Raw genomic sequence first — 144,179 nt, forward strand, 5'->3', positions numbered from 1 at the left:
ATGATATGGAACCACTCACCATCATACATATTTTATTTGGGAGCAGCTAGTGTATTTCTCTCTTCAAGATATGCTCTTTTTCACCAACTACGAAACTTAGAGTGCCAAAGCTTGAAATCGTCATTTTGGGGATTTCACAAGCTCTGAATGCGGTTTCTGGCAAATGGGCATACACCTGATAGATTTTCGCCCCACCATCAAACCTTTTGGTTTTGGATGAAATGTGAGTTTTGACTTTCAAGAAATGCGCACTCTGAAAAACTTTGTTTCTGAATGCGGGAAAAGTTAAAGTTTTTATAAGGCCTATATCTAAAGCTCCTAAAGGAGCACATGGCTACCTTTGGGATATATGATATGGAACCACTCACCATCATACATATTTCATTTGAGAGCAGCTAGTGTATTCTCTCTTCAAGATATGCTCTTTTTCACCAACTATGAAACTTAGAGTGCCAAAGCTTGAAATCGTCATTTTGGGGAGTTCACAAGCTCTGAATGCGGTTTCTGGCAAATGGGCATACACCTGATAGATTTTCGCCCCACCATCAAACCTTTTGGTTTTGGATGAAATGTGAGTTTTTACTTTCAAGAAATGCGCACTCTGAAAAACTTTGTTTCTGAATGCGGGAAAAGTTAAAGTTTTTATAAGGCCTATATCTAAAGCTCCTGAAGGAGCACATGGCTACCTTTGGGATATATGATATGTAACCACTCACCATCATACATATTTCATTTGGGAGCAGCTAGTGTATTCTCTCTTCAAGATATGCTCTTTTTCACCAACTATGAAACTTAGAGTGCCAAAGCTTGAAATCGTCATTTTGGGGATTTCACAAGCTCTGAATGCGGTTTCTGGCAAATGGGCATACACCTGATAGATTTTCGCCCCACCATCAAACCTTTTGGTTTTGGATGAAATGTGAGTTTTGACTTTCAAGAAATGCGCACTCTGAAAAACTTTGTTTCTGAATGCGGGAAAAGTTAACGTTTTTATAAGGCCTATATCTAAAGCTCCTAAAGGAGCACATGGCTACCTTTGGGATATATGATATGGAACCACTCACCATCATACATATTTCATTTGGGAGCAGCTAGTGTATTCTCTCTTCAAGATATGCTCTTTTTCACCAACTATGAAACTTAGAGTGCCAAAGCTTGAAATCGTCATTTTGGGGATTTCACAAGCTCTGAATGCGGTTTCTGGCAAATGGGCATACACCTGATAGATTTTCGCCCCACCATCAAACCTTTTGGTTTTGGATGAAATGTGAGTTTTGACTTTCAAGAAATGCGCACTCTGAAAAACTTTGTTTCTGAATGCGGGAAAAGTTAAAGTTTTTATAAGGCCTATATCTAAAGCTCCTAAAGGAGCACATGGCTACCTTTGGGATATATGATATGGAACCACTCACCATCATACATATTTAATTTGGGAGCAGCTAGTGTATTCTCTCTTCAAGATATGCTCTTTTTCACCAACTATGAAACTTAGAGTGCCAAAGCTTGAAATCGTCATTTTGGGGATTTCACAAGCTCTGAATGCGGTTTCTGGCAAATGGGCATACACCTGATAGATTTTCGTCCCACCATCAAACCTTTTGGTTTTGGATGAAATGTGAGTTTTGACTTTCAAGAAATGCGCACTCTGAAAAACTTTGTTTCTGAATGCGGGAAAAGTTAAAGTTTTTATAAGGCCTATATCTAAAGCTCCTAAAGGAGCACATGGCTACCTTTGGGATATATGATATGGAACCACTCACCATCATACATATTTCATTTGGGAGCAGCTAGTGTATTCTCTCTTCAAGATATGCTCTTTTTCACCAACTATGAAACTTAGAGTGCCAAAGCTTGAAATCGTCATTTTGGGGATTTCACAAGCTCAGAATGCGGTTTCTGGCAAATGGGCATACACCTGATAGATTTTCGCCCCACCATCAAACCTTTTGGTTTTGGATGAAATGTAACTTATGACTTTCAAGAAATGCGCACTCTGAAAAACTTTGTTTCTGAATGCGGGAAAAGTTAACGTTTTTATAAGGCCTATATCTAAAGCTCCTAAAGGAGCACATGGCTACCTTTGGGATATATGATATGGAACCACTCACCATCATACATATTTCATTTGGGAGCAGCTAGTGTATTTCTCTCTTCAAGATATGCTCTTTTTCACCAACTACGAAACTTAGAGTGCCAAAGCTTGAAATCGTCATTTTGGGGATTTCACAAGCTCTGAATGCGGTTTCTGGCAAATGGGCATACACCTGATAGATTTTCGCCCCACCATCAAACCTTTTGGTTTTGGATGAAATGTGAGTTTTGACTTTCAAGAAATGCGCACTCTGAAAAACTTTGTTTCTGAATGCGGGAAAAGTTAAAGTTTTTATAAGGCCTATATCTAAAGCTCCTAAAGGAGCACATGGCTACCTTTGGGATATATGATATGGAACCACTCACCATCATACATATTTCATTTGGGAGCAGCTAGTGTATTCTCTCTTCAAGATATGCTCTTTTTCACCAACTATGAAACTTAGAGTGCCAAAGCTTGAAATCGTCATTTTGGGGATTTCACAAGCTCAGAATGCGGTTTCTGGCAAATGGGCATACACCTGATAGATTTTCGCCCCACCATCAAACCTTTTGGTTTTGGATGAAATGTGACTTATGACTTTCAAGAAATGCGCACTCTGAAAAACTTTGTTTCTGAATGCGGGAAAAGTTAACGTTTTTATAAGGCCTATATCTAAAGCTCCTAAAGGAGCACATGGCTACCTTTGGGATATATGATATGGAACCACTCACCATCATACATATTTCATTTGGGAGCAGCTAGTGTATTTCTCTCTTCAAGATATGCTCTTTTTCACCAACTACGAAACTTAGAGTGCCAAAGCTTGAAATCGTCATTTTGGGGATTTCACAAGCTCTGAATGCGGTTTCTGGCAAATGGGCATACACCTGATAGATTTTCGCCCCACCATCAAACCTTTTGGTTTTGGATGAAATGTGAGTTTTGACTTTCAAGAAATGCGCACTCTGAAAAACTTTGTTTCTGAATGCGGGAAAAGTTAAAGTTTTTATAAGGCCTATATCTAAAGCTCCTAAAGGAGCACATGGCTACCTTTGGGATATATGATATGGAACCACTCACCATCATACATATTTCATTTGGGAGCAGCTAGTGTATTCTCTCTTCAAGATATGCTCTTTTTCACCAACTATGAAACTTAGAGTGCCAAAGCTTGAAATCGTCATTTTGGGGATTTCACAAGCTCTGAATGCGGTTTCTGGCAAATGGGCATACACCTGATAGATTTTCGCCCCACCATCAAACCTTTTGGTTTTGGATGAAATGTGAGTTTTTACTTTCAAGAAATGCGCACTCTGAAAAACTTTGTTTCTGAATGCGGGAAAAGTTAACGTTTTTATAAGGCCTATATCTAAAGCTCCTAAAGGAGCACATGGCTACCTTTGGGATATATGATATGGAACCACTCACCATCATACATATTTCATTTGGGAGCAGCTAGTGTATTCTCTCTTCAAGATATGCTCTTTTTCACCAACTATGAAACTTAGAGTGCCAAAGCTTGAAATCATCATTTTGGGGATTTCACAAGCTCTGAATGCGGTTTCTGGCAAATGGGCATACACCTGATAGATTTTCGCCCCACCATCAAACCTTTTGGTTTTGGATGAAATGTGAGTTTTGACTTTCAAGAAATGCGCACTCTGAAAAACTTTGTTTCTGAATGCGGGAAAAGTTAACGTTTTTATAAGGCCTATATCTAAAGCTCCTAAAGGAGCACATGGCTACCTTTGGGATATATGATATGGAACCACTCACCATCATACATATTTCATTTGGGAGCAGCTAGTGTATTCTCTCTTCAAGATATGCTCTTTTTCACCAACTATGAAACTTAGAGTGCCAAAGCTTGAAATCGTCATTTTGGGGATTTCACAAGCTCTGAATGCGGTTTCTGGCAAATGGGCATACACCTGATAGATTTTCGCCCCACCATCAAACCTTTTGGTTTTGGATGAAATGTGAGTTTTGACTTTCAAGAAATGCGCACTCTGAAAAACTTTGTTTCTGAATGCGGGAAAAGTTAAAGTTTTTATAAGGCCTATATCTAAAGCTCCTAAAGGAGCACATGACTACCTTTGGGATATAATATATGGAACCACTCACCATCATACATATTTCATTTGGGAGCAGCTAGTGTATTCTCTCTTCAAGATATGCTCTTTTTCACCAACTATGAAACTTAGAGTGCCAAAGCTTGTAATCGTCATTTTGGGGATTTCACAAGCTCTGAATGCGGTTTCTGGCAAATGGGCATACACCTGATACATTTTCGCCCCACCATCAAACCTCTTGGTTTTGGATGAACTGTGAGTTTTGACTTTCAAGAAATGTGCACTCTGAAAAACTTTGTTTCTGAATGCGGGAAAAGTTAAAGTTTTCATAAGACCTATATCTAAAGCTCCTAAAGGAGCACATGGCTACCTTTGGGATATATGATATGGAACCACTCACCATCATACATATTTCATTTGGGAGCAGCTAGTGTATTCGCTCTTCAAGATATGCTCTTTTTCACCAACGATGAAACTTAGAGTGCCAAAGCTTGAAATCGTCATTTTGGGGATTTCACAAGCTCTGAATGCGGTTTCTGGCAAATGGGCATACACCTGATAGATTTTCGCCCCACCATCAAACCTTTTGGTTTTGGATGAAATGTGAGTTTTGACTTTCAAGAAATGCGCACTCTAAAAAACTTTGTTTCTGAATGCGGGAAAAGTTAAAGTTTTTATAAGGCCTATATCTAAAGCTCCTAAAGGAGCACATGGCTACCTTTGGGATATATGATATGGAACCACTCACCATCATACATATTTCATTTGGGAGCAGCTAGTGTATTCTCTCTTCAAGATATGCTCTTTTTCACCAACTATGAAACTTAGAGTGCCAAAGCTTGAAATCGTCATTTTGGGGATTTCACAAGCTCTGAATGCGGTTTCTGGCAAATGGGCATACACCTGATAGATTTTCGCCCCACCATCAAACCTTTTGGTTTTGGATGAAATGTGAGTTTTGACTTTCAAGAAATGCGCACTCTGAAAAACTTTGTTTCTGAATGCGGGAAAAGTTAAAGTTTTTATAAGGCCTATATCTAAAGCTCCTAAAGGAGCACATGACTACCTTTGGGATATAATATATGGAACCACTCACCATCATACATATTTCATTTGGGAGCAGCTAGTGTATTCTCTCTTCAAGATATGCTCTTTTTCACCAACTATGAAACTTAGAGTGCCAAAGCTTGTAATCGTCATTTTGGGGATTTCACAAGCTCTGAATGCGGTTTCTGGCAAATGGGCATACACCTGATACATTTTCGCCCCACCATCAAACCTCTTGGTTTTGGATGAACTGTGAGTTTTGACTTTCAAGAAATGTGCACTCTGAAAAACTTTGTTTCTGAATGCGGGAAAAGTTAAAGTTTTCATAAAACCTATATCTAAAGCTCCTAAAGGAGCACATGGCTACCTTTGGGATATATGATATGGAACCACTCACCATCATACATATTTCATTTGGGAGCAGCTAGTGTATTCGCTCTTCAAGATATGCTCTTTTTCACCAACGATGAAACTTAGAGTGCCAAAGCTTGAAATCGTCATTTTGGGGATTTCACAAGCTCTGAATGCGGTTTCTGGCAAATGGGCATACACCTGATAGATTTTCGCCCCACCATCAAACCTTTTGGTTTTGGATGAAATGTGAGTTTTGACTTTCAAGAAATGCGCACTCTAAAAAACTTTGTTTCTGAATGCGGGAAAAGTTAAAGTTTTTATAAGGCCTATATCTAAAGCTCCTAAAGGAGCACATGGCTACCTTTGGGATATATGATATGGAACCACTCACCATCATACATATTTCATTTGGGAGCAGCTAGTGTATTCTCTCTTCAAGATATGCTCTTTTTCACCAACTATGAAACTTAGAGTGCCAAAGCTTGAAATCGTCATTTTGGGGATTTCACAAGCTCTGAATGCGGTTTCTGGCAAATGGGCATACACCTGATAGATTTTCGCCCCACCATCAAACCTTTTGGTTTTGGATGAAATGTGAGTTTTGACTTTCAAGAAATGCGCACTCTAAAAAACTTTGTTTCTGAATGCGGGAAAAGTTAAAGTTTTTATAAGGCCTATATCTATAGCTCCTAAAGGAGCACATGGCTACCTTTGGGATATATGATATGGAACCACTCACCATCATACATATTTCATTTGGGAGCAGCTAGTGTATTCTCTCTTCAAGATATGCTCTTTTTCACCAACTATGAAACTTAGAGTGCCAAAGCTTGAAATCGTCATTTTGGGGATTTCACAAGCTCTGAATGCGGTTTCTGGCAAATGGGCATACACCTGATAGATTTTCGCCCCACCATCAAACCTTTTGGTTTTGGATGAAATGTGAGTTTTGACTTTCAAGAAATGCGCACTCTGAAAAACTTTGTTTCTGAATGCGGGAAAAGTTAAAGTTTTTATAAGGCCTATATCTAAAGCTCCTAAAGGAGCACATGACTACCTTTGGGATATAATATATGGAACCACTCACCATCATACATATTTCCTTTGGGAGCAGCTAGTGTATTCTCTCTTCAAGATATGCTCTTTTTCACCAACTATGAAACTTAGAGTGCCAAAGCTTGAAATCGTCATTTTGGGGATTTCACAAGCTCTGAATGCGCTTTCTGGCAAATGGGCATACACCTGATAGATTTTCGCCCCACCATCAAACCTTTTGGTTTTGGATGAAATGTGAGTTTTGACTTTCAAGAAATGCGCACTCTAAAAAACTTTGTTTCTGAATGCGGGAAAAGTTAAAGTTTTTATAAGGCCTACATCTAAAGCTCCTAAAGGAGCACATGGCTACCTTTGGGATATATGATATGGAACCACTCACCATCATACATATTTCATTTGGGAGCAGCTAGTGTATTCTCTCTTCAAGATATGCTCTTTTTCACCAACTATGAAACTTAGAGTGCCAAAGCTTGAAATCGTCATTTTGGGGATTTCACAAGCTCTGAATGCGGTTTCTGGCAAATGGGCATACACCTGATAGATTTTCGCCCCACCATCAAACCTTTTGGTTTTGGATGAAATGTGAGTTTTGACTTTCAAGAAATGCGCACTCTGAAAAACTTTGTTTCTGAATGCGGGAAAAGTTAAAGTTTTTATAAGGCCTATATCTAAAGCTCCTAAAGGAGCACATGACTACCTTTGGGATATAATATATGGAACCACTCACCATCATACATATTTCATTTGGGAGCAGCTAGTGTATTCTCTCTTCAAGATATGCTCTTTTTCACCAACTATGAAACTTAGAGTGCCAAAGCTTGTAATCGTCATTTTGGGGATTTCACAAGCTCTGAATGCGGTTTCTGGCAAATGGGCATACACCTGATACATTTTCGCCCCACCATCAAACCTCTTGGTTTTGGATGAACTGTGAGTTTTGACTTTCAAGAAATGCGCACTCTGAAAAACTTTGTTTCTGAATGCGGGAAAAGTTAAAGTTTTCATAAGACCTATATCTAAAGCTCCTAAAGGAGCACATGGCTACCTTTGGGATATATGATATGGAACCACTCACCATCATACATATTTCATTTGGGAGCAGCTACTGTATTCGCTCTTCAAGATATGCTCTTTTTCACCAACTATGAAACTTAGAGTGCCAAAGCTTGAAATCGTCATTTTGGGGATTTCACAAGCTCTGAATGCGGTTTCTGGCAAATGGGCATACACCTGATAGATTTTCGCCCCACCATCAAACCATTTGGTTTTGGATGAAATGTGAGTTTTGACTTTCAAGAAATGCGCACTCTGAAAAACTTTGTTTCTGAATGCGGGAAAAGTTAACGTTTTTATAAGGCCTATATCTAAAGCTCCTAAAGGAGCACATGGCTACCTTTGGGATATATGATATGGAACCACTCACCATCATACATATTTCATTTGGGAGCAGCTAGTGTATTCTCTCTTCAAGATATGCTCTTTTTCACCAACTATGAAACTTAGAGCGCCAAAGCTTGAAATCGTCATTTTGGGGATTTCACAAGCTCTGAATGCGGTTTCTGGCAAATGGGCATACACCTGATAGATTTTCGCCCCACCATCAAACCTTTTGGTTTTGGATGAAATGTGAGTTTTGACTTTCAAGAAATGCGCACTCTGAAAAACTTTGTTTCTGAATGCGGGAAAAGTTAACGTTTTTATAAGGCCTATATCTAAAGCTCCTAAAGGAGCACATGGCTACCTTTGGGATATATGATATGGAACCACTCACCATCATACATATTTCATTTGGGAGCAGCTAGTGTATTCTCTCTTCAAGATATGCTCTTTTTCACCAACTATGAAACTTAGAGTGCCAAAGCTTGAAATCGTCATTTTGGGGATTTCACAAGCTCTGAATGCGGTTTCTGGCAAATGGGCATACACCTGATAGATTTTCGCCCCACCATCAAACCTTTTGGTTTTGGATGAAATGTGAGTTTTGACTTTCAAGAAATGCGCACTCTGAAAAACTTTGTTTCTGAATGCGGGAAAAGTTAAAGTTTTTATAAGGCCTATATCTAAAGCTCCTAAAGGAGCACATGGCTACCTTTGGGATATATGATATGGAACCACTCACCATCATACATATTTCATTTGGGAGCAGCTAGTGTATTCTCTCTTCAAGATATGCTCTTTTTCACCAACTATGAAACTTAGAGTGCCAAAGCTTGAAATCGTCATTTTGGGGATTTCACAAGCTCTGAATGCGGTTTCTGGCAAATGGGCATACACCTGATAGATTTTCGTCCCACCATCAAACCTTTTGGTTTTGGATGAAATGTGAGTTTTGACTTTCAAGAAATGCGCACTCTGAAAAACTTTGTTTCTGAATGCGGGAAAAGTTAAAGTTTTTATAAGGCCTATATCTAAAGCTCCTAAAGGAGCACATGGCTACCTTTGGGATATATGATATGGAACCACTCACCATCATACATATTTCATTTGGGAGCAGCTAGTGTATTCTCTCTTCAAGATATGCTCTTTTTCACCAACAATGAAACTTAGAGTGCCAAAGCTTGAAATCGTCATTTTGGGGATTTCACAAGCTCAGAATGCGGTTTCTGGCAAATGGGCATACACCTGATAGATTTTCGCCCCACCATCAAACCTTTTGGTTTTGGATGAAATGTGACTTATGACTTTCAAGAAATGCGCACTCTGAAAAACTTTGTTTCTGAATGCGGGAAAAGTTAACGTTTTTATAAGGCCTATATCTAAAGCTCCTAAAGGAGCACATGGCTACCTTTGGGATATATGATATGGAACCACTCACCATCATACATATTTCATTTGGGAGCAGCTAGTGTATTTCTCTCTTCAAGATATGCTCTTTTTCACCAACTACGAAACTTAGAGTGCCAAAGCTTGAAATCGTCATTTTGGGGATTTCACAAGCTCTGAATGCGGTTTCTGGCAAATGGGCATACACCTGATAGATTTTCGCCCCACCATCAAACCTTTTGGTTTTGGATGAAATGTGAGTTTTGACTTTCAAGAAATGCGCACTCTGAAAAACTTTGTTTCTGAATGCGGGAAAAGTTAAAGTTTTTATAAGGCCTATATCTAAAGCTCCTAAAGGAGCACATGGCTACCTTTGGGATATATGATATGGAACCACTCACCATCATACATATTTCATTTGGGAGCAGCTAGTGTATTCTCTCTTCAAGATATGCTCTTTTTCACCAACTATGAAACTTAGAGTGCCAAAGCTTGAAATCGTCATTTTGGGGATTTCACAAGCTCTGAATGCGGTTTCTGGCAAATGGGCATACACCTGATAGATTTTCGCCCCACCATCAAACCTTTTGGTTTTGGATGAAATGTGAGTTTTTACTTTCAAGAAATGCGCACTCTGAAAAACTTTGTTTCTGAATGCGGGAAAAGTTAAAGTTTTTATAAGGCCTATATCTAAAGCTCCTGAAGGAGCACATGGCTACCTTTGGGATATATGATATGTAACCACTCACCATCATACATATTTCATTTGGGAGCAGCTAGTGTATTCTCTCTTCAAGATATGCTCTTTTTCACCAACTATGAAACTTAGAGTGCCAAAGCTTGAAATCGTCATTTTGGGGATTTCACAAGCTCTGAATGCGGTTTCTGGCAAATGGGCATACACCTGATAGATTTTCGCCCCACCATCAAACCTTTTGGTTTTGGATGAAATGTGAGTTTTGACTTTCAAGAAATGCGCACTCTGAAAAACTTTGTTTCTGAATGCGGGAAAAGTTAACGTTTTTATAAGGCCTATATCTAAAGCTCCTAAAGGAGCACATGGCTACCTTTGGGATATATGATATGGAACCACTCACCATCATACATATTTCATTTGGGAGCAGCTAGTGTATTCTCTCTTCAAGATATGCTCTTTTTCACCAACTATGAAACTTAGAGTGCCAAAGCTTGAAATCGTCATTTTGGGGATTTCACAAGCTCTGAATGCGGTTTCTGGCAAATGGGCATACACCTGATAGATTTTCGCCCCACCATCAAACCTTTTGGTTTTGGATGAAATGTGAGTTTTGACTTTCAAGAAATGCGCACTCTGAAAAACTTTGTTTCTGAATGCGGGAAAAGTTAAAGTTTTTATAAGGCCTATATCTAAAGCTCCTAAAGGAGCACATGGCTACCTTTGGGATATATGATATGGAACCACTCACCATCATACATATTTCATTTGGGAGCAGCTAGTGTATTCTCTCTTCAAGATATGCTCTTTTTCACCAACTATGAAACTTAGAGTGCCAAAGCTTGAAATCGTCATTTTGGGGATTTCACAAGCTCTGAATGCGGTTTCTGGCAAATGGGCATACACCTGATAGATTTTCGTCCCACCATCAAACCTTTTGGTTTTGGATGAAATGTGAGTTTTGACTTTCAAGAAATGCGCACTCTGAAAAACTTTGTTTCTGAATGCGGGAAAAGTTAAAGTTTTTATAAGGCCTATATCTAAAGCTCCTAAAGGAGCACATGGCTACCTTTGGGATATATGATATGGAACCACTCACCATCATACATATTTCATTTGGGAGCAGCTAGTGTATTCTCTCTTCAAGATATGCTCTTTTTCACCAACTATGAAACTTAGAGTGCCAAAGCTTGAAATCGTCATTTTGGGGATTTCACAAGCTCAGAATGCGGTTTCTGGCAAATGGGCATACACCTGATAGATTTTCGCCCCACCATCAAACCTTTTGGTTTTGGATGAAATGTGACTTATGACTTTCAAGAAATGCGCACTCTGAAAAACTTTGTTTCTGAATGCGGGAAAAGTTAACGTTTTTATAAGGCCTATATCTAAAGCTCCTAAAGGAGCACATGGCTACCTTTGGGATATATGATATGGAACCACTCACCATCATACATATTTCATTTGGGAGCAGCTAGTGTATTTCTCTCTTCAAGATATGCTCTTTTTCACCAACTACGAAACTTAGAGTGCCAAAGCTTGAAATCGTCATTTTGGGGATTTCACAAGCTCTGAATGCGGTTTCTGGCAAATGGGCATACACCTGATAGATTTTCGCCCCACCATCAAACCTTTTGGTTTTGGATGAAATGTGAGTTTTGACTTTCAAGAAATGCGCACTCTGAAAAACTTTGTTTCTGAATGCGGGAAAAGTTAAAGTTTTTATAAGGCCTATATCTAAAGCTCCTAAAGGAGCACATGGCTACCTTTGGGATATATGATATGGAACCACTCACCATCATACATATTTCATTTGGGAGCAGCTAGTGTATTCTCTCTTCAAGATATGCTCTTTTTCACCAACTATGAAACTTAGAGTGCCAAAGCTTGAAATCGTCATTTTGGGGATTTCACAAGCTCTGAATGCGGTTTCTGGCAAATGGGCATACACCTGATAGATTTTCGTCCCACCATCAAACCTTTTGGTTTTGGATGAAATGTGAGTTTTGACTTTCAAGAAATGCGCACTCTGAAAAACTTTGTTTCTGAATGCGGGAAAAGTTAAAGTTTTTATAAGGCCTATATCTAAAGCTCCTAAAGGAGCACATGGCTACCTTTGGGATATATGATATGGAACCACTCACCATCATACATATTTAATTTGGGAGCAGCTAGTGTATTCTCTCTTCAAGATATGCTCTTTTTCACCAACTATGAAACTTAGAGTGCCAAAGCTTGAAATCGTCATTTTGGGGATTTCACAAGCTCAGAATGCGGTTTCTGGCAAATGGGCATACACCTGATAGATTTTCGCCCCACCATCAAACCTTTTGGTTTTGGATGAAATGTGACTTATGACTTTCAAGAAATGCGCACTCTGAAAAACTTTGTTTCTGAATGCGGGAAAAGTTAACGTTTTTATAAGGCCTATATCTAAAGCTCCTAAAGGAGCACATGGCTACCTTTGGGATATATGATATGGAACCACTCACCATCATACATATTTCATTTGGGAGCAGCTAGTGTATTTCTCTCTTCAAGATATGCTCTTTTTCACCAACTACGAAACTTAGAGTGCCAAAGCTTGAAATCGTCATTTTGGGGATTTCACAAGCTCTGAATGCGGTTTCTGGCAAATGGGCATACACCTGATAGATTTTCGCCCCACCATCAAACCTTTTGGTTTTGGATGAAATGTGAGTTTTGACTTTCAAGAAATGCGCACTCTGAAAAACTTTGTTTCTGAATGCGGGAAAAGTTAAAGTTTTTATAAGGCCTATATCTAAAGCTCCTAAAGGAGCACATGGCTACCTTTGGGATATATGATATGGAACCACTCACCATCATACATATTTCATTTGGGAGCAGCTAGTGTATTCTCTCTTCAAGATATGCTCTTTTTCACCAACTATGAAACTTAGAGTGCCAAAGCTTGAAATCGTCATTTTGGGGATTTCACAAGCTCAGAATGCGGTTTCTGGCAAATGGGCATACACCTGATAGATTTTCGCCCCACCATCAAACCTTTTGGTTTTGGATGAAATGTGACTTATGACATTCAAGAAATGCGCACTCTGAAAAACTTTGTTTCTGAATGCGGGAAAAGTTAACGTTTTTATAAGGCCTATATCTAAAGCTCCTAAAGGAGCACATGGCTACCTTTGGGATATATGATATGGAACCACTCACCATCATACATATTTCATTTGGGAGCAGCTAGTGTATTTCTCTCTTCAAGATATGCTCTTTTTCACCAACTACGAAACTTAGAGTGCCAAAGCTTGAAATCGTCATTTTGGGGATTTCACAAGCTCTGAATGCGGTTTCTGGCAAATGGGCATACACCTGATAGATTTTCGCCCCACCATCAAACCTTTTGGTTTTGGATGAAATGTGAGTTTTGACTTTCAAGAAATGCGCACTCTGAAAAACTTTGTTTCTGAATGCGGGAAAAGTTAACGTTTTTATAAGGCCTATATCTAAAGCTCCTAAAGGAGCACATGGCTACCTTTGGGATATATGATATGGAACCACTCACCATCATACATATTTCATTTGGGAGCAGCTAGTGTATTCTCTCTTCAAGATATGCTCTTTTTCACCAACTATGAAACTTAGAGTGCCAAAGCTTGAAATCATCATTTTGGGGATTTCACAAGCTCTGAATGCGGTTTCTGGCAAATGGGCATACACCTGATAGATTTTCGCCCCACCATCAAACCTTTTGGTTTTGGATGAAATGTGAGTTTTGACTTTCAAGAAATGCGCACTCTGAAAAACTTTGTTTCTGAATGCGGGAAAAGTTAACGTTATTATAAGGCCTATATCTAAAGCTCCTAAAGGAGCACATGGCTACCTTTGGGATATATGATATGGAACCACTCACCATCATACATATTTCATTTGGGAGCAGCTAGTGTATTCTCTCTTCAAGATATGCTCTTTTTCACCAACTATGAAACTTAGAGTGCCAAAGCTTGAAATCGTCATTTTGGGGATTTCACAAGCTCTGAATGCGGTTTCTGGCAAATGGGCATACACCTGATAGATTTTCGCCCCACCATCAAACCTTTTGGTTTTGGATGAAATGTGAGTTTTGACTTTCAAGAAATGCGCACTCTGAAAAACTTTGTTTCTGAATGCGGGAAAAGTTAAAGTTTTTATAAGGCCTATATCTAAAGCTCCTAAAGGAGCACATGACTACCTTTGGGATATAATATATGGAACCACTCACCATCATACATATTTCATTTGGGAGCAGCTAGTGTATTCTCTCTTCAAGATATGCTCTTTTTCACCAACTATGAAACTTAGAGTGCCAAAGCTTGAAATCGTCATTTTGGGGATTTCACAAGCTCTGAATGCGGTTTCTGGCAAATGGGCATACACCTGATACATTTTCGCCCCACCATCAAACCTCTTGGTTTTGGATGAACTGTGAGTTTTGACTTTCAAGAAATGCGCACTCTGAAAAACTTTGTTTCTGAATGCGGGAAAAGTTAAAGTTTTCATAAGACCTATATCTAAAGCTCCTAAAGGAGCACATGGCTACCTTTGGGATATATGATATGGAACCACTCACCATCATACATATTTCATTTGGGAGCAGCTAGTGTATTCGCTCTTCAAGATATGCTCTTTTTCACCAACGATGAAACTTAGAGTGCCAAAGCTTGAAATCGTCATTTTGGGGATTTCACAAGCTCTGAATGCGGTTTCTGGCAAATGGGCATACACCTGATAGATTTTCGCCCCACCATCAAACCTTTTGGTTTTGGATGAAATGTGAGTTTTGACTTTCAAGAAATGCGCACTCTAAAAAACTTTGTTTCTGAATGCGGGAAAAGTTAAAGTTTTTATAAGGCCTATATCTAAAGCTCCTAAAGGAGCACATGGCTACCTTTGGGATATATGATATGGAACCACTCACCATCATACATATTTCATTTGGGAGCAGCTAGTGTATTCTCTCTTCAAGATATGCTCTTTTTCACCAACTATGAAACTTAGAGTGCCAAAGCTTGAAATCGTCATTTTGGGGATTTCACAAGCTCAGAATGCGGTTTCTGGCAAATGGGCATACACCTGATAGATTTTCGCCCCACCATCAAACCTTTTGGTTTTGGATGAAATGTGACTTATGACATTCAAGAAATGCGCACTCTGAAAAACTTTGTTTCTGAATGCGGGAAAAGTTAACGTTTTTATAAGGCCTATATCTAAAGCTCCTAAAGGAGCACATGGCTACCTTTGGGATATATGATATGGAACCACTCACCATCATACATATTTCATTTGGGAGCAGCTAGTGTATTTCTCTCTTCAAGATATGCTCTTTTTCACCAACTACGAAACTTAGAGTGCCAAAGCTTGAAATCGTCATTTTGGGGATTTCACAAGCTCTGAATGCGGTTTCTGGCAAATGGGCATACACCTGATAGATTTTCGCCCCACCATCAAACCTTTTGGTTTTGGATGAAATGTGAGTTTTGACTTTCAAGAAATGCGCACTCTGAAAAACTTTGTTTCTGAATGCGGGAAAAGTTAACGTTTTTATAAGGCCTATATCTAAAGCTCCTAAAGGAGCACATGGCTACCTTTGGGATATATGATATGGAACCACTCACCATCATACATATTTCATTTGGGAGCAGCTAGTGTATTCTCTCTTCAAGATATGCTCTTTTTCACCAACTATGAAACTTAGAGTGCCAAAGCTTGAAATCATCATTTTGGGGATTTCACAAGCTCTGAATGCGGTTTCTGGCAAATGGGCATACACCTGATAGATTTTCGCCCCACCATCAAACCTTTTGGTTTTGGATGAAATGTGAGTTTTGACTTTCAAGAAATGCGCACTCTGAAAAACTTTGTTTCTGAATGCGGGAAAAGTTAACGTTTTTATAAGGCCTATATCTAAAGCTCCTAAAGGAGCACATGGCTACCTTTGGGATATATGATATGGAACCACTCACCATCATACATATTTCATTTGGGAGCAGCTAGTGTATTCTCTCTTCAAGATATGCTCTTTTTCACCAACTATGAAACTTAGAGTGCCAAAGCTTGAAATCGTCATTTTGGGGATTTCACAAGCTCTGAATGCGGTTTCTGGCAAATGGGCATACACCTGATAGATTTTCGCCCCACCATCAAACCTTTTGGTTTTGGATGAAATGTGAGTTTTGACTTTCAAGAAATGCGCACTCTGAAAAACTTTGTTTCTGAATGCGGGAAAAGTTAAAGTTTTTATAAGGCCTATATCTAAAGCTCCTAAAGGAGCACATGACTACCTTTGGGATATAATATATGGAACCACTCACCATCATACATATTTCATTTGGGAGCAGCTAGTGTATTCTCTCTTCAAGATATGCTCTTTTTCACCAACTATGAAACTTAGAGTGCCAAAGCTTGTAATCGTCATTTTGGGGATTTCACAAGCTCTGAATGCGGTTTCTGGCAAATGGGCATACACCTGATACATTTTCGCCCCACCATCAAACCTCTTGGTTTTGGATGAACTGTGAGTTTTGACTTTCAAGAAATGCGCACTCTGAAAAACTTTGTTTCTGAATGCGGGAAAAGTTAAAGTTTTCATAAGACCTATATCTAAAGCTCCTAAAGGAGCACATGGCTACCTTTGGGATATATGATATGGAACCACTCACCATCATACATATTTCATTTGGGAGCAGCTAGTGTATTCGCTCTTCAAGATATGCTCTTTTTCACCAACGATGAAACTTAGAGTGCCAAAGCTTGAAATCGTCATTTTGGGGATTTCACAAGCTCTGAATGCGGTTTCTGGCAAATGGGCATACACCTGATAGATTTTCGCCCCACCATCAAACCTTTTGGTTTTGGATGAAATGTGAGTTTTGACTTTCAAGAAATGCGCACTCTAAAAAACTTTGTTTCTGAATGCGGGAAAAGTTAAAGTTTTTATAAGGCCTATATCTAAAGCTCCTAAAGGAGCACATGGCTACCTTTGGGATATATGATATGGAACCACTCACCATCATACATATTTCATTTGGGAGCAGCTAGTGTATTCTCTCTTCAAGATATGCTCTTTTTCACCAACTATGAAACTTAGAGTGCCAAAGCTTGAAATCGTCATTTTGGGGATTTCACAAGCTCTGAATGCGGTTTCTGGCAAATGGGCATACACCTGATAGATTTTCGCCCCACCATCAAACCTTTTGGTTTTGGATGAAATGTGAGTTTTGACTTTCAAGAAATGCGCACTCTAAAAAACTTTGTTTCTGAATGCGGGAAAAGTTAAAGTTTTTATAAGGCCTATATCTATAGCTCCTAAAGGAGCACATGGCTACCTTTGGGATATATGATATGGAACCACTCACCATCATACATATTTCATTTGGGAGCAGCTAGTGTATTCTCTCTTCAAGATATGCTCTTTTTCACCAACTATGAAACTTAGAGTGCCAAAGCTTGAAATCGTCATTTTGGGGATTTCACAAGCTCTGAATGCGGTTTCTGGCAAATGGGCATACACCTGATAGATTTTCGCCCCACCATCAAACCTTTTGGTTTTGGATGAAATGTGAGTTTTGACTTTCAAGAAATGCGCACTCTGAAAAACTTTGTTTCTGAATGCGGGAAAAGTTAAAGTTTTTATAAGGCCTATATCTAAAGCTCCTGAAGGAGCACATGGCTACCTTTGGGATATATGATATGTAACCACTCACCATCATACATATTTCATTTGGGAGCAGCTAGTGTATTCTCTCTTCAAGATATGCTCTTTTTCACCAACTATGAAACTTAGAGTGCCAAAGCTTGAAATCGTCATTTTGGGGATTTCACAAGCTCTGAATGCGGTTTCTGGCAAATGGGCATACACCTGATAGATTTTCGCCCCACCATCAAACCTTTTGGTTTTGGATGAAATGTGAGTTTTGACTTTCAAGAAATGCGCACTCTGAAAAACTTTGTTTCTGAATGCGGGAAAAGTTAACGTTTTTATAAGGCCTATATCTAAAGCTCCTAAAGGAGCACATGGCTACCTTTGGGATATATGATATGGAACCACTCACCATCATACATATTTCATTTGGGAGCAGCTAGTGTATTCTCTCTTCAAGATATGCTCTTTTTCACCAACTATGAAACTTAGAGTGCCAAAGCTTGAAATCGTCATTTTGGGGATTTCACAAGCTCTGAATGCGGTTTCTGGCAAATGGGCATACACCTGATAGATTTTCGTCCCACCATCAAACCTTTTGGTTTTGGATGAAATGTGAGTTTTGACTTTCAAGAAATGCGCACTCTGAAAAACTTTGTTTCTGAATGCGGGAAAAGTTAAAGTTTTTATAAGGCCTATATCTAAAGCTCCTAAAGGAGCACATGGCTACCTTTGGGATATATGATATGGAACCACTCACCATCATACATATTTCATTTGGGAGCAGCTAGTGTATTCTCTCTTCAAGATATGCTCTTTTTCACCAACTATGAAACTTAGAGTGCCAAAGCTTGAAATCGTCATTTTGGGGATTTCACAAGCTCAGAATGCGGTTTCTGGCAAATGGGCATACACCTGATAGATTTTCGCCCCACCATCAAACCTTTTGGTTTTGGATGAAATGTGACTTATGACTTTCAAGAAATGCGCACTCTGAAAAACTTTGTTTCTGAATGCGGGAAAAGTTAACGTTTTTATAAGGCCTATATCTAAAGCTCCTAAAGGAGCACATGGCTACCTTTGGGATATATGATATGGAACCACTCACCATCATACATATTTCATTTGGGAGCAGCTAGTGTATTTCTCTCTTCAAGATATGCTCTTTTTCACCAACTACGAAACTTAGAGTGCCAAAGCTTGAAATCGTCATTTTGGGGATTTCACAAGCTCTGAATGCGGTTTCTGGCAAATGGGCATACACCTGATAGATTTTCGCCCCACCATCAAACCTTTTGGTTTTGGATGAAATGTGAGTTTTGACTTTCAAGAAATGCGCACTCTGAAAAACTTTGTTTCTGAATGCGGGAAAAGTTAAAGTTTTTATAAGGCCTATATCTAAAGCTCCTAAAGGAGCACATGGCTACCTTTGGGATATATGATATGGAACCACTCACCATCATACATATTTCATTTGGGAGCAGCTAGTGTATTCTCTCTTCAAGATATGCTCTTTTTCACCAACTATGAAACTTAGAGTGCCAAAGCTTGAAATCGTCATTTTGGGGATTTCACAAGCTCAGAATGCGGTTTCTGGCAAATGGGCATACACCTGATAGATTTTCGCCCCACCATCAAACCTTTTGGTTTTGGATGAAATGTGACTTATGACTTTCAAGAAATGCGCACTCTGAAAAACTTTGTTTCTGAATGCGGGAAAAGTTAACGTTTTTATAAGGCCTATATCTAAAGCTCCTAAAGGAGCACATGGCTACCTTTGGGATATATGATATGGAACCACTCACCATCATACATATTTCATTTGGGAGCAGCTAGTGTATTTCTCTCTTCAAGATATGCTCTTTTTCACCAACTACGAAACTTAGAGTGCCAAAGCTTGAAATCGTCATTTTGGGGATTTCACAAGCTCTGAATGCGGTTTCTGGCAAATGGGCATACACCTGATAGATTTTCGCCCCACCATCAAACCTTTTGGTTTTGGATGAAATGTGAGTTTTGACTTTCAAGAAATGCGCACTCTGAAAAACTTTGTTTCTGAATGCGGGAAAAGTTAAAGTTTTTATAAGGCCTATATCTAAAGCTCCTAAAGGAGCACATGGCTACCTTTGGGATATATGATATGGAACCACTCACCATCATACATATTTCATTTGGGAGCAGCTAGTGTATTCTCTCTTCAAGATATGCTCTTTTTCACCAACTATGAAACTTAGAGTGCCAAAGCTTGAAATCGTCATTTTGGGGATTTCACAAGCTCTGAATGCGGTTTCTGGCAAATGGGCATACACCTGATAGATTTTCGCCCCACCATCAAACCTTTTGGTTTTGGATGAAATGTGAGTTTTTACTTTCAAGAAATGCGCACTCTGAAAAACTTTGTTTCTGAATGCGGGAAAAGTTAACGTTTTTATAAGGCCTATATCTAAAGCTCCTAAAGGAGCACATGGCTACCTTTGGGATATATGATATGGAACCACTCACCATCATACATATTTCATTTGGGAGCAGCTAGTGTATTCTCTCTTCAAGATATGCTCTTTTTCACCAACTATGAAACTTAGAGTGCCAAAGCTTGAAATCATCATTTTGGGGATTTCACAAGCTCTGAATGCGGTTTCTGGCAAATGGGCATACACCTGATAGATTTTCGCCCCACCATCAAACCTTTTGGTTTTGGATGAAATGTGAGTTTTGACTTTCAAGAAATGCGCACTCTGAAAAACTTTGTTTCTGAATGCGGGAAAAGTTAACGTTTTTATAAGGCCTATATCTAAAGCTCCTAAAGGAGCACATGGCTACCTTTGGGATATATGATATGGAACCACTCACCATCATACATATTTCATTTGGGAGCAGCTAGTGTATTCTCTCTTCAAGATATGCTCTTTTTCACCAACTATGAAACTTAGAGTGCCAAAGCTTGAAATCGTCATTTTGGGGATTTCACAAGCTCTGAATGCGGTTTCTGGCAAATGGGCATACACCTGATAGATTTTCGCCCCACCATCAAACCTTTTGGTTTTGGATGAAATGTGAGTTTTGACTTTCAAGAAATGCGCACTCTGAAAAACTTTGTTTCTGAATGCGGGAAAAGTTAAAGTTTTTATAAGGCCTATATCTAAAGCTCCTAAAGGAGCACATGACTACCTTTGGGATATAATATATGGAACCACTCACCATCATACATATTTCATTTGGGAGCAGCTAGTGTATTCTCTCTTCAAGATATGCTCTTTTTCACCAACTATGAAACTTAGAGTGCCAAAGCTTGTAATCGTCATTTTGGGGATTTCACAAGCTCTGAATGCGGTTTCTGGCAAATGGGCATACACCTGATACATTTTCGCCCCACCATCAAACCTCTTGGTTTTGGATGAACTGTGAGTTTTGACTTTCAAGAAATGCGCACTCTGAAAAACTTTGTTTCTGAATGCGGGAAAAGTTAAAGTTTTCATAAGACCTATATCTAAAGCTCCTAAAGGAGCACATGGCTACCTTTGGGATATATGATATGGAACCACTCACCATCATACATATTTCATTTGGGAGCAGCTAGTGTATTCGCTCTTCAAGATATGCTCTTTTTCACCAACGATGAAACTTAGAGTGCCAAAGCTAGAAATCGTCATTTTGGGGATTTCACAAGCTCTGAATGCGGTTTCTGGCAAATGGGCATACACCTGATAGATTTTCGCCCCACCATCAAACCTTTTGTTTTTGGATGAAATGTGAGTTTTGACTTTCAAGAAATGCGCACTCTAAAAAACTTTGTTTCTGAATGCGGGAAAAGTTAAAGTTTTTATAAGGCCTATATCTAAAGCTCCTAAAGGAGCACATGGCTACCTTTGGGATATATGATATGGAACCACTCACCATCATACATATTTCATTTGGGAGCAGCTAGTGTATTCTCTCTTCAAGATATGCTCTTTTTCACCAACTATGAAACTTAGAGTGCCAAAGCTTGAAATCGTCATTTTGGGGATTTCACAAGCTCTGAATGCGGTTTCTGGCAAATGGGCATACACCTGATAGATTTTCGCCCCACCATCAAACCTTTTGGTTTTGGATGAAATGTGAGTTTTGACTTTCAAGAAATGCGCACTCTAAAAAACTTTGTTTCTGAATGCGGGAAAAGTTAAAGTTTTTATAAGGCCTATATCTATAGCTCCTAAAGGAGCACATGGCTACCTTTGGGATAGATGATATGGAACCACTCACCATCATACATATTTCATTTGGGAGCAGCTAGTGTATTCTCTCTTCAAGATATGCTCTTTTTCACCAACTATGAAACTTAGAGTGCCAAAGCTTGAAATCGTCATTTTGGGGATTTCACAAGCTCTGAATGCGGTTTCTGGCAAATGGGCATACACCTGATAGATTTTCGCCCCACCATCAAACCTTTTGGTTTTGGATGAAATGTGAGTTTTGACTTTCAAGAAATGCGCACTCTGAAAAACTTTGTTTCTGAATGCGGGAAAAGTTAAAGTTTTTATAAGGCCTATATCTAAAGCTCCTAAAGGAGCACATGACTACCTTTGGGATATAATATATGGAACCACTCACCATCATACATATTTCCTTTGGGAGCAGCTAGTGTATTCTCTCTTCAAGATATGCTCTTTTTCACCAACTATGAAACTTAGAGTGCCAAAGCTTGAAATCGTCATTTTGGGGATTTCACAAGCTCTGAATGCGCTTTCTGGCAAATGGGCATACACCTGATAGATTTTCGCCCCACCATCAAACCTTTTGGTTTTGGATGAAATGTGAGTTTTGACTTTCAAGAAATGCGCACTCTAAAAAACTTTGTTTCTGAATGCGGGAAAAGTTAAAGTTTTTATAAGGCCTATATCTAAAGCTCCTAAAGGAGCACATGGCTACCTTTGGGATATATGATATGGAACCACTCACCATCATACATATTTCATTTGGGAGCAGCTAGTGTATTCTCTCTTCAAGATATGCTCTTTTTCACCAACTATGAAACTTAGAGTGCCAAAGCTTGAAATCGTCATTTTGGGGATTTCACAAGCTCTGAACGCGCTTTCTGGCAAATGGGCATACACCTGATAGATTTTCGCCCCACCATCAAACCTTTTGGTTTTGGATGAAATGTGAGTTTTGACTTTCAAGAAATGCGCACTCTAAAAAACTTTGTTTCTGAATGCGGGAAAAGTTAAAGTTTTTATAAGGCCTATATCTAAAGCTCCTAAAGGAGCACATGGCTACCTTTGGGATATATGATATGGAACCACTCACCATCATACATATTTCATTTGGGAGCAGCTAGTGTATTCTCTCTTCAAGATATGCTCTTTTTCACCAACTATGAAACTTAGAGTGCCAAAGCTTGAAATCGTCATTTTGGGGATTTCACAAGCTCTGAATGCGGTTTCTGGCAAATGGGCATACACCTGATAGATTTTCGCCCCACCATCAAACCTTTTGGTTTTGGATGAAATGTGAGTTTTGACTTTCAAGAAATGCGCACTCTGAAAAACTTTGTTTCTGAATGCGGGAAAAGTTAAAGTTTTTATAAGGCCTATATCTAAAGCTCCTAAAGGAGCACATGACTACCTTTGGGATATAATATATGGAACCACTCACCATCATACATATTTCATTTGGGAGCAGCTAGTGTATTCTCTCTTCAAGATATGCTCTTTTTCACCAAATATGAAACTTAGAGTGCCAAAGCTTGTAATCGTCATTTTGGGGATTTCACAAGCTCTGAATGCGGTTTCTGGCAAATGGGCATACACCTGATACATTTTCGCCCCACCATAAAACCTCTTGGTTTTGGATGAACTGTGAGTTTTGACTTTCAAGAAATGCGCACTCTGAAAAACTTTGTTTCTGAATGCGGGAAAAGTTAAAGTTTTCATAAGACCTATATCTAAAGCTCCTAAAGGAGCACATGGCTACCTTTGGGATATATGATATGGAACCACTCACCATCATACATATTTCATTTGGGAGCAGCTACTGTATTCGCTCTTCAAGATATGCTCTTTTTCACCAACGATGAAACTTAGAGTGCCAAAGCTTGAAATCATCATTTTGGGGATTTCACAAGCTCTGAATGCGGTTTCTGGCAAATGGGCATACACCTGATAGATTTTCGCCCCACCATCAAACCTTTTGGTTTTGGATGAAATGTGAGTTTTGACTTTCAAGAAATGCGCACTCTAAAAAACTTTGTTTCTGAATGCGGGAAAAGTTAAAGTTTTTATAAGGCCTATATCTAAAGCTTTTGAAGGAGCACATGGCTACCTTTGGGATATATGATATGGAACCACTCACCATCATACATATTTCATTTGGGAGCAGCTAGTGTATTCTCTCTTCAAGATATGCTCTTTTTCACCAACTATGAAACTTAGAGTGCCAAAGCTTGAAATCGTCATTTTGGGGATTTCACAAGCTCTGAATGCGGTTTCTGGCAAATGGGCATACACCTGATAGATTTTCGCCCCACCATCAAACCTTTTGGTTTTGGATGAAATGTGAGTTTTGACTTTCAAGAAATGCGCACTCTAAAAAACTTTGTTTCTGAATGCGGGAAAAGTTAAAGTTTTTATAAGGCCTATATCTATAGCTCCTAAAGGAGCACATGGCTACCTTTGGGATATATGATATGGAACCACTCACCATCATACATATTTCATTTGGGAGCAGCTAGTGTATTCTCTCTTCAAGATATGCTCTTTTTCACCAACTATGAAACTTAGAGTGCCAAAGCTTGAAATCGTCATTTTCGGGATTTCACAAGCTCTGAATGCGGTTTCTGGCAAATGGGCATACACCTGATAGATTTTCGCCCCACCATCAAACCTTTTGGTTTTGGATGAAATGTGAGTTTTGACTTTCAAGAAATGCGCACTCTGAAAAACTTTGTTTCTGAATGCGGGAAAAGTTAAAGGTTTTATAAGGCCTATATCTAAAGCTCCTAAAGGAGCACATGGCTACCTTTGGGATATATGATATGGAACCACTCACCATCATACATATTTCATTTGGGAGCAGCTAGTGTATTCTCTCTTCAAGATATGCTCTTTTTCACCAACTATGAAACTTAGAGTGCCAAAGCTTGAAATCGTCATTTTGGGGATTTCACAAGCTCTGAATGCGGTTTCTGGCAAATGGGCATACACCTGATAGATTTTCGCCCCACCATCAAACCTTTTGGTTTTGGATGAAATGTGAGTTTTGACTTTCAAGAAATGCGCACTCTGAAAAACTTTGTTTCTGAATGCGGGAAAAGTTAAAGTTTTTATAAGGCCTATATCTAAAGCTCCTAAAGGAGCACATGGCTACCTTTGGGATATAATATATGGAACCACTCACCATCATACATATTTCATTTGGGAGCAGCTAGTGTATTCTCTCTTCAAGATATGCTCTTTTTCACCAACTATGAAACTTAGAGTGCCAAAGCTTGAAATCGTCATTTTGGGGATTTCACAAGCTCTGAATGCGGTTTCTGGCAAATGGGCCTACACCTGATAGATTTTCACCCCACCATCAAACCTTTTGGTTTTGGATGAAATGTGAGTTTTGACTTTCGAGAAATGCGCACTCTGAAAAACTTTGTTTCTGAATGCGGGAAAAGTTAAAGTTTTTATAAGGCCTATATCTAAAGCTCCTAAAGGAGCACATGGCTACCTTTGGGATATATGATATGGAACCACTCACCATCATACATATTTCATTTGGGAGCAGCTAGTGTATTCTCTCTTCAAGATATGCTCTTTTTCACCAACTATGAAACTTAGAGTGCCAAAGCTTGAAATCGTCATTTTGGGGATTTCACAAGCTCTGAATGCGGTTTCTGGCAAATGGGCATACACGTGATAGATTTTCGCCCCACCATCAAACCTTTTGGTTTTGGATGAAATGTGAGTTTTGACTTTCAAGAAATGCGCACTCTGAAAAACTTTGTTTCTGAATGCGGGAAAAGTTAAAGTTTTTATAAGGCCTATATCTAAAGCTCCTAAAGGAGCACATGGCTACCTTTGGGATATATGATATGGAACCACTCACCATCATACATATTTCATTTGGGAGCAGCTACTGTATTCGCTCTTCAAGATATGCTCTTTTTCACCAACGATGAAACTTAGAGTGCCAAAGCTTGAAATCATCATTTTGGGGATTTCACAAGCTCTGAATGCGGTTTCTGGCAAATGGGCATACACCTGATAGATTTTCGCCCCACCATCAAACCTTTTGGTTTTGGATGAAATGTGAGTTTTGACTTTCAAGAAATGCGCACTCTAAAAAACTTTGTTTCTGAATGCGGGAAAAGTTAAAGTTTTTATAAGGCCTATATCTAAAGCTTTTGAAGGAGCACATGGCTACCTTTGGGATATATGATATGGAACCACTCACCATCATACATATTTCATTTGGGAGCAGCTAGTGTATTCTCTCTTCAAGATATGCTCTTTTTCACCAACTATGAAACTTAGAGTGCCAAAGCTTGAAATCGTCATTTTGGGGATTTCACAAGCTCTGAATGCGGTTTCTGGCAAATGGGCATACACCTGATAGATTTTCGCCCCACCATCAAACCTTTTGGTTTTGGATGAAATGTGAGTTTTGACTTTCAAGAAATGCGCACTCTAAAAAACTTTGTTTCTGAATGCGGGAAAAGTTAAAGTTTTTATAAGGCCTATATCTATAGCTCCTAAAGGAGCACATGGCTACCTTTGGGATATATGATATGGAACCACTCACCATCATACATATTTCATTTGGGAGCAGCTAGTGTATTCTCTCTTCAAGATATGCTCTTTTTCACCAACTATGAAACTTAGAGTGCCAAAGCTTGAAATCGTCATTTTCGGGATTTCACAAGCTCTGAATGCGGTTTCTGGCAAATGGGCATACACCTGATAGATTTTCGCCCCACCATCAAACCTTTTGGTTTTGGATGAAATGTGAGTTTTGACTTTCAAGAAATGCGCACTCTGAAAAACTTTGTTTCTGAATGCGGGAAAAGTTAAAGTTTTTATAAGGCCTATATCTAAAGCTCCTAAAGGAGCACATGGCTACCTTTGGGATATATGATATGGAACCACTCACCATCATACATATTTCATTTGGGAGCAGCTAGTGTATTCTCTCTTCAAGATATGCTCTTTTTCACCAACTATGAAACTTAGAGTGCCAAAGCTTGAAATCGTCATTTTGGGGATTTCACAAGCTCTGAATGCGGTTTCTGGCAAATGGGCATACACCTGATAGATTTTCGCCCCACCATCAAACCTTTTGGTTTTGGATGAAATGTGAGTTTTGACTTTCAAGAAATGCGCACTCTGAAAAACTTTGTTTCTGAATGCGGGAAAAGTTAAAGTTTTTATAAGGCCTATATCTAAAGCTCCTAAAGGAGCACATGGCTACCTTTGGGATATAATATATGGAACCACTCACCATCATACATATTTCATTTGGGAGCAGCTAGTGTATTCTCTCTTCAAGATATGCTCTTTTTCACCAACTATGAAACTTAGAGTGCCAAAGCTTGAAATCGTCATTTTGGGGATTTCACAAGCTCTGAATGCGGTTTCTGGCAAATGGGCCTACACCTGATAGATTTTCACCCCACCATCAAACCTTTTGGTTTTGGATGAAATGTGAGTTTTGACTTTCGAGAAATGCGCACTCTGAAAAACTTTGTTTCTGAATGCGGGAAAAGTTAAAGTTTTTATAAGGCCTATATCTAAAGCTCCTAAAGGAGCACATGGCTACCTTTGGGATATATGATATGGAACCACTCACCATCATACATATTTCATTTGGGAGCAGCTAGTGTATTCTCTCTTCAAGATATGCTCTTTTTCACCAACTATGAAACTTAGAGTGCCAAAGCTTGAAATCGTCATTTTGGGGATTTCACAAGCTCTGAATGCGGTTTCTGGCAAATGGGCATACACGTGATAGATTTTCGCCCCACCATCAAACCTTTTGGTTTTGGATGAAATGTGAGTTTTGACTTTCAAGAAATGCGCACTCTGAAAAACTTTGTTTCTGAATGCGGGAAAAGTTAAAGTTTTTATAAGGCCTATATCTAAAGCTCCTAAAGGAGCACATGGCTACCTTTGGGATGTAATATATGGAACCACTCACCATCATACATATTTCATTTGGGAGCAGCTAGTGTATTCTCTCTTCAAGATATGCTCTTTTTCACCAACTATGAAACTTAGAGTGCCAAAGCTTGAAATCGTCATTTTGGGGATTTCACAAGCTCTGAATGCGGTTTCTGGCAAATGGGCATACACCTGATAGATTTTCGCCCCACCATCAAACCTTTTGGTTTTGGATGAAATGTGAGTTTTGACTTTCAAGAAATGCGCACTCTGAAAAACTTTGTTTCTGAATGCGGGAAAAGTTAAAGTTGTTATAAGGCCTATATCTAAAGCTCCTAAAGGAGAACATGGCTACCTTTGGGATATATGATATGGAACCACTCACCATCATACATATTTCATTTGGGAGCAGCTAGTGTATTCTCTCTTCAAGATATGCTCTTTTTCACCAACTATGAAACTTAGAGTGCCAAAGCTTGAAATCGTCATTTTGGGGATTTCACAAGCTCTGAATGCGGTTTCTGGCAAATGGGCCTACACCTGATAGATTTTCACCCCACCATCAAACCTTTTGGTTTTGGATGAAATGTGAGTTTTGACTTTCGAGAAATGCGCACTCTGAAAAACTTTGTTTCTGAATGCGGGAAAAGTTAAAGTTTTTATAAGGCCTATATCTAAAGCTCCTAAAGGAGCACATGGCTACCTTTGGGATATATGATATGGAACCACTCACCATCATACATATTTCATTTGGGAGCAGCTAGTGTATTCTCTCTTCAAGATATGCTCTTTTTCACCAACTATGAAACTTAGAGTGCCAAAGCTTGAAATCGTCATTTTGGGGATTTCACAAGCTCTGAATGCGGTTTCTGGCAAATGGGCATACACGTGATAGATTTTCGCCCCACCATCAAACCTTTTGGTTTTGGATGAAATGTGAGTTTTGACTTTCAAGAAATGCGCACTCTGAAAAACTTTGTTTCTGAATGCGGGAAAAGTTAAAGTTTTTATAAGGCCTATATCTAAAGCTCCTAAAGGAGCACATGGCTACCTTTGGGATGTAATATATGGAACCACTCACCATCATACATATTTCATTTGGGAGCAGCTAGTGTATTCTCTCTTCAAGATATGCTCTTTTTCACCAACTATGAAACTTAGAGTGCCAAAGCTTGAAATCGTCATTTTGGGGATTTCACAAGCTCTGAATGCGGTTTCTGGCAAATGGGCATACACCTGATAGATTTTCGCCCCACCATCAAACCTTTTGGTTTTGGATGAAATGTGAGTTTTGACTTTCAAGAAATGCGCACTCTGAAAAACTTTGTTTCTGAATGCGGGAAAAGTTAAAGTTGTTATAAGGCCTATATCTAAAGCTCCTAAAGGAGAACATGGCTACCTTTGGGATATATGATATGGAACCACTCACCATCATACATATTTCATTTGGGAGCAGCTAGTGTATTCTCTCTTCAAGATATGCTCTTTTTCACCAACTATGAAACTTAGAGTGCCAAAGCTTGAAATCGTCATTTTGGGGATTTCACAAGCTCTGAATGCGGTTTCTGGCAAATGGGCATACACCTGATAGATTTTCGCCCCACCATCAAACCTTTTGGTTTTGGATGAAATGTGAGTTTTGACTTTCAAGAAATGCGCACTCTGAAAAACTTTGTTTCTGAATGCGGGAAAAGTTAAAGTTTTTATAAGGCCTATATCTAAAGCTCCTAAAGGAGCACATGGCTACCTTTGGGATATATGATATGGAACCACTCACCATCATACATATTTCATTTGGGAGCAGCTAGTGTATTCTCTCTTCAAGATATGCTCTTTTTCACCAACTATGAAACTTAGAGTGCCAAAGCTTGAAATCGTCATTTTGGGGATTTCACAAGCTCTGAATGCGGTTTCTGGCAAATGGGCATACACCTGATAGATTTTCGCCCCACCATCAAACCTTTTGGTTTTGGATGAAATCTCAGTTTTGACTTTCAAGAAATGCGCACTCTGAAAAACTTTGTTTCTGAATGGGGGAAAAGTTAAAGTTGTTATAAGGCCTATATCTAAAGCTCCTAAAGGAGCACATGGCTACCTTTGGGATATATGATATGTAACCACTCACCATCATACATATTTCATTTGGGAGCAGCTAGTGTATTCTCTCTTCAAGATATGTTCTTTTTCACCAACTATGAAACTTAGAGTGCCAAAGCTTGAAATCGTCATTTTGGGCATTTCACAAGCTCTGAATGCGGTTTCTGGCAAATGGGCATACACCTGATAGATTTTCGCCCCACCATCAAACCTTTTGGTTTTGGATGAAATGTGAGTTTTGACTTTCAAGAAATGCGCACTCTGAAAAACTTTTTTTCTGAATGCGGGAAAAGTTAAAGTTGTTATAAGGCCTATATCTAAAGCTCCTAAAGGAGCACATGGCTACCTTTGGGATATATGATATGTAACCACTCACCATCATACATATTTCATTTGGGAGCAGCTAGTGTATTCTCTCTTCAAGATATGCTCTTTTTCACCAACTATGAAACTTAGAGTGCCAAAGCTTGAAATCGTCATTTTGGGGATTTCACAAGCTCTGAATGCGGTTTCTGGCAAATGGGCATACACCTGAAAGATTTTCGCCCCACCATCAAACTTTTGGTTTTGGATGAAATGTGAGTTTTGACTTTCAAGAAATGCGCACTCTGAAAAACTTTGTTTCTGAATGCGGGAAAAGTTAAAGTTTTTATAAGGCCTATATCTAAAGCTCCTGAAGGAGCACATGGCTACCTTTGGGATATATGATATGGAACCACTCACCATCATACATATTTCATTTGGGAGCAGCTAGTGTATTCTCTCTTCAAGATATGCTCTTTTTCACCAACTATGAAACTTAGAGTGCCAAAGCTTGAAATCGTCATTTTGGGGATTTCACAAGCTCTGAATGCGGTTTCTGGCAAATGGGCATACACCTGATAGATTTTCGCGCCACCATCAAACCTTTTGGTTTTGGATGAAATGTGAGTTTTGACTTTCAAGAAATGCGCACTCTGAAAAACTTTGTTTCTGAATGCGGGAAAAGTTAAAGTTGTTTTAAGGCCGATATCTAATGCTCCTAAAGGAGCACATGGCTACCTTTGGGATATATGATATGTAACCACTCACCATCATATATATTTCATTTGGGAGCAGCTAGTGTATTCTCTCTTCAAGATATGCTCTTTTTCACCAACTATGAAACTTAGAGTGCCAAAGCTTGAAATCGTCATTTTGGGGATTTCACAAGCTCTGAATGCGGTTTCTGGCAAATGGGCATACACCTGATAGATTTTCGCCCCACCATCAAACCTTTTGGTTTTGGATGAAATGTGAGTTTTGACTTTCAAGAAATGCGCACTCTGAAAAACTTTGTTTCTGAATGCGGGAAAAGTTAAAGTTTTTATAAGGCCTATATCTAATGCTCCTAAAGGAGCACATGGCTACCTTTGGGATATATGATATGGAACCACTCACCATCATACATATTTCATTTGGGAGCAGCTAGTGTATTCTCTCTTCAAGATACGCTCATTTTCACCAACTATGAAACTTAGAGTGCCAAAGCTTGAAATCGTCATTTTGGGGATTTCACAAGCTCTGAATGCTGTTTCTGGCAAATGGGCATACACCTGATAGATTTTCGCCCCACCATCAAACCTTTTGGTTTTGGATGAAATGTGAGTTTTGACTTTCAAGAAATGCGCACTCTGAAAAACTTTGTTTCTGAATGCGGGAAAAGTTAAAGTTTTTATAAGGCCTATATCTAAAGCTCCTAAAGGAGCACATGGCTACCTTTGGGATATATGATAGGGAACCACTCACCATCATACATATTTCATTTGGGAGCAGCTAGTGTATTCTCTCTTCAAGATATGCTCTTTTTCACCAACTATGAAACTTAGAGTGCCAAAGCTTGAAATCGTCATTTTGGGGATTTCACAAGCTCTGAATGCGGTTTCTGGCAAATGGGCATACACCTGAAAGATTTTCGCCCCACCATCAAACTTTTGGTTTTGGATGAAATGTGAGTTTTGACTTTCAAGAAATGCGCAAATGTGTTTCTGAATGCGGTAAAAGTTAAAGTTGTTATAAGGCCTATATCTAAAGCTCCTAAAGGAGCACATGGCTACCTTTTGGATATATGATATGTAACCACTCACCATCATACATATTTCATTTGGGAGCAGCTAGTGTATTCTCTCTTCAAGATATGCTCTTTTTCACCAACTATGAAACTTAGAGTGCCAAAGCTTGAAATCGTCATTTTGGGGATTTCACAAGCTCTGAATGCGGTTTCTGGCAAATGGGCATACACCTGATAGATTTTCGCCCCACCATCAAACCTTTTGGTTTTGGATGAAATGTGAGTTTTGACTTTCAAGAAATGCGCACTCTGAAAAACTTTGTTTCTGAATGCGGGAAAAGTTAAAGTTGTTATAAGGCCTATATCGAAAGCTCCTGAAAGAGCACATGGCTACCTTTGGGATATATGATATGGAACCACTCACCATCATACATATTTTATTTGGGAGCAGCTAGTGTATTCTCTCTTCAAGATATGCTCTTTTTCACCAACTATGAAACTTAGAGTGCCAAAGCTTGAAATCGTCATTTTGGGGATTTCACAAGCTCTGAATGCGGTTTCTGGCAAATGGGCATACACCTGATAGATTTTCGCCCCACCATCAAACCTTTTGGTTTTGGATGAAATGTGAGTTTTGACTTTCAAGAAATGCGCACTCTGAAAAACTTTGTTTCTGAATGCGGGAAAAGTTAAAGTTGTTATAAGGCCTATATCTAAAGCTCCTGAAGGAGCACATGGCTACCTTTGGGATATATGATAGGGAACCACTCACCATCATACATATTTCATTTGGGAGCAGCTAGTGTATTCTCTCTTCAAGATATGCTCTTTTTCACCAACTATGAAACTTAGAGTGCCAAAGCTTGAAATCGTCATTTTGGGGATTTCACAAGCTCTGAATGCGGTTTCTGGCAAATGGGCATACACCTGATAGATTTTCACCCCACCATCAAACCTTTTGGTTTTGGATGAAATGTGAGTTTTGACTTTCAAGAAATGCGCACTCTGAAAAACTTTGTTTCTGAATGCGGGAAAAGTTAAAGTTTTTATAAGGCCTATATCTAAAGCTCCTAAAGGAGCACATGGCTACCTTTGGGATATATGATATGGAACCACTCACCATCATACATATTTCATTTGGGAGCGGCTAGTGTATTCTCTCTTCAAGATATGCTCTTTTTCACCAACTATGAAACTTAGAGTGCCAAAGCTTGAAATCGTCATTTTGGGGATTTCACAAGCTCTGAATGCGGTTTCTGGCAAATGGGCATACACCTGATAGATTTTCGCCCCACCATCAAACCTTTTGGTTTTGGATGAAATGTGAGTTTTGACTTTCAAGAAATGCGCACTCTGAAAAACTTTGTTTCTGAATGCGGGAAAAGTTAAAGTTTTTATAAGGCCTATATCTAAAGCTCCTAAAGGAGCACATGGCTACCTTTGGGATAGATGATATGGAACCACTCACCATCATACATATTTCATTTGGGAGCAGCTAGTGTATTCTCTCTTCAAGATATGCTCTTTTTCACCAACTATGAAACTTAGAGTGCCAAAGCTTGAAATCGTCATTTTGGGGATTTCACAAGCTCTGAATGCGGTTTCTGGCAAATGGGCATACACCTGATAGATTTTCGCCCCACCATCAAACCTTTTGGTTTTGGATGAAATGTGAGTTTTGACTTTCAAGAAATGCGCACTCTGAAAAACTTTGTTTCTGAATGCGGGAAAAGTTAAAGTTGTTATAAGGCCTATATCGAAAGCTCCTGAAGGAGCACATGGCTACCTTTGGGATATATGATATGGAACCACTCACCATCATACATATTTCATTTGGGAGCAGCTAGTGTATTCTCTCTTCAAGATATGCTCTTTTTCACCAACTATGAAACTTAGAGTGCCAAAGCTTGAAATCGTCATTTTGGGGATTTCACAAGCTCTGAATGCGGTTTCTAGCAAATGGGCATACACCTGATAGATTTTCGCCCCACCATCAAACCTTTTGGTTTTGGATGAAATGTGAGTTTTGACTTTCAAGAAATGCGCACTCTGAAAAACTTTGTTTCTGAATGCGGGAAAAGTTAAAGTTGTTATAAGGCCTATATCTAAAGCTCCTGAAGGAGCACATGGCTACCTTTGGGATATATGATAGGGAACCACTCACCATCATACATATTTCATTTGGGAGCAGCTAGTGTATTCTCTCTTCAAGATATGCTCTTTTTCACCAACTATGAAACTTAGAGTGCCAAAGCTTGAAATCGTCATTTTGGGGATTTCACAAGCTCTGAATGCGGTTTCTGGCAAATGGGCATACACCTGATAGATTTTCACCCCACCATCAAACCTTTTGGTTTTGGATGAAATGTGAGTTTTGACTTTCAAGAAATGCGCACTCTGAAAAACTTTGTTTCTGAATGCGGGAAAAGTTAAAGTTTTTATAAGGCCTATATCTAAAGCTCCTAAAGGAGCACATGGCTACCTTTGGGATATATGATATGGAACCACTCACCATCATACATATTTCATTTGGGAGCGGCTAGTGTATTCTCTCTTCAAGATATGCTCTTTTTCACCAACTATGAAACTTAGAGTGCCAAAGCTTGAAATCGTCATTTTGGGGATTTCACAAGCTCTGAATGCGGTTTCTGGCAAATGGGCATACACCTGATAGATTTTCGCCCCACCATCAAACCTTTTGGTTTTGGATGAAATGTGAGTTTTGACTTTCAAGAAATGCGCACTCTGAAAAACTTTGTTTCTGAATGCGGGAAAAGTTAAAGTTTTTATAAGGCCTATATCTAAAGCTCCTAAAGGAGCACATGGCTACCTTTGGGATAGATGATATGGAACCACTCACCATCATACATATTTCATTTGGGAGCAGCTAGTGTATTCTCTCTTCAAGATATGCTCTTTTTCACCAACTATGAAACTTAGAGTGCCAAAGCTTGAAATCGTCATTTTGGGGATTTCACAAGCTCTGAATGCGGTTTCTGGCAAATGGGCATACACCTGATAGATTTTCGCCCCACCATCAAACCTTTTGGTTTTGGATGAAATGTGAGTTTTGACTTTCAAGAAATGCGCACTCTGAAAAACTTTGTTTCTGAATGCGGGAAAAGTTAAAGTTGTTATAAGGCCTATATCGAAAGCTCCTGAAGGAGCACATGGCTACCTTTGGGATATATGATATGGAACCACTCACCATCATACATATTTCATTTGGGAGCAGCTAGTGTATTCTCTCTTCAAGATATGCTCTTTTTCACCAACTATGAAACTTAGAGTGCCAAAGCTTGAAATCGTCATTTTGGGGATTTCACAAGCTCTGAATGCGGTTTCTAGCAAATGGGCATACACCTGATAGATTTTCGCCCCACCATCAAACCTTTTGGTTTTGGATGAAATGTGAGTTTTGACTTTCAAGAAATGCGCACTCTGAAAAACTTTGTTTCTGAATGCGGGAAAAGTTAAAGTTGTTATAAGGCCTATATCTAAAGCTCCTGAAGGAGCACATGGCTACCTTTGGGATATATGATAGGGAACCACTCACCATCATACATATTTCATTTGGGAGCAGCTAGTGTATTCTCTCTTCAAGATATGCTCTTTTTCACCAACTATGAAACTTAGAGTGCCAAAGCTTGAAATCGTCATTTTGGGGATTTCACAAGCTCTGAATGCGGTTTCTGGCAAATGGGCATACACCTGATAGATTTTCGCCGCACCATCAAACCTTTTGGTTTTGGATGAAATGTGAGTTTTGACTTTCAAGAAATGCGCACTCTGAAAAACTTTGTTTCTGAATGCGGGAAAAGTTAAAGTTTTTATAAGGCCTATATCTAAAGCCCCTAAAGGAGCACATGGCTACCTTTGGGATATATGATATGGAACCACTCACCATCATACATATTTCATTTGGGAGCGGCTAGTGTATTCTCTCTTCAAGATATGCTCTTTTTCACCAACTATGAAACTTAGAGTGCCAAAGCTTGAAATCGTCATTTTGGGGATTTCACAAGCTCTGAATGCGGTTTCTGGCAAATGGGCATACACCTGATAGATTTTCGCCCCACCATCAAACCTTTTGGTTTTGGATGAAATGTGAGTTTTGACTTTCAAGAAATGCGCACTCTGAAAAACTTTGTTTCTGAATGCGGGAAAAGTTAAAGTTTTTATAAGGCCTATATCTAAAGCTCCTAAAGGAGCACATGGCTACCTTTGGGATAGATGATATGGAACCACTCACCATCATACATATTTCATTTGGGAGCAGCTAGTGTATTCTCTCTTCAAGATATGCTCTTTTTCACCAACTATGAAACTTAGAGTGCCAAAGCTTGAAATCGTCATTTTGGGGATTTCACAAGCTCTGAATGCGGTTTCTGGCAAATGGGCATACACCTGATAGATTTTCGCCCCACCATCAAACCTTTTGGTTTTGGATGAAATGTGAGTTTTGACTTTCAAGAAATGCGCACTCTGAAAAACTTTGTTTCTGAATGCGGGAAAAGTTAAAGTTGTTATAAGGCCTATATCGAAAGCTCCTGAAGGAGCACATGGCTACCTTTGGGATATATGATATGGAACCACTCACCATCATACATATTTCATTTGGGAGCAGCTAGTGTATTCTCTCTTCAAGATATGCTCTTTTTCACCAACTATGAAACTTAGAGTGCCAAAGCTTGAAATCGTCATTTTGGGGATTTCACAAGCTCTGAATGCGGTTTCTAGCAAATGGGCATACACCTGATAGATTTTCGCCCCACCATCAAACCTTTTGGTTTTGGATGAAATGTGAGTTTTGACTTTCAAGAAATGCGCACTCTGAAAAACTTTGTTTCTGAATGCGGGAAAAGTTAAAGTTGTTATAAGGCCTATATCTAAAGCTCCTGAAGGAGCACATGGCTACCTTTGGGATATATGATAGGGAACCACTCACCATCATACATATTTCATTTGGGAGCAGCTAGTGTATTCTCTCTTCAAGATATGCTCTTTTTCACCAACTATGAAACTTAGAGTGCCAAAGCTTGAAATCGTCATTTTGGGGATTTCACAAGCTCTGAATGCGGTTTCTGGCAAATGGGCATACACCTGATAGATTTTCGCCGCACCATCAAACCTTTTGGTTTTGGATGAAATGTGAGTTTTGACTTTCAAGAAATGCGCACTCTGAAAAACTTTGTTTCTGAATGCGGGAAAAGTTAAAGTTTTTATAAGGCCTATATCTAAAGCCCCTAAAGGAGCACATGGCTACCTTTGGGATATATGATATGGAACCACTCACCATCATACATATTTCATTTGGGAGCAGCTAGTGTATTCTCTCTTCAAGATATGCTCTTTTTCACCAACTATGAAACTTAGAGTGCCAAAGCTTGAAATCGTCATTTTGGGGATTTCACAAGCTCTGAATGCGGTTTCTGGCAAATGGGCATACACCTGATAGATTTTCGCCCCACCATCAAACCTTTTGGTTTTGGATGAAATGTGAGTTTTGACTTTCAAGAAATGCGCACTCTGAAAAACTTTGTTTCTGAATGCGGGAAAAGTTAAAGTTGTTATAAGGCCTATATCGAAAGCTCCTGAAGGAGCACATGGCTACCTTTGGGATATATGATATGGAACCACTCACCATCATACATATTTCATTTGGGAGCAGCTAGTGTATTCTCTCTTCAAGATATGCTCTTTTTCACCAACTATGAAACTTAGAGTGCCAAAGCTTGAAATCGTCATTTTGGGGATTTCACAAGCTCTGAATGCGGTTTCTGGCAAATGGGCATACACCTGATAGATTTTCGCCCCACCATCAAACCTTTTGGTTTTGGATGAAATGTGAGTTTTGACTTTCAAGAAATGCGCACTCTGAAAAACTTTGTTTCTGAATGCGGGAAAAGTTAAAGTTGTTATAAGGCCTATATCTAAAGCTCCTGAAGGAGCACATGGCTACCTTTGGGATATATGATAGGGAACCACTCACCATCATACATATTTCATTTGGGAGCAGCTAGTGTATTCTCTCTTCAAGATATGCTCTTTTTCACCAACGATGAAACTTAGAGTGCCAAAGCTTGAAATCGTCATTTTGGGGATTTCACAAGCTCTGAATGCGGTTTCTGGCAAATGGGCATACACCTGATAGATTTTCGCCCCACCATCAAACCTTTTGGTTTTGGATGAAATGTGAGTTTTGACTTTCAAGAAATGCGCACTCTGAAAAACTTTGTTTCTGAATGCGGGAAAAGTTAAAGTTGTTATAAGGCCTATATCGAAAGGTCCTGAAGGAGAACATGGCTACCTTTGGGATATATGATATGGAACCACTCACCATCATACATATTTCATTTGGGAGCAGCTAGTGTATTCTCTCTTCAAGATATGCTCTTTTTCACCAACTATGAAACTTAGAGTGCCAAAGCTTGAAATCGTCATTTTGGGGATTTCACAAGCTCTGAATGCGGTTTCTGGCAAATGGGCATACACCTGATAGATTTTCGCCCCACCATCAAACCTTTTGGTTTTGGATGAAATGTGAGTTTTGACTTTCAAGAAATGCGCACTCTGAAAAACTTTGTTTCTGAATGCGGGAAAAGTTAAAGTTGTTATAAGGCCTATATCGAAAGGTCCTGAAGGAGAACATGGCTACCTTTGGGATATATGATATGGAACCACTCACCATCATACATATTTCATTTGGGAGCAGCTAGTGTATTCTCTCTTCAAGATATGCTCTTTTTCACCAACTATGAAACTTAGAGTGCCAAAGCTTGAAATCGTCATTTTGGGGATTTCACAAGCTCTGAATGCGGTTTCTGGCAAATGGGCATACACCTGATAGATTTTCGCCCCACCATCAAACCTTTTGGTTTTGGATGAAATGTGAGTTTTGACTTTCAAGAAATGCGCACTCTGAAAAACTTTGTTTCTGAATGCGGGAAAAGTTAAAGTTGTTATAAGGCCTATATCGAAAGCTCCTGAAGGAGCACATGGCTACCTTTGGGATATATGATATGGAACCACTCACCATCATACATATTTCATTTGGGAGCAGCTAGTGTATTCTCTCTTCAAGATATGCTCTTTTTCACCAACTATGAAACTTAGAGTGCCAAAGCTTGAAATCGTCATTTTGGGGATTTCACAAGCTCTGAATGCGGTTTCTGGCAAATGGGCATACACCTGATAGATTTTCGCCCCACCATCAAACCTTTTGGTTTTGGATGAAATGTGAGTTTTGACTTTCAAGAAATGCGCACTCTGAAAAACTTTGTTTCTGAATGCGGGAAAAGTTAAAGTTGTTATAAGGCCTATATCGAAAGCTCCTGAAGGAGCACATGGCTACCTTTGGGATATATGATATGGAACCACTCACCATCATACATATTTCATTTGGGAGCAGCTAGTGTATTCTCTCTTCAAGATATGCTCTTTTTCACCAACTATGAAACTTAGAGTGCCAAAGCTTGAAATCGTCATTTTGGGTATTTCACAAGCTCTGAATGCGGTTTCTGGCAAATGGGCATACACCTGATAGATTTTCGCCCCACCATCAAACCTTTTGGTTTTGGATGAAATGTGAGTTTTGACTTTCAAGAAATGCGCACTCTGAAAAACTTTGTTTCTGAATGCGGGAAAAGTTAAAGTTGTTATAAGGCCTATATCTAAAGCTCCTGAAGGAGCACATGGCTACCTTTGGGATATATGATAGGGAACCACTCACCATCATACATATTTCATTTGGGAGCAGCTAGTGTATTCTCTCTTCAAGATATGCTCTTTTTCACCAACTATGAAACTTAGAGTGCCAAAGCTTGAAATCGTCATTTTGGGGATTTCACAAGCTCTGAATGCGGTTTCTGGCAAATGGGCATACACCTGATAGATTTTCGCCCCACCATCAAACCTTTTGGTTTTGGATGAAATGTGAGTTTTGACTTTCAAGAAATGCGCACTCTGAAAAACTTTGTTTCTGAATGCGGGAAAAGTTAAATTTTTTATAAGGCCTATATCTAAAGCTCCTAAAGGAGCACATGGCTACCTTTGGGATATATGATATGGAACCACTCACCATCATACATATTTCATTTGGGAGCAGCTAGTGTATTCTCTCTTCAAGATATGCTCTTTTTCACCAACTATGAAACTTAGAGTGCCAAAGCTTGAAATCGTCATTTTGGGGATTTCACAAGCTCTGAATGCGGTTTCTGGCAAATGGGCATACACCTGATAGATTTTCGCCCCACCATCAAACCTTTTGGTTTTGGATGAAATGTGAGTTTTGACTTTCAAGAAATGCGCACTCTGAAAAACTTTGTTTCTGAATGCGGGAAAAGTTAAAGTTGTTATAAGGCCTATATCTAAAGCTCCTGAAGGAGCACATGGCTACCTTTGGGATATATGATAGGGAACCACTCACCATCATACATATTTCATTTGGGAGCAGCTAGTGTATTCTCTCTTCAAGATATGCTCTTTTTCACCAACGATGAAACTTAGAGTGCCAAAGCTTGAAATCGTCATTTTGGGGATTTCACAAGCTCTGAATGCGGTTTCTGGCAAATGGGCATACACCTGATAGATTTTCGCCCCACCATCAAACCTTTTGGTTTTGGATGAAATGTGAGTTTTGACTTTCAAGAAATGCGCACTCTGAAAAACTTTGTTTCTGAATGCGGGAAAAGTTAAAGTTGTTATAAGGCCTATATCGAAAGGTCCTGAAGGAGAACATGGCTACCTTTGGGATATATGATATGGAACCACTCACCATCATACATATTTCATTTGGGAGCAGCTAGTGTATTCTCTCTTCAAGATATGCTCTTTTTCACCAACTATGAAACTTAGAGTGCCAAAGCTTGAAATCGTCATTTTGGGGATTTCACAAGCTCTGAATGCGGTTTCTGGCAAATGGGCATACACCTGATAGATTTTCGCCCCACCATCAAACCTTTTGGTTTTGGATGAAATGTGAGTTTTGACTTTCAAGAAATGCGCACTCTGAAAAACTTTGTTTCTGAATGCGGGAAAAGTTAAAGTTGTTATAAGGCCTATATCGAAAGGTCCTGAAGGAGAACATGGCTACCTTTGGGATATATGATATGGAACCACTCACCATCATAGATATTTCATTTGGGAGCAGCTAGTGTATTCTCTCTTCAAGATATGCTCTTTTTCACCAACTATGAAACTTAGAGTGCCAAAGCTTGAAATCGTCATTTTGGGGATTTCACAAGCTCTGAATGCGGTTTCTGGCAAATGGGCATACACCTGATAGATTTTCGCCCCACCATCAAACCTTTTGGTTTTGGATGAAATGTGAGTTTTGACTTTCAAGAAATGCGCACTCTGAAAAACTTTGTTTCTGAATGCGGGAAAAGTTAAAGTTGTTATAAGGCCTATATCGAAAGCTCCTGAAGGAGCACATGGCTACCTTTGGGATATATGATATGGAACCACTCACCATCATACATATTTCATTTGGGAGCAGCTAGTGTATTCTCTCTTCAAGATATGCTCTTTTTCACCAACTATGAAACTTAGAGTGCCAAAGCTTGAAATCGTCATTTTGGGGATTTCACAAGCTCTGAATGCGGTTTCTGGCAAATGGGCATACACCTGATAGATTTTCGCCCCACCATCAAACCTTTTGGTTTTGGATGAAATGTGAGTTTTGACTTTCAAGAAATGCGCACTCTGAAAAACTTTGTTTCTGAATGCGGGAAAAGTTAAAGTTGTTATAAGGCCTATATCGAAAGCTCCTGAAGGAGCACATGGCTACCTTTGGGATATATGATATGGAACCACTCACCATCATACATATTTCATTTGGGAGCAGCTAGTGTATTCTCTCTTCAAGATATGCTCTTTTTCACCAACTATGAAACTTAGAGTGCCAAAGCTTGAAATCGTCATTTTGGGGATTTCACAAGCTCTGAATGCGGTTTCTGGCAAATGGGCATACACCTGATAGATTTTCGCCCCACCATCAAACCTTTTGGTTTTGGATGAAATGTGAGTTTTGACTTTCAAGAAATGCGCACTCTGAAAAACTTTGTTTCTGAATGCGGGAAAAGTTAAAGTTGTTATAAGGCCTATATCGAAAGCTCCTGAAGGAGCACATGGCTACCTTTGGGATATATGATATGGAACCACTCACCATCATACATATTTCATTTGGGAGCAGCTAGTGTATTCTCTCTTCAAGATATGCTCTTTTTCACCAACTATGAAACTTAGAGTGCCAAAGCTTGAAATCGTCATTTTGGGGATTTCACAAGCTCTGAATGCGGTTTCTGGCAAATGGGCATACACCTGATAGATTTTCGCCCCACCATCAAACCTTTTGGTTTTGGATGAAATGTGAGTTTTGACTTTCAAGAAATGCGCACTCTGAAAAACTTTGTTTCTGAATGCGGGAAAAGTTAAAGTTGTTATAAGGCCTATATCGAAAGCTCCTGAAGGAGCACATGGCTACCTTTGGGATATATGATATGGAACCACTCACCATCATACATATTTCATTTGGGAGCAGCTAGTGTATTCTCTCTTCAAGATATGCTCTTTTTCACCAACTATGAAACTTAGAGTGCCAAAGCTTGAAATCGTCATTTTGGGTATTTCACAAGCTCTGAATGCGGTTTCTGGCAAATGGGCATACACCTGATAGATTTTCGCCCCACCATCAAACCTTTTGGTTTTGGATGAAATGTGAGTTTTGACTTTCAAGAAATGCGCACTCTGAAAAACTTTGTTTCTGAATGCGGGAAAAGTTAAAGTTGTTATAAGGCCTATATCTAAAGCTCCTGAAGGAGCACATGGCTACCTTTGGGATATATGATAGGGAACCACTCACCATCATACATATTTCATTTGGGAGCAGCTAGTGTATTCTCTCTTCAAGATATGCTCTTTTTCACCAACTATGAAACTTAGAGTGCCAAAGCTTGAAATCGTCATTTTGGGGATTTCACAAGCTCTGAATGCGGTTTCTGGCAAATGGGCATACACCTGATAGATTTTCGCCCCACCATCAAACCTTTTGGTTTTGGATGAAATGTGAGTTTTGACTTTCAAGAAATGCGCACTCTGAAAAACTTTGTTTCTGAATGCGGGAAAAGTTAAAGTTTTTATAAGGCCTATATCTAAAGCTCCTAAAGGAGCACATGGCTACCTTTGGGATATATGATATGGAACCACTCACCATCATACATATTTCATTTGGGAGCAGCTAGTGTATTCTCTCTTCAAGATATGCTCTTTTTCACCAACTATGAAACTTAGAGTGCCAAAGCTTGAAATCGTCATTTTGGGGATTTCACAAGCTCTGAATGCGGTTTCTGGCAAATGGGCATACACCTGATAGATTTTCGCCCCACCATCAAACCTTTTGGTTTTGGATGAAATGTGAGTTTTGACTTTCAAGAAATGCGCACTCTGAAAAACTTTGTTTCTGAATGCGGGAAAAGTTAAAGTTGTTATAAGGCCTATATCTAAAGCTCCTAAAGGAGCACATGGCAACCTTTGGGATATATGATATGTACCCACTCACCATCATACATATTTCATTTGGGAGCAGCTAGTGTATTCTCTCTTCAAGATATGCTCTTTTTCACCAACTATGAAACTTAGAGTGCCAAAGCTTGAAATCGTCATTTTGGGGATTTCACAAGCTCTGAATGCGGTTTCTGGCAAATGGGCATACACCTGATAGATTTTCGCCCCACCATCAAACCTTTTGGTTTTGGATGAAATGTGAGTTTTGACTTTCAAGAAATGCGCACTCTGAAAAACTTTGTTTCTGAATGCGGGAAAAGTTAATGTTTTTATAAGGCCTATATCTAAAGCTCCTGAAGGAGCACATGGCTACCTTTGGGATATATGATATGGAACCACTCACCATCATACATATTTCATTTGGGAGCAGCTAGTGTATTCTCTCTTCAAGATATGCTCTTTTTCACCAACTATGAAACTTAGAGTGCCAAAGCTTGAAATCGTCATTTTGGGGATTTCACAAGCTCTGAATGCGGTTTCTGGCAAATGGGCATACACCTGATAGATTTTCGCCCCACCATCAAACCTTTTGGTTTTGGATGAAATGTGAGTTTTGACTTTCAAGAAATGCGCACTCTGAAAAACTTTGTTTCTGAATGCGGGAAAAGTTAAAGTTTTTATAAGGCCTATATCTAAAGCTCCTAAAGGAGCACATGGCTACCTTTGGGATATATGATATGGAACCACTCACCATCATACATATTTCATTTGGGAGCAGCTAGTGTATTCTCTCTTCAAGATATGCTCTTTTTCACCAACTATGAAACTTAGAGTGCCAAAGCTTGAAATCGTCATTTTGGGGATTTCACAAGCTCTGAATGCGGTTTCTGGCAAATGGGCATACACCTGATAGATTTTCGCCCCACCATCAAACCTTTTGGTTTTGGATGAAATGTGAGTTTTGACTTTCAAGAAATGCGCACTCTGAAAAACTTTGTTTCTGAATGCGGGAAAAGTTAAAGTTGTTATAAGGCCTATATCTAAAGCTCCTAAAGGAGCACATGGCAACCTTTGGGATATATGATATGTAACCACTCACCATCATACATATTTCATTTGGGAGCAGCTAGTGTATTCTCTCTTCAAGATATGCTCTTTTTCACCAACTATGAAACTTAGAGTGCCAAAGCTTGAAATCGTCATTTTGGGGATTTCACAAGCTCTGAATGCGGTTTCTGGCAAATGGGCATACACCTGATAGATTTTCGCCCCACCATCAAACCTTTTGGTTTTGGATGAACTGTGAGTTTTGACTTTCAAGAAATGCGCACTCTGAAAAACTTTGTTTCTGAATGCGGGAAAAGTTAAAGTTTTTCTAAGGCCTATATCTAAAGCTCCTAAAGGAGCACATGGCTACCTTTGGGATATATGATATGGAACCACTCACCATCATACATATTTCATTTGGGAGCAGCTAGTGTATTCTCTCTTCAAGATATGCTCTTTTTCACCAACTATGAAACTTAGAGTGCCAAAGCTTGAAATCGTCATTTTGGGGATTTCACAAGTTCTGAATGCGGTTTCTGGCAAATGGGCATACACCTGATAGATTTTCGCCCCACCATCAAACCTTTTGGTTTTGGATGAAATGTGAGTTTTGACTTGCAAGAAATGCGCACTCTGAAAAACTTTGTTTCTGAATGCGGGAAAAGTTAAAGTTTTTATAAGGCCTATATCTAAAGCTCCTAAAGGAGCACATGGCTACCTTTGGGATATATGATAGGGAACCACTCACCATCATACATATTTCATTTGGGAGCAGCTAGTGTATTCTCTCTTCAAGATATGCTCTTTTTTACCAACTATGAAACTTAGAGTGCCAAAGCTTGAAATCGTCATTTTGGGGATTTCACAAGCTCTGAATGCGGTTTCTGGCAAATGGGCATACACCTGATAGATTTTCGCCCCACCATCAAACCTTTTGGTTTTGGATGAAATGTGAGTTTTGACTTTCAAGAAATGCGCACTCTGAAAAACTTTGTTTCTGAATGCGGGAAAAGTTAAAGTTGTTATAAGGCCTATATCGAAAGGTCCTGAAGGAGAACATGGCTACCTTTGGGATATATGATATGGAACCACTCACCATCATACATATTTCATTTGGGAGCAGCTAGTGTATTCTCTCTTCAAGATATGCTCTTTTTCACCAACTATGAAACTTAGAGTGCCAAAGCTTGAAATCGTCATTTTGGGGATTTCACAAGCTCTGAATGCGGTTTCTGGCAAATGGGCATACACCTGATAGATTTTCGCCCCACCATCAAACCTTTTGGTTTTGGATGAAATGTGAGTTTTGACTTTCAAGAAATGCGCACTCTGAAAAACTTTGTTTCTGAATGCGGGAAAAGTTAAAGTTGTTATAAGGCCTATATCGAAAGCTCCTGAAGGAGCACATGGCTACCTTTGGGATATATGATATGGAACCACTCACCATCATACATATTTCATTTGGGAGCAGCTAGTGTATTCTCTCTTCAAGATATGCTCTTTTTCACCAACTATGAAACTTAGAGTGCCAAAGCTTGAAATCGTCATTTTGGGGATTTCACAAGCTCTGAATGCGGTTTCTGGCAAATGGGCATACACCTGATAGATTTTCGCCCCACCATCAAACCTTTTGGTTTTGGATGAAATGTGAGTTTTGACTTTCAAGAAATGCGCACTCTGAAAAACTTTGTTTCTGAATGCGGGAAAAGTTAATGTTTTTATAAGGCCTATATCTAAAGCTCCTGAAGGAGCACATGGCTACCTTTGGGATATATGATATGGAACCACTCACCATCATACATATTTCATTTGGGAGCAGCTAGTGTATTCTCTCTTCAAGATATGCTCTTTTTCACCAACTATGAAACTTAGAGTGCCAAAGCTTGAAATCGTCATTTTGGGGATTTCACAAGCTCTGAATGCGGTTTCTGGCAAATGGGCATACACCTGATAGATTTTCGCCCCACCATCAAACCTTTTGGTTTTGGATGAAATGTGAGTTTTGACTTTCAAGAAATGCGCACTCTGAAAAACTTTGTTTCTGAATGCGGGAAAAGTTAAAGTTTTTATAAGGCCTATATCTAAAGCTCCTAAAGGAGCACATGGCTACCTTTGGGATATATGATATGGAACCACTCACCATCATACATATTTCATTTGGGAGCAGCTAGTGTATTCTCTCTTCAAGATATGCTCTTTTTCACCAACTATGAAACTTAGAGTGCCAAAGCTTGAAATCGTCATTTTGGGGATTTCACAAGCTCTGAATGCGGTTTCTGGCAAATGGGCATACACCTGATAGATTTTCGCCCCACCATCAAACCTTTTGGTTTTGGATGAAATGTGAGTTTTGACTTTCAAGAAATGCGCACTCTGAAAAACTTTGTTTCTGAATGCGGGAAAAGTTAAAGTTGTTATAAGGCCTATATCTAAAGCTCCTAAAGGAGCACATGGCAACCTTTGGGATATATGATATGTAACCACTCACCATCATACATATTTCATTTGGGAGCAGCTAGTGTATTCTCTCTTCAAGATATGCTCTTTTTCACCAACTATGAAACTTAGAGTGCCAAAGCTTGAAATCGTCATTTTGGGGATTTCACAAGCTCTGAATGCGGTTTCTGGCAAATGGGCATACACCTGATAGATTTTCGCCCCACCATCAAACCTTTTGGTTTTGGATGAACTGTGAGTTTTGACTTTCAAGAAATGCGCACTCTGAAAAACTTTGTTTCTGAATGCGGGAAAAGTTAAAGTTTTTCTAAGGCCTATATCTAAAGCTCCTAAAGGAGCACATGGCTACCTTTGGGATATATGATATGGAACCACTCACCATCATACATATTTCATTTGGGAGCAGCTAGTGTATTCTCTCTTCAAGATATGCTCTTTTTCACCAACTATGAAACTTAGAGTGCCAAAGCTTGAAATCGTCATTTTGGGGATTTCACAAGTTCTGAATGCGGTTTCTGGCAAATGGGCATACACCTGATAGATTTTCGCCCCACCATCAAACCTTTTGGTTTTGGATGAAATGTGAGTTTTGACTTGCAAGAAATGCGCACTCTGAAAAACTTTGTTTCTGAATGCGGGAAAAGTTAAAGTTTTTATAAGGCCTATATCTAAAGCTCCTAAAGGAGCACATGGCTACCTTTGGGATATATGATAGGGAACCACTCACCATCATACATATTTCATTTGGGAGCAGCTAGTGTATTCTCTCTTCAAGATATGCTCTTTTTTACCAACTATGAAACTTAGAGTGCCAAAGCTTGAAATCGTCATTTTGGGGATTTCACAAGCTCTGAATGCGGTTTCTGGCAAATGGGCATACACCTGATAGATTTTCGCCCCACCATCAAACCTTTTGGTTTTGGATGAAATGTGAGTTTTGACTTTCAAGAAATGCGCACTCTGAAAAACTTTGTTTCTGAATGCGGGAAAAGTTAAAGTTGTTATAAGGCCTATATCGAAAGGTCCTGAAGGAGAACATGGCTACCTTTGGGATATATGATATGGAACCACTCACCATCATACATATTTCATTTGGGAGCAGCTAGTGTATTCTCTCTTCAAGATATGCTCTTTTTCACCAACTATGAAACTTAGAGTGCCAAAGCTTGAAATCGTCATTTTGGGGATTTCACAAGCTCTGAATGCGGTTTCTGGCAAATGGGCATACACCTGATAGATTTTCGCCCCACCATCAAACCTTTTGGTTTTGGATGAAATGTGAGTTTTGACTTTCAAGAAATGCGCACTCTGAAAAACTTTGTTTCTGAATGCGGGAAAAGTTAAAGTTGTTATAAGGCCTATATCGAAAGCTCCTGAAGGAGCACATGGCTACCTTTGGGATATATGATATGGAACCACTCACCATCATACATATTTCATTTGGGAGCAGCTAGTGTATTCTCTCTTCAAGATATGCTCTTTTTCACCAACTATGAAACTTAGAGTGCCAAAGCTTGAAATCGTCATTTTGGGGATTTCACAAGCTCTGAATGCGGTTTCTGGCAAATGGGCATACACCTGATAGATTTTCGCCCCACCATCAAACCTTTTGGTTTTGGATGAAATGTGAGTTTTGACTTTCAAGAAATGCGCACTCTGAAAAACTTTGTTTCTGAATGCGGGAAAAGTTAAAGTTTTTATAAGGCCTATATCTAAAGCTCCTAAAGGAGCACATGGCTACCTTTGGGATATATGATAGGGAACCACTCACCATCATACATATTTCATTTGGGAGCAGCTAGTGTATTCTCTCTTCAAGATATGCTCTTTTTTACCAACTATGAAACTTAGAGTGCCAAAGCTTGAAATCGTCATTTTGGGGATTTCACAAGCTCTGAATGCGGTTTCTGGCAAATGGGCATACACCTGATAGATTTTCGCCCCACCATCAAACCTTTTGGTTTTGGATGAAATGTGAGTTTTGACTTTCAAGAAATGCGCACTCTGAAAAACTTTGTTTCTGAATGCGGGAAAAGTTAAAGTTGTTATAAGGCCTATATCTAAAGCTCCTAAAGGAGCACATGGCAACCTTTGGGATATATGATATGTAACCACTCACCATCATACATATTTCATTTGGGAGCAGCTAGTGTATTCTCTCTTCAAGATATGCTCTTTTTCACCAACGATGAAACTTAGAGTGCCAAAGCTTGAAATCGTCATTTTGGGGATTTCACAAGCTCTGAATGCGGTTTCTGGCAAATGGGCATACACCTGATAGATTTTCGCCCCACCATCAAACCTTTTGGTTTTGGATGAAATGTGAGTTTTGACTTTCAAGAAATGCGCACTCTGAAAAACTTTGTTTCTGAATGCGGGAAAAGTTAAAGTTGTTATAAGGCCTATATCGAAAGGTCCTGAAGGAGAACATGGCTACCTTTGGGATATATGATATGGAACCACTCACCATCATACATATTTCATTTGGGAGCAGCTAGTGTATTCTCTCTTCGAGATATGCTCTTTTTCACCAACTATGAAACTTAGAGTGCCAAAGCTTGAAATCGTCATTTTGGGGATTTCACAAGTTCTGAATGCGGTTTCTGGCAAATGGGCATACACCTGATAGATTTTCGCCCCACCATCAAACCTTTTGGTTTTGGATGAAATGTGAGTTTTGACTTGCAAGAAATGCGCACTCTGAAAAACTTTGTTTCTGAATGCGGGAAAAGTTAAAGTTTTTATAAGGCCTATATCTAAAGCTCCTAAAGGAGCACATGGCTACCTTTGGGATATATGATAGGGAACCACTCACCATCATACATATTTCATTTGGGAGCAGCTAGTGTATTCTCTCTTCAAGATATGCTCTTTTTCACCAACTATGAAACTTAGAGTGCCAAAGCTTGAAATCGTCATTTTGGGGATTTCACAAGCTCTGAATGCGGTTTCTGGCAAATGGGCATACACCTGATAGATTTTCGCCCCACCATCAAACCTTTTGGTTTTGGATGAAATGTGAGTTTTGACTTGCAAGAAATGCGCACTCTGAAAAACTTTGTTTCTGAATGCGGGAAAAGTTAAAGTTTTTATAAGGCCTATATCTAAAGCTCCTAAAGGAGCACATGGCTACCTTTGGGATATATGATAGGGAACCACTCACCATCATACATATTTCATTTGGGAGCAGCTAGTGTATTCTCTCTTCAAGATATGCTCTTTTTTACCAACTATGAAACTTAGAGTGCCAAAGCTTGAAATCGTCATTTTGGGGATTTCACAAGCTCTGAATGCGGTTTCTGGCAAATGGGCATACACCTGATAGATTTTCGCCCCACCATCAAACCTTTTGGTTTTGGATGAAATGTGAGTTTTGACTTTCAAGAAATGCGCACTCTGAAAAACTTTGTTTCTGAATGCGGGAAAAGTTAAAGTTGTTATAAGGCCTATATCTAAAGCTCCTAAAGGAGCACATGGCAACCTTTGGGATATATGATATGTAACCACTCACCATCATACATATTTCATTTGGGAGCAGCTAGTGTATTCTCTCTTCAAGATATGCTCTTTTTCACCAACTATGAAACTTAGAGTGCCAAAGCTTGAAATCGTCATTTTGGGGATTTCACAAGCTCTGAATGCGGTTTCTGGCAAATGGGCATACACCTGATAGATTTTCGCCCCACCATCAAACCTTTTGGTTTTGGATGAAATGTGAGTTTTGACTTTCAAGAAATGCGCACTCTGAAAAACTTTGTTTCTGAATGCGGGAAAAGTTAATGTTTTTATAAGGCCTATATCTAAAGCTCCTGAAGGAGCACATGGCTACCTTTGGGATATATGATATGGAACCACTCACCATCATACATATTTCATTTGGGAGCAGCTAGTGTATTCTCTCTTCAAGATATGCTCTTTTTCACCAACGATGAAACTTAGAGTGCCAAAGCTTGAAATCGTCATTTTGGGGATTTCACAAGCTCTGAATGCGGTTTCTGGCAAATGGGCATACACCTGATAGATTTTCGCCCCACCATCAAACCTTTTGGTTTTGGATGAAATGTGAGTTTTGACTTTCAAGAAATGCGCACTCTGAAAAACTTTGTTTCTGAATGCGGGAAAAGTTAAAGTTGTTATAAGGCCTATATCGAAAGGTCCTGAAGGAGAACATGGCTACATTTGGGATATATGATATGGAACCACTCACCATCATACATATTTCATTTGGGAGCAGCTAGTGTATTCTCTCTTCAAGATATGCTCTTTTTCACCAACTATGAAACTTAGAGTGCCAAAGCTTGAAATCGTCATTTTGGGGATTTCACAAGCTCTGAATGCGGTTTCTGGCAAATGGGCATACACCTGATAGATTTTCGCCCCACCATCAAACCTTTTGGTTTTGGATGAAATGTGAGTTTTGACTTTCAAGAAATGCGCACTCTGAAAAACTTTGTTTCTGAATGCGGGAAAAGTTAAAGTTGTTATAAGGCCTATATCGAAAGGTCCTGAAGGAGAACATGGCTACCTTTGGGATATATGATATGGAACCACTCACCATCATACATATTTCATTTGGGAGCAGCTAGTGTATTCTCTCTTCAAGATATGCTCTTTTTCACCAACTATGAAACTTAGAGTGCCAAAGCTTGAAATCGTCATTTTGGGGATTTCACAAGCTCTGAATGCGGTTTCTGGCAAATGGGCATACACCTGATAGATTTTCGCCCCACCATCAAACCTTTTGGTTTTGGATGAAATGTGAGTTTTGACTTTCAAGAAATGCGCACTCTGAAAAACTTTGTTTCTGAATGCGGGAAAAGTTAAAGTTGTTATAAGGCCTATATCGAAAGCTCCTGAAGGAGCACATGGCTACCTTTGGGATATATGATATGGAACCACTCACCATCATACATATTTCATTTGGGAGCAGCTAGTGTATTCTCTCTTCAAGATATGCTCTTTTTCACCAACTATGAAACTTAGAGTGCCAAAGCTTGAAATCGTCATTTTGGGGATTTCACAAGCTCTGAATGCGGTTTCTGTCAAATGGGCATACACCTGATAGATTTTCGCCCCACCATCAAACCTTTTGGTTTTGGATGAAATGTGAGTTTTGACTTTCAAGAAATGCGCACTCTGAAAAACTTTGTTTCTGAATGCGGGAAAAGTTAAAGTTTTTATAAGGCCTATATCTAAAGCTCCTAAAGGAGCACATGGCTACCTTTGGGATATATGATAGGGAACCACTCACCATCATACATATTTCATTTGGGAGCAGCTAGTGTATTCTCTCTTCAAGATATGCTCTTTTTTACCAACTATGAAACTTAGAGTGCCAAAGCTTGAAATCGTCATTTTGGGGATTTCACAAGCTCTGAATGCGGTTTCTGGCAAATGGGCATACACCTGATAGATTTTCGCCCCACCATCAAACCTTTTGGTTTTGGATGAAATGTGAGTTTTGACTTTCAAGAAATGCGCACTCTGAAAAACTTTGTTTCTGAATGCGGGAAAAGTTAAAGTTGTTATAAGGCCTATATCTAAAGCTCCTAAAGGAGCACATGGCAACCTTTGGGATATATGATATGTAACCACTCACCATCATACATATTTCATTTGGGAGCAGCTAGTGTATTCTCTCTTCAAGATATGCTCTTTTTCACCAACGATGAAACTTAGAGTGCCAAAGCTTGAAATCGTCATTTTGGGGATTTCACAAGCTCTGAATGCGGTTTCTGGCAAATGGGCATACACCTGATAGATTTTCGCCCCACCATAAAACCTTTTGGTTTTGGATGAAATGTGAGTTTTGACTTTCAAGAAATGCGCACTCTGAAAAACTTTGTTTCTGAATGCGGGAAAAGTTAAAGTTGTTATAAGGCCTATATCGAAAGGTCCTGAAGGAGAACATGGCTACCTTTGGGATATATGATATGGAACCACTCACCATCATACATATTTCATTTGGGAGCAGCTAGTGTATTCTCTCTTCGAGATATGCTCTTTTTCACCAACTATGAAACTTAGAGTGCCAAAGCTTGAAATCGTCATTTTGGGGATTTCACAAGTTCTGAATGCGGTTTCTGGCAAATGGGCATACACCTGATAGATTTTCGCCCCACCATCAAACCTTTTGGTTTTGGATGAAATGTGAGTTTTGACTTGCAAGAAATGCGCACTCTGAAAAACTTTGTTTCTGAATGCGGGAAAAGTTAAAGTTTTTATAAGGCCTATATCTAAAGCTCCTAAAGGAGCACATGGCTACCTTTGGGATATATGATAGGGAACCACTCACCATCATACATATTTCATTTGGGAGCAGCTAGTGTATTCTCTCTTCAAGATATGCTCTTTTTTACCAACTATGAAACTTAGAGTGCCAAAGCTTGAAATCGTCATTTTGGGGATTTCACAAGCTCTGAATGCGGTTTCTGGCAAATGGGCATACACCTGATAGATTTTCGCCCCACCATCAAACCTTTTGGTTTTGGATGAAATGTGAGTTTTGACTTTCAAGAAATGCGCACTCTGAAAAACTTTGTTTCTGAATGCGGGAAAAGTTAATGTTTTTATAAGGCCTATATCTAAAGCTCCTGAAGGAGCACATGGCTACCTTTGGGATATATGATATGGAACCACTCACCATCATACATATTTCATTTGGGAGCAGCTAGTGTATTCCCTCTTCAAGATATGCTCTTTTTCACCAACTATGAAACCTAGAGTGCCAAAGCTTGAAATCGTCATTTTGGGGATTTCACAAGCTCTGAATGCGGTTTCTGGCAAATGGGCATACACCTGATAGATTTTCGCCCCACCATCAAACCTTTTGGTTTTGGATGAAATGTGAGTTTTGACTTTCAAGAAATGCGCACTCTGAAAAACTTTGTTTCTGAATGCGGGAAAAGTTAAAGTTGTTATAAGGCCTATATCTAAAGCTCCTGAAGGAGCACATGGCTACCTTTGGGATATATGATAGGGAACCACTCACCATCATACATATTTCATTTGGGAGCAGCTAGTGTATTCTCTCTTCAAGATATGCTCTTTTTTACCAACTATGAAACTTAGAGTGCCAAAGCTTGAAATCGTCATTTTGGGGATTTCACAAGCTCTGAATGCGGTTTCTGGCAAATGGGCATACACCTGATACATTTTCGCCCAACCATCAAACCTTTTGGTTTTGGATGAAATGTGAGTTTTGACTTTCAAGAAATGCGCACTCTGAAAAACTTTGTTTCTGAATGCGGGAAAAGTTAAAGTTTTTATAATGCTATATCTAAAGCTCCTAAAGGAGCACATGGCTACCTTTGGGATATATGATATGGAACCACTCACCATCATACATATTTCATTTGGGAGCAGCTAGTGTATTCTCTCTTCAAGATATGCTCGTTTTCACCAACTATGAAACTTAGAGTGCCAAAGCTTGAAATCGTCATTTTGGGGATTTCACAAGCTCTGAATGCGGTTTCTGGCAAATGGGCATACACCTGATAGATTTTCGCCCCACCATCAAACCTTTTGGTTTTGGATGAAATGTGAGTTTTGACTTTCAAGAAATGCGCACTCTGAAAAACTTTGTTTCTGAATGCGGGAAAAGTTAAAGTTGTTATAAGGCCTATATCTAAAGCTCCTGAAGGAGCACATGGCTACCTTTGGGATATATGATAGGGAACCACTCACCATCATACATATTTCCTTTGGGAGCAGCTAGTGTATTCTCTCTTCAAGATATGCTCTTTTTCACCAACTATGAAACTTAGAGTGCCAAAGCTTGAAATCGTCATTTTGGGGATTTCACAAGCTCTGAATGCGGTTTCTGGCAAATGGGCATACACCTGATAGATTTTCGCCCCACCATCAAACCTTTTGGTTTTGGATGAAATGTGAGTTTTGACTTTCAAGAAATGCGCACTCTGAAAAACTTTGTTTCTGAATGCGGGAAAAGTTAATGTTTTTATAAGGCCTATATCTAAAGCTCCTGAAGGAGCACATGGCTACCTTTGGGATATATGATATGGAACCACTCACCATCATACATATTTCATTTGGGAGCAGCTAGTGTATTCTCTCTTCAAGATATGCTCTTTTTCACCAACTATGAAACTTAGAGTGCCAAAGCTTGAAATCGTCATTTTGGGGATTTCACAAGCTCTGAATGCGGTTTCTGGCAAATGGGCATACACCTGATAGATTTTCGCCCCACCATCAAACCTTTTGGTTTTGGATGAAATGTGAGTTTTGACTTTCAAGAAATGCGCACTCTGAAAAACTTTGTTTCTGAATGCGGGAAAAGTTAAAGTTGTTATAAGGCCTATATCTAAAGCTCCTGAAGGAGCACATAGCTACCTTTGGGATATATGATAGGGAACCACTCACCATCATACATATTTCATTTGGGAGCAGCTAGTGTATTCTCTCTTCAAGATATGCTCTTTTTTACCAACTATGAAACTTAGAGTGCCAAAGCTTGAAATCGTCATTTTGGGGATTTCACAAGCTCTGAATGCGGTTTCTGGCAAATGGGCATACACCTGATAGATTTTCGCCCCACCATCAAACCTTTTGGTTTTTGATGAAATGCGAGTTTTGACTTTCAAGAAATGCGCACTCTGACAAACTTTGTTTCTGAATGCGGGAAAAGTTAAAGTTTTTATAAGGCCTATATCTAAAGCTCCTGAAGGAGCACATGGCTACCTTTGGGATATATGATATGGAACCACTCACCATCATACATATTTCATTTGGGAGCAGCTAGTGTATTCTCTCTTCAAGATATGCTCTTTTTCACCAACTATGAAACAGAGTGTCAAAGCTTGAAATCGTCATTTTGGGGATTTCACAAGCTCTGAATGCGGTTTCTGGCAAATGGGCATACACCTGATAGATTTTCGCCCCACCATCAAACCTTTTGGTTTTTGATGAAATGCGAGTTTTGACTTTCAAGAAATGCGCACTCTGACAAACTTTGTTTCTGAATGCGGGAAAAGTTAAAGTTTTTATAAGGCCTATATCTAAAGCTCCTGAAGGAGCACATGGCTACCTTTGGGATATATGATATGGAACCACTCACCATCATACATATTTCATTTGGGAGCAGCTAGTGTATTCTCTCTTCAAGATATGCTCTTTTTCACCAACTATGAAACAGAGTGTCAAAGCTTGAAATCGTCATTTTGGGGATTTCACAAGCTCTGAATGCGGTTTCTGGCAAATGGGCATACACCTGATAGATTTTCGCCCCACCATCAAACCTTTTGGTTTTGGATGAAATGTGAGTTTTGACTTTCAAGAAATGCGCACTCTGAAAAACTTTGTTTCTGAATGCGGGAAAAGTTAATGTTTTTATAAGGCCTATATCTAAAGCTCCTGAAGGAGCACATGGCTACCTTTGGGATATATGATATGGAACCACTCACCATCATACATATTTCATTTGGGAGCAGCTAGTGTATTCTCTCTTCAAGATATGCTCTTTTTCACCAACTATGAAACTTAGAGTGCCATAGCTTGAAATCGTCATTTTGGGGATTTCACAAGCTCTGAATGCGGTTTCTGGCAAATGGGCATACACCTGATAGATTTTCGCCCCACCATCAAACCTTTTGGTTTTGGATGAAATGTGAGTTTTGACTTTCAAGAAATGCGCACTCTGAAAAACTTTGTTTCTGAATGCGGGAAAAGTTAAAGTTTTTATAAGGCCTATATCTAAAGCTCCTGAAGGAGCACATGGCTACCTTTGGGATATATGATATGGAACCACTCACCATCATACATATTTCATTTGGGAGCAGCTAGTGTATTCTCTCTTCAAGATATGCTCTTTTTCACCAACTATGAAACTTAGAGTGCCAAAGCTTGAAATCGTCATTTTGGGGATTTCACAAGCTCTGAATGCGGTTTCTGGCAAATGGGCATACACCTGATAGATTTTCGCCCCACCATCAAACCTTATGGTTTTGGATGAAATGTGAGTTTTGACTTTCAAGAAATGCGCGCTCTGAAAAACTTTGTTTCTGAATGCGGGAAAAGTTAATGTTTTTATAAGGCCTATATCTAAAGCTCCTGAAGGAGCACATGGCTACCTTTGGGATATATGATATGGAACCACTCACCATCATACATATTTCATTTGGGAGCAGCTAGTGTATTCTCTCTTCAAGATATGCTCTTTTTCACCAACTATGAAACTTAGAGTGCCAAAGCTTGAAATCGTCATTTTGGGGATTTCACAAGCTCTGAATGCGGTTTCTGGCAAATGGGCATACACCTGATAGATTTTCGCCCCACCATCAAACCTTATGGTTTTGGATGAAATGTGAGTTTTGACTTTCTAGAAATGCGCACTCTGACAAACTTTGTTTCTGAATGCGGGAAAAGTTAAAATTTTCATAAGGCCTATGTCTAAAGCTCCTGAAGGAGCACATGGCTACCTTTGGGATATATGATATGGAACCACTCACCATCATACATATTTCATTTGGGAGCAGCTAGTGTATTCTCTCTTCAAGATATGCTCTTTTTCACCAACTATGAAACTTAGAGTGCCAAAGCTTGAAATCGTCATTTTGGGGATTTCACAAGCTCTGAATGCGGTTTCTGGAAAATGGGCATACACCTGATAGATTTTCGCCCCACCATCAAACCTTTTGGTTTTGGATGAAATGTGAGTTTTGACTTTCAAGAAATGCGCACTCTGACAAACTTTGTTTCTGAATGCGGGAAAAGTTAATGTTTTTATAAGGCCTATATCTAAAGCTTTTGAAGGAGCACATGGCTACCTTTGGGATATATGATATGGAACCACTCACCATCATACATATTTCATTTGGGAGCAGCTAGTGTATTCTCTCTTCAAGATATGCTCTTTTTCACCAACTATGAAACTTAGAGTACCAAAGCTTGAAATCGTCATTTTGGGGATTTCAAAAGCTCTGAATGTGGTTTCTGGCAAATGGGCATACACCTGATAGATTTTCGCCCCACCATCAAACCTTTTGGTTTTGGATGAAATGTGAGTTTTGACTTTCAAGAAATGCGCAATCTGAAAAACTTTGTTTCTGAATGCGGGAAAAGTTAAAGTTTTTATAAGGCCTATATCTAAAGCTCCTAAAGGAGCACATGGCTACTTTTGGGATATATGATATGGAACCACTCACCATCATACATATTTCATTTGGGAGCAGCTAGTGTATTCTCTCTTCAAGATATGCTCTTTTTCACCAACTATGAAACTTAGAGTGCCAAAGCTTGAAATCGTCATTTTGGGGATTTCACAAGCTCTGAATGCGGTTTCTGGCAAATGGGCATACACCTGATAGATTTTCGCCCCACCCTCAAACCTTTTGGTTTTGGATTAAATGCGAGTTTTGACTTTCAAGAAATGCGCACTCTGACAAACTTTGTTTCTGAATGCGGGAAAAGTTAAAGTTTTTATAAGGCCTATATCTAAAGCTCCTGAAGGAGCACATGGCTACATTTGGGATATATGATATGGAACCACTCACCATCATACATATTTCATTTGGGAGCAGCTAGTGTATTCTCTCTTCAAGATATGCTCTTTTTCACCAACTATGAAACAGAGTGCCAAAGCTTGAAATCGTCATTTTGGGGATTTCACAAGCTCTGAATGCGGTTTCTGGCAAATGGGCATACACCTGATAGATTTTCGCCCCACCATCAAACCTTTTGGTTTTGGATGAAATACGAGTTTTGACTTTCAAGAAATGCGCACTCTGACAAACTTTGTTTCTGAATGCGGGAAAAGTTAAAGTTTTTATAAGGCCTATATCTAAAGCTCCTGAAGGAGCACATGGCTACCTTTGGGATATATGATATGGAACCACTCACCATCATACATATTTCATTTGGGAGCAGCAAGTGTATTCTCTCTTCAAGATATGCTCTTTTTCACCAACTATGAAACTTAGAGTGCCAAAGCTTGAAATCGTCATTTTGGGGATTTCACAAGCTCTGAATGCGGTTTCTGGCAAATGGGCATACACCTGATAGATTTTCGCCCCACCATCAAACCTTTTGGTTTTGGATGAAATGTGAGTTTTGACTTTCAAGAAATGCGCACTCTGACAAACTTTGTTTCTGAATGCGGGAAAATTTAATGTTTTTATAAGGCCTATATCTAAAGCTCCTGAAGGAGCACATGGCTACCTTTGGGATATATGATATGGAACCACTCACCATCATACATATTTCATTTGGGAGCAGCTAGTGTATTCTCTCTTCAAGATATGAACTTTTACACCAACTATGAAACTTAGAGTACCAAAGCTTGAAATCGTCATTTTGGGGATTTCACAAGCTCTGAATGCGGTTTCAGGCAAATGGGCATACACCTGATAGATTTTCGCCCCACCATCAAACCTTTTGGTTTTGGATGAAATGTGAGTTTTGACTTTCAAGAAATGCGCAATCTGAAAAACTTTGTTTCTGAATGCGGGAAAAGTTAAAGTTTTTATAAGGCCTATATCTAAAGCTCCTAAAGGAGCACATGGCTACCTTTGGGATATATGATATGGAACCACTCACCATCATACATATTTCATTTGGGAGCAGCTAGTGTATTCTCTCTTCAAGATATGCTCTTTTTCACCAACTATGAAACTTAGAGTGCCAAAGCTTGAAATCGTCATTTTGGGGATTTCACAAGCTCTGAATGCGGTTTCTGGCAAATGGGCATACACCTGATAGATTTTCGCCCCACCATCAAACCTTTTGGTTTTGGATGAAATGCGAGTTTTGACTTTCAAGAAATGCGCACTCTGACAAACTTTGTTTCTGAATGCGGGAAAAGTTAAAGTTTTTATAAGGCCTATATCTAAAGCTCCTGAAGGAGCACATGGCTACCTTTGGGATATATGATATGGAACCACTCACCATCATACATATTTCATTTGGGAGCAGCTAGTGTATTCTCTCTTCAAGATATGCTCTTTTTCACCAACTATGAAACTTAGAGTGCCAAAGCTTGAAATCGTCATTTTGGGGATTTCACAAGCTCTGAATGCGGTTTCTGGCAAATGGGCATACACCTGATAGATTTTCGCCCCACCATCAAACCTTTTGGTTTTGGATGAAATGTGAGTTTTGACTTTCAAGAAATGCGCACTCTGAAAAACTTTGTTTCTGAATGCGGGAAAAGTTAAAGTTTTTATAAGGCCTATATCTAAAGCTCCTAAAGGAGCACATGGCTACCTTTGGGATATATGATATGGAACCACTCACCATCATACATATTTCATTTGGGAGCAGCTAGTGTATTCTCTCTTCAAGATATGCTCTTTTTCACCAACTATGAAACTTAGAGTGCCAAAGCTTGAAATCGTCATTTTGGGGATTTCACAAGCTCTGAATGCGGTTTCTGGCAAATGGGCATACACCTGATAGATTTTCGCCCCACCATCAAACCTTTTGGTTTTGGATGAAATGTGAGTTTTGACTTTCAAGAAATGCGCAATCTGAAAAACTTTGTTTCTGAATGCGGGAAAAGTTAAAGTTTTTATAAGGCCTATATCTAAAGCTCCTAAAGGAGCACATGGCTACCTTTGGGATATATGATATGGAACCACTCACCATCATACATATTTCATTTGGGAGCAGCTAGTGTATTCTCTCTTCAAGATATGCTCTTTTTCACCAACTATGAAACTTAGAGTGCCAAAGCTTGAAATCGTCATTTTGGGGATTTCACAAGCTCTGAATGCGGTTTCTGGCAAATGGGCATACACCTGATAGATTTTCGCCCCACCATCAAACCTTTTGGTTTTGGATGAAATGCGAGTTTTGACTTTCAAGAAATGCGCACTCTGACAAACTTTGTTTCTGAATGCGGGAAAAGTTAAAGTTTTTATAAGGCCTATATCTAAAGCTCCTGAAGGAGCACATGGCTACCTTTGGGATATATGATATGGAACCACTCACCATCATACATATTTCATTTGGGAGCAGCTAGTGTATTCTCTCTTCAAGATATGCTCTTTTTCACCAACTATGAAACTTAGAGTGCCAAAGCTTGAAATCGTCATTTTGGGGATTTCACAAGCTCTGAATGCGGTTTCTGGCAAATGGGCATACACCTGATAGATTTTCGCCCCACCATCAAACCTTTTGGTTTTGGATGAAATGTGAGTTTTGACTTTCAAGAAATGCGCACTCTGAAAAACTTTGTTTCTGAATGCGGGAAAAGTTAAAGTTTTTATAAGGCCTATATCTAAAGCTCCTAAAGGAGCACATGGCTACCTTTGGGATATATGATATGGAACCACTCACCATCATACATATTTCATTTGGGAGCAGCTAGTGTATTCTCTCTTCAAGATATGCTCTTTTTCACCAACTATGAAACTTAGAGTGCCAAAGCTTGAAATCGTCATTTTGGGGATTTCACAAGCTCTGAATGCGGTTTCTGGCAAATGGGCATACACCTGATAGATTTTCGCCCCACCATCAAACCTTTTGGTTTTGGATGAAATGTGAGTTTTGACTTTCAAGAAATGCGCACTCTGAAAAACTTTGTTTCTGAATGCGGGAAAAGTTAAAGTTTTTATAAGGCCTATATCTAAAGCTCCTAAAGGAGCACATGGCTACCTTTGGGATATATGATATGGAACCACTCACCATCATACATATTTCATTTGGGAGCAGCTAGTGTATTCTCTCTTCAAGATATGCACTTTTTCACCAACTATGAAACAGAGTGCCAAAGCTTGAAATTGTCATTTTGGGGATTTCACAAGCTCTGAATGCGGTTTATGGCAAATGGGCATACACCTGATAGATTTTCGCCCCACCATCAAACCTTTTGGTTTTGGATGAAATGTGAGTTTTGACTTTCAAGAAATGCGCACTCTGAAAAACTTTGTTTCTGAATGCGGGAAAAGTTAAAGTTTTTATAAGGCCTATATCTAAAGCTCCTAAAGGAGCACATGGCTACCTTTGGGATATATGATATGGAACCACTCACCATCATACATATTTCATTTGGGAGCAGCTAGTGTATTCTCTCTTCAAGATATGCTCTTTTTCACCAACTATGAAACTTAGAGTGCCAAAGCTTGAAATCGTCATTTTGGGGATTTCACAAGCTCTGAATGCGGTTTCTGGCAAATGGGCATACACCTGATAGAATTTCGCCCCACCATCAAACCTTTTGGTTTTGGATGAAATGTGAGTTTTGACTTTCAAGAAATGCGCACTCTGAAAAACTTTGTTTCTGAATGCGGGAAAAGTTAAAGTTTTTATAAGGCCTATATCTAAAGCTCCTAAAGGAGCACATGGCTACCTTTGGGATATATGATATGGAACCACTCACCATCATACATATTTCATTTGGGAGCAGCTAGTGTATTCTCTCTTCAAGATATGCTCTTTTTCACCAACTATGAAACAGAGTGCCAAAGCTTGAAATCGTCATTTTGGGGATTTCACAAGCTCTGAATGTGGTTTCTGGCAAATGGGCATACACCTGATAGATTTTCGCCCCACCATCAAACCTTTTGGTTTTGGATGAAATGCGAGTTTTGACTTTCAAGAAATGCGCACTCTGACAAACTTTGTTTCTGAATGCGGGAAAAGTTAAAGTTTTTATAAGGCCTATATCTAAAGCTCCTAAAGGAGCACATGGCTACCTTTGGGATATATGATATGGAACCACTCACCATCATACATATTTCATTTGGGAGCAGCTAGTGTATTCTCTCTTCAAGATATGCTCTTTTTCACCAACTATGAAACTTAGAGTGCCAAAGCTTGAAATCGTCATTTTGGGGATTTCACAAGCTCTGAATGCGGTTTCTGGCAAATGGGCATACACCTGATAGATTTTCGCCCCACCATCAAACCTTTTGGTTTTGGATGAATTGTGAGTTTTGACTTTCAAGAAATGCGCAATCTGAAAAACTTTGTTTCTGAATGCGGGAAAAGTTAAAGTTTTTATAAGGCCTATATCTAAAGCTCCTAAAGGAGCACATGGCTACCTTTGGGATATATGATATGGAACCACTCACCATCATACATATTTCATTTGGGAGCAGCTAGTGTATTCTCTCTTCAAGATATGCTCTTTTTCACCAACTATGAAACTTAGAGTGCCAAAGCTTGAAATCGTCATTTTGGGGATTTCACAAGCTCTGAATGCGGTTTCTGGCAAATGGGCATACACCTGATAGATTTTCGCCCCAGCATCAAACCTTTTGGTTTTGGATGAAATGTGAGTTTTGACTTTCAAGAAATGCGCAATCTGAAAAACTTTGTTTCTGAATGCGGGAAAAGTTAAAGTTTTTATAAGGCCTATATCTAAAGCTCCTAAAGGAGCACATGGCTACCTTTGGGATATATGATATGGAACCACTCACCATCATACATATTTCATTTGGGAGCAGCTAGTGTATTCTCTCTTCAAGATATGCTCTTTTTCACCAACTATGAAACTTAGAGTGCCAAAGCTTGAAATCGTCATTTTGGGGATTTCACAAGCTCTGAATGCGGTTTCTGGCAAATGGGCATACACCTGATAGATTTTCGCCCCAGCATCAAACCTTTTGGTTTTGGATGAAATGTGAGTTTTGACTTTCAAGAAATGCGCACTCTGAAAAACTTTGTTTCTGAATGCGGGAAAAGTTAATGTTTTTATAAGGCCTATATCTAAAGCTCCTGAAGGAGCACATGGCTACCTTTGGGATATATGATATGGAACCACTCACCATCATACATATTTCATTTGGGAGCAGCTAGTGTATTCTCTCTTCAAGATATGCTCTTTTTCACCAACTATGAAACAGAGTGCCAAAGCTTGAAATCGTCATTTTGGGGATTTCACAAGCTCTGAATGCGGTTTCTGGCAAATGGGCATACACCTGATAGATTTTCGCCCCACCATCAAACCTTTTGGTTTTGGATGAAATGCGAGTTTTGACTTTCAAGAAATGCGCACTCTGACAAACTTTGTTTCTGAATGCGGGAAAAGTTAAAGTTTTTATAAGGCCTATATCTAAAGCTCCTGAAGGAGCACATGGCTACCTTTGGGATATATGATATGGAACCACTCACCATCATACATATTTCATTTGGGAGCAGCTAGTGTATTCTCTCTTCAAGATATGCTCTTTTTCACCAACTATGAAACAGAGTGCCAAAGCTTGAAATCGTCATTTTGGGGATTTCACAAGCTCTGAATGCGGTTTCTGGCAAATGGGCATACACCTGATAGATTTTCGCCCCACCATCAAACCTTTTGGTTTTGGATGAAATGTGAGTTTTGACTTTCAAGAAATGCGCACTCTGAAAAACTTTGTTTCTGAATGCGGGAAAAGTTAAAGTTTTTATAAGGCCTATATCTAAAGCTCCTAAAGGAGCACATGGCTACCTTTGGGATATATGATATGGAACCACTCACCATCATACATATTTCATTTGGGAGCAGCTAGTGTATTCTCTCTTCAAGATATGCTCTTTTTCACCAACTATGAAACTTAGAGTGCCAAAGCTTGAAATCGTCATTTTGGGGATTTCACAAGCTCTGAATGCGGTTTCTGGCAAATGGGCATACACCTGATAGATTTTCGCCCCACCATCAAACCTTTTGGTTTTGGATGAAATGTGAGTTTTGACTTTCAAGAAATGCGCAATCTGAAAAACTTTGTTTCTGAATGCGGGAAAAGTTAAAGTTTTTATAAGGCCTATATCTAAAGCTCCTAAAGGAGCTCATGGCTACCTTTGGGATATATGATATGGAACCACTCACCATCATACATATTTCATTTGGGAGCAGCTAGTGTATTCTCTCTTCACGATATGCTCTTTTTCACCAACTATGAAACTTAGAGTGCCAAAGCTTGAAATCGTCATTTTGGGGATTTCACAAGCTCTGAATGCGGTTTCTGGCAAATGGGCATACACCTGATAGATTTTCGCCCCAGCATCAAACCTTTTGGTTTTGGATGAAATGTGAGTTTTGACTTTCAAGAAATGCGCAATCTGAAAAACTTTGTTTCTGAATGCGGGAAAAGTTAAAGTTTTTATAAGGCCTATATCTAAAGCTCCTAAAGGAGCACATGGCTACCTTTGGGATATATGATATGGAACCACTCACCATCATACATATTTCATTTGGGAGCAGCTAGTGTATTCTCTCTTCAAGATATGCTCTTTTTCACCAACTATGAAACTTAGAGTGCCAAAGCTTGAAATCGTCATTTTGGGGATTTCACAAGCTCTGAATGCGGTTTCTGGCAAATGGGCATACACCTGATAGATTTTCGCCCCAGCATCAAACCTTTTGGTTTTGGATGAAATGTGAGTTTTGACTTTCAAGAAATGCGCACTCTGAAAAACTTTGTTTCTGAATGCGGGAAAAGTTAATGTTTTTATAAGGCCTATATCTAAAGCTCCTGAAGGAGCACATGGCTACCTTTGGGATATATGATATGGAACCACTCACCATCATACATATTTCATTTGGGAGCAGCTAGTGTATTCTCTCTTCAAGATATGCTCTTTTTCACCAACTATGAAACAGAGTGCCAAAGCTTGAAATCGTCATTTTGGGGATTTCACAAGCTCTGAATGCGGTTTCTGGCAAATGGGCATACACCTGATAGATTTTCGCCCCACCATCAAACCTTTTGGTTTTGGATGAAATGCGAGTTTTGACTTTCAAGAAATGCGCACTCTGACAAACTTTGTTTCTGAATGCGGGAAAAGTTAAAGTTTTTATAAGGCCTATATCTAAAGCTCCTGAAGGAGCACATGGCTACCTTTGGGATATATGATATGGAACCACTCACCATCATACATATTTCATTTGGGAGCAGCTAGTGTATTCTCTCTTCAAGATATGCTCTTTTTCACCAACTATGAAACAGAGTGCCAAAGCTTGAAATCGTCATTTTGGGGATTTCACAAGCTCTGAATGCGGTTTCTGGCAAATGGGCATACACCTGATAGATTTTCGCCCCACCATCAAACCTTTTGGTTTTGGATGAAATGTGAGTTTTGACTTTCAAGAAATGCGCACTCTGAAAAACTTTGTTTCTGAATGCGGGAAAAGTTAAAGTTTTTATAAGGCCTATATCTAAAGCTCCTAAAGGAGCACATGGCTACCTTTGGGATATATGATATGGAACCACTCACCATCATACATATTTCATTTGGGAGCAGCTAGTGTATTCTCTCTTCAAGATATGCTCTTTTTCACCAACTATGAAACTTAGAGTGCCAAAGCTTGAAATCGTCATTTTGGGGATTTCACAAGCTCTGAATGCGGTTTCTGGCAAATGGGCATACACCTGATAGATTTTCGCCCCACCATCAAACCTTTTGGTTTTGGATGAAATGTGAGTTTTGACTTTCAAGAAATGCGCAATCTGAAAAACTTTGTTTCTGAATGCGGGAAAAGTTAAAGTTTTTATAAGGCCTATATCTAAAGCTCCTAAAGGAGCACATGGCTACCTTTGGGATATATGATATGGAACCACTCACCATCATACATATTTCATTTGGGAGCAGCTAGTGTATTCTCTCTTCAAGATATGCTCTTTTTCACCAACTATGAAACTTAGAGTGCCAAAGCTTGAAATCGTCATTTTGGGGATTTCACAAGCTCTGAATGCGGTTTCTGGCAAATGGGCATACACCTGATAGATTTTCGCCCCAGCATCAAACCTTTTGGTTTTGGATGAAATGTGAGTTTTGACTTTCAAGAAATGCGCACTCTGAAAAACTTTGTTTCTGAATGCGGGAAAAGTAAATGTTTTTATAAGGCCTATATCTAAAGCTCCTGAAGGAGCACATGGCTACCTTTGGGAAATATGATATGGAACCACTCACCATCATACATATTTCATTTGGGAGCAGCTAGTGTATTCTCTCTTCAAGATATGCTCTTTTTCACCAACTATGAAACTTAGAGTGCCAAAGCTTGAAATCGTCATTTTGGGGATTTCACAAGCTCTGAATGCGGTTTCTGGCAAATGGGCATACACCTGATAGATTTTCGCCCCACCATCAAACCTTTTGGTTTTGGATGAAATGTGAGTTTTGACTTTCAAGAAATGCGCACTCTGAAAAACTTTGTTTCTGAATGCGGGAAAAGTTAAAGTTTTTATAAGGCCTATATCTAAAGCTCCTGAAGGAGCACATGGCTACCTTTGGGATATATGATATGGAACCACTCACCATCATACATATTTCATTTGGGAGCAGCTAGTGTATTCTCTCTTCAAGATATGCTCTTTTTCACCAACTATGAAACAGAGTGCCAAAGCTTGAAATCGTCATTTTGGGGATTTCACAAGCTCTGAATGCGGTTTCTGGCAAATGGGCATACACCTGATAGATTTTCGCCCCACCATCAAACCTTTTGGTTTTGGATGAAATGTGAGTTTTGACTTTCAAGAAATGCGCACTCTGAAAAACTTTGTTTCTGAATGCGGGAAAAGTTAAAGTTTTTATAAGGCCTATATCTAAAGCTCCTAAAGGAGCACATGGCTACCTTTGGGATATATGATATGGAACCACTCACCATCATACATATTTCATTTGGGAGCAGTTAGTCTATTCTCTCTTCAAGATATGCTCTTTTTCACCAACTATGAAACTTAGAGTGCCAAAGCTTGAAATCGTCATTTTGGGGATTTCACAAGCTCTGAATGCGGTTTCTGGCAAATGGGCATACACCTGATAGATTTTCGCCCCACCATCAAACCTTTTGGTTTTGGATGAAATGCGAGTTTTGACTTTCAAGAAATGCGCACTCTGACAAACTTTGTTTCTGAATGCGGGAAAAGTTAAAGTTTTTATAAGGCCTATATCTAAAGCTCCTAAAGGAGCACATGGCTACCTTTGGGATATATGATATGGAACCACTCACCATCATACATATTTCATTTGGGAGCAGCTAGTGTATTCTCTCTTCAAGATATGCTCTTTTTCACCAACAATGAAACAGAGTGCCAAAGCTTGAAATCGTCATTTTGGGGATTTCACAAGCTCTGAATGCGGTTTCTGGCAAATGGGCATACACCTGATAGATTTTCGCCCCACCATCAAACCTTTTGGTTTTGGATGAAATGTGATTTTTGACTTTCAAGAAATGCGCACTCTGAAAAACTTTGTTTCTGAATGCAGGAAAAGTTAAAGTTTTTATAAGGCCTATATCTAAAGCTCCTAAAGGAGCACATGGCTACCTTTGGGATATATGATATGGAACCACTCACCATCATACATATTTCATTTGGGAGCAGCTAGTGTATTCTCTCTTCAAGATATGCTCTTTTTCACCAACTATGAAACTTAGAGTGCCAAAGCTTGAAATCGTCATTTTGGGGATTTCACAAGCTCTGAATGCGGTTTCTGGCAAATGGGCATACACCTGATAGATTTTCGCCCCACCATCAAACCTTTTGGTTTTGGATGAAATGCGAGTTTTGACTTTCAAGAAATGCGCACTCTGACAAACTTTGTTTCTGAATGCGGGAAAAGTTAAGGTTTTTATAAGGCCTATATCTAAAGCTCCTGAAGGAGCACATGGCTACCTTTGGGATATATGATATGGAACCACTCACCATCATACATATTTCATTTGGGAGCAGCTAGTGTATTCTCTCTTCAAGATATGCTCTTTTTCACCAACTATGAAACAGAGTGCCAAAGCTTGAAATCGTCATTTTGGGGATTTCACAAGCTCTGAATGCGGTTTCTGGCAAATGGGCATACACCTGATAGATTTTCGCCCCACCATCAAACCTTTTGGTTTTGGATGAAATGCGAGTTTTGACTTTCAAGAAATGCGCACTCTGACAAACTTTGTTTCTGAATGCGGGAAAAGTTAAAGTTTTTATAAGGCCTATATCTAAAGCTCCTGAAGGAGCACATGGCTACCTTTGGGATATATGATATGGAACCACTCACCATCATACATATTTCATTTGGGAGCAGCTAGTGTATTCTCTCTTCAAGATATGCTCTTTTTCACCAACTATGAAACTTAGAGTGCCAAAGCTTGAAATCGTCATTTTGGGGATTTCACAAGCTCTGAATGCGGTTTCTGGCAAATGGGCATACACCTGATAGATTTTCGCCCCACCATCAAACCTTTTGGTTTTGGATGAAATGTGAGTTTTGACTTTCAAGAAATGCGCACTCTGAAAAACTTTGTTTCTGAATGCGGGAAAAGTTAAAGTTTTTATAAGGCCTATATCTAAAGCTCCTAAAGGAGCACATGGCTACCTTTGGGATATATGATATGGAACCACTCACCATCATACATATTTCATTTGGGAGCAGCTAGTGTATTCTCTCTTCAAGATATGCTCTTTTTCACCAACTATGAAACTTAGAGTGCCAAAGCTTGAAATCGTCATTTTGGGGATTTCACAAGCTCTGAATGCGGTTTCTGGCAAATGGGCATACACCTGATAGATTTTCGCCCCACCATCAAACCTTTTGGTTTTGGATGAAATGTGAGTTTTGACTTTCAAGAAATGCGCACTCTGAAAAACTTTGTTTCTGAATGCGGGAAAAGTTAAAGTTTTTATAAGGCCTATATCTAAAGCTCCTAAAGGAGCACATGGCTACCTTTGGGATATATGATATGGAACCACTCACCATCATACATATTTCATTTGGGAGCAGCTAGTGTATTCTCTCTTCAAGATATGCTCTTTTTCACCAACTATGAAACAGAGTGCCAAAGCTTGAAATCGTCATTTTGGGGATTTCACAAGCTCTGAATGCGGTTTCTGGAAAAGGGGCATACACCTGATAGATTTTCGCCCCACCATCAAACCTTTTGGTTTTGGATGAAATGTGAGTTTTGACTTTCAAGAAATGCGCACTCTGAAAAACTTTGTTTCTGAATGCGGGAAAAGTTAAAGTTTTTATAAGGCCTATATCTAAAGCTCCTAAAGGAGCACATGGCTACCTTTGGGATATATGATATGGAACCACTCACCATCATACATATTTCATTTGGGAGCAGCTAGTGTATTCTCTCTTCAAGATATGCTCTTTTTCACCAACTATGAAACTTAGAGTGCCAAAGCTTGAAATCGTCATTTTGGGGATTTCACAAGCTCTGAATGCGGTTTCTGGCAAATGGGCATACACCTGATAGATTTTCGCCCCACCATCAAACCTTTTGGTTTTGGATGAAATGTGAGTTTTGACTTTCAAGAAATGCGCACTCTGAAAAACTTTGTTTCTGAATGCGGGAAAAGTTAAAGTTTTTATAAGGCCTATATCTAAAGCTCCTAAAGGAGCACATGGCTACCTTTGGGATATATGATATGGAACCACTCACCATCATACATATTTCATTTGGGAGCAGCTAGTGTATTCTCTCTTCAAGATATGCTCTTTTTCACCAACTATGAAACAGAGTGCCAAAGCTTGAAATCGTCATTTTGGGGATTTCACAAGCTCTGAATGCGGTTTCTGGAAAAGGGGCATACACCTGATAGATTTTCGCCCCACCATCAAACCTTTTGGTTTTGGATGAAATGTGAGTTTTGACTTTCAAGAAATGCGCACTCTGAAAAACTTTGTTTCTGAATGCGGGAAAAGTTAATGTTTTTATAAGGCCTATATCGAAAGCTCCTGAAGGAGCACATGGCTACCTTTGGGATATATGATATGGAACCACTCACCATCATACATATTTCATTTGGGAGCAGCTAGTGTATTCTCTCTTCAAGATATGCTCTTTTTCACCAACTATGAAACTTAGAGTGCCAAAGCTTGAAATCGTCATTTTGGGGATTTCACAAGCTCTGAATGCGGTTTCTGGCAAATGGGCATACACCTGATAGATTTTCGCCCCAGCATCAAACCTTTTGGTTTTGGATGAAATGTGAGTTTTGACTTTCAAGAAATGCGCACTCTGAAAAACTTTGTTTCTGAATGCGGGAAAAGTTAATGTTTTTATAAGGCCTATATCTAAAGCTCCTGAAGGAGCACATGGCTACCTTTGGGATATATGATATGGAACCACTCACCCTCATACATATTTCATTTGGGAGCAGCTAGTGTATTCTCTCTTCAAGATATGCTCTTTTTCACCAACTATGAAACTTAGAGTGCCAAAGCTTGAAATCGTCATTTTGGGGATTTCACAAGCTCTGAATGCGGTTTCTGGCAAATGGGCATACACTTGATAGATTTTCGCCCCACCATCAAACCTTTTGGTTTTGGATGAAATGTGAGTTTTGTCTTTCAAGAAATGCGCACTCTGAAAAACTTTGTTTCTGAATGCGGGAAAAGTTAAAGTTTTTATAAGACCTATATCTAAAGCTCCTAAAGGAGCACATGGCTACCTTTGGGATATATGATATGGAACCACTCACCATCATACATATTTCATTTGGGAGCAGCTAGTGTATTCTCTCTTCAAGATATGCTCTTTTTCACCAACTATGAAACAGAGTGCCAAAGCTTGAAATCGTCATTTTGGGGATTTCACAAGCTCTGAATGCGGTTTCTGGCAAATGGGCATACACCTGATAGATTTTCGCCCCACCATCAAACCTTTTGGTTTTGGATGAAATGTGAGTTTTGACTTTCAAGAAATGCGCACTCTGAAAAACTTTGTTTCTGAATGCGGGAAAAGTTAAAGTTTTTATAAGGCCTATATCTAAAGCTCCTAAAGGAGCACATGGCTACCTTTGGGATATATGATATGGAACCACTCACCATCATACATATTTCATTTGGGAGCAGTTAGTGTATTCTCTCTTCAAGATATGCTCTTTTTCACCAACTATGAAACAGAGTGCCAAAGCTTGAAATCGTCATTTTGGGGATTTCACAAGCTCTGAATGCGGTTTCTGGAAAATGGGCATACACCTGATAGATTTTCGCCCCACCATCAAACCTTTTGGTTTTGGATGAAATGTGAGTTTTGACTTTCAAGAAATGCGCACTCTGAAAAACTTTGTTTCTGAATGCGGGAAAAGTTAAAGTTTTTATAAGGCCTATATCTAAAGCTCCTAAAGGAGCACATGGCTACCTTTGGGATATATGATATGGAACCACTCACCATCATACATATTTCATTTGGGAGCAGTTAGTCTATTCTCTCTTCAAGATATGCTCTTTTTCACCAACTATGAAACTTAGAGTGCCAAAGCTTGAAATCGTCATTTTGGGGATTTCACAAGCTCTGAATGCGGTTTCTGGCAATTGGGCATACCCCTGATAGATTTTCGCCCCACCATCAAACCTTTTGGTTTTGGATGAAATGCGAGTTTTGACTTTCAAGAAATGCGCACTCTGACAAACTTTGTTTCTGAATGCGGGAAAAGTTAAAATTTTCATAAGGCCTATGTCTAAAGCTCCTGAAGGAGCACATGGCTACCTTTGGGATATATGATATGGAACCACTCACCATCATACATATTTCATTTGGGAGCAGCTAGTGTATTCTCTCTTCAAGATATGCTCTTTTTCACCAACTATGAAACTTAGAGTGCCAAAGCTTGAAATCGTCATTTTGGGGATTTCACAAGCTCTGAATGCGGTTTCTGGAAAATGGGCATACACCTGATAGATTTTCGACCCACCATCAAACCTTTTGGTTTTGGATGAAATGTGAGTTTTGACTTTCAAGAAATGCGCACTCTGAAAAACTTTGTTTCTGAATGCGGGAAAGGTTAATGTTTTCATAAGGCCTATATCTAAAGCTCCTGAAAGAGCACATGGCTACCTTTGGGATATATGATATGGAACCACTCACCATCATACATATTTCATTTGGGAGCAGCTAGTGTATTCTCTCTTCAAGATATGCTCTTTTTCACCAACTATGAAACTTAGAGTGCCAAAGCTTGAAATCGTCATTTTGGGGATTTCACAAGCTCTGAATGCGGTTTCTGGCAAATGGGCATACACCTGATAGATTTTCGCCCCACCATCAAACCTTTTGGTTTTGGATGAAATGTGAGTTTTGACTTTCAAGAAATGCGCACTCTGAAAAACTTTGTTTCTGAATGCGGGAAAAGTTAAAGTTTTTATAAGGCCTATATCTAAAGCTCCTAAAGGAGCACATGGCTACCTTTGGGATATATGATATGGAATCACTCACCATCATACATATTTCATTTGGGAGCAGCTAGTGTATTCTCTCTTCAAGATATGCTCTTTTTCACCAACTATGAAACTTAGAGTGCCAAAGCTTGAAATCGTCATTTTGGGGATTTCACAAGCTCTGAATGCGGTTTCTGGCAAATGGGCATACACCTGATAGATTTTCGCCCCACCATCAAACCTTTTGGTTTTGGATGAAATGTGAGTTTTGACTTTCAAGAAATGCGCACTCTGAAAAACTTTGTTTCTGAATGCGGGAAAAGTTAAAGTTTTTATAAGGCCTATATCTAATGCTCCTAAAAGAGCAGATGGCTACCTTTGGGATATATGATATGGAACCACTCACCATCATACATATTTCATTTGGGAGCAGCTAGTGTATTCTCTCTTCAAGATATGCTCATATTCAACTCCTAAGAAACTTAGAGTTCCAAAGCTTGAAATCGTCATATATCTATTTCACAAGCTCTGAATACGGGTTCTGGCATATGGGCATACCCCTGATAGAGTATCGGCCCACCATCAAACCTTTTCCTTTTGGATGAAATTTGAGTGTTGACTTTCAAGAAACGCACAGTTTGATAAACTTTGTTTCTGAATTCGGGAAAAGGTAAAGGTTTCATAAAGCCTATATCTAAAGCTCCTAAAGGAGCAGATGGCTACCTTTTGAATATGTGATATGGAACCATTCACCATCATACATATTTCATTTGGAAGCAGCTAGTGTATTCTCTCTTCAAGATATGCTCTTATTCAACTCCTAAGAAACCTAGAGTGCCAAAGCTTGAAATCGTCATATATTTACTTCACAAGCTCTGAATGCGGTTTCTGGCAAATGGGCATACTCCTGATAGAGTATTGGCCCACCATCAAACCTTTTCCTTTTGGATGAAATTTGAGTGTTGACTTTCAAGAAATGCGCACTCTGAAAAACTTTGTTTCTGAATGCGGGAAAAGGTAAAGGTTTCATAAAGCCTATATCTAAAGCTCCTAAAGGAGCAGATGGCTACCTTTTGAATATGTGATATGGAACCACTCACCATCATACGTCTTTCATTTGGAAGCAGCTAGTGTATTCTCTCTTCAAGATATGCTCTTTTTCACCAACTATGAAACTTAGAGTGCCAAAGCTTGAAGTCGTCATTTTGGGGATTTCACAAGCTCTGAATGCGGTTTCTCGCAAATGGGCATACACCTGATAGATTTTCGCCCCACCATCAAACCTTTTGGTTTTGGATGAAATGTGAGTTTTGACTTTCAAGAAATGCGCACTCTGAAAAACTTTGTTTCTGAATGCGGGAAAAGTTAAAGTTTTTATAAGGCCTATATCTAAAGCTCCCAAAGGAGCACATGGCTACCTTTGGGATATATGAAATGGAACCACTCACCATCATACATATTTCATTTGGGAGCAGCTAGTGTATTCTCTCTTCAAGATATGCTCTTTTTCACCAACTATGAAACTTAGAGTGCCAAAGCTTGAAATCGTCATTTTGGGGATTTCACAAGCTCTGAATGCGGTTTCTGGCAAATGGGCATACACCTGATAGATTTTCGCCCCACCATCAAACCTTTTGGTTTTGGATTAAATGCGAGTTTTGACTTTCAAGAAATGCGCACTCTGACAAACTTTGTTTCTGAATGCGGGAAAAGTTAAAGTTTTTATAAGGCCTATATCTAAAGCTCCTGAAGGAGCACATGGCTACCTTTGGGATATATGATATGGAACCACTCACCATCATACATATTTCATTTGGGAGCAGCTAGTGTATTCTCTCTTCAAGATATGCTCTTTTTCACCAACTATGAAACAGAGTGCCAAAGCTTGAAATCGTCATTTTGGGGATTTCACAAGCTCTGAATGCGGTTTCTGGCAAATGGGCATACACCTGATAGATTTTCGCCCCACCATCAAACCTTTTGGTTTTGGATGAAATGCGAGTTTTGACTTTCAAGAAATGCGCACTCTGACAAACTTTGTTTCTGAATGCGGGAAAAGTTAAAGTTTTTATAAGGCCTATATCTAAAGCTCCTAAAGGAGCACATGGCTACCTTTGGGATATATGATATGGAACCACTCACCATCATACATATTTCATTTGGGAGCAGCTAGTGTATTCTCTCTTCATGATATGCTCTTTTTCACCAACTATGAAACAGAGTGCCAAAGCCTGAAATCGTCATTTTGGGGATTTCACAAGCTCTGAATGCGGTTTCTGGCAAATGGGCATACACCTGATAGATTTTCGCCCCACCATCAAACCTTTTGGTTTTGGATGAAATGTGATTTTTGACTTTCAAGAAATGCGCACTCTGAAAAACTTTGTTTCTGAATGCAGGAAAAGTTAAAGTTTTTATAAGGCCTATATCTAAAGCTCCTAAAGGAGCACATGGCTACCTTTGGGATATATGATATGGAACCACTCACCATCATACATATTTCATTTGGGAGCAGCTAGTGTATTCTTTCTTCAAGATATGCTCTTTTTCACCAACTATGAAACAGAGTGCCAAAGCTTGAAATCGTCATTTTGGGGATTTCACAAGCTCTGAATGCGGTTTCTGGCAAATGGGCATACACCTGATAGATTTTCGCCCCACCATCAAACCTTTTGGTTTTGGATGAAATGCGAGTTTTGACTTTCAAGAAATGCGCACTCTGACAAACTTTGTTTCTGAATGCGGGAAAAGTTAAAGTTTTTATAAGGCCTATATCTAAAGCTCCTAAAGGAGCACATGGCTACCTTTGGGATATATGATATGGAACCACTCACCATCATACATATTTCATTTGGGAGCAGCTAGTGTATTCTCTCTTCAAGATATGCTCTTTTTCACCAACTATGAAACAGAGTGCCAAAGCCTGAAATCGTCATTTTGGGGATTTCACAAGCTCTGAATGCGGTTTCTGGCAAATGGGCATACACCTGATAGATTTTCGCCCCACCATCAAACCTTTTGGTTTTGGATGAAATGTGATTTTTGACTTTCAAGAAATGCGCACTCTGAAAAACTTTGTTTCTGAATGCAGGAAAAGTTAAAGTTTTTATAAGGCCTATATCTAAAGCTCCTAAAGGAGCACATGGCTACCTTTGGGATATATGATATGGAACCACTCACCATCATACATATTTCATTTGGGAGCAGCTAGTGTATTCTTTCTTCAAGATATGCTCTTTTTCACCAACTATGAAACAGAGTGCCAAAGCTTGAAATCGTCATTTTGGGGATTTCACAAGCTCTGAATGCGGTTTCTGGCAAATGGGCATACACCTGATAGATTTTCGCTCCACCATCAAACCTTTTGGTTTTGGATGAAATGCGAGTTTTGACTTTCAAGAAATGCGCACTCTGACAAACTTTGTTTCTGAATGCGGGAAAAGTTAAAGTTTTTATATGGCCTATATCTAAAGCTCATAAAGGAGCACATGGCTACCTTTGGGATATATGATATGGAACCACTCACCATCATACATATTTCATTTGGGAGCAGCTAGTGTATTCTCTCTTCAAGATATGCTCTTTTTCACCAACTATGAAACTTAGAGTGCCAAAGCTTGAAATCGTCATTTTGGGGATTTCACAAGCTCTGAATGCGGTTTCTGGCAAATGGGCATACACCTGATAGATTTTCGCCCCACCATCAAACCTTTTGGTTTTGGATGAAATGTGAGTTTTGACTTTCAAGAAATGCGCACTCTGAAAAACTTTGTTTCTGAATGCGGGAAAAGTTAAAGTTTTTATAAGGCCTATATCTAAAGCTCCTAAAGGAGCACATGGCTACCTTTGGGATATATGATATGGAACCACTCACCATCATACATATTTCATTTGGGAGCAGCTAGTGTATTCTCTCTTCAAGATATGCTCTTTTTCACCAACTATGAAACAGAGTGCCAAAGCTTGAAATCGTCATTTTGGGGATTTCACAAGCTCTGAATGCGGTTTCTGGCAAATGGGCATACACCTGATAGATTTTCGCCCCACCATCAAACCTTTTGGTTTTGGATGAAATGTGAGTTTTGACTTTCAAGAAATGCGCACTCTGAAAAACTTTGTTTCTGAATGCGGGAAAAGTTAAAGTTTTTATAAGGCCTATATCTAAAGCTCCTAAAGGAGCACATGGCTACCTTTGGGATATATGATATGGAACCACTCACCATCATACATATTTCATTTGGGAGCAGCTAGTGTATTCTCTCTTCAAGATATGCTCTTTTTCACCAACTATGAAACTTGGAGTGCCAAAGCTTGAAATCGTCATTTTGGGGATTTCACAAGCTCTGAATGCGGTTTCTGGCAAATGGGCATACACCTGATAGATTTTCGCCCCACCATCAAACCTTTTGGTTTTGGATGAAATGTGAGTTTTGACTTTCAAGAAATGCGCAATCTGAAAAACTTTGTTTCTGAATGAGGGAAAAGTTAAAGTTTTTATAAGGCCTATATCTAAAGCTCCTAAAGGAGCACATGGCTACCTTTGGGATATATGATATGGAACCACTCACCATCATACATATTTCATTTGGGAGCAGCTAGTGTATTCTCTCTTCAAGATATGCTCTTTTTCACCAACTATGAAACTTAGAGTGCCAAAGCTTGAAATCGTCATTTTGGGGATTTCACAAGCTCTGAATGCGGTTTCTGGCAAATGGGCATACACCTGATAGATTTTCGCCCCACCATCAAACCTTTTGGTTTTGGATTAAATGCGAGTTTTGACTTTCAAGAAATGCGCACTCTGACAAACTTTGTTTCTGAATGCGGGAAAAGTTAAAGTTTTTATCAGGCCTATATCTAAAGCTCCTGAAGGAGCACATGGCTACATTTGGGATATATGATATGGAACCACTCACCATCATACATATTTCATTTGGGAGCAGCTAGTGTATTCTTTCTTCAAGATATGCTCTTTTTCACCAACTATGAAACAGAGTGCCAAAGCTTGAAATCGTCATTTTGGGGATTTCACAAGCTCTGAATGCGGTTTCTGGCAAATGGGCATACACCTGATAGATTTTCGCCCCACCATCAAACCTTTTGGTTTTGGATGAAATGCGAGTTTTGACTTTCAAGAAATGCGCACTCTGACAAACTTTGTTTCTGAATGCGGGAAAAGTTAAAGTTTTTATAAGGCCTATATCTAAAGCTCCTGAAGGAGCACATGGCTACCTTTGGGATATATGATATGGAACCACTCACCGTCATACATATTTCATTTGGGAGCAGCTAGTGTATTCTCTCTTCAAGATATGCTCTTTTTCACCAACTATGAAACTTAGAGTGCCAAAGCTTGAAATCGTCATTTTGGGGATTTCACAAGCTCTGAATGCGGTTTCTGGCAAATGGGCATACACCTGATAGATTTTCGCCCCACCATCAAACCTTTTGGTTTTGGATGAAATGTGAGTTTTGACTTTCAAGAAATGCGCACTCTGAAAAACTTTGTTTCTGAATGCGGGAAAAGTTAAAGTTTTTATAAGGCCTATATCTAAAGCTCCTAAAGGAGCACATGGCTACCTTTGGGATATATGATATGGAACCACTCACCATCATACATATTTCATTTGGGAGCAGCTAGTGTATTCTCTCTTCAAGATATGCTCTTTTTCACCAACTATGAAACTTAGAGTGCCAAAGCTTGAAATCGTCATTTTGGGGATTTCACAAGCTCTGAATGCGGTTTCTGGCAAATGGGCATACACCTGATAGATTTTCGCCCCACCACCAAACCTTTTGGTTTTGGATGAAATGTGAGTTTTGACTTTCAAGAAATGCGCACTCTGAAAAACTTTGTTTCTGAATGCGGGAAAAGTTAAAGTTTTTATAAGGCCTATATCTAAAGCTCCTAAAGGAGCACATGGCTACCTTTGGGATATATGATATGGAACCACTCACCATCATACATATTTCATTTGGGAGCAGCTAGTGTATTCTCTCTTCAAGATATGCTCTTTTTCACCAACTATGAAACAGAGTGCCAAAGCTTGAAATCGTCATTTTGGGGATTTCACAAGCTCTGAATGCGGTTTCTGGCAAATGGGCATACACCTGATAGATTTTCGCCCCACCATCAAACGTTTTGGTTTTGGATGAAATGCGCGTTTTGACATTCAAGAAATGCGCACTCTGACAAACTTTGTTTCTGAATGCGGGAAAAGTTAAAGTTTTTATAACGCCTATATCTAAAGCTCCTGAAGGAGCACATGGCTACCTTTGGGATATATGATATGGAACCACTCACCGTCATACATATTTCATTTGGGAGCAGCTAGTGTATTCTCTCTTCAAGATATGCTCTTTTTCACCAACTATGAAACAGAGTGCCAAACCTTGAAATCGTCATTTTGGGGATTTCACAAGCTCTGAATGCGGTTTCTGGCAAATGGGCATACACCTGATAGATTTTCGCTCCACCATCAAACCTTTTGGTTTTGGATGAAATGCGAGTTTTGACTTTCAAGAAATGCGCACTCTGACAAACTTTGTTTCTGAATGCGGGAAAAGTTAAAGTTTTTATATGGCCTATATCTAAAGCTCATAAAGGAGCACATGGCTACCTTTGGGATATATGATATGGAACCACTCACCATCATACATATTTCATTTGGGAGCAGCTAGTGTATTCTCTCTTCAAGATATGCTCTTTTTCACCAACTATGAAATAGAGTGCCAAAGCTTGAAATCGTCATTTTGGGGATTTCACAATCTCTGAATGCGGTTTCTGGCAAATGGGCATACACCTGATAGATTTTCGCCCCAGCATCAAACCTTTTGGTTTTGGATGAAATGTGAGTTTTGACTTTCAAGAAATGCGCACTCTGAAAAACTTGTTTTCTGAATGCGGGAAAAGTTAATGTTTTTATAAGGCCTATATCTAAAGCTCCTGAAGGAGCACATGGCTACCTTTGGGATATATGATATGGAACCACTCACCATCATACATATTTCATTTGGGAGCAGCTAGTGTATTCTCTCTTCAAGATATGCTCTTTTTCACCAACTATGAAACTTAGAGTGCCAAAGCTTGAAATCGTCATTTTGGGGATTTCACAAGCTCTGAATGCGGTTTCTGGCAAATGGGCATACACCTGATAGATTTTCGCCCCACCATCAAACCTTTTGGTTTTGGATGAAATGTGAGTTTTGACTTTCAAGAAATGCGCACTCTGAAAAACTTTGTTTCTGAATGCGGGAAAAGTTAAAGTTTTTATAAGGCCTATATCTAAAGCTCCTAAAGGAGCACATGGCTACCTTTGGGATATATGATATGGAACCACTCACCATCATACATATTTCATTTGGGAGCAGCTAGTGTATTCTCTCTTCAAGATATGCTCTTTTTCACCAACTATGAAACAGAGTGCCAAAGCTTGAAATCGTCATTTTGGGGATTTCACAAGCTCTGAATGCGGTTTCTGGCAAATGGGCATACACCTGATAGATTTTCGCCCCACCATCAAACCTTTTGGTTTTGGATGAAATGTGAGTTTTGACTTTCAAGAAATGCGCACTCTGAAAAACTTTGTTTCTGAATGCGGGAAAAGTTAAAGTTTTTATAAGGCCTATATCTAAAGCTCCTAAAGGAGCACATGGCTACCTTTGGGATATATGATATGGAACCACTCACCATCATACATATTTCATTTGGGAGCAGCTAGTGTATTCTCTCTTCAAGATATGCTCTTTTTCACCAACTATGAAACTTGGAGTGCCAAAGCTTGAAATCGTCATTTTGGGGATTTCACAAGCTCTGAATGCGGTTTCTGGCAAATGGGCATACACCTGATAGATTTTCGCCCCACCATCAAACCTTTTGGTTTTGGATGAAATGTGAGTTTTGACTTTCAAGAAATGCGCAATCTGAAAAACTTTGTTTCTGAATGAGGGAAAAGTTAAAGTTTTTATAAGGCCTATATCTAAAGCTCCTAAAGGAGCACATGGCTACCTTTGGGATATATGATATGGAACCACTCACCATCATACATATTTCATTTGGGAGCAGCTAGTGTATTCTCTCTTCAAGATATGCTCTTTTTCACCAACTATGAAACTTAGAGTGCCAAAGCTTGAAATCGTCATTTTGGGGATTTCACAAGCTCTGAATGCGGTTTCTGGCAAATGGGCATACACCTGATAGATTTTCGCCCCACCATCAAACCTTTTGGTTTTGGATTAAATGCGAGTTTTGACTTTCAAGAAATGCGCACTCTGACAAACTTTGTTTCTGAATGCGGGAAAAGTTAAAGTTTTTATCAGGCCTATATCTAAAGCTCCTGAAGGAGCACATGGCTACATTTGGGATATATGATATGGAACCACTCACCATCATACATATTTCATTTGGGAGCAGCTAGTGTATTCTTTCTTCAAGATATGCTCTTTTTCACCAACTATGAAACAGAGTGCCAAAGCTTGAAATCGTCATTTTGGGGATTTCACAAGCTCTGAATGCGGTTTCTGGCAAATGGGCATACACCTGATAGATTTTCGCCCCACCATCAAACCTTTTGGTTTTGGATGAAATGCGAGTTTTGACTTTCAAGAAATGCGCACTCTGACAAACTTTGTTTCTGAATGCGGGAAAAGTTAAAGTTTTTATAAGGCCTATATCTAAAGCTCCTGAAGGAGCACATGGCTACCTTTGGGATATATGATATGGAACCACTCACCGTCATACATATTTCATTTGGGAGCAGCTAGTGTATTCTCTCTTCAAGATATGCTCTTTTTCACCAACTATGAAACTTAGAGTGCCAAAGCTTGAAATCGTCATTTTGGGGATTTCACAAGCTCTGAATGCGGTTTCTGGCAAATGGGCATACACCTGATAGATTTTCGCCCCACCATCAAACCTTTTGGTTTTGGATGAAATGTGAGTTTTGACTTTCAAGAAATGCGCACTCTGAAAAACTTTGTTTCTGAATGCGGGAAAAGTTAAAGTTTTTATAAGGCCTATATCTAAAGCTCCTAAAGGAGCACATGGCTACCTTTGGGATATATGATATGGAACCACTCACCATCATACATATTTCATTTGGGAGCAGCTAGTGTATTCTCTCTTCAAGATATGCTCTTTTTCACCAACTATGAAACTTAGAGTGCCAAAGCTTGAAATCGTCATTTTGGGGATTTCACAAGCTCTGAATGCGGTTTCTGGCAAATGGGCATACACCTGATAGATTTTCGCCCCACCACCAAACCTTTTGGTTTTGGATGAAATGTGAGTTTTGACTTTCAAGAAATGCGCACTCTGAAAAACTTTGTTTCTGAATGCGGGAAAAGTTAAAGTTTTTATAAGGCCTATATCTAAAGCTCCTAAAGGAGCACATGGCTACCTTTGGGATATATGATATGGAACCACTCACCATCATACATATTTCATTTGGGAGCAGCTAGTGTATTCTCTCTTCAAGATATGCTCTTTTTCACCAACTATGAAACAGAGTGCCAAAGCTTGAAATCGTCATTTTGGGGATTTCACAAGCTCTGAATGCGGTTTCTGGCAAATGGGCATACACCTGATAGATTTTCGCCCCACCATCAAACGTTTTGGTTTTGGATGAAATGCGCGTTTTGACATTCAAGAAATGCGCACTCTGACAAACTTTGTTTCTGAATGCGGGAAAAGTTAAAGTTTTTATAACGCCTATATCTAAAGCTCCTGAAGGAGCACATGGCTACCTTTGGGATATATGATATGGAACCACTCACCGTCATACATATTTCATTTGGGAGCAGCTAGTGTATTCTCTCTTCAAGATATGCTCTTTTTCACCAACTATGAAACAGAGTGCCAAAGCTTGAAATCGTCATTTTGGGGATTTCACAAGCTCTGAATGCGGTTTCTGGAAAAAGGGCATACACCTGATAGATTTTCGCCCCACCATCAAACCTTTTGGTTTTGGATGAAATGTGAGTTATGACTTTCAAGAAATGCGCACTCTGAAAAACTTTGTTTCTGAATGCGGGAAAAGTTAAAGTTTTTATAAGGCCTATATCTAAAGCTCCTAAAGGAGCACATGGCTACCTTTGGGATATATGATATGGAACCACTCACCATCATACATATTTCATTTGGGAGCAGCTAGTGTATTCTCTCTTCAAGATATGCTCTTTTTCACCAACTATGAAACTTAGAGTGCCAAAGCTTGAAATCGTCATTTTGGGGATTTCACAAGCTCTGAATGCGGTTTCTGGCAAATGGGCATACACCTGATAGATTTTCGCCCCACCATCAAACCTTTTGGTTTTGGATGAAATGCGAGTTTTGACTTTCAAGAAATGCGCACTCTGACAAACTTTGTTTCTGAATGCGGGAAAAGTTAAAGTTTTTATAAGGCCTATATCTAAAGCTCCTGAAGGAGCACATGGCTACCTTTGGGATATATGATATGGAACCACTCACCATCATACATATTTCATTTGGGAGCAGCTAGTGTATTCTCTCTTCAAGATATGCTCTTTTTCACCAACTATGAAACTTAGAGTGCCAAAGCTTGAAATCGTCATTTTGGGGATTTCACAAGCTCTGAATGCGGTTTCTGGCAAATGGGCAAACACCTGATAGATTTTCGCCCCACCATCAAACCTTTTGGTTTTGGATGAAATGTGAGTTTTGACTTTCAAGAAATGCGCACTCTGAAAAACTTTGTTTCTGAATGCGGGAAAAGTTAATGTTTTTATAAGGCCTATATCTAAAGCTCCTGAAGGAGCACATGGCTACCTTTGGGATATATGATATGGAACCACTCACCATCATACATATTTCATTTGGGAGCAGCTAGTGTATTCTCTCTTCAAGATATGCTCTTTTTCACCAACTATGAAACAGAGTGCCAAAGCTTGAAATCGTCATTTTGGGGATTTCACAAGCTCTGAATGCGGTTTCTGGCAAATGGGCATACACCTGATAGATTTTCGCCCCACCATCAAACCTTTTGGTTTTGGATGAAATGTGAGTTTTGACTTTCAAGAAATGCGCACTCTGAAAAACTTTGTTTCTGAATGCGGGAAAAGTTAGAGTTTTTATAAGGCCTATATCTAAAGCTCCTGAAGGAGCACATGGCTACCTTAGGGATATATGATATGGAACCACTCACCATCATACATATTTCATTTGGGAGCAGCTAGTGTATTCTCTCTTCAAGATATGCTCTTTTTCACCAACTATGAAACTTAGACTGCCAAAGCCTGAAATCGTCATTTTGGGGATTTCACAAGCTCTGAATGCGGTTTCTGGCAAATGGGCATACACCTGATAGATTTTCGCCCCACCATCAAACCTTTTGGTTTTGGATGAAATGTGAGTTTTGACTTTCAAGAAATGCGCACTCTGAAAAACATTGTTTCTGAATGCGGGAAAAGTTAAAGTTTTTATAAGGCCTATATCTAAAGCTCCTAAAGGAGCACATGGCTATTTTTGGGATATATGATATGGAACCACTCACCATCATACATATTTCATTTGGGAGCAGCTAGTGTATTCTCTCTTCAAGATATGCTCTTTTTCACCAACTATGAAACAGAGTGCCAGAGCTTGAAATCGTCATTTTGGGGATTTCAAAAGCTCTGAATGCGGTTTCTGGCAAATGGGCATACACCTGATAGATTTTCGCCCCACCATCAAACCTTTTGGTTTTGGATGAAATGTGAGTTTTGACTTTCAAGAAATGCGCACTCTGAAAAACTTTGTTTCTGAATGCGGGAAAAGTTAAAGTTTTTATAAGGCCTATATCTAAAGCTCCTAAAGGAGCACATGGCTACCTTTGGGATATATATGAAATAAAACCACTCACCATCGTACATATTTCATTTGGGAGCAGCTAGTGTATTCTCTCTTCAAGATATGCTCTTTTTCACCAACTATGAAACTTAGAGTGCCAAAGCTTGAAATCGTCATTTTGGGGATTTCACAAGCTCTGAATGCGGTTTCTGACAAATGGGCAAACACCTGATAGATTTTCGCCCCACCATCAAACCTTTTGCTTTTGGATGAAATGTGAGTTTTGACTTTCAAGAAATGCGCACTCTGAAAAACTTTGTTTCTGAATGCGGGAAAAGTTAAAGTTTTTATAAGGCCTATATCTAAAGCTCCTAAAGGAGCACATGGCTACCTTTGGGATATATGATATGGAACCACTCACCATCATACATATTTCATTTGGGAGCAGCTAGTGTATTCTCTCTTCAAGATATGCTCTTTTTCACCAACTATGAAACTTGGAGTGCCAAAGCTTGAAATCGTCATTTTGGGGATTTCACAAGCTCTGAATGCGGTTTCTGGCAAATGGGCATACACCTGATAGATTTTCGCCCCACCATCAAACCTTTTGGTTTTGGATGAAATGTGAGTTTTGACTTTCAAGAAATGCGCAATCTGAAAAACTTTGTTTCTGAATGAGGGAAAAGTTAAAGTTTTTATAAGGCCTATATCTAAAGCTCCTAAAGGAGCACATGGCTACCTTTGGGATATATGATATGGAACCACTCACCATCATACATATTTCATTTGGGAGCAGCTAGTGTATTCTCTCTTCAAGATATGCTCTTTTTCACCAACTATGAAACTTAGAGTGCCAAAGCTTGAAATCGTCATTTTGGGGATTTCACAAGCTCTGAATGCGGTTTCTGGCAAATGGGCATACACCTGATAGATTTTCGCCCCACCATCAAACCTTTTGGTTTTGGATTAAATGCGAGTTTTGACTTTCAAGAAATGCGCACTCTGACAAACTTTGTTTCTGAATGCGGGAAAAGTTAAAGTTTTTATCAGGCCTATATCTAAAGCTCCTGAAGGAGCACATGGCTACATTTGGGATATATGATATGGAACCACTCACCATCATACATATTTCATTTGGGAGCAGCTAGTGTATTCTTTCTTCAAGATATGCTCTTTTTCACCAACTATGAAACAGAGTGCCAAAGCTTGAAATCGTCATTTTGGGGATTTCACAAGCTCTGAATGCGGTTTCTGGCAAATGGGCATACACCTGATAGATTTTCGCCCCACCATCAAACCTTTTGGTTTTGGATGAAATGCGAGTTTTGACTTTCAAGAAATGCGCACTCTGACAAACTTTGTTTCTGAATGCGGGAAAAGTTAAAGTTTTTATAAGGCCTATATCTAAAGCTCCTGAAGGAGCACATGGCTACCTTTGGGATATATGATATGGAACCACTCACCGTCATACATATTTCATTTGGGAGCAGCTAGTGTATTCTCTCTTCAAGATATGCTCTTTTTCACCAACTATGAAACTTAGAGTGCCAAAGCTTGAAATCGTCATTTTGGGGATTTCACAAGCTCTGAATGCGGTTTCTGGCAAATGGGCATACACCTGATAGATTTTCGCCCCACCATCAAACCTTTTGGTTTTGGATGAAATGTGAGTTTTGACTTTCAAGAAATGCGCACTCTGAAAAACTTTGTTTCTGAATGCGGGAAAAGTTAAAGTTTTTATAAGGCCTATATCTAAAGCTCCTAAAGGAGCACATGGCTACCTTTGGGATATATGATATGGAACCACTCACCATCATACATATTTCATTTGGGAGCAGCTAGTGTATTCTCTCTTCAAGATATGCTCTTTTTCACCAACTATGAAACTTAGAGTGCCAAAGCTTGAAATCGTCATTTTGGGGATTTCACAAGCTCTGAATGCGGTTTCTGGCAAATGGGCATACACCTGATAGATTTTCGCCCCACCACCAAACCTTTTGGTTTTGGATGAAATGTGAGTTTTGACTTTCAAGAAATGCGCACTCTGAAAAACTTTGTTTCTGAATGCGGGAAAAGTTAAAGTTTTTATAAGGCCTATATCTAAAGCTCCTAAAGGAGCACATGGCTACCTTTGGGATATATGATATGGAACCACTCACCATCATACATATTTCATTTGGGAGCAGCTAGTGTATTCTCTCTTCAAGATATGCTCTTTTTCACCAACTATGAAACAGAGTGCCAAAGCTTGAAATCGTCATTTTGGGGATTTCACAAGCTCTGAATGCGGTTTCTGGCAAATGGGCATACACCTGATAGATTTTCGCCCCACCATCAAACGTTTTGGTTTTGGATGAAATGCGCGTTTTGACATTCAAGAAATGCGCACTCTGACAAACTTTGTTTCTGAATGCGGGAAAAGTTAAAGTTTTTATAACGCCTATATCTAAAGCTCCTGAAGGAGCACATGGCTACCTTTGGGATATATGATATGGAACCACTCACCGTCATACATATTTCATTTGGGAGCAGCTAGTGTATTCTCTCTTCAAGATATGCTCTTTTTCACCAACTATGAAACAGAGTGCCAAAGCTTGAAATCGTCATTTTGGGGATTTCACAAGCTCTGAATGCGGTTTCTGGAAAAAGGGCATACACCTGATAGATTTTCGCCCCACCATCAAACCTTTTGGATTTGGATGAAATGTGAGTTATGACTTTCAAGAAATGCGCACTCTGAAAAACTTTGTTTCTGAATGCGGGAAAAGTTAAAGTTTTTATAAGGCCTATATCTAAAGCTCCTAAAGGAGCACATGGCTACCTTTGGGATATATGATATGGAACCACTCACCATCATACATATTTCATTTGGGAGCAGCTAGTGTATTCTCTCTTCAAGATATGCTCTTTTTCACCAACTATGAAACTTAGAGTGCCAAAGCTTGAAATCGTCATTTTGGGGATTTCACAAGCTCTGAATGCGGTTTCTGGCAAATGGGCATACACCTGATAGATTTTCGCCCCACCATCAAACCTTTTGGTTTTGGATGAAATGCGAGTTTTGACTTTCAAGAAATGCGCACTCTGACAAACTTTGTTTCTGAATGCGGGAAAAGTTAAAGTTTTTATAAGGCCTATATCTAAAGCTCCTGAAGGAGCACATGGCTACCTTTGGGATATATGATATGGAACCACTCACCATCATACATATTTCATTTGGGAGCAGCTAGTGTATTCTCTCTTCAAGATATGCTCTTTTTCACCAACTATGAAACTTAGAGTGCCAAAGCTTGAAATCGTCATTTTGCGGATTTCACAAGCTCTGAATGCGGTTTCTGGCAAATGGGCAAACACCTGATAGATTTTCGCCCCACCATCAAACCTTTTGGTTTTGGATGAAATGTGAGTTTTGACTTTCAAGAAATGCGCACTCTGAAAAACTTTGTTTCTGAATGCGGGAAAAGTTAAAGTTTTTATAAGGCCTATATCTAAAGCTCCTAAAGGAGCACATGGCTACCTTTGGGATATATGATATGGAACCACTCACCATCATACATATTTCATTTGGGAGCAGCTAGTGTATTCTCTCTTCAAGATATGCTCTTTTTCACCAACTATGAAACAGAGTGCCAAAGCTTGAAATCGTCATTTTGGGGATTTCACAAGCTCTGAATGCGGTTTCTGGCAAATGGGCATACACCTGATAGATTTTCGCCCCACCATCAAACCTTTTGGTTTTGGATGAAATGCGAGTTTTGACTTTCAAGAAATGCACAGTTTGAAAAACTTTGTTTCTGAATGCGGGAAAAGTTAAAGTTTTTATAAGGCCTATATCTAAAGCTCCTGAAGGAGCACATGGCTACCTTTGGGATATATGATATGGAACCACTCACCATCATACACATTTCATTTGGGAGCAGCTAGTGTATTCTCTCTTCAAGATATGCTCTTTTTCACCAACTATGAAACAGAGTGCCAGAGCTTGAAATCGTCATTTTGGGGATTTCACAAGCTCTGAATGCGGTTTCTGGCAAATGGGCATACACCTGATAGATTTTCGCCCCACCATCAAACCTTTTGGTTTTGGATGAAATGTGAGTTTTGACTTTCAAGAAATGCGCACTCTGAAAAACTTTGTTTCTGAATGCGGGAAAAGTTAATGTTTTTATAAGGCCTATATCTAAAGCTCCTGAAGGAGCACATGGCTACCTTTGGGATATATGATATGGAACCACTCACCATCATACATATTTCATTTGGGAGCAGCTAGTGTATTCTCTCTTCAAGATATGCTCTTTTTCACCAACTATGAAACAGAGTGCCAAAGCTTGAAATCGTCATTTTGGGGATTTCACAAGCTCTGAATGCGGTTTCTGGCAAATGGGCATACACCTGATAGATTTTCGCCCCACCATCAAACCTTTTGGTTTTGGATGAAATGTGAGTTTTGACTTTCAAGAAATGCGCACTCTGAAAAACTTTGTTTCTGAATGCGGGAAAAGTTAGAGTTTTTATAAGGCCTATATCTAAAGCTCCTGAAGGAGCACATGGCTACCTTAGGGATATATGATATGGAACCACTCACCATCATACATATTTCATTTGGGAGCAGCTAGTGTATTCTCTCTTCAAGATATGCTCTTTTTCACCAACTATGAAACTTAGACTGCCAAAGCCTGAAATCGTCATTTTGGGGATTTCACAAGCTCTGAATGCGGTTTCTGGCAAATGGGCATACACCTGATAGATTTTCGCCCCACCATCAAACCTTTTGGTTTTGGATGAAATGTGAGTTTTGACTTTCAAGAAATGCGCACTCTGAAAAACATTGTTTCTGAATGCGGGAAAAGTTAAAGTTTTTATAAGGCCTATATCTAAAGCTCCTAAAGGAGCACATGGCTATTTTTGGGATATATGATATGGAACCACTCACCATCATACATATTTCATTTGGGAGCAGCTAGTGTATTCTCTCTTCAAGATATGCTCTTTTTCACCAACTATGAAACAGAGTGCCAGAGCTTGAAATCGTCATTTTGGGGATTTCAAAAGCTCTGAATGCGGTTTCTGGCAAATGGGCATACACCTGATAGATTTTCGCCCCACCATCAAACCTTTTGGTTTTGGATGAAATGTGAGTTTTGACTTTCAAGAAATGCGCACTCTGAAAAACTTTGTTTCTGAATGCGGGAAAAGTTAAAGTTTTTATAAGGCCTATATCTAAAGCTCCTAAAGGAGCACATGGCTACCTTTGGGATATATATGAAATAAAACCACTCACCATCGTACATATTTCATTTGGGAGCAGCTAGTGTATTCTCTCTTCAAGATATGCTCTTTTTCACCAACTATGAAACTTAGAGTGCCAAAGCTTGAAATCGTCATTTTGGGGATTTCACAAGCTCTGAATGCGGTTTCTGACAAATGGGCAAACACCTGATAGATTTTCGCCCCACCATCAAACCTTTTGGTTTTGGATGAAATGTGAGTTTTGACTTTCAAGAAATGCGCACTCTGAAAAACTTTGTTTCTGAATGCGGGAAAAGTTAAAGTTTTTATAAGGCCTATATCTAAAGCTCCTAAAGGAGCACATGGCTACCTTTGGGATATATATGATATAAAACCACTCACCATCATACATATTTGATTTGGGAGCAGCTAGTGTATTCTCTCTTCAAGATATGCTCTTTTTCACCAACTATGAAACAGAGTGCCAAAGCTTGAAATCGTCATTTTGGGGATTTCACAAGCTCTGAATGCGGTTTCTGGCAAATGGGCATACACCTGATAGATTTTCGCCCCACCATCAAACCTTTTGGTTTTGGATAAAATGTGAGTTTTGACTTTCAAGAAATGCGCACCCTGAAAAACTTTGTTTCTGAATGCGGGAAAAGTTAAAGTTTTTATAAGGCCTATATCTAAAGCTCCTAAAGGAGCACATGGCTACCTTTGGGATATATATGATATAAAACCACTCACCATCATACATATTTGATTTGGGAGCAGCTAGTGTATTCTCTCTTCAAGATATGCTCTTTTTCACCAACTATGAAACAGAGTGCCAAAGCTTGAAATCGTCATTTTGGGGATTTCACAAGCTCTGAATGCGGTTTCTGGCAAATGGGCATACACCTGATAGATTTTCGCCCCACCATCAAACCTTTTGGTTTTGGATAAAATGTGAGTTTTGACTTTCAAGAAATGCGCACCCTGAAAAACTTTGTTTCTGAATGCGGGAAAAGTTAAAGTTTTTATAAGGCCTATATCTAAAGCTCCTAAAGGAGCACATGGCTACCTTTGGGATATATATGATATAAAACCACTCACCATCATACATATTTCATTTGGGAGCAGCTAGTGTATTCTCTCTTCAAGATATGCTCTTTTTCACCAACTATGAAACAGAGTGCCAAAGCTTGAAATCGTCATTTTGGGGATTTCACAAGCTCTGAATGCGGTTTCTGGCAAATGGGCATACACCTGATAGATTTTCGCCCCACCATCAAACCTTTTGGTTTTGGATGAAATGTGAGTTTTGACTTTCAAGAAATGCGCACTCTGAAAAACTTTGTTTCTGAATGCGGGAAAAGTTAAAGCTTTTATAAGGCCTATATCTAAAGCTCCTAAAGGAGCACATGGCTACCTTTGGGATATATATGATATAAAACCACTCACCATCGTACATATTTCATTTGGGAGCAGCTAGTGTATTCTCTCTTCAAGATATGCTCTTTTTCACCAACTATGAAACTTAGAGTGCCAAAGCTTGAAATCGTCATTTTGGGGATTTCACAAGCTCTGAATGCGGTTTCTGACAAATGGGCAAACACCTGATAGATTTTCGCCCCACCATCAAACCTTTTGGTTTTGGATAAAAATTGAGTTTTGACTTTCAAGAAATGCGCACTCTGAAAAACTTTGTTTCTGAATGCGGGAAAAGTTAAAGTTTTCATAAGGCCTATATCTAAAGCTCCTGAAGGAGCACATGGCTACCTTTGGGATATATGATATGGAACCACTCACCATCATACATATTTCATTTGGGAGCAGCTAGTGTATTCTTTCTTCAAGATATGCTCTTTTTCACCAACTATGAAACTTAGAGTGCCAAAGCTTGAAATCGTCATTTTGGGGATTTCACAAGCTCTGAATGCGGTTTCTGGCAAATGGGCATACACCTGATAGATTTTCGCCCCACCATCAAACCTTTTGGTTTTGGATGAAATGTGAGTTTTGACTTTCAAGAAATGCGCACTCTGAAAAACTTTGTTTCTGAATGCGGGAAAAGTTAAAGTTTTTATAAGGCCTATATCTAAAGCTCCTAAAGGAGCACATGGCTACCTTTGGGATATATATGATATAAAACCACTCACCATCGTACATATTTCATTTGGGAGCAGCTAGTGTATTCTCTCTTCAAGATATGCTCTTTTTCACCAACTATGAAACTTAGAGTGCCAAAGCTTGAAATCGTCATTTTGGGGATTTCACAAGCTCTGAATGCGGTTTCTGACAAATGGGCAAACACCTGATAGATTTTCGCCCCACCATCAAACCTTTTGGTTTTGGATGAAATGTGAGTTTTGACTTTCAAGAAATGCGCACTCTGAAAAACTTTGTTTCTGAATGCGGGAAAAGTTAAAGTTTTCATAAGGCCTATATCTAAAGCTCCTGAAGGAGCACATGGCTACCTTTGGGATATATGATATGGAACCACTCACCATCATACATATTTCATTTGGGAGCAGCTAGTGTATTCTTTCTTCAAGATATGCTCTTTTTCACCAACTATGAAACAGAGTGCCAAAGCTTGAAATCGTCATTTTGGGGATTTCACAAGCTCTGAATGCGGTTTCTGGCAAATGGGCATACACCTGATAGATTTTCGCCCCACCATCAAACCTTTTGGTTTTGGATGAAATGTGAGTTTTGACCTTCAAGAAATGCGCACTCTGAAAAACTTTGTTTCTGAATGCGGGAAAAGTTAAAGTTTTTATAAGGCCTATATCTAAAGCTCCTAAAGGAGCACATGGCTACCTTTGGGATATATGCTATGGAACCACTCACCATCATACATATTTCATTTGGGAGCAGCTAGTGTATTCTCTCTTCAAGATATCCTCTTTTTCACCAACTATGAAACTTAGAGTGCCAAAGCTTGAAATCGTCATTTTGGGGATTTCACAAGCTCTGAATGCGGTTTCTGGCAAATGGGCAAACACCTGATAGATTTTCGCCCCACCATCAAACCTTTTGGTTTTGGATGAAATGTGAGTTTTGACTTTCAAGAAATGCGCACTCTGAAAAACTTTGTTTCTGAATGCGGGAAAAGTTAACGTTTTTATAAGGCCTATATCTAAAGCTCCTGAAGGAGCACATGGCTACCTTTGGGATATATGATATGGAACCACTCACCATCATACATATTTCATTTGGGAGCAGCTAGTGTATTCTCTCTTCAAGATATGCTCTTTTTCACCAACTATGAAACTTAGAGTGCCAAAGCTTGAAATCGTCATTTTGGGGATTTCACAAGCTCTGAATGCGGTTTCTGGCAAATGGGCATACACCTGATAGATTTTCGCCCCACCATCAAACCTTTTGGTTTTGGATGAAATGTGAGTTTTGACTTTCAAGAAATGCGCACTCTGAAAAACTTTGTTTCTGAATGCGGGAAAAGTTAAAGTTTTTATAAGGCCTATATCTAAAGCTCCTAAAGGAGCACATGGCTACCTTTGGGATATATGATATGGAACCACTCACCATCATACATATTTCATTTGGGAGCAGCTAGTGTATTCTCTCTTCAAGATATGCTCTTTTTCACCAACTATGAAACTTAGAGTGCCAAAGCTTGAAATCGTCATTTTGGGGATTTCACAAGCTCTGAATGCGGTTTCTGGCAAATGGGCATACACCTGATAGATTTTCGCCCCACCACCAAACCTTTTGGTTTTGGATGAAATGTGAGTTTTGACTTTCAAGAAATGCGCACTCTGAAAAACTTTGTTTCTGAATGCGGGAAAAGTTAAAGTTTTTATAAGGCCTATATCTAAAGCTCCTAAAGAAGCACATGGCTACCTTTGGGATATATGATATGGAACCACTCACCATCATACATATTTCATTTGGGAGCAGCTAGTGTATTCTCTCTTCAAGATATGCTCTTTTTCACCAACTATGAAACAGAGTGCCAAAGCTTGAAATCGTCATTTTGGGGATTTCACAAGCTCTGAATGCGGTTTCTGGCAAATGGGCATACACCTGATAGATTTTCGCCCCACCATCAAACGTTTTGGTTTTGGATGAAATGCGCGTTTTGACTTTCAAGAAATGCGCACTCTGACAAACTTTGTTTCTGAATGCGGGAAAAGTTAAAGTTTTTATAACGCCTATATCTAAAGCTCCTGAAGGAGCACATGGCTACCTTTGGGATATATGCTATGGAACCACTCACCGTCATACATATTTCATTTGGGAGCAGCTAATGTATTCTCTCTTCAAGATATGCTCTTTTTCACCAACTATGAAACAGAGTGCCAAAGCTTGAAATCGTCATTTTGGGGATTTCACAAGCTCTGAATGCGGTTTCTGGCAAATGGGCATACACCTGATAGATTTTCGCCCCACCATCAAACCTTTTGGTTTTGGATGAAATGCGAGTTTTGACTTTCAAGAAATGCGCACTCTGACAAACTTTGTTTCTGAATGCGGGAAAAGTTAAAGTTTTTATAAGGCCTATATCTAAAGCTCCTGAAGGAGCACATGGCTACCTTTGGGATATATGATATGGAACCACTCACCATCATACATATTTCATTTGGGAGCAGCTAGTGTATTCTCTCTTCAAGATATGCTCTTTTTCACCAACTATGAAACTTAGAGTGCCAAAGCTTGAAATCGTCATTTTGGGGATTTCACAAGCTCTGAATGCGGTTTCTGGCAAATGGGCAAACACCTGATAGATTTTCGCCCCACCATCAAACCTTTTGGTTTTGGATGAAATGTGAGTTTTGACTTTCAAGAAATGCGCACTCTGAAAAACTTTGTTTCTGAATGCGGGAAAAGTTAAAGTTTTTATAAGGCCTATATCTAAAGCTCTTAAAGGAGCACATGGCTACCTTTGGGATATATGATATGGAACCACTCACCATCATACATATTTCATTTGGGAGCAGCTAGTGTATTCTCTCTTCAAGATATGCTCTTTTTCACCAACTATGAAACTTAGAGTGCCAAAGCTTGAAATCGTCATTTTGGGGATTTCACAAGCTCTGAATGCGGTTTCTGGCAAATGGGCATACACCTGATAGATTTTCGCCCCACCATCAAACCTTTTGGTTTTGGATGAAATGTGAGTTTTGACTTTCAAGAAATGCGCACTCTGACAAACTTTGTTTCTGAATGCGGGAAAAGTTAAAGTTTTTATAAGGCCTATATCTAAAGCTCCTAAAGGAGCACATGGCTACCTTTGGGATATATGATATGGAACCACTCACCATCATACATATTTCATTTGGGAGCAGCTAGTGTATTCTCTCTTCAAGATATGCTCTTTTTCACCAACTATGAAACTTAGAGTGCCAAAGCTTGAAATCGTCATTTTGGGGATTTCACAAGCTCTGAATGCGGTTTCTGGCAAATGGGCATACACCTGATAGATTTTCGCCCCACCATCAAACCTTTTGGTTTTGGATGAAATGTGAGTTTTTGACTTTCAAGAAATGCGCACTCTGAAAAACTTTGTTTCTGAATGCGGGAAAAGTTAAAGTTTTAATAAGGCCTATATCTAAAGCTCCTAAAGGAGCACATGGCTACCTTTGGGATATATGATATGGAACCACTCACCATCATACATATTTCATTTGGGAGCAGCTAGTGTATTCTCTCTTCAAGATATGCTCTTTTTCACCAACTATGAAACTTAGAGTGCCAAAGCTTGAAATCGTCATTTTGGGGATTTCACAAGCTCTGAATGCGGTTTCTGGCAAATGGGCATACACCTGATAGATTTTCGCCCCACCATCAAACCTTTTGGTTTTGGATGAAATGTGAGTTTTTGACTTTCAAGAAATGCGCACTCTGAAAAACTTTGTTTCTGAATGCGGGAAAAGTTAAAGTTTTTATAAGGCCTATATCTAAAGCTCCTAAAGGAGCACATGGCTACCTTTGGGATATATGATATGGAACCACTTACCATCATACATATTTCATTTGGGAGCAGCTAGTGTATTCTCTCTTCAAGATATGCTCTTTTTCACCAACTATGAAACAGAGTGCCAAAGCTTGAAATCGTCATTTTGGGGATTTCACAAGCTCTGAATGCGGTTTCTGGCAAATGGGCATACACCTGATAGTTTTTCGCCCCACCATCAAACCTTTTGGTTTTGGATGAAATGTGAGTTTTGACTTTCAAGAAATGCGCACTCTGAAAAACTTTGTTTCTGAATCCGGGAAAAGTTAAAGTTTTTATAAGGCCTATATCTAAAGCTCCTAAAGGAGCACATGGCTACCTTTGGGATATATGATATGGAACCACTCACCATCATACATATTTCATTTGGGAGCAGCTAGTGTATTCTCTCTTCAAGATATGCTCTTTTTCACCAACTATGAAACAGAGTGCCAAAGCTTGAAATCGTCATTTTGGGGATTTCACAAGCTCTGAATGCGGTTTCTGGCAAATGGGCATACACCTGATAGATTTTCGCCCCACCATCAAACCTTTTGGTTTTGGATGAAATGCGAGTTTTGACTTTCAAGAAATGCACAGTTTGAAAAACTTTGTTTCTGAATGCGGGAAAAGTTAAAGTTTTTATAAGGCCTATATCTAAAGCTCCTGAAGGAGCACATGGCTACCTTTGGGATATATGATATGGAACCACTCACCATCATACACATTTCATTTGGGAGCAGCTAGTGTATTCTCTCTTCAAGATATGCTCTTTTTCACCAACTATGAAACAGAGTGCCAGAGCTTGAAATCGTCATTTTGGGGATTTCACAAGCTCTGAATGCGGTTTCTGGCAAATGGGCATACACCTGATAGATTTTCGCCCCACCATCAAACCTTTTGGTTTTGGATGAAATGTGAGTTTTGACTTTCAAGAAATGCGCACTCTGAAAAACTTTGTTTCTGAATGCGGGAAAAGTTAGAGTTTTTATAAGGCCTATATCTAAAGCTCCTGAAGGAGCACATGGCTACCTTTGGGATATATGATATGGAACCACTCACCATCATACATATTTCATTTGGGAGCAGCTAGTGTATTCTCTCTTCAAGATATGCTCTTTTTCACCAACTATGAAACTTAGACTGCCAAAGCCTGAAATCGTCATTTTGGGGATTTCACAAGCTCTGAATGCGGTTTCTGGCAAATGGGCATACACCTGATAGATTTTCGCCCCACCATCAAACCTTTTGGTTTTGGATGAAATGTGAGTTTTGACATTCAAGAAATGCGCACTCTGAAAAACTTTGTTTCTGAATGCGGGAAAAGTTAAAGTTTTTATAAGGCCTATATCTAAAGCTCCTAAAGGAGCACATGGCTACCTTTGGGATATATATGATATAAAACCACTCACCATCGTACATATTTCATTTGGGAGCAGCTAGTGTATTCTCTCTTCAAGATATGCTCTTTTTCACCAACTATGAAACTTAGAGTGCCAAAGCTTGAAATCGTCATTTTGGGGATTTCACAAGCTCTGAATGCGGTTTCTGAAAAATGGGCAAACACCTGATAGATTTTCGCCCCACCATCAAACCTTTTGGTTTTGGATGAAATGTGAGTTTTGACTTTCAAGAAATGCGCACTCTGAAAAACTTTGTTTCTGAATGCGGGAAAAGTTAAAGTTTTTATAAGGCCTATATCTAAAGCTCCTAAAGGAGCACATGGCTACCTTTGGGATATATATGATATAAAACCACTCACCATCATACATATTTCATTTGGGAGCAGCTAGTGTATTCTCTCTTCAAGATATGCTCTTTTTCACCAACTATGAAACAGAGTGCCAAAGCTTGAAATCGTCATTTTGGGGATTTCACAAGCTCTGAATGCGGTTTCTGGCAAATGGGCATACACCTGATAGATTTTCGCCCCACCATCAAACCTTTTGGTTTTGGATGAAATGTGAGTTTTGACTTTCAAGAAATGCGCACTCTGAAAAACTTTGTTTCTGAATGCGGGAAAAGTTAAAGTTTTTATAAGGCCTATATCTAAAGCTCCTAAAGGAGCACATGGCTACCTTTGGGATATATATGATATAAAACCACTCACCATCGTACATATTTCATTTGGGAGCAGCTAGTGTATTCTCTCTTCAAGATATGCTCTTTTTCACCAACTATGAAACTTAGAGTGCCAAAGCTTGAAATCGTCATTTTGGGGATTTCACAAGCTCTGAATGCGGTTTCTGACAAATGGGCAAACACCTGATAGATTTTCGCCCCACCATCAAACCTTTTGGTTTTGGATGAAATGTGAGTTTTGACTTTCAAGAAATGCGCACTCTGAAAAACTTTGTTTCTGAATGCGGGAAAAGTTAAAGTTTTCATAAGGCCTATATCTAAAGCTCCTGAAGGAGCACATGGCTACCTTTGGGATATATGATATGGAACCACTCACCATCATACATATTTCATTTGGGAGCAGCTAGTGTATTCTTTCTTCAAGATATGCTCTTTTTCACCAACTATGAAACAGAGTGCCAAAGCTTGAAATCGTCATTTTGGGGATTTCACAAGCTCTGAATGCGGTTTCTGGCAAATGGGCATACACCTGATAGATTTTCGCCCCACCATCAAACCTTTTGGTTTTGGATGAAATGTGAGTTTTGACTTTCAAGAAATGCGCACTCTGAAAAACTTTGTTTCTGAATGCGGGAAAAGTTAAAGTTTTTATAAGGCCTATATCTAAAGCTCCTAAAGGAGCACATGGCTACCTTTGGGATATATGCTATGGAACCACTCACCATCATACATATTTCATTTGGGAGCAGCTAGTGTATTCTCTCTTCAAGATATGCTCTTTTTCACCAACTATGAAACTTAGAGTGCCAAAGCTTGAAATCGTCATTTTGGGGATTTCACAAGCTCTGAATGCGGTTTCTGGCAAATGGGCAAACACCTGATAGATTTTCGCCCCACCATCAAACCTTTTGGTTTTGGATGAAATGTGAGTTTTGACTTTCAAGAAATGCGCACTCTGAAAAACATTGTTTCTGAATGCGGGAAAAGTTAACGTTTTTATAAGGCCTATATCTAAAGCTCCTGAAGGAGCACATGGCTACCTTTGGGATATATGATATGGAACCACTCACCATCATACATATTTCATTTGGGAGCAGCTAGTGTATTCTCTCTTCAAGATATGCTCTTTTTCACCAACTATGAAACAGAGTGCCAAAGCTTGAAATCGTCATTTTGGGGATTTCACAAGCTCTGAATGCGGTTTCTGGCAAATGGGCATACACCTGATAGATTTTCGCCCCACCATCAAACCTTTTGGTTTTGGATGAAATGTGAGTTTTGACTTTCAAGAAATGCGCACTCTGAAAAACTTTGTTTCTGAATGCGGGAAAAGTTAAAGTTTTTATAAGGCCTATATCTAATGCTCCTAAAGGAGCACATGGCTACCTTTGGGATATATGATATGGAACCACTCACCATCATACATATTTCATTTGGGAGCAGCTAGTGTATTCTCTCTTCAAGATATGCTCTTTTTCACCAACTATGAAACTTAGAGTGCCAAAGCTTGAAATCGTCATTTTGGGGATTTCACAAGCTCTGAATGCGGTTTCTGGCAAATGGGCATACACCTGATAGATTTTCGCCCCACCATCAAACCTTTTGGTTTTGGATGAAATGTGAGTTTTGACTTTCAAGAAATGCGCACTCTGAAAAACTTTGTTTCCGAATGCGAGAAAAGTTAAAGTTTTTATAAGGCCTATATCTAAAGCTCCTAAAGGAGCACATGGCTACCTTTGGGATATATGATATGGAACCACTCACCATCATACATATTTCATTTGGGAGCAGCTAGTGTATTCTCTCTTCAAGATATGCTCTTTTTCACCAACTATGAAACAGAGTGCCAAAGCTTGAAATCGTCATTTTGGGGATTTCACAAGCTCTGAATGCGGTTTCTGGCAAATGGGCATACACCTGATAGATTTTCGCCCCACCATCAAACCTTTTGGTTTTGGATGAAATGTGAGTTTTGACTTTCAAGAAATGCGCACTCTGAAAAACTTTGTTTCTGAATGCGGGAAAAGTTAAAGTTTTCATAAGGCCTATATCTAAAGCTCCTAAAGGAGCACATGGCTACCTTTGGGATATATGACATGGAACCACTCACCATCATACAAATTTAATTGGGGAGCAGCTAGTGTATTCTCTCTTCAAGATATGCTCTTTTTCACCAACTATGAAACTTAGAGTGCCAAAGCCTGAAATCGTCATTTTGGGGATTTCACAAGCTCTGAATGCGGTTTCTGGCAAATGGGCATACACCTGATAGATTTTCGCCCCACCATCAAACCTTTTGGTTTTGGATGAAATGTGAGTTTTGACTTTCAAGAAATGCGCACTCTGAAAAACATTGTTTCTGAATGCGGGAAAAGTTAAAGTTTTTATAAGTCCTATATCTAAAGCTCCTAAAGGAGCACATGGCTATTTTTGGGATATATGATATGGAACCACTCACCATCATACATATTTCATTTGGGAGCAGCTAGTGTATTCTCTCTTCAAGATATGCTCTTTTTCACCAACTATGAAACAGAGTGCCAAAGCTTGAAATCGTCATTTTGGGGATTTCACAAGCTCTGAATGCGGTTTCTGGCAAATGGGCATACACCTGATAGATTTTCGCCCCACCATCAAACCTTTTGGTTTTGGATGAAATGTGAGTTTTGACTTTCAAGAAATGCGCACTCTGAAAAACTTTGTTTCTGAATGCGGGAAAAGTTAAAGTTTTCATAAGGCCTATATCTAAAGCTCCTAAAGGAGCACATGGCTACCTTTGGGATATATGATATGGAACCACTCACCATCATACATATTTCATTGGGGAGCAGCTAGTGTATTCTCTCTTCAAGATATGCTCTTTTTCACCAACTATGAAACTTAGAGTGCCAAAGCCTGAAATCGTCATTTTGGGGATTTCACAAGCTCTGAATGCGGTTTCTGGCAAATGGGCATACACCTGATAGATTTTCGCCCCACCATCAAACCTTTTGGTTTTGGATGAAATGTGAGTTTTGACTTTCAAGAAATGCGCACTCTGAAAAACATTGTTTCTGAATGCGGGAAAAGTTAAAGTTTTTATAAGGCCTATATCTAAAGCTCCTAAAGGAGCACATGGCTATTTTTGGGATATATGATATGGAACCACTCACCATCATACATATTTCATTTGGGAGCAGCTAGTGTATTCTCTCTTCAAGATATGCTCTTTTTCACCAACTATGAAACAGAGTGCCAAAGCTTGAAATCGTCATTTTGGGGATTTCACAAGCTCTGAATGCGGTTTCTGGCAAATGGGCATACACCTGATAGATTTTCGCCCCACCATCAAACCTTTTGGTTTTGGATGAAATGTGAGTTTTGACTTTCAAGAAATGCGCACTCTGAAAAACTTTGTTTCTGAATGCGGGAAAAGTTAAAGTTTTTATAAGGCCTATATCTAAAGCTCCTAAAGGAGCACATGGCTACCTTTGGGATATATATGATATAAAACCACTCACCATCGTACATATTTCATTTGGGAGCAGCTAGTGTATTCTCTCTTCAAGATATGCTCTTTTTCACCAACTATGAAACTTAGAGTGCCAAAGCTTGAAATCGTCATTTTGGGGATTTCACAAGCTCTGAATGCGGTTTCTGACAAATGGGCAAACACCTGATAGATTTTCGCCCCACCATCAAACCTTTTGGTTTTGGATGAAATGTGAGTTTTGACTTTCAAGAAATGCGCACTCTGAAAAACTTTGTTTCTGAATGCGGGAAAAGTTAAAGTTTTCATAAGGCCTATATCTAAAGCTCCTGAAGGAGCACATGGCTACCTTTGGGATATATGATATGGAACCACTCACCATCATACATATTTCATTTGGGAGCAGCTAGTGTATTCTCTCTTCAAGATATGCTCTTTTTCACCAACTATGAAACAGAGTGCCAAAGCTTGAAATCGTCATTTTGGGGATTTCACAAGCTCTGAATGCGGTTTCTGGCAAATGGGCATACACCTGATAGATTTTCGCCCCACCATCAAACCTTTTGGTTTTGGATGAAATGTGAGTTTTGACTTTCAAGAAATGCGCACTCTGAAAAACTTTGTTTCTGAATGCGGGAAAAGTTAAAGTTTTCATAAGGCCTATATCTAAAGCTCCTAAAGGAGCACATGGCTACCTTTGGGATATATGATATGGAACCACTCACCATCATACATATTTCATTGGGGAGCAGCTAGTGTATTCTCTCTTCAAGATATGCTCTTTTTCACCAACTATGAAACTTAGAGTGCCAAAGCCTGAAATCGTCATTTTGGGGATTTCACAAGCTCTGAATGCGGTTTCTGGCAAATGGGCATACACCTGATAGATTTTCGCCCCACCATCAAACCTTTTGGTTTTGGATGAAATGTGAGTTTTGACTTTCAAGAAATGCGCACTCTGAAAAACATTGTTTCTGAATGCGGGAAAAGTTAAAGTTTTTATAAGGCCTATATCTAAAGCTCCTAAAGGAGCACATGGCTATTTTTGGGATATATGATATGGAACCACTCACCATCATACATATTTCATTTGGGAGCAGCTAGTGTATTCTCTCTTCAAGATATGCTCTTTTTCACCAACTATGAAACAGAGTGCCAAAGCTTGAAATCGTCATTTTGGGGATTTCACAAGCTCTGAATGCGGTTTCTGGCAAATGGGCATACACCTGATAGATTTTCGCCCCACCATCAAACCTTTTGGTTTTGGATGAAATGTGAGTTTTGACTTTCAAGAAATGCGCACTCTGAAAAACTTTGTTTCTGAATGCGGGAAAAGTTAAAGTTTTTATAAGGCCTATATCTAAAGCTCCTAAAGGAGCACATGGCTACCTTTGGGATATATATGATATAAAACCACTCACCATCGTACATATTTCATTTGGGAGCAGCTAGTGTATTCTCTCTTCAAGATATGCTCTTTTTCACCAACTATGAAACTTAGAGTGCCAAAGCTTGAAATCGTCATTTTGGGGATTTCACAAGCTCTGAATGCGGTTTCTGACAAATGGGCAAACACCTGATAGATTTTCGCCCCACCATCAAACCTTTTGGTTTTGGATGAAATGTGAGTTTTGACTTTCAAGAAATGCGCACTCTGAAAAACTTTGTTTCTGAATGCGGGAAAAGTTAAAGTTTTCATAAGGCCTATATCTAAAGCTCCTGAAGGAGCACATGGCTACCTTTGGGATATATGATATGGAACCACTCACCATCATACATATTTCATTTGGGAGCAGCTAGTGTATTCTCTCTTCAAGATATGCTCTTTTTCACCAACTATGAAACAGAGTGCCAAAGCTTGAAATCGTCATTTTGGGGATTTCACAAGCTCTGAATGCGGTTTCTGGCAAATGGGCATACACCTGATAGATTTTCGCCCCACCATCAAACCTTTTGGTTTTGGATGAAATGTGAGTTTTGACTTTCAAGAAATGCGCACTCTGAAAAACTTTGTTTCTGAATGCGGGAAAAGTTAAAGTTTTTATAAGGCCTATATCTAAAGCTCCTAAAGGAGCACATGGCTACCTTTGGGATATATGATATGGAACCACTCACCATCATACATATTTCATTTGGGAGCAGCTAGTGTATTCTCTCTTCAAGATATGCTCTTTTTCACCAACTATGAAACAGAGTGCCAAAGCTTGAAATCGTCATTTTGGGGATTTCACAAGCTCTGAATGCGGTTTCTGGCAAATGGGCATACACCTGATAGATTTTCGCCCCACCATCAAACCTTTTGGTTTTGGATGAAATGTGAGTTTTGACTTTCAAGAAATGCGCACTCTGAAAAACTTTGTTTCTGAATGCGGGAAAAGTTAAAGTTTTTATAAGGCCTATATCTAAAGCTCCTAAAGGAGCACATGGCTACCTTTGGGATATATGATATGGAACCACTCACCATCATACATATTTCATTTGGGAGCAGCTAGTGTATTCTCTCTTCAAGATATGCTCTTTTTCACCAACTATGAAACTTAGAGTGCCAAAGCTTGAAATCGTCATTTTGGGGATTTCACAAGCTCTGAATGCGGTTTCTGACAAATGGGCAAACACCTGATAGATTTTCGCCCCACCATCAAACCTTTTGGTTTTGGATGAAATGTGAGTTTTGACTTTCAAGAAATGCGCACTCTGAAAAACTTTGTTTCTGAATGCGGGAAAAGTTAAAGTTTTCATAAGGCCTATATCTAAAGCTCCTGAAGGAGCACATGGCTACCTTTGGGATATATGATATGGAACCACTCACCATCATACATATTTCATTTGGGAGCAGCTAGTGTATTCTCTCTTCAAGATATGCTCTTTTTCACCAACTATGAAACAGAGTGCCAAAGCTTGAAATCGTCATTTTGGGGATTTCACAAGCTCTGAATGCGGTTTCTGGCAAATGGGCATACACCTGATAGATTTTCGCCCCACCATCAAACCTTTTGGTTTTGGATGAAATGTGAGTTTTGACTTTCAAGAAATGCGCACTCTGAAAAACTTTGTTTCTGAATGCGGGAAAAGTTAAAGTTTTTATAAGGCCTATATCTAAAGCTCCTAAAGGAGCACATGGCTACCTTTGGGATATATGATATGGAACCACTCACCATCATACATATTTCATTTGGGAGCAGCTAGTGTATTCTCTCTTCAAGATATGCTCTTTTTCACCAACTATGAAACAGAGTGCCAAAGCTTGAAATCGTCATTTTGGGGATTTCACAAGCTCTGAATGCGGTTTCTGGCAAATGGGCATACACCTGATAGATTTTCGCCCCACCATCAAACCTTTTGGTTTTGGATGAAATGTGAGTTTTGACTTTCAAGAAATGCGCACTCTGAAAAACTTTGTTTCTGAATGCGGGAAAAGTTAAAGTTTTTATAAGGCCTATATCTAAAGCTCCTAAAGGAGCACATGGCTACCTTTGGGATATATGATATGGAACCACTCACCATCATACATATTTCATTTGGGAGCAGCTAGCGTATTCTCTCTTCAAGATATGCTCTTTTTCACCAACTATGAAACTTAGAGTGCCAAAGCTTGAAATCGTCATTTTGGGGATTTCACAAGCTCTAAATGCGGTTTCTGGCAAATGGGCATACACCTGATAGATTTTCGCCCCACCATCAAACCTTTTGGTTTTGGATGAAATGTGAGTTTTGACTTTCAAGAAATGCGCACTCTGAAAAACTTTGTTTCTGAATGCGGGAAAAGTTAAAGTTTTTATAAGGCCTATATCTAAAGCTCCTGAAGGAGCACATGGCTACCTTTGGGATATATGATATGGAACCACTCACCATCATACATATTTCATTTGGGAGCAGCTAGTGTATTCCCTCTTCAAGATATGCTCTTTTTCACCAACTATGAAACAGAGTGCCAAAGCTTGAAATCGTCATTTTGGGGATTTCACAAGCTCTGAATGCGGTTTCTGGCAAATGGGCATACACCTGATAGATTTTCGCCCCACCATCAAACCTTTTGGTTTTGGATGAAATGTGAGTTTTGACTTTCAAGAAATGCGCACTCTGAAAAACATTGTTTCTGAATGCGGGAAAAGTTAAAGTTTTTATAAGGCCTATATCTAAAGCTCCTAAAGGAGCACATGGCTATTTTTGGGATATATGATATGGAACCACTCACCATCATACATATTTCATTTGGGAGCAGCTAGTGTATTCTCTCTTCAAGATATGCTCTTTTTCACCAACTATGAAACAGAGTGCCAAAGCTTGAAATCGTCATTTTGGGGATTTCACAAGCTCTGAATGCGGTTTCTGGCAAATGGGCATACACCTGATAGATTTTCGCCCCACCATCAAACCTTTTGGTTTTGGATGAAATGTGAGTTTTGACTTTCAAGAAATGCGCACTCTGAAAAACTTTGTTTCTGAATGCGGGAAAAGTTAAAGTTTTTATAAGGCCTATATCTAAAGCTCCTAAAGGAGCACATGGCTACCTTTGGGATATATATGATATAAAACCACTCACCATCGTACATATTTCATTTGGGAGCAGCTAGTGTATTCTCTCTTCAAGATATGCTCTTTTTCACCAACTATGAAACTTAGAGTGCCAAAGCTTGAAATCGTCATTTTGGGGATTTCACAAGCTCTGAATGCGGTTTCTGACAAATGGGCAAACACCTGATAGATTTTCGCCCCACCATCAAACCTTTTGGTTTTGGATGAAATGTGAGTTTTGACTTTCAAGAAATGCGCACTCTGAAAAACTTTGTTTCTGAATGCGGGAAAAGTTAAAGTTTTTATAAGGCCTATATCTAAAGCTCCTAAAGGAGCACATGGCTACCTTTGGGATATATGATATGGAACCACTCACCATCATACATATTTCATTTGGGAGCAGCTAGTGTATTCTCTCTTCAAGATATGCTCTTTTTCACCAACTATGAAACAGAGTGCCAAAGCTTGAAATCGTCATTTTGGGGATTTCACAAGCTCTGAATGCGGTTTCTGGCAAATGGGCATACACCTGATAGATTTTCGCCCCACCATCAAACCTTTTGGTTTTGGATGAAATGTGAGTTTTGACTTTCAAGAAATGCGCACTCTGAAAAACTTTGTTTCTGAATGCGGGAAAAGTTAAAGCTTTTATAAGGCCTATATCTAAAGCTCCTAAAGGAGCACATGGCTACCTTTGGGATATATGATATGGAACCACTCACCATCATACATATTTCATTTGGGAGCAGCTAGTGTATTCTCTCTTCAAGATATGCTCTTTTTCACCAACTATGAAACTTAGAGTGCCAAAGCTTGAAATCGTCATTTTGGGGATTTCACAAGCTCTAAATGCGGTTTCTGGCAAATGGGCATACACCTGATAGATTTTCGCCCCACCATCAAACCTTTTGGTTTTGGATGAAATGTGAGTTTTGACTTTCAAGAAATGCGCACTCTGAAAAACTTTGTTTCTGAATGCGGGAAAAGTTAAAGTTTTTATAAGGCCTATATCTAAAGCTCCTGAAGGAGCACATGGCTACCTTTGGGATATATGATATGGAACCACTCACCATCATACATATTTCATTTGGGAGCAGCTAGTGTATTCCCTCTTCAAGATATGCTCTTTTTCACCAACTATGAAACAGAGTGCCAAAGCTTGAAATCGTCATTTTGGGGATTTCACAAGCTCTGAATGCGGTTTCTGGCAAATGGGCATACACCTGATAGATTTTCGCCCCACCATCAAACCTTTTGGTTTTGGATGAAATGTGAGTTTTGACTTTCAAGAAATGCGCACTCTGAAAAACTTTGTTTCTGAATGCGGGAAAAGTTAAAGTTTTTATAAGGCCTATATCTAATGCTCCTAAAGGAGCACATGGCTACCTTTGGGATATATGATATGGAACCACTCACCATCATACATATTTCATTTGGGAGCAGCTAGTGTATTCTCTCTTCAAGATATGCTCTTTTTCACCAACTATGAAACTTAGAGTGCCAAAGCTTGAAATCGTCATTTTGGGGATTTCACAAGCTCTGAATGCGGTTTCTGGCAAATGGGCATACACCTGATAGATTTTCGCCCCACCATCAATCCTTTTGGTTTTGGATGAAATGTGAGTTTTGACTTTCAAGAAATGCGCACTCTGAAAAACTTTGTTTCTGAATGCGGGAAAAGTTAAAGTTTTTATAAGGCCTATATCTAAAGCTCCTAAAGGAGCACATGGCTACCTTTGGGATATATATGATATAAAACCACTCACCATCGTACATATTTCATTTGGGAGCAGCTAGTGTATTCTCTCTTCAAGATATGCTCTTTTTCACCAACTATGAAACTTAGAGTGCCAAAGCTTGAAATCGTCATTTTGGGGATTTCACAAGCTCTGAATGCGGTTTCTGACAAATGGGCAAACACCTGATAGATTTTCCCCCCACCATCAAACCTTTTGGTTTTGGATGAAATGTGAGTTTTGACTTTCAAGAAATGCGCACTCTGAAAAACTTTGTTTCTGAATGCGGGAAAAGTTAAAGTTTTCATAAGGCCTATATCTAAAGCTCCTGAAGGAGCACATGGCTACCTTTGGGATATATGATATGGAACCACTCACCATCATACATATTTCATTTGGGAGCAGCTAGTGTATTCTCTCTTCAAGATATGCTCATATTCAACTCCTAAGAAACTTAGAGTTCCAAAGCTTGAAATCGTCATATATCTATTTCACAAGCTCTGAATACGGGTTCTGGCATATGGGCATACCCCTGATAGAGTATCGGCCCACCATCAAACCTTTTCCTTTTGGATGAAATTTGAGTGTTGACTTTCAAGAAACGCACAGTTTGATAAACTTTGTTTCTGAATTCGGGAAAAGGTAAAGGATTCATAAAGCCTATATCTAAAGCTCCTAAAGGAGCAGATGGCTACCTTTTGAATATGTGATATGGAACCACTCACCATCATACATATTTCATTTGGAAGCAGCTAGTGTATTCTCTCTTCAAGATATGCTCTTATTCAACTCCTAAGAAACCTAGAGTGCCAAAGCTTGAAATCGTCATATATTTACTTCACAAGCTCTGAATGCGGTTTCTGGCAAATGGGCATACACCTGATAGATTTTCGCCCCACCATCAAACCTTTTGGTTTTGGATGAAATGTGAGTTTTGACTTTCAAGAAATGCGCACTCTGAAAAACTTTGTTTCTGAATGCGGGAAAAGTTAAAGTTTTTATAAGGCCTATATCTAAAGCTCCTAAAGGAGCACATGGCTACCTTTGGGATATATGAAATGGAACCACTCACCATCATACATATTTCATTTGGGAGCAGCTAGTGTATTCTCTCTTCAAGATATGCTCTTTTTCACCAACTATGAAACTTAGAGTGCCAAAGCTTGAAATCGTCATTTTGGGGATTTCACAAGCTCTGAATGCGGTTTCTGGCAAATGGGCATACACCTGATAGATTTTCACCCCACCATCAAACCTTTTGGTTTTGGATGAAATGTGAGTTTTGACTTTCAAGAAATGCGCACTCTGAAAAACTTTGTTTCTGAATGCGGGAAAAGTTAAAGTTTTTATAAGGCCTATATCTAATGCTCCTAAAGGAGCACATGGCTACCTTTGGGATATATGATATGGAACCACTCACCATCATACATATTTCATTTGGGAGCAGCTAGTGTATTCTCTCTTCAAGATATGCTCTTTTTCACCAACTATGAAACTTAGAGTGCCAAAGCTTGAAATCGTCATTTTGGGGATTTCACAAGCTCTGAATGCGGTTTCTGGCAAATGGGCATACACCTGATAGATTTTCGCCCCACCATCAAACCTTTTGGTTTTGGATGAAATGTGAGTTTTGACTTTCAAGAAATGCGCACTCTGAAAAACTTTGTTTCTGAATGCGGGAAAAGTTAAAGTTTTTATAAGGCCTATATCTAAAGCTCCTAAAGGAGCACATGGCTACCTTTGGGATATATGATATGGAATCACTCACCATCATACATATTTCATTTGGGAGCAGCTAGTGTATTCTCTCTTCAAGATATGCTCTTTTTCACCAACTATGAAACTTAGAGTGCCAAAGCTTGAAATCGTCATTTTGGGGATTTCACAAGCTCTGAATGCGGTTTCTGGCAAATGGGCATACACCTGATAGATTTTCGCCCCACCATCAAACCTTTTGGTTTTGGATGAAATGTGAGTTTTGACTTTCAAGAAATGCGCACTCTGAAAAACTTTGTTTCTGAATGCGGGAAAAGTTAAAGTTTTTATAAGGCCTATATCTAATGCTCCTAAAAGAGCAGATGGCTACCTTTGGGATATATGATATGGAACCACTCACCATCATACATATTTCATTTGGGAGCAGCTAGTGTATTCTCTCTTCAAGATATGCTCATATTCAACTCCTAAGAAACTTAGAGTTCCAAAGCTTGAAATCGTCATATATCTATTTCACAAGCTCTGAATACGGGTTCTGGCATATGGGCATACCCCTGATAGAGTATCGGCCCACCATCAAACCTTTTCCTTTTGGATGAAATTTGAGTGTTGACTTTCAAGAAACGCACAGTTTGATAAACTTTGTTTCTGAATTCGGGAAAAGGTAAAGGTTTCATAAAGCCTATATCTAAAGCTCCTAAAGGAGCAGATGGCTACCTTTTGAATATGTGATATGGAACCACTCACCATCATACATATTTCATTTGGAAGCAGCTAGTGTATTCTCTCTTCAAGATATGCTCTTATTCAACTCCTAAGAAACCTAGAGTGCCAAAGCTTGAAATCGTCATATATTTACTTCACAAGCTCTGAATGCGGTTTCTGGCAAATGGGCATACTCCTGATAGAGTATTGGCCCACCATCAAACCTTTTCCTTTTGGATGAAATTTGAGTGTTGACTTTCAAGAAATGCGCACTCTGAAAAACTTTGTTTCTGAATGCGGGAAAAGGTAAAGGTTTCATAAAGCCTATATCTAAAGCTCCTAAAGGAGCAGATGGCTACCTTTTGAATATGTGATATGGAACCACTCACCATCATACGTCTTTCATTTGGAAGCAGCTAGTGTATTCTCTCTTCAAGATATGCTCATATTCAACTCCTAAGAAACTTAGAGTGCCAAAGCTTGAAATCGTCATATATTTACTTCACAAGCTCTAAATGCGGTTTCTGGCAAATGGGCATACTCCTGATAGAGTATTGGCCCACCATCAAACCTTTTCCTTTTGGATGAAGTTTGAGTGTTGACTTTCATGAAATGCGCACTCTGAAAAACTTTGTTTCTGAATGCGAGAAAAGTTAAAGTTTTTATAAGGCCTATATCTAAAGCTCCTAAAGGAGCACATGGCTACCTTTGGGATATATGATATGGAACCACTCACCATCATACATATTTCATTTGGGAGCAGCTAGTGTATTCTCTCTTCAAGATATGCTCTTTTTCACCAACTATGAAACAGAGTGCCAAAGCTTGAAATCGTCATTTTGGGGATTTCACAAGCTCTGAATGCGGTTTCTGGCAAATGGGCATACACCTGATAGATTTTCGCCCCACCATCAAACCTTTTGGTTTTGGATGAAATGTGAGTTTTGACTTTCAAGAAATGCGCACTCTGAAAAACTTTGTTTCTGAATGCGGGAAAAGTTAAAGTTTTTATAAGGCCTATATCTAAAGCTCCTAAAGGAGCACATGGCTACCTTTGGGAAAAATGAAATGGAACCACTCACCATCATACATATTTCATTTGGGAGCAGCTAGTGTATTCTCTCTTCAAGATATGCTCTTTTTCACCAACTATGAAACTTAGAGTGCCAAAGCTTGAAATCGTCATTTTGGGGATTTCACAAGCTCTGAATGCGGTTTCTGGCAAATGGGCATACACCTGATAGATTTTCACCCCACCATCAAACCTTTTGGTTTTGGATGAAATGTGAGTTTTGACTTTCAAGAAATGCGCACTCTGAAAAACTTTGTTTCTGAATGCGGGAAAAGTTAAAGTTTTTATAAGGCCTATATCTAATGCTCCTAAAGGAGCACATGGCTACCTTTGGGATATATGATATGGAACCACTCACCATCATACATATTTCATTTGGGAGCAGCTAGTGTATTCTCTCTTCAAGATATGCTCTTTTTCACCAACTATGAAACTTAGAGTGCCAAAGCTTGAAATCGTCATTTTGGGGATTTCACAAGCTCTGAATGCGGTTTCTGGCAAATGGGCATACACCTGATAGATTTTCGCCCCACCATCAAACCTTTTGGTTTTGGATGAAATGTGAGTTTTGACTTTCAAGAAATGCGCACTCTGAAAAACTTTGTTTCTGAATGCGGGAAAAGTTAAAGTTTTTATAAGGCCTATATCTAAAGCTCCTAAAGGAGCACATGGCTACCTTTGGGATATATGATATGGAATCACTCACCATCATACATATTTCATTTGGGAGCAGCTAGTGTATTCTCTCTTCAAGATATGCTCTTTTTCACCAACTATGAAACTTAGAGTGCCAAAGCTTGAAATCGTCATTTTGGGGATTTCACAAGCTCTGAATGCGGTTTCTGGCAAATGGGCATACACCTGATAGATTTTCGCCCCACCATCAAACCTTTTGGTTTTGGATGAAATGTGAGTTTTGACTTTCAAGAAATGCGCACTCTGAAAAACTTTGTTTCTGAATGCGGGAAAAGTAAAAGTTTTTATAAGGCCTATATCTAATGCTCCTAAAAGAGCAGATGGCTACCTTTGGGATATATGATATGGAACCACTCACCATCATACATATTTCATTTGGGAGCAGCTAGTGTATTCTCTCTTCAAGATATGCTCATATTCAACTCCTAAGAAACTTAGAGTTCCAAAGCTTGAAATCGTCATATATCTATTTCACAAGCTCTGAATACGGGTTCTGGCATATGGGCATACCCCTGATAGAGTATCGGCCCACCATCAAACCTTTTCCTTTTGGATGAAATTTGAGTGTTGACTTTCAAGAAACGCACAGTTTGATGAACTTTGTTTCTGAATTCGGGAAAAGGTAAAGGTTTCATAAAGCCTATATCTAAAGCTCCTAAAGGAGCAGATGGCTACCTTTTGAATATGTGATATGGAACCACTCACCATCATACATATTTCATTTGGAAGCAGCTAGTGTATTCTCTCTTCAAGATATGCTCTTATTCAACTCCTAAGAAACCTAGAGTGCCAAAGCTTGAAATCGTCATATATTTACTTCACAAGCTCTGAATGCGGTTTCTGGCAAATGGGCATACTCCTGATAGAGTATTGGCCCACCATCAAACCTTTTCCTTTTGGATGAAATTTGAGTGTTGACTTTCAAGAAATGCGCACTCTGAAAAACTTTGTTTCTGAATGCGGGAAAAGGTAAAGGTTTCATAAAGCCTATATCTAAAGCTCCTAAAGGAGCAGATGGCTACCTTTTGAATATGTGATATGGAACCACTCACCATCATACGTCTTTCATTTGGAAGCAGCTAGTGTATTCTCTCTTCAAGATATGCTCATATTCAACTCCTAAGAAACTTAGAGTGCCAAAGCTTGAAATCGTCATATATTTACTTCACAAGCTCTAAATGCGGTTTCTGGCAAATGGGCATACTCCTGATAGAGTATTGGCCCACCATCAAACCTTTTCCTTTTGGATGAAATTTGAGTGTTGACTTTCAAGAAACGCACAGTTTGATAAACTTTGTTTCTGAATTCGGGAAAAGGTAAAGGTTTCATAAAGCCTATATCTAAAGCTCCTAAAGGAGCAGATGGCTACCTTTTGAATATGTGATATGGAACCACTCACCATCATACATATTTCATTTGGAAGCAGCTAGTGTATTCTCTCTTCAAGATATGCTCTTATTCAACTCCTAAGAAACCTAGAGTGCCAAAGCTTGAAATCGTCATATATTTACTTCACAAGCTCTGAATGCGGTTTCTGGCAAATGGGCATACACCTGATAGATTTTCGCCCCACCATCAAACCTTTTGGTTTTGGATGAAATGTGAGTTTTGACTTTCAAGAAATGCGCACTCTGAAAAACTTTGTTTCTGAATGCGGGAAAAGTTAAAGTTTTTATAAGGCCTATATCTAAAGCTCCTAAAGGAGCACATGGCTACCTTTGGGATATATGAAATGGAACCACTCACCATCATACATATTTCATTTGGGAGCAGCTAGTGTATTCTCTCTTCAAGATATGCTCTTTTTCACCAACTATGAAACTTAGAGTGCCAAAGCTTGAAATCGTCATTTTGGGGATTTCACAAGCTCTGAATGCGGTTTCTGGCAAATGGGCATACACCTGATAGATTTTCACCCCACCATCAAACCTTTTGGTTTTGGATGAAATGTGAGTTTTGACTTTCAAGAAATGCGCACTCTGAAAAACTTTGTTTCTGAATGCGGGAAAAGTTAAAGTTTTTATAAGGCCTATATCTAATGCTCCTAAAGGAGCACATGGCTACCTTTGGGATATATGATATGGAACCACTCACCATCATACATATTTCATTTGGGAGCAGCTAGTGTATTCTCTCTTCAAGATATGCTCTTTTTCACCAACTATGAAACTTAGAGTGCCAAAGCTTGAAATCGTCATTTTGGGGATTTCACAAGCTCTGAATGCGGTTTCTGGCAAATGGGCATACACCTGATAGATTTTCGCCCCACCATCAAACCTTTTGGTTTTGGATGAAATGTGAGTTTTGACTTTCAAGAAATGCGCACTCTGAAAAACTTTGTTTCTGAATGCGGGAAAAGTTAAAGTTTTTATAAGGCCTATATCTAAAGCTCCTAAAGGAGCACATGGCTACCTTTGGGATATATGATATGGAATCACTCACCATCATACATATTTCATTTGGGAGCAGCTAGTGTATTCTCTCTTCAAGATATGCTCTTTTTCACCAACTATGAAACTTAGAGTGCCAAAGCTTGAAATCGTCATTTTGGGGATTTCACAAGCTCTGAATGCGGTTTCTGGCAAATGGGCATACACCTGATAGATTTTCGCCCCACCATCAAACCTTTTGGTTTTGGATGAAATGTGAGTTTTGACTTTCAAGAAATGCGCACTCTGAAAAACTTTGTTTCTGAATGCGGGAAAAGTAAAAGTTTTTATAAGGCCTATATCTAATGCTCCTAAAAGAGCAGATGGCTACCTTTGGGATATATGATATGGAACCACTCACCATCATACATATTTCATTTGGGAGCAGCTAGTGTATTCTCTCTTCAAGATATGCTCATATTCAACTCCTAAGAAACTTAGAGTTCCAAAGCTTGAAATCGTCATATATCTATTTCACAAGCTCTGAATACGGGTTCTGGCATATGGGCATACCCCTGATAGAGTATCGGCCCACCATCAAACCTTTTCCTTTTGGATGAAATTTGAGTGTTGACTTTCAAGAAATGCGCACTCTGAAAAACTTTGTTTCTGAATGCGGGAAAAGGTAAAGGTTTCATAAAGCCTATATCTAAAGCTCCTAAAGGAGCAGATGGCTACCTTTTGAATATGTGATATGGAACCACTCACCATCATACGTCTTTCATTTGGAAGCAGCTAGTGTATTCTCTCTTCAAGATATGCTCATATTCAACTCCTAAGAAACTTAGAGTGCCAAAGCTTGAAATCGTCATATATTTACTTCACAAGCTCTAAATGCGGTTTCTGGCAAATGGGCATACTCCTGATAGAGTATTGGCCCACCATCAAACCTTTTCCTTTTGGATGAAATTTGAGTGTTGACTTTCAAGAAATGCGCACTCTGAAAAACTTTGTTTCTGAATGCGGGAAAAGGTAAAGGTTTCATAAAGCCTATATCTAAAGCTCCTAAAGGAGCAGATGGCTACCTTTTGAATATGTGATATGGAACCACTCACCATCATACGTCTTTCATTTGGAAGCAGCTAGTGTATTCTCTCTTCAAGATATGCTCATATTCAACTCCTAAGAAACTTAGAGTGCCAAAGCTTGAAATCGTCATATATTTACTTCACAAGCTCTAAATGCGGTTTCTGGCAAATGGGCATACACCTGATAGATTTTCGCCCCACCATCAAACCTTTTCCTTTTGGATGAAATGTGAGTTTTGACTTTCAAGAAATGCGCACTCTGAAAAACTTTGTTTCTGAATGCGGGAAAAGTTAAAGTTTTTATAAGGCCTATATCTAAAGCTCCTAAAGGAGCACATGCCTACCTTTGGGATATATGAAATGGAACCACTCACCATCATACATATTTCATTTGGGAGCAGCTAGTGTATTCTCTCTTCAAGATATGCTCTTTTTCACCAACTATGAAACTTAGAGTGCCAAAGCTTGAAATCGTCATTTTGGGGATTTCACAAGCTCTGAATGCGGTTTCTGGCAAATGGGCATACACCTGATAGATTTTCGACCCACCATCAAACCTTTTGGTTTTGGATGAAATGTGAGTTTTGACTTTCAAGAAATGCGCACTCTGAAAAACTTTGTTTCTGAATGCGGGAAAAGTTAAAGTTTTTATAAGGCCTATATCTAAAGCTCCTAAAGGAGCACATGGCTACCTTTGGGATATATGAAATGGAACCACTCACCATCATACATATTTCATTTGGGAGCAGCTAGTGTATTCTCTCTTCAAGATATGCTCTTTTTCACCAACTATGAAACTTAGAGTGCCAAAGCTTGAAATCGTCATTTTGGGGATTTCACAAGCTCTGAATGCGGTTTCTGGCAAATGGGCATACACCTGATAGATTTTCGCCCCACCATCAAACCTTTTGGTTTTGGATGAAATGTGAGTTTTGACTTTCAAGAAATGCGCACTCTGAAAAACTTTGTTTCTGAATGCGGGAAAAGTTAAAGTTTTTATAAGGCCTATATCTAAAGCTCCTAAAGGAGCACATGCCTACCTTTGGGATATATGAAATGGAACCACTCACCATCATACATATTTCATTTGGGAGCAGCTAGTGTATTCTCTCTTCAAGATATGCTCTTTTTCACCAACTATGAAACTTAGAGTGCCAAAGCTTGAAATCGTCATTTTGGGGATTTCACAAGCTCTGAATGCGGTTTCTGGCAAATGGGCATACACCTGATAGATTTTCGCCCCACCATCAAACCTTTTGGTTTTGGATGAAATGTGAGTTTTGACTTTCAAGAAATGCGCACTCTGAAAAACTTTGTTTCTGAATGCGGGAAAAGTTAAAGTTTTTATAAGGCCTATATCTAAAGCTCCTAAAGGAGCACATGGCTACCTTTGGGATATATGAAATGGAACCACTCACCATCATACATATTTCATTTGGGAGCAGCTAGTGTATTCTCTCTTCAAGATATGCTCTTTTTCACCAACTATGAAACTTAGAGTGCCAAAGCTTGAAATCGTCATTTTGGGGATTTCACAAGCTCTGAATGCGGTTTCTGGCAAATGGGCATACACCTGATAGGTTTTCACCCCACCATCAAACCTTTTGGTTTTGGATGAAATGTGAGTTTTGACTTTCAAGAAATGCGCACTCTGAAAAACTTTGTTTCTGAATGCGGGAAAAGTTAAAGTTTTTAAAAGGCCTATATCTAATGCTCCTAAAGGAGCACATGGCTACCTTTGGGATATATGATATGGAACCACTCACCATCATACATATTTCATTTGGGAGCAGCTAGTGTATTCTCTCTTCAAGATATGCTCTTTTTCACCAACTATGAAACTTAGAGTGCCAAAGCTTGAAATCGTCATTTTGGGGATTTCACAAGCTCTGAATGCGGTTTCTGGCAAATGGGCATACACCTGATAGATTTTCGCCCCACCATCAATCCTTTTGGTTTTGGATGAAATGTGAGTTTTGACTTTCAAGAAATGCGCACTCTGAAAAACTTTGTTTCTGAATGCGGGAAAAGTTAAAGTTTTTATAAGGCCTATATCTAAAGCTCCTAAAGGAGCACATGGCTACCTTTGGGATATATGAAATGGAACCACTCACCATCATACATATTTCATTTGGGAGCAGCTAGTGTATTCTCTCTTCAAGATATGCTCTTTTTCACCAACTATGAAACTTAGAGTGCCAAAGCTTGAAATCGTCATTTTGGGGATTTCACAAGCTCTGAATGCGGTTTCTGGCAAATGGGCATACACCTGATAGATTTTCACCCCACCATCAATCCTTTTGGTTTTGGATGAAATGTGAGTTTTGACTTTCAAGAAATGCGCACTCTGAAAAACTTTGTTTCTGAATGCGGGAAAAGTTAAAGTTTTTATAAGGCCTATATCTAAAGCTCCTAAAGGAGCACATGGCTACCTTTGGGATATATGAAATGGAACCACTCACCATCATACATATTTCATTTGGGAGCAGCTAGTGTATTCTCTCTTCAAGATATGCTCTTTTTCACCAACTATGAAACTTAGAGTGCCAAAGCTTGAAATCGTCATTTTGGGGATTTCACAAGCTCTGAATGCGGTTTCTGGCAAATGGGCATACACCTGATAGATTTTCACCCCACCATCAAACCTTTTGGTTTTGGATGAAATGTGAGTTTTGACTTTCAAGAAATGCGCACTCTGAAAAACTTTGTTTCTGAATGCGGGAAAAGTTAAAGTTTTTATAAGGCCTATATCTAAAGCTCCTAAAGGAGCACATGGCTACCTTTGGGATATATGATATGGAACCACTCACCATCATACATATTTCATTTGGGAGCAGCTAGTGTATTCTCTCTTCAAGATATGCTCTTTTTCACCAACTATGAAACAGAGTGCCAAAGCTTGAAATCGTCATTTTGGGGATTTCACAAGCTCTGAATGCGGTTTCTGGCAAATGGGCATACACCTGGTAGATTTTCACCCCACCATCAAACCTTTTGGTTTTGGATGAAATGTGAGTTTTGACTTTCAAGAAATGCGCACTCTGAAAAACTTTGTTTCTGAATGCGGGAAAAGTTAAAGTTTTTATAAGGCCTATATCTAAAGCTCCTAAAGGAGCACATGGCTACCTTTGGGATATATGATATGGAATCACTCACCATCATACATATTTCATTTGGGAGCAGCTAGTGTATTCTCTCTTCAAGATATGCTCTTTTTCACCAACTATGAAACTTAGAGTGCCAAAGCTTGAAATCGTCATTTTGGGGATTTCACAAGCTCTGAATGCGGTTTCTGGCAAATGGGCATACACCTGATAGATTTTCGCCCCACCATCAAACCTTTTGGTTTTGGATGAAATGTGAGTTTTGACTTTCAAGAAATGCGCACTCTGAAAAACTTTGTTTCTGAATGCGGGAAAAGTTAAAGTTTTTATAAGGCCTATATCTAAAGCTCCTAAAGGAGCACATGGCTACCTTTGGGATATATGATATGGAATCACTCACCATCATACATATTTCATTTGGGAGCAGCTAGTGTATTCTCTCTTCAAGATATGCTCTTTTTCACCAACTATGAAACAGAGTGCCAAAGCTTGAAATCGTCATTTTGGGGATTTCACAAGCTCTGAATGCGGTTTCTGGCAAATGGGCATACACCTGATAGATTTTCGCCCCACCATCAAACCTTTTGGTTTTGGATGAAATGTGAGTTTTGACTTTCAAGAAATGCGCACTCTGAAAAACTTTGTTTCTGAATGCGGGAAAAGTTAAAGTTTTTATAAGGCCTATATGTCATGCTCCTAAATGAGCACATGGCAACCTTTGGGATATATGATATGGAACCACTCACCATCATACATATTTCATTTGGGAGCAGCTAGTGTATTCTCTCTTCAAGATATGCTCTTTTTCACCAACTATGAAACAGAGTGCCAAAGCTTGAAATCGTCATTTTGGGGATTTCACAAGCTCTGAATGCGGTTTCTGGCAAATGGGCATACACCTGATAGATTTTCGCCCCACCATCAAACCTTTTGGTTTTGGATGAAATGTGAGTTTTGACTTTCAAGAAATGCGCACTCTGACAAACTTTGTTTCTGAATGCGGGAAAAGTTAAAGTTTTTATAAGGCCTATATCTAAAGCTCCTGAAGGAGCACATGGCTACCTTTGGGATATATGCTATGGAACCACTCACCATCATACATATTTTATTTGGGAGCAGCTAGTGTATTCTCTCTTCAAGATATGCTCTTTTTCACCAACTATGAAACAGAGTGCCAAAGCTTGAAATCGTCATTTTGGGGATTTCACAAGCTCTGAATGCGGTTTCTGGCAAATGGGCATACACCTGATAGATTTTCGCCCCACCATCAAACCTTTTGGTTTTGGATGAAATTTGAGTGTTGACTTTCAAGAAATGCGCACTATGAAAAACTTTGTTTCTGAATGCGGGAAAAGTTAAAGTTTTTATAAGGCCTATATCTAAAGCTCCTAAAGGAGCACATGGCTACCTTTTGAATATGTGATATGGAACCACTCACCATCATACATCTTTCATTTGGAAGCAGCTAGTGTATTCTCTCTTCAAGATATGCTCTTATTCAACTCCTAAGAAACTTAGAGTTCCAAAGCTTGAAATCGTCATATATCTATTTCACAAGCTCTGAATGCGGTTTCTGGCAAATGGGCATACTCCTGATAGAGTATTGGCCCACCATCAAACCTTTTCCTTTTGGATGAAATTTGAGTGTTGACTTTCAAGAAACGTACAGTTTGATGAACTTTGTTTCTGAATGCGGGAAAAGTTAAAGTTTTTATAAGGCCGATATCTAAAGCTCCTAAAGGAGCAGATGGCTACCTTTTGAATATGTGATTTGGAACCACTCACCATCATACATCTTTCATTTGGAAGCAGCTAGTGTATTCTCTCTTCAAGATATGCTCATATTAAACTCCTAAGAAACTTAGAGTGCCAAAGCTTGAAATCGTCATATATTTACTTCACAAGCTCTGAATGCGGTTTCTGGCAAATGGGCATACTCCTGATAGAGTATTGGCCCACCATCAAACCTTTTCCTTTTCGGATGAAATTTGAGTGTTGACTTTCAAGAAATGCGCACTCTGAAAAACTTTGTTTCTGAATGCGGGAAAAGTTAAAGTTTTTATAAGGCCTATATCTAAAGCTCCTAAAAGAGCAGATGGCTACCTTTGGGATATATGATATGGAACCACTCACCATCATACATATTTCATTTGGGAGCAGCTAGTGTATTCTCTCTTCAAGATATGCTCATATTCAACTCCTAAGAAACATAGAGTTCCAAAGCTTGAAATCGTCATATATCTATTTCACAAGCTCTGAATACGGGTTCTGGCAAATGGGCATACCCCTGATAGAGTATCGGCCCACCATCAAACCTTTTCCTTTTGGATGAAATTTGAGTGTTGACTTTCAAGAAACGCACACTTTGATAAACTTTGTTTCTGAATTCGGGAAAAGGTAAAGGTTTCATAAAGCCTATATCTAAAGCTCCTAAAGGAGCAGATGGCTACCTTTTGAATATGTGATATGGAACCACTCACCATCATACATATTTCATTTGGAAGCAGCTAGTGTATTCTCTCTTCAAGATATGCTCTTATTCAACTCCTAAGAAACCTAGAGTGCCAAAGCTTGAAATCGTCATATATTTACTTCACAAGCTCTGAATGCGGTTTCTGGCAAATGGGCATACTCCTGATAGAGTATTGGCCCACCATCAAACCTTTTCCTTTTGGATGAAATTTGAGTGTTGACTTTCAAGAAATGCGCACTCTGAAAAACTTTGTTTCTGAATGCGGGAAAAGGTAAAGGTTTCATAAAGCCTATATCTAAAGCTCCTAAAGGAGCAGATGGCTACCTTTTGAATATGTGATATGGAACCACTCACCATCATACGTCTTTCATTTGGAAGCAGCTAATGTATTCTCTCTTCAAGATAGGCTCATATTCAACTCCTAAGAAACTTAGAGTGCCAAAGCTTGAAATCGTCATTTTGGGGATTTCACAAGCTCTGAATGTGGTTTCTGGCAAATGGGCATACACCTGATAGATTTTCGCCCCACCATCAAACCTTTTGGTTTTGGATGAAATGTGAGTTTTGACTTTCAAGAAATGCGCACTCTGAAAAACTTTGTTTCTGAATGCGGGAAAAGTTAAAGTTTTTATAAGGCCTATATCTAAAGCTCCTATAGGAGCACATGGCTACCTTTGGGATATATTATATGGAACCACTCACCATCATACATATTTCATTTGGGAGCAGCTAGTGTATTCTCTCTTCATGATATGCTCTTTTTCACCAACTATGAAACTTAGAGTGCCAAAGCTTGAAATCGTCATTTTGGAGATTTCACAAGCTCTGAATGCGGTTTCTGGCAAAAGGGCAAACACCTGATAGATTTTCGCCACACCATCAAACCTTTTGGTTTTGGATGAAATGTGAGTTTTGACTTCCAAGAAATGCGCACTCTGACAAACTTTGTTTCTGAATGCGGGAAAAGTTAAAGTTTTTATAAGGCCTATATCTAAAGCTCCTAAAGGAGCACATGGCTACCTTTTGAATATGTGATATGGAACCACTCACCATCATACATCTTTCATTTGGAAGCAGCTAGTTTATTCTCTCTTCAAGATATGCTCATATTCAACTCCTAAGAAACTTAGAGTTCCAAAGCTTGAAATCGTCATATATCTATTTCACAAGCTCTGAATGCGGTTTCTGGCAAATGGGCATACTCCTGATAGAGTATTGGCCCACCATCAAACCTTTTCCTTTTGGATGAAATTTGAGTGTTGACTTTCAAGAAACGCACAGTTTGATGAACTTTGTTTCTGAATGCGGGAAAAGTTAAAGTTTTTATAAGGCCTATATCTAAAGCTCCTAAAGGAGCAGATGGCTACCTTTTGAATATGTGATTTGGAACCACTCACCATCATACATCTTTCATTTGGAAGCAGCTAGTGTATTCTCTCTTCAAGATATGCTCATATTAAACTCCTAAGAAACTTAGAGTGCCAAAGCTTGAAATCGTCATATATTTACTTCACAAGCTCTGAATACGGTTTCTGGCAAATGGGCATACTCCTGATAGAGTATTGGCCCACCATCAAACCTTTTCCTTTTCGGATGAAATTTGAGTGTTGACTTTCAAGAAATGCGCACTCTGAAAAACTTTGTTTCTGAATGCGGGAAAAGTTAAAGTTTTTATAAGGCCTATATCTAAAGCTCCTAAAAGAGCAGATGGCTACCTTTGGGATATATGATATGGAACCACTCACCATCATACATATTTCATTTGGGAGCAGCTAGTGTATTCTCTCTTCAAGATATGCTCATATTCAACTCCTAAGAAACATAGAGTTCCAAAGCTTGAAATCGTCATATATCTATTTCACAAGCTCTGAATACGGGTTCTGGCAAATGGGCATACCCCTGATAGAGTATCGGCCCACCATCAAACCTTTTCCTTTTGGATGAAATTTGAGTGTTGACTTTCAAGAAACGCACACTTTGATAAACTTTGTTTCTGAATTCGGGAAAAGGTAAAGGTTTCATAAAGCCTATATCTAAAGCTCCTAAAGGAGCAGATGGCTACCTTTTGAATATGTGATATGGAACCACTCACCATCATACATATTTCATTTGGAAGCAGCTAGTGTATTCTCTCTTCAAGATATGCTCTTATTCAACTCCTAAGAAACCTAGAGTGCCAAAGCTTGAAATCGTCATATATTTACTTCACAAGCTCTGAATGCGGTTTCTGGCAAATGGGCATACTCCTGATAGAGTATTGGCCCACCATCAAACCTTTTCCTTTTGGATGAAATTTGAGTGTTGACTTTCAAGAAATGCGCACTCTGAAAAACTTTGTTTCTGAATGCGGGAAAAGGTAAAGGTTTCATAAAGCCTATATCTAAAGCTCCTAAAGGAGCAGATGGCTACCTTTTGAATATGTGATATGGAACCACTCACCATCATACGTCTTTCATTTGGAAGCAGCTAATGTATTCTCTCTTCAAGATAGGCTCATATTCAACTCCTAAGAAACTTAGAGTGCCAAAGCTTGAAATCGTCATTTTGGGGATTTCACAAGCTCTGAATGTGGTTTCTGGCAAATGGGCATACACCTGATAGATTTTCGCCCCACCATCAAACCTTTTGGTTTTGGATGAAATGTGAGTTTTGACTTTCAAGAAATGCGCACTCTGAAAAACTTTGTTTCTGAATGCGGGAAAAGTTAAAGTTTTTATAAGGCCTATATCTAAAGCTCCTATAGGAGCACATGGCTACCTTTGGGATATATTATATGGAACCACTCACCATCATACATATTTCATTTGGGAGCAGCTAGTGTATTCTCTCTTCATGATATGCTCTTTTTCACCAACTATGAAACTTAGAGTGCCAAAGCTTGAAATCGTCATTTTGGAGATTTCACAAGCTCTGAATGCGGTTTCTGGCAAAAGGGCAAACACCTGATAGATTTTCGCCACACCATCAAACCTTTTGGTTTTGGATGAAATGTGAGTTTTGACTTCCAAGAAATGCGCACTCTGACAAACTTTGTTTCTGAATGCGGGAAAAGTTAAAGTTTTTATAAGGCCTATATCTAAAGCTCCTAAAGGAGCACATGGCTACCTTTTGAATATGTGATATGGAACCACTCACCATCATACATCTTTCATTTGGAAGCAGCTAGTTTATTCTCTCTTCAAGATATGCTCATATTCAACTCCTAAGAAACTTAGAGTTCCAAAGCTTGAAATCGTCATATATCTATTTCACAAGCTCTGAATGCGGTTTCTGGCAAATGGGCATACTCCTGATAGAGTATTGGCCCACCATCAAACCTTTTCCTTTTGGATGAAATTTGAGTGTTGACTTTCAAGAAACGCACAGTTTGATGAACTTTGTTTCTGAATGCGGGAAAAGTTAAAGTTTTTATAAGGCCTATATCTAAAGCTCCTAAAGGAGCAGATGGCTACCTTTTGAATATGTGATTTGGAACCACTCACCATCATACATCTTTCATTTGGAAGCAGCTAGTGTATTCTCTCTTCAAGATATGCTCATATTAAACTCCTAAGAAACTTAGAGTGCCAAAGCTTGAAATCGTCATATATTTACTTCACAAGCTCTGAATGCGGTTTCTGGCAAATGGGCATACTCCTGATAGAGTATTGGCCCACCATCAAACCTTTTCCTTTTCGGATGAAATTTGAGTGTTGACTTTCAAGAAATGCGCACTCTGAAAAACTTTGTTTCTGAATGCGGGAAAAGTTAAAGTTTTTATAAGGCCTATATCTAAAGCTCCTAAAAGAGCAGATGGCTACCTTTGGGATATATGATATGGAACCACTCACCATCATACATATTTCATTTGGGAGCAGCTAGTGTATTCTCTCTTCAAGATATGCTCATATTCAACTCCTAAGAAACTTAGAGTTCCAAAGCTTGAAATCGTCATATATCTATTTCACAAGCTCTGAATACGGGTTCTGGCATATGGGCATACCCCTGATAGAGTATCGGCCCACCATCAAAACTTTTCCTTTTGGATGAAATTTGAGTGTTGACTTTCAAGAAACGCACAGTTTGATAAACTTTGTTTCTGAATTTGGGAAAAGGTAAAGGTTTCATAAAGCCTATATCTAAAGCTCCTAAAGGAGCAGATGGCTACCTTTTGAATATGTGATATGGAACCACTCACCATCATACATATTTCATTTGGAAGCAGCTAGTGTATTCTCTCTTCAAGATATGCTCTTATTCAACTCCTAAGAAACCTAGAGTGCCAAAGCTTGAAATCGTCATATATTTACTTCACAAGCTCTGAATGCGGTTTCTGGCAAATGGGCATACTCCTGATAGAGTATTGGCCCACCATCAAACCTTTTCCTTTTGGATGAAATTTGAGTGTTGACTTTCAAGAAATGCGCACTCGAGAAAAACTTTGTTTCTGAATGCGGGAAAAGGTAAAGGTTTCATAAAGCCTATATCTAAAGCTCCTAAAGGAGCAGATGGCTACCTTTTGAATATGTGATATAGAACCACTCACCATCATACGTCTTTCATTTGGAAGCAGCTAGTATATTCTCTCTTCAAGATATGCTCATATTCAACTCCTAAGAAACTTAGAGTGCCAAAGCTTGAAATCGTCATATATTTACTTCACAAGCTCTAAATGCGGTTTCTGCCAAATGGGCATACTCCTGATAGAGTATTGGCCCACGATCAAACCTTTTCCTTTTGGATGAAATTTGAGTGTTGACTTTCAAGAAACGCACAGTTTGATGAACTTTGTTTCTGAATGCGGGAAAAGTTAAAGTTTTTATAAGGCCGATATCTAAAGCTCCTAAAGGAGCAGATGGCTACCTTTTGAATATGTGATTTGGAACCACTCACCATCATACATCTTTCATTTGGAAGCAGCTAGTGTATTCTCTCTTCAAGATATGCTCATATTAAACTCCTAAGAAACTTAGAGTGCCAAAGCTTGAAATCGTCATATATTTACTTCACAAGCTCTGAATGCGGTTTCTGGCAAATGGGCATACTCCTGATAGAGTATTGGCCCACCATCAAACCTTTTCCTTTTCGGATGAAATTTGAGTGTTGACTTTCAAGAAATGCGCACTCTGAAAAACTTTGTTTCTGAATGCGGGAAAAGTTAAAGTTTTTATAAGGCCTATATCTAAAGCTCCTAAAAGAGCAGATGGCTACCTTTGGGATATATGATATGAAACCACTCACCATCATACATATTTCATTTGGGAGCAGCTGGTGTATTCTCTCTTCAAGATATGCTCATATTCAACTCCTAAGAAACTTAGAGTTCCAAAGCTTGAAATCGTCATATATCTATTTCACAAGCTCTGAATACGGGTTCTGGCATATGGGCATACCCCTGATAGAGTATCGGCCCACCATCAAACCTTTTCCTTTTGGATGAAATTTGAGTGTTGACTTTCAAGAAACGCACACTTTGATAAACTTTGTTTCTGAATTCGGGAAAAGGTAAAGGTTTCATAAAGCCTATATCTAAAGCTCCTAAAGGAGCAGATGGCTACCTTTTGAATATGTGATATGGAACCACTCACCATCATACATATTTCATTTGGAAGCAGCTAGTGTATTCTCTCTTCAAGATATGCTCTTTTTCACCAACTATGAAACTTAGAGTGCCAAAGCTTGAAATCGTCATTTTGGAGATTTCACAAGCTCTGAATGCGGTTTCTGGCAAATGGGCAAACACCTGATAGATTTTCGCCCCACCATCAAACCTTTTGGTTTTGGATGAAATGTGAGTTTTGACTTTCAAGAAATGCGCACTCTGACAAACTTTGTTTCTGAATGCAGGAAAAGTTAAAGTTTTTATAAGGCCTATATCTAAAGCTCCTGAAGGAGCACATGGCTACCTTTGGGATATATGCTATGGAACCACTCACCATCATACATATTTCATTTGGGAGCAGCTAGTGTATTCTCTCTTCAAGATATGCTGTTTTTCACCAACTATGAAACAGAGTGCCAAAGCTTGAAATCGTCATTTTGGGGATTTCACAAGCTCTGAATGCAGTTTCTGGCAAATGGGCATACACCTGATAGATTTTCGCCCCACCATCAAACCTTTTGGTTTTGGATGAAATTTGAGTGTTGACTTTCAAGAAATGCGCACTCTGAAAAACTTTGTTTCTGAATGCGGGAAAAGTTAAAGTTTTTATAAGGCCTATATCTAAAGCTCCTAAAGGAGCACATGGCTACCTTTTGAATATGTGATATGGAACCACTCACCATCATACATCTTTCATTTGGAAGCAGCTAGTGTATTCTCTCTTCAAGATATGCTCATATTCAACTCCTAAGAAACTTAGAGTTCCAAAGCTTGAAATCGTCATATATCTATTTCACAAGCTCTGAATGCGGTTTCTGGCAAATGGGCATACTCCTGATAGAGTATTGGCCCACCATCAAACCTTTTCCTTTTGGATGAAATTTGAGTGTTGACTTTCAAGAAACGCACAGTTTGATGAACTTTGTTTCTGAATGCGGGAAAAGTTAAAGTTTTTATAAGGCCTATATCTAAAGCTCCTAAAGGAGCAGATGGCTACCTTTTGAATATGTGATATGGAACCACTCACCATCATACGTCTTTCATTTGGAAGCAGCTAGTATATTCTCTCTTCAAGATATGCTCATATTCAACTCCTAAGAAACTTAGAGTGCCAAAGCTTGAAATCGTCATATATTTACTTCACAAGCTCTAAATGCGGTTTCTGGCAAATGGGCATACTCCTGATAGAGTATTGGCCCACCATCAAACCTTTTCCTTTTGGATGAAATTTGAGTGTTGACTTTCAAGAAATGCGCACTCTGAAAAACTTTGTTTCTGAATGCGGGAAAAGGTAAAGGTTTCATAAAGCCTATATCTAAAGCTCCTAAAGGAGCAGATGGCTACCTTTTGAATATGTGATATGGAACCACTCACCATCATACGTCTTTCATTTGGAAGCAGCTAGTGTATTCTCTCTTCAAGATATGCTCATATTCAACTCCTAAGAAACTTAGAGTGCCAAAGCTTGAAATCGTCATATATTTACTTCACAAGCTCTAAATGCGGTTTCTGGCAAATGGGCATACTCCTGATAGAGTATTGGCCCACCATCAAACCTTTTCCTTTTGGATGAAGTTTGAGTGTTGACTTTCATGAAATGCGCACTCTGAAAAACTTTGTTTCTGAATGCGGGAAAAGTTAAAGGTTTCATAAAGCCTATATCTAAAGCTCCTAAAGGAGCAGATGGCTACCTTTGGGATATGTGATATGGAACCACTCACCATCATACATATTTCATTTGGAAGCAGCTAGTGTATTCTTTCTTGAAGATATGCTCATATTCAACTCCTAAGAAACTTAGAGTTCCAAAGCTTGAAATCGTCATATATCTATTTCACAAGCTCTGAATGTGGTTTCTGGCATATGGGCAAACCCCTGATAGAGTATCGGCCCACCATCAAACCTTTTCCTTTTGGATGAAATTTGAGTGTTGACTTTCAAGAAATGCGCACTCTGAAAAACTTTGTTTCTGAATGCGGGAAAAGGTAAAGGTTTCATAAAGCCTATATCTAAAGCTCCTAAAGGAGCAGATGGCTACCTTTTGAATATGTGATATGGAACCACTCACCATCATACGTCTTTCATTTGGAAGCAGCTAGTGTATTCTCTCTTCAAGATATGCTCATATTCAACTCCTAAGAAACTTAGAGTGCCAAAGCTTGAAATCGTCATATATTTACTTCACAAGCTCTGAATGCGGTTTTTGGCAAATGGGCATACTCCTGATAGAGTATTGGCCCACCATCAAACCTTTTCCTTTTGGATGAAATTTGAGTGTTGACTTTCAAGAAATGCGCACTCTGAAAAACTTTGTTTCTGAATGCGGGAAAAGGTAAAGGTTTAGTAAAGCCTATATCTAAAGCTCCTAAAGGAGCACATGGCTACCTTTGGGATATATGATATGGAACCACTCACCATCATACATATTTCATTTGGAAGCAGCTAGTGTATTCTCTCTTCAAGATATGCTCTTATTCAACTCCTAAGAAACTTAGAGTGCCAAAGCTTGAAATCGTCATATATTTACTTCACAAGCTCTGAATGCGGTTTCTGGCAAATGGGCATACCCGTGATAGAGTATCGGCCCACCATCAAACCTTTTCCTTTTGGATGAAATTTGAGTGTTGACTTTCAAGAAACGCACAGTTTGAAAAACTTTGTTTCTGAATGCGGGAAAAGGTAAAGGTTTCATAAAGCCTATATCTAAAGCTCCTAAAGGAGCAGATGGCTACCTTTTGAATATGTGATATGGAACCACTCACCATCATACGTCTTTCATTTGGAAGCAGCTAGTATATTCTCTCTTCAAGATATGCTCATATTCAACTCCTAAGAAACTTAGAGTGCCAAAGCTTGAAATCGTCATATATTTACTTCACAAGCTCTAAATGCGGTTTCTGGCAAATGGGCATACTCCTGATAGAGTATTGGCCCACCATCAAACCTTTTCCTTTTGGATGAAATTTGAGTGTTGACTTTCAAGAAATGCGCACTCTGAAAAACTTTGTTTCTGAATGCGGGAAAAGGTAAAGGTTTCATAAAGCCTATATCTAAAGCTCCTAAAGGAGCAGATGGCTACCTTTTGAAAATGTGATATGGAACCACTCACCATCATACGTCTTTCATTTGGAAGCAGCTAGTGTATTCTCTCTTCAAGATATGCTCATATTCAACTCCTAAGAAACTTAGAGTGCCAAAGCTTGAAATCGTCATATATTTACTTCACAAGCTCTAAATGCGGTTTCTGGCAAATGGGCATACTCCTGATAGAGTATTGGCCCACCATCAAACCTTTTCCTTTTGGATGAAGTTTGAGTGTTGACTTTCATGAAATGCGCACTCTGAAAAACTTTGTTTCTGAATGCGGGAAAAGTTAAAGGTTTCATAAAGCCTATATCTAAAGCTCCTAAAGGAGCAGATGGCTACCTTTGGGATATGTGATATGGAACCACTCACCATCATACATATTTCATTTGGAAGCAGCTAGTGTATTCTCTCTTGAAGATATGCTCATATTCAACTCCTAAGAAACTTAGAGTTCCAAAGCTTGAAATCGTCATATATCTATTTCACAAGCTCTGAATGTGGTTTCTGGCATATGGGCAAACCCCTGATAGAGTATCGGCCCACCATCAAACCTTTTCCTTTTGGATGAAATTTGAGTGTTGACTTTCAAGAAATGCGCACTCTGAAAAACTTTGTTTCTGAATGCGGGAAAAGGTAAAGGTTTCATAAAGCCTATATCTAAAGCTCCTAAAGGAGCAGATGGCTACCTTTTGAATATGTGATATGGAACCACTCACCATCATACGTCTTTCATTTGGAAGCAGCTAGTGTATTCTCTCTTCAAGATATGCTCATATTCAACTCCTAAGAAACTTAGAGTGCCAAAGCTTGAAATCGTCATATATTTACTTCACAAGCTCTGAATGCGGTTTTTGGCAAATGGGCATACTCCTGATAGAGTATTGGCCCACCATCAAACCTTTTCCTTTTGGATGAAATTTGAGAGTTGACTTTCATGAAATGCGCACTCTGAAAAACTTTGTTTCTGAATGCGGGAAAAGGTAAAGGTTTAGTAAAGCCTATATCTAAAGCTCCTAAAGGAGCACATGGCTACCTTTGGGATATATGATATGGAACCACTCACCATCATACATCTTTCATTTGGAAGCAGCTAGTGTATTCTCTCTTCAAGATATGCTCTTATTCAACTCCTAAGAAACTTAGAGTGCCAAAGCTTGAAATCGTCATATATTTACTTCACAAGCTCTGAATGCGGTTTCTGGCAAATGGGCATACCCCTGATAGAGTATCGGCCCACCATCAAACCTTTTCCTTTTGGATGAAATTTGAGTGTTGACTTTCAAGAAACGCACAGTTTGAAAAACTTTGTTTCTGAATGCGGGAAAAGGTAAAGGTTTCATAAAGCCTATATCTAAAGCTCCTAAAGGAGCAGATGGCTACCTTTTGAATATGTGATATGGAACCACTCACCATCATACATATTTCATTTGGAAGCAGCTAGTGTATTCTCTCTTGAAGATATGCTCATATTCAACTCCTAAGAAACTTAGAGTTCCAAAGCTTGAAATCGTCATATATCTATTTCACAAGCTCTGAATGCGGGTTCTGGCATATGGGCATACCCCTGCTAGAGTATTGGCCCACCATCAAACCTTTTCCTTTTGGATGAAATTTGAGTGTTGACTTTCAAGAAACGCACAGTTTGAAAAACTTTGTTTCTCAATTCGGGAAAAGGTAAAGGTTTCATAAAGCCTATATCTAAAGCTCCTAAAGGAGCAGATGGCTACCTTTTGAATATGTGATATGGAACCACTCACCATCATACATATTTCATTTGGAAGCAGCTAGTGTATTCTCTCTTCAAGATATGCTCTTATTCAACTCCTAAGAAACTTAGAGTGCCAAAGCTTGAAATCGTTATATATTTACTTCACAAGCTCTGAATGCGGTTTCTGGCAAATGGGCATACTCCTGATAGAGTATTGGCCCACCATCAAACCTTTTCCTTTTGGATGAAATTTGAGTGTTGACTTTCAAGAAATGTGCACTCTGAAAAACTTTGTTTCTGAATGCGGGAAAAGGTAAAGGTTTCATAAAGCCTATATCTAAAGCTCCTAAAGGAGCAGATGGCTACCTTTTGAATATGTGATATGGAACCACTCACCATCATACGTTTTTCATTTGGAAGCAGCTAGTGTATTCTCTCTTCAAGATATGCTCATATTCAACTCCTAAGAAACTTAGAGTGCCAAAGCTTGAAATCGTCATATATTTACTTCACAAGCTCTAAATGCGGTTTCTGGCAAATGGGCATACTCCTGATAGAGTATTGGCCCACCATCAAACCTTTTCTTTTTGGATGAAATTTGAGTGTTGACTTTCAAGAAATGCGCACTCTGAAAAACTTTGTTTCTGAATGCGGGAAAAGTTAAAGGTTTCATAAGGCCTATATCTGAAGCTCCTAAAGGAGCAGATGGCTACCTTTGGGATATGTGATATGGAACCACTCACCATCATACATATTTCATTTGGAAGCAGCTAGTGTATTCTCTCTTGAAGATATGCTCATATTCAACTCCTAAGAAACTTAGAGTTCGAAAGCTTGAAATCGTCATATATCTATTTCACAAGCTCTGAAAGCGGTTTCTGGCATATGGGCAAACCCCTGATAGAGTATTGGCCCACCATCAAACCTTTTCCTTTTGGATGAAATTTGAGTGTTGACTTTCAAGAAATGCGCACTCTGAAAAACTTTGTTTCTGAATGCGGGAAAAGGTAAAGGTTTCATAAAGCCTATATCTAAAGCTCCTAAAGGAGCAGATGGCTACCTTTTGAATATGTGATATGGAACCACTCACCATCATACATATTTCATTTGGGAGCAGCTAGTGTATTCTCTCATCTAGATATGCTCATATTCAACTCCTAAGAAACTTAGAGTTCCAAAGCTTGAAATCGTCATATATCTATTTCACAAGCTCTGAATGCGGTTTCTGGCATATGGGCATATCCCTGATAGAGTATCGGCCCACCATCAAACCTTTTCCTTTTGGATGAAATTTGAGTGTTGACTTTCAAGAAATGCGCACTCTGAAAAACTTTGTTTCTGAATGCGGGAAAAGGTAAAGGTTTCATAAAGCCTATATCTAAAGCTCCTAACGGAGCAGATGGCTACCTTTGGGATATATGATATGGAACCACTCACCATCATACATATTTCATTTGGAAGCAGCTAGTGTATTCTCTCTTCAAGATATGCTCTTATTCAACTCCTAAGAAACTTAGAGTGCCAAAGCTTGAAATCGTCATATATTGACTTCAAAAGCTCTGAATGCGGTTTCTGGCAAATGGGCATACCCCTGATAGAGTATCGGCCCACCATCAAACCTTTTCCTTTTGGATGAAATTTGAGTGTTGACTTTCAAGAAATGCGCACTCTGAAAAACTTTGTTTCTGAATGGGGGAAAAGGTAAAGGTTTCATAAAGCCTATATCTAAAGCTCCTAAAGGAGCAGATGGCTACCTTTTGAATATGTGACATGGAACCACTCACCATCATACATATTTCATTTGGGAACAGCTAGTGTATTCTCTCATCTAGATATGCTCATATTCAACTCCTAAGAAACTTAGAGTGCCAAAGCTTGAAATCGTCATATATTTACTTCACAAGCTCTGAATACGGTTTCTGGCAAATGGGCATACTCCTGATAGAGTATTGGCCCACCATCAAACCTTTTCCTTTTGGATGAAATTTGAGTGTTGACTTTCAAGAAATGCGCACTCTAAAAAACTTTGTTTCTGAATGCGGGAAAAGGTAAAGGTTTCATAAAGCCTATATCTAAAGCTCCTAAATGAGCAGATGGCTACCTTTTGAATATGTGATATGGAACCACTCACCATCATACGTCTTTCATTTGGAAGCAGCTAGTGTATTCTCTCTTCAAGATATGCTCATATTCAACTCCTAAGAAACTTAGAGTGCCAAAGCTTGAAATCGTCATATATTTACTTCACAAGCTCTAAATGCGGTTTCTGGCAAATGGGCATACTCCTGATAGAGTATTGGCCCATCATCAAACCTTTTCCTTTTGGATGAAATTTGAGTGTTGACTTTCAAGAAATGCGCACTCTGAAAAACTTTGTTTCTGAATGCGGGAAAAGTTAAAGGTTTCATAAAGCCTATATCTAAAGCTCCTAAAGGAGCAGATGGCTACCTTTGGGATATGTGATATGGAACCACTCACCATCATACATATTTCATTTGGAAGCAGCTAGTGTATTCTCTCTTGAAGATATGCTCATATTCAACTCCTAAGAAACTTAGAGTTCCAAAGCTTGAAATCGTCATATATCTATTTCACAAGCTCTGAATGCGGTTTCTGGCATATGGGCAAACCCATGATAGAGTATCGGCCCACCATCAAACCTTTTCCTTTTGGATGAAATTTGAGTGTTGACTTTCAAGAAATGCGCACTCTGAAAAACTTTGTTTCTGAATGCGGGAAAAGGTAAAGGTTTCATAAAGCCTATATCTAAAGCTCCTAAAGGAGCAGATGGCTACCTTTTGAATATGTGACATGGAACCACTCACCATCATACATATTTCATTTGGGAGCAGCTAGTGTATTCTCTCATCTAGATATGCTCATATTCAACTCTTAAGAAACTTAGAGTTCCAAAGCTTGAAATCGTCATATATCTATTTCACAAGCTCTGAATACGGGTTCTGGCATATGGGCATACCCCTGATAGAGTATCGGCCCACCATCAAACCTTTTCCTTTTGGATGAAATTTGAGTGTTGACTTTCAAGAAACGGACAGTTTGAAAAACTTTGTTTCTGAATTCGGGAAAAGGTAAAGGTTTCATAAAGCCTATATCTAAAGCTCCTAAAGGAGCAGATGGCTACCTTTTGAATATGTGATATGGAACCACTCACCATCATACATATTTCATTTGGAAGCAGCTAGTGTATTCTCTCTTGAAGATATGCTCTTATTCAACTCCTAAGAAACTTAGAGTGCCAAAGCTTGAAATCGTCATATATTTACTTCACAAGCTCTGAATGCGGTTTCTGGCAAATGGGCATACTCCTGATAGAGTATTGGCCCACCATCAAACCGTTTCCTTTTGGATGAAATTTGAGTGTTGACTTTCAAGAAATGCGCACTCTGAAAAACTTTGTTTCTGAATGCGGGAAAAGGTAAAGGTTTCATAAAGCCTATATCTAAAGCTCCTAAAGGAGCAGATGGCTACCTTTTGAATATGTGATATGGAACCACTCACCATCATACGTCTTTTATTTGGAAGCAGCTAGTGTATTCTCTCTTCAAGATATGCTCATATTCAACTCCTAAGAAACTTAGAGTGCCAAAGCTTGAAATCGTCATATATTTACTTCACAAGCTCTAAATGCGGTTTCTGGCAAATGGGCATACTCCTGATAGAGTATTGGCCCACCATCAAACCTTTTCCTTTTGGATGAAATTTGAGTGTTGACTTTCAAGAAATGCGCACTCTGAAAAACTTTGTTTCTGAATGCGGGAAAAGGTAAAGGTTTCATAAAGCCTATATCTAAAGCTCCTAAAGGAGCAGATGGCTACCTTTTGAATATGTGATATGGAACCACTCACCATCATACGTCTTTCATTTGGAAGCAGCTAGTGTATTCTCTCTTCAAGATATGCTCATATTCAACTCCTAAGAAACTTAGAGTGCCAAAGCTTGAAATCGTCATATATTTACTTCACAAGCTCTAAATGCGGTTTCTGGCAAATGGGCATACTCCTGATAGAGTATTGGCCCACCATCAAACCTTTTCTTTTTGGATGAAATTTGAGTGTTGACTTTCAAGAAATGCGCACTCTGAAAAACTTTGTTTCTGAATGCGGGAAAAGGTAAAGGTTTCATAAAGCCTATATCTAAAGCTCCTAAAGGAGCAGATGGCTACCTTTTGAATATGTGATATGGAACCACTCACCATCATACATATTTCATTTGGGAGCAGCTAGTGTATTCTCTCATCTAGATATGCTCATATTCAACTCCTAAGAAACTTAGAGTTCCAAAGCTTGAAATCGTCATATATCTATTTCACAAGCTCTGAATGCGGATTCTGGCATATGGGCATATCCCTGATAGAGTATCGGCCCACCATCAAACCATTTCCTTTTGGATGAAATTTGAGTGTTGACTTTCAAGAAATGCGCACTCTGAAAAACTTTGTTTCTGAATGCGGGAAAAGGTAAAGGTTTCATAAAGCCTATATCTAAAGCTCCTAAAGGAGCAGATGGCTACCTTTGGGATATATGATATGGAACCACTCACCATCATACATATTTCATTTGGAAGCAGCTAGTGTATTCTCTCTTCAAGATATGCTCTTATTCAACTCCTAAGAAACTTAGAGTGCCAAAGCTTGAAATCGTCATATATTTACTTCAAAAGCTCTGAATGCGGTTTCTGGCAAATGGGCATACCCCTGATAGAGTATCGGCCCACCATCAAACCTTTTCCTTTTGGATGAAATTTGAGTGTTGACTTTCAAGAAATGCGCACTCTGAAAAACTTTGTTTCTGAATGCGGGAAAAGGTAAAGGTTTCATGAAGCCTATATCTAAAGCTCCTAAAGGAGCAGATGGCTACCTTTTGAATATGTGATATGGAACCACTCACCATCATACATATTTCATTTGGGAGCAGCTAGTGTATTCTCTCATCTAGATATGCTCATATTCAACTCCTAAGAAACTTAGAGTTCCAAAGCTTGAAATCGTCATATATCTATTTCACAAGCTCTGAATGCGGTTTCTGGCATATGGGCATATCCCTGATAGAGTATTGGCCCACCATCAAACCTTTTCCTTTTGGATGAAATTTGAGTGTTGACTTTCAAGAAATGCGCACTCTAAAAAACTTTGTTTCTGAATGCGGGAAAAGGTAAAGGTTTCATAAAGCCTATATCTAAAGCTCCTAAAGGAGCAGATGGCTACCTTTTGAATATGTGATATGGAACCACTCACCATCATACGTCTTTCATTTGGAAGCAGCTAGTGTATTCTCTCTTCAAGATATGCTCATATTCAACTCCTAAGAAACTTAGAGTGCCAAAGCTTGAAATCGTCATATATTTACTTCACAAGCTCTAAATGCGGTTTCTGGCAAATGGGCATACTCCTGATAGAGTATTGGCCCATCATCAAACCTTTTCCTTTTGGATGAAATTTGAGTGTTGACTTTCAAGAAATGCGCACTCTGAAAAACTTTGTTTCTGAATGCGGTAAAAGTTAAAGGTTTCATAAGGCCTATATCTAAAGCTCCTAAAGGAGCAGATGGCTACCTTTGGGATATGTGATATGGAACCACTCACCATCATACATATTTCATTTGGAAGCAGCTAGTGTATTCTCTCTTGAAGATATGCTCTTATTCAACTCCTAAGAAACTTAGAGTGCCAAAGCTTGAAATCGTCATATATTTACTTCACAAGCTCTGAATGCGGTTTCTGGCAAATGGGCATACCCCTGATAGAGTATCGGCCCACCATCAAACCTTTTCCTTTTGGATGAAATTTGAGTGTTGACTTTCAAGAAATGCGCACTCTGAAAAACTTTGTTTCTGAATGCGGGAAAAGGTAAAGGTTTCATAAAGCCTATATCTAAAGCTCCTAAAGGAGCAGATGGCTACCTTTTGAATATGTGACATGGAACCACTCACCATCATACATATTTCATTTGGGAGCAGCTAGTGTATTCTCTCATCTAGATATGCTCATATTCAACTCTTAAGAAACTTAGAGTGCCAAAGCTTGAAATCGTCATAAATTTACTTCACAAGCTCTGAATGCGGTTTCTGGCAAATGGGTATACATCTGATAGAGTATTGGCCCACCATCAAACCTTTTCCTTTTGGATGAAATTTGAGTTTTGACTTTCAAGAAATGCGCACTCTTAAAAACGTTGTTTCTGAATGCGGGAAAAGGTAAAGGTTTCATAAAGCCTATATCTAAAGCTCCTAAAGGAGCACATGGCTACCTTTGGGATATATGATATGGAACCACTCACCATCATACATATTTCATTTGGAAGCAGCTAGTGTATTCTCTCTTCAAGATATGCTCTTATTCAACTCCTAAGAAACTTAGAGTGCCAAAGCTTGAAATCGTCATATATTTACTTCACAAGCTCTGAATGCGGTTTCTGGCAAATGGGCATACCCCTGATAGAGTATCGGCCCACCATCAAACCTTTTCCTTTTGGATGAAATTTGAGTGTTGACTTTCAAGAAACGCACAGTTTGAAAAAATTTGTTTCTGAATGCGGGAAAAGGTAAAGGTTTCATAAAGCCTATATCTAAAGCTCCTAAAGGAGCAGATGGCAACCTTTTGAATATGTGATATGGAACCACTCACCATCATACATATTTCATTTGGAAGCAGCTAGTGTATTCTCTCTTGAAGATATGCTCATATTCAACTCCTAAGAAACTTAGAGTTCCAAAGCTTGAAATCGTCATATATCTATTTCACAAGCTCTGAATACGGGTTCTGGCATATGGGCATACCCCTGATAGAGTATCGGCCCACCATCAAACCTTTTCCTTTTGGATGAAATTTGAGTGTTGACTTTCAAGAAACGGACAGTTTGAAAAACTTTGTTTCTGAATTCGGGAAAAGGTAAAGGTTTCATAAAGCCTATATCTAAAGCTCCTAAAGGAGCAGATGGCTACCTTTTGAATATGTGATATGGAACCACTCACCATCATACATATTTCATTTGGAAGCAGCTAGTGTATTCTCTCTTGAAGATATGCTCTTATTCAACTCCTAAGAAACTTAGAGTGCCAAAGCTTGAAATCGTCATATATTTACTTCACAAGCTCTGAATGCGGTTTCTGGCAAATGGGCATACTCCTGATAGAGTATTGGCCCACCATCAAACCGTTTCCTTTTGGATGAAATTTGAGTGTTGACTTTCAAGAAATGCGCACTCTGAAAAACTTTGTTTCTGAATGCGGGAAAAGGTAAAGGTTTCATAAAGCCTATATCTAAAGCTCCTAAAGGAGCAGATGGCTACCTTTTGAATATGTGATATGGAACCACTCACCATCATACGTCTTTTATTTGGAAGCAGCTAGTGTATTCTCTCTTCAAGATATGCTCATATTCAACTCCTAAGAAACTTAGAGTGCCAAACCTTGAAATCGTCATATATTTACTTCACAAGCTCTAAATGCGGTTTCTGGCAAATGGGCATACTCCTGATAGAGTATTGGCCCACCATCAAACCTTTTCCTTTTGGATGAAATTTGAGTGTTGACTTTCAAGAAATGCGCACTCTGAAAAACTTTGTTTCTGAATGCGGGAAAAGTTAAAGGTTTCATAAGGCCTATATCTAAAGCTCCTAAAGGAGCAGATGGCTACCTTTGGGATATGTGATATGGAACCACTCACCATCATACATATTTCATTTGGAAGCAGCTAGTGTATTCTCTCTTGAAGATATGCTCATATTCAACTCCTAAGAAACTTAGAGTTCCAAAGCTTGAAATCGTCATATATCTATTTCACAAGCTCTGAAAGCGGTTTCTGGCATATGGGCAAACCCCTGATAGAGTATCGGCCCACCATCAAACCTTTTCCTTTTGGATGAAATTTGAGTGTTGACTTTCAAGAAATGCGCACTCTGAAAAACTTTGTTTCTGAATGCGGGAAAAGGTAAAGGTTTCATAAAGCCTATATCTAAAGCTCCTAAAGGAGCAGATGGCTACCTTTTGAATATGTGACATGGAACCACTCACCATCATACATATTTCATTTGGGAGCAGCTAGTGTATTCTCTCATCTAGATATGCTCATATTCAACTCTTAAGAAACTTAGAGTGCCAAAGCTAGAAATCGTCATATATTTACTTCACAAGCTCTGAATGCGGTTTCTGGCAAATGGGCATACATCTGATAGAGTATTGGCCCACCATCAAACCGTTTCCTTTTGGATGAAATTTGAGTGTTGACTTTCAAGAAATGCGCACTCTGAAAAACTTTGTTTCTGAATGCGGGAAAAGGTAAAGGTTTCATAAAGCCTATATCTAAAGCTCCTAAAGGAGCACATGGCTACCTTTGGGATATATGATATGGAACCACTCACCATCATACATATTTCATTTGGAAGCAGCTAGTGTATTCTCTCTTCAAGATATGCTCTTATTCAACTCCTAAGAAACTTAGAGTGCCAAAGCTTGAAATCGTCATATATTTACTTCACAAGCTCTGAATGCGGTTTCTGGCAAATGGGCATACCCCTGATAGAGTATCGGCCCACCATCAAACCTTTTCCTTTTGGATGAAATTTGAGTGTTGACTTTCAAGAAACGCACAGTTTGAAAAACTTTGTTTCTGAATGCGGGAAATGGTAAAGGTTTCATAAAGCCTATATCTAAAGCTCCTAAAGGAGCAGATGGCTACCTTTTGAATATGTGATATGGAACCACTCACCATCATACATATTTCATTTGGAAGCAGCTAGTGTATTCTCTCTTGAAGATATGCTCATATTCAACTCCTAAGAAACTTAGAGTTCCAAAGCTTGAAATCGTCATATATCTATTTCACAAGCTCTGAATACGGGTTCTGGCATATGGGCATACCCCTGATAGAGTATCGGCCCACCATCAAACCTTTTCCTTTTGGATGAAATTTGAGTGTTGACTTTCAAGAAACGGACAGTTTGAAACACTTTGTTTCTGAATTCGGGAAACGGTAAAGGTTTCATAAAGCCTATATCTAAAGCTCCTAAAGGAGCAGATGGCTACCTTTTGAATATGTGATATGGAACCACTCACCATCATACATATTTCATTTGGAAGCAGCTAGTGTATTCTCTCTTCAAGATATGCTCTTATTCAACTCCTAAGAAACTTAGAGTGCCAAAGCTTGAAATCGTCATATATTTACTTCACAAGCTCTGAATGCGGTTTCTGGCAAATGGGCATACTCCTGATAGAGTATTGGCCCACCATCAAACCTTTTCCTTTTGGATGAAATTTGAGTGTTGACTTTCAAGAAATGCGCACTCTGAAAAACTTTGTTTCTGAATGCGGGAAAAGTTAAAGGTTTCATAAGGCCTATATCTAAAGCTCCTAAAGGAGCAGATGGCTACCTTTGGGATATGTGATATGGAACCACTCACCATCATACATATTTCATTTGGAAGCAGCTAGTGAATTCTCTCTTGAAGATATGCTCATATTCAACTCCTAAGAAACTTAGAGTTCCAAAGCTTGAAATCGTCATATATCTATTTCACAAGCTCTGAAAGCGGTTTCTGGCATATGGGCAAACCCCTGATAGAGTATCGGCCCACCATCAAACCTTTTCCTTTTGGATGAAATTTGAGTGTTGACTTTCAAGAAATGCGCACTCTGAAAAACTTTGTTTCTGAATGCGGGAAAAGGTAAAGGTTTCATAAAGCCTATATCTAAATCTCCTAAAGGAGCAGATGGCTACCTTTTGAATATGTGACATGGAACCACTCACCATCATACATATTTCATTTGGGAGCAGCTAGTGTATTCTCTCATCTAGATATGCTCATATTCAACTCCTAAGAAACTTAGAGTTCCAAAGCTTGAAATCGTCATATATCTATTTCACAAGCTCTGAATGCGGTTTCTGGCATATGGGCATATCCCTGATAGAGTATCGGCCCACCATCAAACCTTTTCCTTTTGGATGAAATTTGAGTGTTGACTTTCAAGAAATGCGGGAAAAGTTAAAGGTTTTATAAAGCCTATATCCAAAGATCCTAAAGGAGCAGATGGCTACCTTTGGAATATATGATATGGAACCACTGACCATCTTACATATTTCATTTGGAAGCAGCGAGTGTATTCTCTCTTCAAGATATGCTCATTTTCAACTCCTAAGAAACTTAGACTGCCAAAGCTTGAAATCGTCATATATGTATTTCACAAGCTCTGAATGCGGTTTCTGGCAAATAGGCATACCCCTGATAGAATATCGGCCCACCATCAAACCTTTTCCTTTTGGATGAAATTTGAGTGTTGACTTTCAAGAAATGCGCACTCTGAAAAACTTTGTTTCTGAATGCGGGAAAAGGTAAAGGTTTCATAAAGCCTATATCTAAAGCTCCTAAAGCAGCAGATGGCTACCTTTTGAATATATGATATGGAACCACTCACCATCATACATATTTCATTTGGGAGCAGCTAGTGTATTCTCTCTTCAAGATATGCTCATATTCAATTCCTAAGAAACTTAGAGTTCCAAAGCTTGAAATCGTCATATATCTATTTCACAAGCTCTGAATGCGGTTTCTTGTATATGGGCATATCCCTAATAGAGTATCGGCCCACCATCAAACCTTTTCCATTTGGATGAAATTTGAGTGTTGACTTTCAAGAAATGCGCACTCTGAAAAACTTTGTTTCTGAATGCGGGAAAAGGTAAAGGTTTCATAAAGCCTATATCTAAAGCTCCTAAAGGAGCACATGGCTACATTTGGGATATATGATATGGAACCACTCACCATCATACATATTTCATTTGGGAGCAGCTAGTGTATTCTCTCTTGAAGATATGCTCATATTCAATTCCTAAGAAACTTAGAGTTCCAAAGCTTGAAATCGTCATATATCTATTTCACAAGCTCTGAATGCGGTTTCTGGCATATGGGCATACCCCTGATAGAGTATCGGCCCACCATCAAACCTTTTCCTTTTGGATGAAATTTGAGTGTTGACTTTCAAGAAACGCACAGTTTGAAAAACTTTGTTTCTGAATGCGGGAAAAGGTAAAGGTTTCATAAAGCCTATATCTAAAGCTCCTAAAGGAGCAGATGGCTACCTTTTGAATATGTGATATGGAACCACTCACCATCATACATATTTCATTTGGGAGCAGCTAGTGTATTCTCTCTTGAAGATATGCTCATATTCAATTCCTAAGAAACTTAGAGTTACAAAGCTTGAAATCGTCATATATCTATTTCACAAGCTCTGAATGCGGTTTCTGGCATATGGGCATACCCCTGATAGAGTATCGGCCCACCATCAAACCTTTTCCTTTTGGATGAAATTTGAGTGTTGACGTTCAAGAAACGCACAGTTTGATAAACTTTGTTTCTGAATGCGGGAAAAGGTAAAGGTTTCATAAAGCCTATATCTAAAGCTCCTAAAGGAGCAGATGGCTACCTTTTGAATATGTGATATGGAACCACTCACCATCATACATATTTCATTTGGAAGCAGCTAGTGTATTCTCTCTTGAAGATATGCTCATATTCAACTCCTAGGAAACTTAGAATTCCAAAGCTTGAAATCGACATGTATGTATTTCACAAGCTCTGAATGCGGTTTCTGGCAAATGGGCATACCCCTGATAGATTATCGGCCCACCATCAAACCTTTTCCTTTTGGATGAAATTTGAGTGTTGACTTTCAAGAAATGCGGGAAAAGTTAAAGGTTTTATAAAGCCTATATCCAAAGATCCTAAAGGAGCAGATGGCTACCTTTGGAATATATGATATGGAACCACTGACCATCTTACATATTTCATTTGGAAGCAGCGAGTGTATTCTCTCTTCAAGATATGCTCATTTTCAACTCCTAAGAAACTTAGACTGCCAAAGCTTGAAATCGTCATATATGTATTTCACAAGCTCTGAATGCGGTTTCTGGCAAATAGGCATACCCCTGATAGAATATCGGCCCACCATCAAACCTTTTCCTTTTGGATGAAATTTGAGTGTTGACTTTCAAGAAATGCACAGTTTGAAAAACTTTGTTTCTGAATGCGGGAAAAGGTAAAGGTTTTATAAAGCCTATATCTAACGATCCTTAAGGAGGAGATGGCTACCTTTGGAATATATGATATGGAACCACTCACCATCTTACATATTTTATTTGGAAGCAGCTAGTTTGTTCTCTCTTCAAGATATGCTCATTTTCAACTACTAAGAAACTTAGAGTGCCAAAGCTTGAAATCGTCATATATGTATTTCACAAGCTCTGAATGCGGTTTCTGGCAAATGGGCATACCCCTGATAGATTATAGGCCCACCATCAAACCTTTTCCTTTTGGATGAAATTTGACTGTTGACTTTCAAGAAATGCACAGTTTGAAAAACTTTGTTTCTGAATGCGGGAAAAGGTAAAGGTTTTATAATGCCTATATCTAAAGCTCCTAAAAGAGCAGATGGCTACCTTTTGAAAAAATGATATGGAACCACTCACCATCATACATATTTCATTTGGAAGCAGCTAGTGTATTCTCTCTTCAAGATATGCTCATTTTCAACTCCTAAGAAACTTAGACTGCCAAAGCTTGAAATCGTCATGTATGTATTTCACAAGCTCTGAATGCGGTTTCTGGCAAATAGGCATACCCCTGATAGAGTATCGGACCACCATCAAACCTTTTCCTTTTGGATGAAATTTGAGTGTTGACTTTCAAGAAATGCACAGTTTGAAAAACTTCGTTTCTGAATGCGGGAACAGTTAAAGCTTTTATAAAGCCTATATCTAAAGATCCTAAAGGAGCAGATGGCTACCTTTGGAAGATAT

The sequence above is a fragment of the Conger conger genome, chromosome 11 (assembly GCF_963514075.1).
Source record: "Conger conger chromosome 11, fConCon1.1, whole genome shotgun sequence".
Classification (NCBI taxonomy): domain Eukaryota; kingdom Metazoa; phylum Chordata; class Actinopteri; order Anguilliformes; family Congridae; genus Conger; species Conger conger.